General features: G+C 41.6%; 1 long non-coding RNA gene across 1 annotated transcript; it reads right to left on the bottom strand.

Annotated features, from left to right (window-relative positions):
• Positions 1–64272: 64272 nt before the first annotated feature.
• Positions 64273–131811, bottom strand: LOC132382350 (uncharacterized). The gene is made up of 4 exons (XR_009508289.1): positions 131689–131811; positions 92593–92916; positions 91331–91496; positions 64273–64754 (listed from the first exon to the last, which is right to left on the bottom strand). It is a non-coding gene; the product is annotated as an uncharacterized LOC132382350 (long non-coding RNA).
• Positions 131812–144179: the final 12368 nt, after the last annotated feature.

The raw sequence follows: 144179 nt of genomic DNA, 5'->3' as shown, positions 1-144179 counted from the left end.
CTGCACTCTCTCTGCAGCTGTTACACCTTGTACTACATTATAAGGATTAAAGATTATCTTTATTATGCATTGAAGCATCAAATCAAATCAAGTTTAATTATCATTCAAACCATACATAGGTACAGCTGAATGAGACAGTGTTCCTCTGGGGCCAAGGTGGAAAGCATTCAAAATAGCAAGCAAACTGCGAAATAGCAAGTAACATTGAAAATGGTGAGTAACATGATACAAAATAGCGAGCAAAGAAGCATATTCACTTGAAAATAAAAGCATATATATAGTACAAACCCCTGAGCAACAATATCCAGCACAGTCTCCCGGCCGTGTCCAGATGCACGCAACCCCTGTCACTTCACCACTCAAACACAGGAGGGCAGCACTGATGGGAGAGGTCCGGCTTCAGCCAAGCACAGACATGGCGCTGCACCTCATACAGTGAAGTTAAGTTTTTAAAGCAGGAACGATTGTGCTATGCAACTCCATTTGTTTCTACACTTCCGGCTCCAACATAGCATGCCCACATTCAACTAACCCTAACCGTACATCTTGCGAATAGGTGAGGACACCGGAGGAAACGGACACATTTCTGGGGAGAATGTATAAACTACTTATAGGCAACAGTGGGAATTGAATCCCAGTTGGTGATCACTGATGCTGTAAAACAATGAGCTAACTGCTACACGACCATTGTTTTATCTTGTAGTACCCCAACGAACTGTGTAATGAATTGACTTGAATGAACAGTTTGCAAGACAAGCTTTTCATTGTAACTTGGTACAAGAGATAATAATAAACCAATTCCAAGTCCAACACCACTGCAACCTTGTAATCTGTGGCATTGAGTGTGTGTTTGTGACTGCTATCCAAAGATATTACTGTGTATCTAGTGGCATTCCTTTAATCCCCAGGATTAAAGTCTTCACTATGGTTGGAAAATAAAATTATTATTGTGGGATTTAAAAAGTAGATGACTGAAGGGAGACAGGAATATAATTTTGATGTGCAGAATGAAATATCACCTGATTTTTAACCTTGCCGAAATAAATCTGGGAAACAGATCATAACAGGGTGGTCTTTTTGGAGTGTGGAAGGTTGAGGGGGGACTTGATAGAGGTATTTAAAATTATGAGGGGGATAGATAATTGATGTGGATAGGCTTTTTCTATTGAGTGTAGGGGAGATTCAAACAAGAGGACATGAGTTGAGAGTTAGGGGGCAAAAGTTTAGGGGTAACATGAGGGGAAACTTCTTTACTCAGAGTGGTAGATGTGTGGAACGAGCTTCCAGTAGAAGTGGTAGAGGCAGGTTCGATACTAGAAGATTGAGGGGGGATCTTATTGAAATGTATAAAATTCTAAAGGGATTGGACAGACTAAATGCAGGAAGATTGTTTCTGATGTTGGGGAAGTCCAGAACGAGGGGTCACAATTTAAGGATAAAGGGGAAGCCTTTTAGGACTGAGATGAGGAAAAACTTCACACAGGGAGTGGGGAATCTGTGGAATTCTCTGCCACAGGAAACGGTTGAGGCCGGTTCATTGGCCATATTTAAGAGGAAGTTAGATATGGCCCTTGTGGCTAAAGGGATCAGGGGGTATGGAGAGAAAGCGGGTACAGGGTTCTGAGTTGGATGATCAGCCATGATCATACTGAATGGCGGTGCAGGCTTGAAGGGCCGAATGGCCTACTCCTGCACCTATTTTCTATGTTTCTATGATATTGTCACTAAAAAAATAAAATTGGATAGGTATATGGACAGAAAAGGAATGGAGGGTTATGGGCTGAGTGCAGGTCGGTGGGACTAAGTAAGAGTAAGTGTTTGGCACAGAGTAGAAGGGCTAAGATGGCCTGTTTCCATGCTGTATTTGTTATATGGTTTTGGGCCTCGTCATTGAATCTTGATGTTAACACATTATTCTTGATTAGGAAGTCTCTTACAAGGATATTGCCGGGACTTAAGGACCTGAGTTATTGGGAAAGGTTTTAATAGGTCAAAGTTTTATTCCCCGGAGTATAGGGGAATGAGGGGAGATCATACAGAGCTGTATAAAATGATGAGTATAGATAAGGTGAATGCACACAGGTGTTTTCCCTTCAATTTAGGTGGGATTGGAACTAGAAGTTTAGAGTGAAAGATGGAATATTCAAAGGGAAACTGAGGGGTAACTTCACTCAAAGGGTGGTGATGCAAATGTTGAACGAACTGCTAGTTGGTAATTAGCTTATTATTGTCAAATACACTGAGACATGGTGATAATGTGGGTGCAGTTGTACCATTTAGAATCTGGATAGGAACATGGATGACGCATTCCTGGATTGTGACTCAAAACAAAACATTTTGCTGCTTGTTTTGATGTACACATGGCACGTAAAGTTAATTGATCCATCTAAGTGGTCTGGGTGCAGGTAGTTGGGACAAGATGGAAAATTGGGTCATGATGGACTGAAGGGCCTGTTGCTGTGCTGTAGTACTCTGGCTCTTCATTATAGACTGCAAACAGCATCACAAGGTTTTTGGGACAGCACTCCTGAAGCCCACGGCCACAGTGGAGGACAAGGGGGCTGTCAACTGCAAGTTTCCCTCCAAGTCACTAACTGTCCTAATTTGGAAAACATCAGCATCGTGGGCTTAAATCCTAGAATGATCCAACTGAACAGTAGGAATATTTTCATCCTACAGACTACAGAAATGTAATTTTTCCTAGTTGCTCAAGGATGGGCAGCAATTACTCAAATTGAACAAAAAAAAATCCTTGCCTAAAATTATATCACCTTCCTTTAATGTGTGAAATTCATGCATTTGACACATTTTAATTGACTGTGGGCATTCATCTCCAAAAGACTTAAATGTTTTAACAACAGAATTTTAAGAAATCCATTTGAATTTTAGTGTTCCATCAGGTAATGGTTTTAGAGCAATTGGTAGCAGCTTGCTGTCTGGACAAATGGATTGTAAAGCTAATTAAAGCATTGGATTATCACCTGCTTTGTTAATTATCTCGCAGTGACCTATCCTAGAATAATTGGAGGCTACGCTACTTAAAATGAATCCTTGGTACCAGGAAGTATGTGAAAAGGAGGTTGTTATGTTAGGTCACTAGAAAATCCTTTGTTTTGAGACCAGGGATTGAGAAATTTTAATTGAGGCATGCACAATTACCAAGGGTTTTGAAGAAGTAGTTTGCAACTGGGAGGGCGGTTGATAATAGCTTTAAGGTCGATGAGATAAAAATGTGAAACGTGAAGTACAGTTTTCTTTGAAGCAACAGATTATTTTGATTTGGAATACATTGGAAAAGTACAAAAATTCTGCATATTTTAAAAGGAAAAGGTTTCAGGGAGACAAGCTGCAAAGTGATAAGCGTAGTAAATTCCATGGCTATGCTTAGATCTGGAGAAATTAAGTGGAACCCACAAAAACTTAGTATGGCTTGAACTGCATTTTGCTGTAATCATCTATCTGCAATATTGGCTCAGTTTCATTTCTGTCCTTTCATTCAGTCTGGCCTGCTGGGTATGTCCACATCCCTACTATTAGCAATGTATCTCTTTGTCTGCTTCAGCCTCTCACTATAACCTCCCTCCAACTCATTTAACCGGATGACTCCTGCTTTCTCAGGGCAACACTATCCATGCACTATCACAGATATTCTCTCTCTCCTCTCATTCTCTCCTGCCACTTTCTTGGGAAATTTCATGCCACCTACTTGGATTATTTTTGGCTGCCTTTCTGATAGCACAGGTCAACCAACATTATCGAAGTTGTGGGGTTTTTTCTCCTGTTTGTTATCAAAGAAGGAGTAGGAAGAGGATTTGATCACGTTGGCGACTATGACAAAGGAAACCAACATAATCAAATAGCCTTTTACCCTCTTTCCACTGGGCAGAAGATGCAAAAGCTTGAAACCTCTACTACTGTGCTCAGGAATGGCTTCTGCCCCAGTCGTCTAAGATTCTAGGAGATCTCATGTATGACCAAGGCAAGCTCTCACTTTCAGTCTACCTCATAGTGGTCTTTGCATTTTGTTGCCTGCCAGTACTGCTCTTTCTCTGTAGCCGTAACGGTAAAACAATTTGGCTTTTCCCTTTGTACATCCTTGATGAATGTACGTTTTCTAATGATCCAGATGGATGACATGCAAAACAAATATTATCACCTTGTCTCAGTGCACTTGACAATAGTAAACTAATTACCAAGTTGAAATTACCATAGGTGTCTCTATTTCCTGTGTTCTGAGTAAAGATTTTCAATTGAAATATTAAAGATATTCTGTTTCTCTTTCTACAGGTAATGCCTGACATGTGGAGTATTTTTAGCATATACTGCTCTGATTAAAGCTGAGTAAGACTGGGGGATTATTTTGAGAGCTGTCTTAAAGTTGACAAAGATACAGCAGGCTAAATGGTTTTTTCCTCTGCTGTAAAACTCTATGATTCCAATTTGTTTGCAGTCGTTAACCCAGTCAGACTAAAACTGCATCTCTGCTCGGAAGAGCTGCTTGACATAGATTATATTTTCATCTGTTTTCAATCTGAATATTCCATAATGAAATCTGTTTAAATAATGTGCACTGTGATATGACAGTGGTTAAGTAATCTTTTAAAAAATGATGCTGCTTAAGTGATAAATATTGTGATACGCTGAAGAGTATTTTCATGACTCAGAAACATTGGAACATATTGTCGAAGAAGGGATAGCCCTTTCCTACCTGCTCATGGTTCAAAGTTCAAGGACAAGAGATTGGGGCCCTCATCCAGGCTCCTCCTTTCTCACTGTTGGTGAGTCCTGGGTTTGTTACTGAAGATCAAAGCCTAGTCATTGATCAGAAGACAGGAAGTTGAGCCCCTATTGCTGGAGCCCTGTGTCTGAGAATCTGCTGGGAAAGTCAAAAGTCCAATGTTTGTAAATCCAAGTCCACTGGAGACTGGAAGCCAAAGTGTTGCCTGTCTTGGGGTTAGAGGTGTGTGTGTGATTATAGGCATGCAATGTTAGGCTGGAATGTATGGCAACATTTAGGTTGTGTTGGTTGTTCACACAAATGATGCATTTCACTGTATGTTTTGACAGACTGGCCATGAACCTGAACATTAAATGAATGTGAATACTAAAATCTCTGTGACTTTGAGGGATCTTTTATATCCACCTTGGGTGGAAAAGAAGACTTTGCAGACAATCCAAACTACAGAACCACTGTTCAAAAGTAACAACTTTCAGTCAGAAATTGTGCTTTTTTTTTTGTCTTTCAGATGGCTCTCAGTCTTTGTATTTCTTTTCTTCAAAAAAAGCCGAGCCTTTGATAAGGGAGGTGAAAGGGTGCTTTTGGTAGACAGAAGCATAGAGTTGAGATTAAAATCTGATCCTGTTAAATGGTGGAGTAGGCTTGAGGGACCTGCTCCTAGTTTAAAGATGTTCCTTCTAGTTGTCACAAAGTTAATGTTGTGTGGCCTTTATCCGAAACATGAAAAGTAAGATCAGGTATAAGCCATTTAACCCTTAAAACCTGTTCATAGCTGATTATCCAATTGCCTTGTAATTTGTGAGTGGTTTGCAGGCTGAAAGGCTTTATCTTGCTCTTCCTCTTGACAATCAGCTGAGATTGTGTATTCAAGGTCTAAGAATGTGGCTTGAAACAATGAAACTTTCAGACAAGTGTGCAACATTTGAGTCAGGCTGTCACTACAATCTGTGTTCCAATTAATCTTTATGGATCCTGTATTGATGACATAATCTTGGTTTTATCCACCAACGTGGCAGCAGTTCTTAGAACCATCTGTCCACATGTCCAACGCAATTAAGTATCCATTAAGTAAAGAGCAAAAGGAATTGGGTTATAAGGACTTTGAGGAGGCATAGGTTTGCTGTGAGGTATGGGAGATCTGATGGGACACTTCCACTCCATCTTCAGCAACAGAATGAATTACAAACTAAAACGTACAACAGAATTTGGCCTAGTGATCTTCTCTAGAGAGTGACTTCCTCAGGGTGTCAAAAGAACAATCTGTGAAATATTTGGGGCAGATTAGACTGCTAAAATGGACTAAACTGCTAATTTATGACAGAACTCTGGTTTGTGGCTCTGTGATTGCCTGTGCAGAATGGATGCACGTATGTTTGAAAGTCGTGCAATTCTGTGGCTTTCAAACAACAGCAGAAATCAACCACTCAACAGCAGACAGCAAGTGTAATCTTGTTTTCTGTCCATTACAGCGGTGAGCTGTCGACCAGACAAGGGTTGGTCCCCTGGTTGTTTGTATTACTAGCATGCTTCTGACAATCTGACAACTCCAGTTTATAGATGTTTGTCAGCCGATTTTCCTTAAGTAACTCAAACGGATTTTAGATGCTGCAGGCAAGGGTTACCAGTAAACGGCCATCAAAAATATCAGCAGTGCAATTAACCACCACCACACTTGTCTAGTCACCTCATTGTTAACACCAGAGAGCCAGGCAGTATTCCCGCATTACTTGTTGATAATGGCCAGTTTTAAGGGCTCTTGTAATAAGGCATTGTTTGAACTCCACATTCTCCCTTCAGCACAATGCAATCATCACCAGTAACCTTTCAAAGGTCAAGAGGCTGTCCAAGAAGGCTTTAAACTCTGATATGTATTACAGATGAAGTGATAGCTTTGTGGAATATCTGCTTTAAGACTGCAGGGGCTTCCACTTGCCTGTCATTTCAGATTCGGGTTTATTTACCACATATAGTGAGATCTAAGTGCATCGTTTGTATTAACAACCAACAGATTCTGAGAATGTGCTGGAGGTCGGGGGTGGGGGGGGGGGATTGGGGGGCAGAGCACAGGTTTTGCCACCAGTGCAGAACGCCTGTCATGCTTGGCAGAACAACAGAACACACAAGCACAACTAACCAAGCAACAGCGGCAACATGACGCGCTCTACGTTCCCGCTAAGGTGTGAGCATATGCGTGTGCACACATTTTTTTGCTACTAACACAGAAAGGAATTTAAACTGCTCACAAAAGGTTGTCACCCTCTACCTCGTCACCATGTTAAGTACATTTCACGATCGTACAAAATCACATTACCTCTTCCAGTTTCTGATGAGGACAGTGCTGATACCATGGAGTTTGCGATGATTTATCTGCAGATTTTAGAACTGACTTATTTATACTGCTTTTTATTGAAGAAATTATTCACTGTGCACATGTTGCTGTCACTGGGCAAAAAATTGCACAGCACAAGATTTTTGCGCACACTGGTCAATACAAGTTAGAGGGAACTTTGGCTCCATTCCCCACTCCCACTCAACAACCAACTCGCATACATACCTAGTCGTCTAACACCAGGATGGGTTGCCTTCTGCCTCCGGCTTCCAGCAGACTCATAGTTTCGCAGATGTTGGACCTTTGACTTCCAAAGCAGACTTGCAGAGATTCACAGATTCAGGGTTTAGATTATCGGGCCTTGACTTCTGGAACTCCCATCAGCCTTCAGGCTTCAGTCTTCGGTATCAACCAAGGACTTGCTGATGTCAGTCTTGTGAGCACCCTGGATGAGGTCCTGAAATCCAGGACTTGACAATGACAGGGCCCCGAACACTAGATCTTGAATTCTGGTCTCACTGACTTGCTTACCTAGGGCTCCACCCGCCCCATCATTACTGGTTCGACATTTGACTGTGTCCATGTCACTGGCTTTCGAAAGGGGGAGGGGAGGCTTAGACTGGCCTGTTGTCTAATTCCCCCACACCCCTGTCCCTAATCCCTAGCTAGGCCCCAAACTGCCCTCTCTGTTCCCAAAACAATCCCCATGAACCTCAAAAAAAAAAACCCCTAAAATATCAACTAAGTCTGAGATAGGACCTCAACGAGAATGTAGCTGGGTGCCATCCTTACCTGAAGCTTAAATTAAAAGAGATAGTAAGAGATTTGAAAGTGGGTGCTCCCACTTTCAATCTCTTACTATCCCTTTCAGTTAGACCTGATGAAGGGTCTCTGCCTGAAACGCGACTCTACTTCTTCCTGTAGATGCTGCCTGGCCTGCTGCGTTCCACCAGTGTTTTGTGTGTGTTGCCTGAAGTTTAAATCTTCAGTTCAGTTCACTTCCATTCCGGTCTTTCTGTCTATTGCCTCCTGCACTTTTTTCTGTGGAAGCCTGCCACAAGTTTGAAAAAGAGTACTTCTGCCTTCAGGAATCCTACAGCTTTCAGTAAACCATTCTCTTGTCCAACATTGAAAATGGACATCCCTGCTGTAAATTGTCTATCTGTGATATTGACTCAGATTTTTTTTCCACTTCTGTTCCCTCAGCTACTTATTTGCTTTATTTTGTACTTTTGTATTCTCACTCTCATACTGCCCACCACAAACCCCTTGAAATCCATTAACCAGTTGAGTATTACTTATCTCCAAGAAAACCCTGACACCCTGACATCACCCAGTCAGACACTTTTCATTCATCACCCCATCTTCCTTGTAACTTAAGACCAACATTTTTTTCTTTTTTTCCTCTGTGTCAACAAGAGTTTTTAACCTGAAATGTTAACCCTTTACAAAAGCACTGTCTGATGATGATTTCCAGTACTTTCAGCTTTTATTTTACTTTTCTGATGAATTTTCTACTGGTTTAATGGTGTATTTGTCAAATTGAGGCAAATGGATCATTAAAGCCATGGACTCAATTCCTTCATGCTGGAAGTTGTTCTGATTAAGTTTTGCATTTAATGGGGAAAATCTACTCATGATTGGCATTGATTGTAGTTGGGAGCAATGCCAAACTGGAAGCAACATCTTCCTGTAAATCTAATTGAAAACCAAACAAAGTAACAACAGGCAAGGGTAAATTAGTCGCGATGGTATTGTTCCCCACAGCTGAATGGTTTTCCGATGCTCGTTGGGGCTTAGGTCACTTGGCTGAAGTACTGTAGATCGATGGCGCCTGTGGGGCTAATTCTTCATCGAATCAACATCTTCAGGACTGAGTGGTAGAACAAAATGAGAAAAGGTTGAAGCCGCGGGTAGGAAGGAATCTAATTAAATCGCAGTTCGTTGATGTAAATGGTTACACAACAGAAGATGTCACTTCAGCCCTGGCTTATCAACTTTAATTATAAATAGTTAACACCAATCATGACGAGCAGTTGGAAATTAATGAAAGATACTTGGATGAAAGCGTACGTTACTCAGGGAAGTCTACTGTGCCTTTTCCTTTTCCCAATTCACTGTACTTGCCAATTAGTTTAATTATCTAACCATTAAATAACCATAATTTCAAACTAATCTCCACATAATATTCATTTAAGTGCCAGGCCAAATTGGGAAGGTTGGGTACAGACTGAATCGAGGAGGTGGTGCCCAGGCCCCAGAACGTATCAAAGTGACAAAATCCAAAGTCTGGACAAAGATTTAAGTGCCGGGCCAGATTGAAAAGGTCAGGGTGTCAGGGCTAGAGGCAATGGGCGGGTTAAATCACCTCACCTTTCCATGACATTTACTTGGCTCTGGGCTGAACTGAGGCTGTACCGTCACGTCAGTGGGTGGACCCTCTTTTGTGAACTTCAGTTCTGAAAGCTATTTGCTTGCTTTTATTGTCTTTACAATTTGTTTTTTTTTCCTCTCTCTGTGCACATTAGGTGCTTGACAGTTTTTAATGGTTTCTTGGTTTTGTGGCTGCCTGTAAGCAGACGAATCTCAAGGTTGTATAGTGCATGCTGATGCACCATCAATAACTCACACTGAGACGTAGGCGAGATATCGGCTTTTATTGACTGGAAGAAGGAACCAGGAGTGAGTGTCTATCATACAAGGTCTTGGAGACTGAGGCCGAGCTTCAGGCCGCAGGTCTCCTTTATACAGGGGCCTGTGGGAGGAGCCACAGGAGCAGTCAGCAGGGGCGTGTCCCGACAGGCACATAGTTCACCACACATGCATACTTTGATAATAAATGTACTTTGAACTTTAAGCATTCTGGAAATGATCAGTGACGGAATTACCAGTCACTTGAACAAATGTGAGTCATTAACGAAAACCAGTGTGGGTTTAGTAAAAGCAAATGGCATCTACTTAGATGGAGTTTTCCCATAAAATGGACTGTGAGTTGATGATTGGCCATTTAGAATCTACATAAACCACATAATGGACTCGTCATCAGGACTGAAGGCCTGGAAATGGAAGCTGCAGCAAAATGGATTGAAAGTTGGCCAAGTAATGGAGTCCTGAAAGGCTTTTTTTTTGCCAGAAGAGTTGGATGAGGACCACTGTTTTTCTTGATCTATACTCATAATTTGCGATATGAGTGAATCTGCAGATGCTGGAAATAAATAAAAACACAAAATGATGGCAGAACTCAGCAGGCCAGACAGCATCTATGGGAGGAGGTAGTGACGATGTTTCGGGCCAAAACCCTTCATCAGGAGTGAAGTAAAATGGAATGGTTGGGGGGAGGGATGAAGTAGAGAGCTGGGAAGTGATAGGCTGAAGGGAAATGGGCTTGGGGGAAGGTGGCCACACGCAGGTTGATGGAGCAATACCTTATCTCCCACCTAGGTAGCCTCCTACCTGCTGATAGATGCTGTCTGGCCTGTTGAGTTCTGCCAGCATTTTGTGTTCTCATAATTTGCAGTTGGATTTATAGAGAGTGAAGTGCAATGTGGTGGATTTTGCACAAATTGAAAATGCATAGGCTAGGAGGAGAAGATAATATTTCAGTGTGATGATAAGCACACTGGGGGAGATGGGGTGTTGATAAAACACTATGCATAAAAATATAAAGTCTTGTACAGAGTCATAGAACACTACAGCATAGGAACAGGCCCTTTGGCCTGTCTAGTCCATGCTGAACCATTATTTGCCTAGTACCATCGATCTGCACTAGACTATAATCCTCCATGCTCCTCCCATCCATGCACCTCTCCAAATTTCCCTTAAATGTTGAAATCAATCCTGCTGCAAGTTTTGATCGTCTTCTTCACTATCTGCTACATAACCAATCTTGGTATCATTCACAAATTTGCTGACCCAGTCTACCACATTATCATCCAGATTGTTTATATAGATGACCGACAGCAATGGACCCAGCGCTGCCCCCTGCAGCACAACATAGTCACATGCCTCTATTGCCAGAGCGGCAACTATCTACAAACGATCTCTGGCTTCTGCAAAATCAATGTCTAATCTAATTTACTACCTCATCTTGAATGTCAGGTGACTGAACCTTCTTGACCAACCTCCCATGTGGGACCTTGTCAAAAGTCTTGCTAAAGTATATGTAGGCAACATCCAGTGCCTTGCCTTCATCAGCTATCCTGATAACTTCCTCAAAAAACTCTTTAAGATTGGTTAGACATGACTTGCCATGCACAAAGCCATGTTAACAATCCATAATCAGTCCCTGTCTATCCAAATACTTCTATATCCAATCTCTTAGAATACCATCCAATAACTTGCCCACTACTGATGTCAAGCTCGCCAGCCTATAATATCTCAGCATTTCTTAAACAGCAAAACAACATTGGCGATCCTCCGGCACCTCACTCATGGCTAAAGATGTTTTAAATTTCTCTGCTAGGGCCTCTGCAATTTCTGCACTTCCCTTCCATGATGCAGAGGAATGTACCATCAGTCCCTGGGGGTTTATGCACTCTCATTTGCCTCAAGATAGCAAGCACCTCCACCTGTGTAATCTGTATAGAGTCCATGATCTCACTGCGGCATTGCCTCACATCCACAGACTGTCCATCTCCTGAGTAAATACAAATGTAAAAAATCCATTTAAGACCTCCCCCATCTATTCAGCTCCACACACATGTTATTACCCTGTTCTTCCAGAGGACCAATTTTTGCCCTTGCTATACTTTCAGCTCGTACAATATCGATAGAAGCCCTTAGGATTCTCCTTCACCTTGTCTGACTAAGCAACCTCTTGATTTTATCCCTCCTGATTTCCTCCTTAAGTGCCCTCTTGCATTTCTTATACTCCTCAACGATCTTGTTTGTTCCTTCTGCCTCTACCTGCTATGCACCTCCTTTTTCTTAATTAGGGCTCCAATGTCTCTTGAAAACCAAGGTTCCCAAAACCTGCTATCCTTGCTTTTTATTCTGAAAGGAACATTCAAACTCTGTACTCTCAAAATTTCACTTTCAAAGGCCTCCCACTTACCAAATACACTTTTGCCAGAAAGCAACCTGTCTCGATCGACATTTGACAGATCCTTTCTGACACAATCAAAGTTGGCCTTTCTCCAATTTAGAAACTCAACCCACGAATCAGACATATCCATTTCCTTAATAACCTCGAAACTAATGGCATTATGATCATTAAATTCAAAATGCTCACCTACACAAACTTCTGACACCTGCCCTGTCTCATTCCCGAATAAGAAGTCTAGTATCAAACTCTCTTTAGTTGGGATTTCTGTGAACTGGTTAAGGAAACGTTCCTGAACACTTTTCACCCCCCCCCCCCCCCACCAGCCTTTTTTTTTACAGTATGGGAGGCTCTCAATGTTTGGAACTTAAAATCACCCACTATCACAAACTTACACTTTTTGCAACAGTCTGCGATCTATCTACAAATTTGCTCCTCTAAATTCTGCAGAATGTTGGGAGGCTATTATATATAGCCCCATTAATGTGGTTATACTTTTTTTTTATTCCTCAGTTCTACGTATAAAGCCTCACTAGATGAGCTTTCCAGTCTGTCCTAATAGAGGACTGCTGTGACACGTTCTCTGACTAGTAATCCCACACTTCCCTCTTTTTTTAATCACTCCCATTCTATGATGTCTAAAAGAATGGAACCCCGGAATGTTGAGCTGCCAGTTCTGCCTCTCCTGCAAACAAGTCTCACTTATAACTACAACGTCATTATTCCAGGTGTTGATCCATACCCTTTGCTCATGAACCTTCCCCACAATGCTCATTGCACTACAATATACACAGCTCAGAACATTAGTCCCACCATTTTTAACCTTTTGATTCCTGCTTTGTATGCACATATATATAGCAAGGGTGCCTTAGACTCTTGCACAGTACTGTAGTACCTTTATGTATTGTACTGTACTGCTGCTGCTGCAAAAAATTTCATGACAGATATGAGTGATGATAAGCCTGATTCTGATATGATTCTCAAGTGTGGACTGAGAGTGGGAAGGGGGCAGGAGGAGGTGAATCATGGTTGGGAAAAGGGGAATGGAGAGGAAGGCATATTTTCCATTGGTGCTGCCTGGCCTGCTGAATTCCTCCAGCATTTTGTATGTGTTGCAATGGATGCTAGTGTCCATTTTTGAGTGGAACCTTTAAGAGAGATGTACAAGGGCTTTGGGGTGGATGTGGAATAGATTTACTGACATGACTTTGGAAAAAAAAGATGAAGATTAGCTTTATTTGTCACGTGTGTATCAAAACATATGGAAAAGAATAGTGAGGTAGGGTTCATAGACTGTCCAGAAAGCTGACGGTGAAAGTGAAGAAGCTGTTCCTAAAATGTTGACTGTGTGTGTCTTCCAGCTGCTGGGTGATGGAGGTCCTTTAATGATGGATGTTGCCTTTTTGAGGCACCATCTTTTGAAGTTGTCCTCAGTGGTGGGGAGGTTTGTGCTCAGGATGGAACTGGCTGAACTTACAAACTTCTGCAGCTTTTTTTCCCAATCATGAGCAATGACACCTACATACCAGATGGTGTTGCAACCAACTAGGATGCTCAATAGTATTTTTAATACTTTTGATAGTGTTTAATCATTGAAGATTTGGACTGTTCCAGTTTAAGGAGGAATTTGGACTTTTGGGGGGTGGGGCAGGGTAGAAATGGAAATGGTAAAATAATAACGCAATATAAGGAAGCTTTGATTTCATAATGAATGGTCAGATTTGGGATCCTCCACCTTGTTGTAGGCTTTGGAGGTTTTGCATGCCTCAATGACCCAGAGAGCTTTGTTGCTGGAGTCAGGGCATTGTGCTTCGGTTCTTGGTAGGGTCACTGATAGCAAACAGATCAAAGGGTAGAGGCCAGGCTATGAGTCCCGGTCCTCCAGGTCTGGGGGTTCAGCTCAGGGCTAGCAACCCAGACTGGTCAAAAAATTGTTATGGAAACAGCAATGGGAAATCCTTCAGTACAGACAGATGGAACTATTTAATTGCTGACTTAAACTCCAGTGACGCAAGTAAGAGTCTGGGGATACATCACTAGGGATAACGGTGGATGTAGGATCAATTGTATCTTTAGAAAGAAATATGGGATAACAATCTAAAAGAAAAAAAGAAAACTTGGAGTTGTGAGGGAAGTGAAGATTAGTGGGAGCCCATGTGGACTAATGGTCTCATTCCATGCATTTGCCATTCTACGGTTTCCATAACACTCCATTCCTTCCCTGTCCTGATTGAGTGTGAGCATTGGTTTTGAAAACATGAATTTACTCCAGAAACAATGATACAATACTGTTATTCCTGCTGTTTTCTGCTGCTTCATGTCCTCCCACCTCCCACCCAGGTCAGAACTGCATTAACACTTCTTGGCTATGATTGATAGTTCAGTTATGGAGAGCAGTAACTGATTCTTGATTAAACTGTCTAATGTGTATACTTATGGATTAGCTTTGTTTCTCACGTATATTGAAATATACAGGGAAATGCACCATTTTACATCAATTGCACGGGGGCAAACTGCAAATGTGGTGCCAAGATAACATATGCACAATGTACTAACTTTTGCTAACCTCTTCGTCTTTGGAATGACATGCACTATTTTCCAGACATCCAGAACCATTCTATAACCGAGTGATTCTTGAAAGACCATTACCAATGCCTCCACTATCAGCTACTTCTTTAGGAACCCTGGTGTGTAGACCATCTGGTCCAGGAGACTTACTTATCTTCTGACCTTTCAGCTTCTCCAAGCTCTTTCTTCTTAATAAAAGCAACTGGACTCACTTTGCCCCCCTGGTTCTCTTGAATTTCTGGCATACTGCTACTGTCTTCCACAGTGAATACTGGCACAAAATATTAAGTTCCTCCCCCATTTCTTTATCTCTCCAGTTTTCCAGCTGTCTGATTTAAATTTTGCTTATCTTTTATTCTTTATGTACCTGAAGAAAACCTTTGGTGTCCTCCTTTATAGTATTGGCTAGCTTACCATCTTTTCATCTTTCCTCTCTTTATGGCTTTTTTAGTCACCATCTGTTGGTTTTTAAAAGCTTCCCAATCATCTAGATTCCCACTAATTTTTCCTATGTTGCATGTCCCCTCTTCATTTTATGCTGTCTTTGACTTCCCTATCCCTATCGGATACAGTTGCTTCATCCTCCCTTTAGAATAATTCTTCATCTTTGGGGTGTATCTTCATGTGCTTTCTGAATCGCCTTCAGAAAATCCAGTCATTGCTGTTATGCCGTCATCGCTGCTAATGTCTCATCCAATCATATTTAGCTAGCTCCTCTCTCAGGCCTATGCAATTCCCTTTACCCCATTATATCTTCTCCCTCTCAGACTGCGGGGTAAATTCTATCATATTATCATCTCTGCCTCCAACACAGGACACAATTGAGTACTGCCTTTCCCCTGTAGGATTCACACAAGCTGCTCTAAAAAGCCATCTCAATGGCATTTGAAAAATTCTCTCTTGGGATCCAGCACCAACCTGATTTCCCAATCTACCTGCATATTGAAATCTCCCATGATATCATAGTGTAAGTTTTTGTAAATATTAGGTGTACCATGGAGAACATTCTGACAGGCTGCAGTGCTCTCTGGTATGTGAGGTGACTGCGCAGGACTGAAAGAAGCTGCAAAGGGTCATGGATTCAGTTGGCCCCATCTTCGGTATTAGCCTACAAAGTAGGACATCTTCAAGGAGCGGTGTCTCAAAAAGGCAACGTCCATTATTAAGGACCTCCAGCACCCAGGGCATGCCCTTTTCTCACTGTTACCATCAGGTAGGAGGTACAGAAGCCTGAAGCACACACTCAGTGATTCAGAAACAACTTCTTCCCCCCTGCCATCTGATTCCTGGATGGATGTTGGACCTGTGAACACTACCGCACTTTCTTAATACATTATTTCTGTTTTTGCATGATTTTGGTCTATTCAATATATGTATACTTTAACTTATTCATATTATTATTTTATTTTTTTTCTTCTATATTATGTATTGCATTGAACTGCTGCTGTTAAGTTAGCACATTTTGTGACACATGCCGGTGATCATAAACCTGATTCTGATCCTGATAAAATAGCATGAGACGTTTTATGTTGAAGAAAACCATAACAACTTACTTATTGTCCTCCAAACATGGAAGCATAAATTGCAGTAAAAATTTCACATAATTATGTCATCACGTCAGACCAGCCTCTTAAAGTGAACCCCAGTGCAGTGTTGGATTCTGCGAATTGTGCACGTTTCCACCCATTACATGACCCTACAGTAACATTGCCCTTTTTACATGCCTTTTCTATCTCCTATTGGAACTTGTCTCCCACATCCAGGCTACTGTTCAAAGGCCTGTATATAGCTTCAATCAAGGTCTTTTTACCCTTGCAGTTTCTAAGCTCTACCCATAAGGATTCCACATTTTCCTATACTATATTATCTCTTACTAAGGATTTGATTCATTTTTTTACCACCAGAGCCACCCTACTACCCCTTCTGCCTTCTTGCCTGTCCTTTCAGTATAATGTATGTTAAGATCCCAACTTTCAGTCAAGATGTCATAATCACTGCGATGGGACTTAACTCCCTTACTTCACTTCCCCTCATTCCAGTCTTGTTTGAGACTTGACCAAAAGCAGGGCAACATCAACTCTCCCTCCTTACCGTTGTCTTGGTTCCAGGAAAGAAAACTACCTTTCAGCCTGATGCAGCTAAGAAGTCATATTTTATTTAGTGCTGAGCTGCTGTATCAAAGTTAGCATTGGTTTGACAGTTCTAGTTAACAGCCCTGTTGGCTTAGTATTTCTTGTTTCTATTCCTTTACTTCTGCACAGTTCCCATTAAAGTCAGTGAACTGTTGATCGGTTTCAATGTCACTCTTGGGACTTGGGCCACATCTGCGCATCTTGACCACAGCAAGGCTTGACCAAAATAAAATGGACCCATCAGAGAGAGAACAGCTGGACTTGGCTCTGACATTCATTGGCCAGATAGGAGGTAAGTTATAGTTAGTTGAAACTGTGTTGAGAGAAGTAACTGAGGCAATGCGATAGATACAAGCCCAGATGATACCAGAGTCATGGAGCAGAAACTAAAATCAGGAGAAGCTGGATTGGCCAATGTTTCTCATGCAGTGTGACAGCTACTTTCAGAGCAGCAAGCCTGGTCCCAGCTGGACAAACAGACGTCAGCCCTGATAGCAACGGTTCAGCAACTCACTACAGACAGCGGGAATCAGGTGACAGCGATTACTGCGCTCTCAGCCACATTTCAGCAGCTTACTACTGACAGCGGGAATCGGGTGACAGCCACTCTCACAAACGTATTCAATAGCCTTTAGCCAAGTCACTTCCAGCCCCAGCATCTCCCAGATCATCCTCTTCAACAGCCTCATCAACCTTGGACATTAATGCCCCGATTCCTGTAACCATATCTGGGCCAAACCCAGTATTCCTCCACCAGGCAAATACTCCATGGATCCCATCAGCTGCAGGAATTTTATTACCTGGTGTGATTTGACTTTCCAAACCCAGCTTGGTTGGTTCGATGAAGAATCAGGTTTATTATCACCGGCATGTATCGTGAAATTTGTTGTTAATGCGCATGAACTAGCGTACATGGTGATCGTCTCAGATGGGTCCCTGCTCAGCATGTTCAATGCTCCATAGTCATTTCACCAATTTGTTGTTGAGTTCAAGTGAGTTTTTAATTTCCCAGTACTGGGTCCGGAGGCTGCCCACTGACTCCTGGTCTTGAGCCAAGGCAGAAGGACTATGTGGTGAAGTTCCGCATGCTTGTCGTGGAAATGAGTTGGAATGAGGAATCCCTCATCAGTGCCTCCAACGGAGACTAAACACAAGGGTTGGGCACGAGATCATAGTATGTGTTAAGCAGGTCAGCCTGAATAACCTGATTAGTCTGGCCATTCAAGAAGACAATCATGCAACTAAGTGGGGCAGGGAAAGAAATGCCTTGAGCTTCCTATTCTTTGGATCACCGTCTGCATCATCCTTCATCACCCAGTACCCAGTAGATGGAGGGGCCAATGCAGTTGTGGCATGTGTACCTATCTCAGGAGGAATGAGATCAGTGCAGGAGAACAAGCTCCTATCTCTATTGTGGCAATCCAGGCCACTTCCGGTCTTCATGTCCCAAGCACCCAATAAAAGAGGATACCCATCAGCAGGAAGGGGTGTTCTGAATGGTTGGCTCTTCCTAGAAGGATCTTCCCCTAATTGTGTAATGCTCCACCTTCCTTGTCATGGTGGTCTCAGAGTCATGAGCATCAGGCATTTGCTGACTCTGATGCAGCTGGGAATTTCATAGACAGGTTCCTGGCTCAAAAATGATGGAAAATATCGATGTCAAAGTCTCGTATGGCCTCTGGGCACTGGCCAGATCCAGTTTTCCACTGAACCCCTTCAACTTGTGCTTGAAGACAACCAAAGGGAACAACTCACCTTTTATCTGGTTGATTCACCTGAACTGCTGCTGGTGATAGGCCTTCGCTGGTTATTTCAATACAACCCATGGATTGATTGGCCCCTAAGGACACCTGAGGAATGGGGACTGCCTTGCCTGTCTACTGTCTGAGCCCAGCTCAAGCTCCTGTCAGTAGATCCTCTCCTGTGTCAACTGCTAATATTGACCTGTCTGGCATTCCAGCTGAATGTGTTGATTTTCTTCAGGAAAATAAGGCCACCTTCCTGTCTCCGCACCAATGACTGCATCATTGACCGCTTAGTCCTCCAGGGGACCAGCTTTTTTCCCTCTTTCGTCCCAAGATGGTGGCCATGGAAGATTAAATCATGGAGGCAATGGCCTTGGAGTTTATTCATCAATCAACCTTGCCAGCAGGGGTGAACTTCTTTTTTTGGCAAGCTAGTATTGATTATCAGTCCTTCAACATCATAGTGAAGAACTGCTACCTGCTTTCCCTGCTTGCCTCAGCATTTGAACATCTTCAGGGATCAACCATATTTTCCAAGATAGATCTGCCCAATGTTTATAACCACCTTCATATCTTAAGACCATAAGATATAGGAGCAGAATTAGTCCATTTGGCCCATTGAATGTGCTCTGCCATTTCATGATGACTGATCCATTTTCTCTCTCAGCCCCAATCTTCTGCCTTCTCCCCATATCCCTTCGTGCCCTGACTAATCAAGAATCTATCAACCTCTGCCTTAAATATACCTTAGCTCCTGTGGAAATGAATTCCACAGATTCCCCACTCTTTGGCTAAAGAAATCTTTTGACTTTGCATGAGTATAAGTATCATTTTGGGAACTGAAAACCTCTGACAGTCAACTAGGCCCTGGAAGCATGGCAACACTGGTTTGAGGGGCCAGAGCACCCCGTTTTTGGTTTGGACAGATCAAAAGAACCCCCCCCCCCTACATTCTGAACAATAATAGACATAACTCCTACCAAGCCTATTAGACTCTTCTTCACTCAGTTTAATTTCCCCCTCAGCTAAAGCCCTGGCAACAAGAATACCAAATCCGATGATCTCTCCCAGCAGTTAAATGTGTCCAAGTACAACACCATTTCAGAGCCCATCTATCTTCACTACTGCTCGAGTAATTTGGGGAATGGGGTGGAGGTGAGGACTGCCTAGTTGGATCCAGGCCAAGGTGGGAGCCTTCCCAATTGGCTGTTTGTCCCTGCCATGGTACGCCCTAGTACATTGGAATATGGTCACTCCTCTCATCTGCTTGGCCATCAAGGAATTTAACAGCCTATAGAATTTATCAAAAGACAATAATTCTGGTGGCCATCTTTGTCCCAGAATGTCCATATCTTCATCGCTGTCTGTCCCAGATGCCCAGAACAAGACGTCACACCTGCGCTTTGTTGGTCTGTTAAGTCTGCTGACTGTGACTCACCGCTCCTGATTGGTGGATTTCATCACAGGTCTGCCCTGCGTCTGGTGGAAACACTCCCATTCTGGTAATTGTGGCTCGATCCTCCGGGGCTTCCCACTTCATTGCTCTCCCTAAGCTGCTGACAGCTTGTGAAACTGCCACCCTCATGGTTCAGCACGTGTTCAGGCTGCGCGACGTCCCTCAAGATGTTGTGTCCAATTGAGGACCACAGTTCACATTCCATTTTTGGAAGACCTTCTGTTCTCTTGTGGGAGCCACAGCCAGCCTCTCATCTGATATTGCACCCCCCCCCCCCAAATCTAATGGCTGGACTGAGAGAATGATTCAGGAGCTGGAGACAATCTTGTGGTGCCTTGTCTCTTCCAACCCCATGACCTGGAGCTCTCAATTGGTTTGGGTAGAGATTGCCCACAATAACCTGCAGATGCTTTCTACCGGAATGTCCCACTTTAAATACTAGAAGAGTTTCCAGCCACAGCTCTTCCCTGACCTGTAGATTGATGTGGGAGTTCCTGCTGTTGAACAGTTGGTCCAATGCTACATGTGGAGTCAGGCCAGGGCTTCTTTGCTGCACATTCAGAATCAACATGGCTGGCAGGTTGATTACCACTACTGACAGGGGGAAATTAAACCGAGCGAAGAAGAGAGCCTAATAGGCTTGACAGGAGTCAAGAGCCACAAGTTGGCCCCATGTTACACGAGACCATTTGTAGTGGAGAAGGCAATCGACAAGTTCTCAAATAGATGGTGCTTACCGTCATCGATGAAGATCCACCCAGTGTTCCATGTTTCCTAGCTCAACCCGGTGACCACTTTCCCCTGGTTCCTGTCACCTCCATCCACCACCCCCCCCCCCCCACTTCATGGTTGTTTCCCTGGTCTATATTGTTCAGTGCCTCCTGGTGTCCCGCCAGATGTGGTGCAAGATCTGGAGTCTCATGGGTTGTGAGGGGTACAGACCATGATGTCCTGGGCAAATCTCTCAGCCAGGACTTCCAAAAGCCACTGATCTCTGGCACCTCAGGAGCTGCACCCAGGGAGGGGGGCACTGACACAAGCACAGGGTCTGCGACCTTGCAGGCAGGCCATGGAATGGGCTTGACAATCATGCTTGTGGGTATGCACATTCCAGCCAATTGGTGTTTCTTTCTGGTGGCATTTAAACCCCTTCCTCTTATTCCAGTCTTGCCAAGACTTGACAAAAGCCAAGCAACATCCATGCTCCCTGCTATCTGTGGTCCTGTTTCCAAGAAAGAAAACTATTGTTTAGCCTGATGCTGCTAAGGAGCAGAATTTATTTAGTATTAAGCTACCATGGCCAAGCTGCTATATCAGCGTTGGCTTTGGTTTAACAGCTCCAGTTAAGTTCTAATTTGCTTTTTTCCCCTTTATTTCTGCACAGTTCCCATTAAAGTCAGTGAACTGTTGATTTACTTCACTGTCTCTCTCTTCACGTTTGGGCTATAACCGCACATCTTGTCACGAGATTCAGTGATGCCCACAAAGTCATACCCTTCAATCACTAACTGCACAAAAACATCTACCTTATTCCATATACCACGTGCTTTCAAATTTAACATCTTCACTCCCGTTTTCATCACCCTTTTCAATATTGCCTCCATGTTACACTTCAACTCATTTCATTGACTGCATTTTTGCCCCATCATCTACCTGCCCTTCCACACTGTCTCACTACACACTGCATCTACTTGTATACCACTGCCACATCCTCAGACCTATCACTCTGGTTCCAAACTCCCAGACAAATTAGTTTAAATGTGATCGTTGTACAAATTGAGAAAAAGTGCTGAAGGTTCATTAATTGTAGCTGGAGATGCAAATGGAAGGAGATGCATAAAAAAAGTAATAGAAATAATGATGCGGGTGCACATGTGACAGGTTGCATCTCTGTGGAGAGGAATATTGTCGATGATGCAAGTTGCTTACCTTTTAATGATTTATGAAGCTCGATCAAATTTGCTATGTCTCTACTTATTCTAGCAAGTTGCCTGCTTGGTTTGTAAAACCTAGCAACAACGGGGGTATAAAGTTGAATCCAAATTTGAATTTTGATTTATTTTAACTTCTGGCACCCTCCTGCAGTTCAGCTGGCAAGGGAGGTGGACAATTGGCCGGAGACAGCTGGCACGATGGATCTGGTGTGAGGTGATGGCGATTTATGAACTTGTTGACAGTAGACTGAACTTTGTTGTTGATCCAGGTGCGTTATTCCTGCTTTTCCGAGATCAATGAAAACCACTTTCTGGGCCTGGTTCTTGTTTTTGGGCAGCTCGTAATTACAGTTGGTCATTGCAACCATCAAAGGTCCCAAATTTTCACATTTAAGTATTTAATGTGTACTTTCAGTGGGAGCCACAGATGATTAAAACTTGTGTGGTTGAAATGACATTTGGCATAATTCAGGAACAGACTGGGTGTGATAGATTAAATCAGATTTATTATCACTGACATATGTCATGAAATTTGTTTTTGTGGCAGCAGTACAAGGCAAGACAAAATATATTACTATATATTTCAAATTAAAAAATATATACTTAAGTGGAATTGTGGGATGGTGTTCATAAGCTGTACAGTAACCTGATGGCAGAGGGGAAGAAGCTGTTCCTAAAATGTTGAGTGTGGGTCTTCAGGCCATTGTATTTGAGAGGAGGGCATGTCCCACATTTGTGAGGGTCCTTAATATTGGGTGCCACCTTCTTGAGGCATTTTCTTTTGAAAATGTACTTGGTGGTGGAGAGGCTTGATCTTGCAATGGAACTGTCAGGGTCTACAACTTGTTGTAGCTTCTTGTGATCCTTTGCATTGGAGCTTCCATACCAGGCAGTGATAAAACCAGTTAGAATGCACTCCATCGTACAGCTGTAGAAATTTGCTGGACTTTACTGACATCCTAATCTCCTCAAACTCCTCATGGAGTATAAATGTTGGCATGCCTTCTTCATGATTGCATCAATATGTTGGGTCTAGGAACTTGAAGCTGCTCACTCTTTCCATTGCTTACCTCAATGAGGACTAATATGCTCTCCTGACTTCCCCTTCTTGAAGTCTACAATCTATTCCTTGGTCTTGCTAAAGTTAAGTGCAAGATGGTTTTTGCAACACCACTCATCCAGCTTATCTATCTCACTCCTGTATGATTCCTTGTTGCCTTCTGAGACCTGCCAATTCAGTGGTGTCATCAGTGAATTTATAGATGCCTTTTGAGCTGTGACTAATTAAGCTGTGAGATTGTGTGATAAAATTCAGAGTTCTTGAACCAATATTACACTGAAACTAGGAGCTGCATTGAGATTAATTCCCCGCCCCCCCCCCCCCCCACAAAATTTATAAAGCATTAGATAAACAAGATAGCAGTTGTGTCACAAATTGGTCAACCACATACAACAAGCAATCTTGTATCCTTGGAAACCTACATTAGAAACAATGGGGGTTGTTATTTGGTCATATAATTATCATTATTCAGACCATGACTAGATTGTCCTCTGGCAGCAAGTAATGGCTGTGGATTTCTCTAATAGACATAAAAGATTGTTTCTCCAGTCAGAGGCTCTGAAGTAATAACTCACCCTAGCATTTAAACATCAACAGGTACTTTATCCTTTCTGCCTACCTCAGCATTATGCTGTTATTCGTACTTGAAATTGATTTTGATAGTGCTCCAAATATAAATGTCTGGAAAGTTTATCCTTTTTTCTTTATCCTTTTTATTTTATCCTTTTTATTAATTTGAATTAACATTGTAAGAAATTTGTTCTATATAGAAATACTTGCAGCTCGTCCTTGATTCAAATAGTTGTCAATTTGTTTGCTCATGCACTTGAGAAAGTGCACCTTGTAATTAACCTTCAGAAGGAAAGTCCTCTATCAGCCTGCCCTGCTGTTCAACATTGCCCTCCAACAAAAACAGTCACGATAATGCCCTAGAAAACATGCACTGCTTTCTAAATTTCAAACTCCTCTCAATGGAACTGAACACATCAATAACAGAACTTGCCATCTTCGGTGTCCCAATGCAGCATCCAGTTACTTGGTGAGAAGTGGAAAGTCAAGACCTCAAACCTGGCATGAAGCTTATCCTCTGTGATGGTATTGAGTTCAGATTGTGATGTGCTAAACTCAGATGAAGACCTTAATCCCTGTCGGATATAAATGGCTATGAGTACTTGCACTAAAAGGAGATTATACTGTAACTACCCAATCTTCAAAGTCAAGTTCACTTCCCTGTTTATATTCCATAGTGAGTTTAGTTTCCAATATCCATTACTTGAGTGGTGGGTCCCCTCTCCCTTTCAAGGAGAGGATTCTTTCAGCTTAACAAAGCTTTCAACAAAGTAGCTTAAAACTCAACAACACACACAGAATTCTGAAGGAACTCAGCAGGCGAGGCAGCATCCTGAAAGAAAGGTCTTGGCCCGAAATGTTGACAGTTTACTTTTTTCTATCAATGCTGCCTGGCTTGCTGAGTTCCTCCGGCATTTTGTATGTGTTGTTTTGGATTTCCAGCATCTACAGATTTTCTCATGTCTGAGCTTAAAACATAGTTAATTTCTTTTCAGTGATGCACATTTAAATCCAGACAACATTTTAAAAGCACATTTAAAACTTAGAGCTTTTCCAAATTACAAATGGTTTCTAAAACTTGAAACACAAAGGAGGAAGGATTTCCAAAACAGAGGTGGAGGTCATATAAATGTAAAGGGCATACTGTACCAATCATTTGGATGATGAGTAGTCTGTTGCAGAAATTGAAGCAAGAGGAATAGATTCTAATTCACCCTGTGTTTTTTCTATAGCTTCTCGAGGTTTCTTAACTATTCCTAATAAGCCTGAATTGCTCCCTACATTTATATCCTTTTTCTACCACGTGGATGACTTGACATTTCCTCATATACCCTGATAACACAAATGGTCCAAAAGCATCTTGGAGGCATAGATTTCAGTTTAAGGTTCACCGTTCCCAACTAATGCTGTGGAGCTGACTCCCTTGAGTAAATAAACTTTCCAACTATAAACACATCAGTTATTGATATGCTAAATTATAGTATCCACCTGATCTGGAAGCATCCTTGAACTAAGCAACTTAACTAACTTAAACTAAGCTTTGTCTGTTTGAAACATGCCAAACTAAATACCCATTGTCTTGTGCTACATTCTCAGCAGTTCTCAGTCTCATGGTATGAGCCAGCAAGTCTGAGCTATAAACAGTTTGTTTTCAAAGCTGTTTTTTAAACTCCAAGCTGATTACTGCTTTTTACGTTTTGAAAATGAAGGGTGACTCCTATTTATGACCAGAAGTTAAAGAAAACTGGAAGTTTAGTTACAAAAGTTCGTGATCTTTCAAGTGTTTTGGAAGTGAGCTTTGCTAAAAAGCAAGAGGCACACTGGCCAAGGAGAGCAATATCCATCATATGTCTAACAAACAGTAATGACCCCTCTAATTCTATATACTTACAAAATGTATACAAGTAGGGAGCTAAAATCAGTGTCCTTTCCTCTCCCAATGTTCTCACCACTGAATTCAGCAATTAGCTTCAATGGTTGGACACCCTTTGCATGTCTAACACAAGGTTCCCATTACAGTTGCACCCTGCTCTGAGCCCTGTCACAGCAAGAAAATAAAAATGGACAGAAATATCAAAACCTGTGATAATTTAAGTGTCATTATCCCACTGACGTATGAGAATCCCTGGCCCCTGATGTCTCAAAGTGGAGAAGGAGCATTTGGGTTAGGACAGAATATCTTGAGTCCATTCATTAGCAATGCAGAGAAACTCGCCTTAATTTGTGGATGGAGGGAACTACCTTCCAAACTATCCATCTGCATGTCTGTTCTGCCAAGCACTGGAGGCATTATTTGCAATTTCTAATTTTGTCCCCATCAGACATGGAACTGGAATGCAACATGGTGATTCATAATCCTGAAGGGCTGCCTATGAAATGGATGCACTAAGTGCCAAAGGGGCATCTTCTGTGGAAAGGAAACTTAAGCTAAAGCTCTTGTTTACTGCCCCACATTAACATTATTAATAGGGTGGCACAGTGTCATAGTGAATAATATGATAGCTGTGCATTGCCAGCAGTCGCCAGTCAGGGTTTGATTCCTTCCACTGTCTGTAAAGGGTTTGAGCATTCTCCTCGTGACTGTGTGGATTTTCTCTGGTTGCTGCAGTCTCCTCCCACATTTGAAAGACGTACAGGTTAGGGTCAGTAAGTTGCGGTCATGTCCCCATATATGGGTGCTGGGAACATAGTGACACTTGCAGCTGCCCCCAACATGTCCTTGAACTATGTTGGTCATTGACACAAACAATGCATTTCACTGTATGTTTCGATGTATTCATGACAAAGCTAATCTTTTACCTTTATCATGATCACAAAGCACATTCATGTGTTTATTGGATTTGGAGGCCATGCTGTTGTAATAGCCACCAACACTTGCCACAAACTCACAAGGAAAGAGCAGCTGGTACACATGGATCTGTGTCAGAAAGGAATGGCCTCAATAAAAATGGGTGGGGTAAGTGAATGGGAAGGCTCCATTGCTTTTAAGTTTACTGGATAGATTGGCAAGTGTTTCCATTGATGCCACTTTATTTCAGTCAAGAATGTAAAAAATTTATGATACACCAAAAGGAAATTGGAGAAATAGCACATAGATGAATATGCTGATCCTTTGCTCTTAGCTTTCCTTCAAAATGAAATGCTGAAATGATATCAATCTTCACCGTGATCTTGGCATTGCAGCAGGAAAAAAGCAAACCAACAAGAGCCTGGAATTCATTCAACAAATGTAATTTCTATTTCATTAAAAGTATCAGTTATCAAGCGTTCCTTTAGTTAGTAAAGCTTTTGGTTCAATGCCAAATAAAGATTTGGCATTGCCCCTACAAATGAATAAAGGGGCATAACAGTAGTCTGCTCCCACACAAAAGCCTCCCATAATCACCAAATTCTGACACCTCAAATGAAAAACACTAATTGAATTCAAACGTATTTGTTGCTTTCTAATTTCATTTTGTATAGATTGCCATAAAGCTCTTCCTGACTGTTTGACAAAATTGTAAATCAGGTGTAAATGCTTAAAGTAAAAATTGTATCAATACAGTAAGTTTAATTAAGATTCATGGTTGGTTATTGTCATTCTTCAGTACACGAGTGTTAAGGAGAATGAAATAATTGTTACTCTGGATCCAATGCAGCATAAATGCACAATAAGCATAAAAACACAAATATAAATATAAAAGCAATCCAATAAAACGCAATGTACAAGTAACTGTTGAGTGTGGCAGTCACTGTCCTAATCTTTTTAATAACCTATTTTGGTTGATGTATTCAGCATTATAACTCAACAGACTGTTCACCCTGGTGATTTAATTAAAATTTAAACATTGGGATTCCCTTCCATATCCCAAGTCTTTCATCTCTGACAGTGGCACAGTCACTTGCACCCAGAATGAAGTTCTCAAAGAGGTTTGCTAAGTTTTGCAACTCTAAAACCTAATACTAATTGAAAGAAAAGCATAGGGCTGTGAGGTTTGTGGTTTAGTTTTGTTCTTTACTTTAAGCGAGATGTGCAATTATGACATGGTGGCATGAAGGCGGATGCCATTCATGTACTATTTCATGCAACTTGTAATGAATTACTTTAACAAAGAATGATTAATCAAACACTATATAATATTGCGCAAATATTAAATACACCGTCTTCCCTGCTTTGCTATAAAATCCAAATCAAAATAGTATGTGTGTATATACATACACACTCACACTCCTCAGGTTCTGGGGCCTCATCTATCTGTGGTTTTGACAGCTGTGGACACCTTTCTCCTGAATGTGCTGGCATCCCGAACAATGCAGGGCAAGTTACTCGACCTGCTGATTTATCCCAGGCTGCCAGACAAAGCTTCAAGCTATCTTGATCATGCCTAGATAACAATCGTGTTGCTCCACCAACATTTTAGCTCTTAGCTTGGATGATACAACAGCTCTCATTTTCCACGTAAGGCAACCTCTGTCAAGGGCAAGTTCATCCCAGCACTGGTAAAAATGGGGGAACTGGGATCTCTAGTGCACATTCCAACCAGTTTAGCTGTCAGTGACAGTGTGGGGTCTTTGCTGGTTTCCCTCCAGATCATCTCTGCTAAAATAGGGAGATTTTCGATTTTCATCAGAGTATATGTCAGGAGGAGTGTCCTCTTTTGTAAAAATTTTCCAAGGGTAAAATGGACAATCCAACAGCATTTCCAAGACTTATTTCTTCCTAAAATCGATCTTGTAATTGTGTCTGTGAAGAAACAGCCCATCACTGCTTTCATGTTGCTGCTGTTAGTAGGTCACCCTGATAATGGATACTAGTGGTTGATGGTTGGTAATGAGGATAAACTCTCTTCCATACAAATACAGGATGAAGCGTTTTACACCCCAGGCCAGACTCAATGCCTCTCTGTCTATGCATAATTTTTCTCCACAGTGGTACAGGAAGGTGACGCAAAAGTGATGTGGACTGATGGACATTTCCATCAGTCATAACGTGACATGACTCCATAAGGTGATGTGGATCACAGTCTCTGATGTCACTATCCCTTTCGCCTTTTGGAAAGCCACCCCCACTACTTTGATCAATGCAAATTCTTCCCAATCTGTAGGAGTGAGTTCAAGGGGTGGTGCAGAGTACCCCAATTTGGTAGGAAGCTGTTACGGTAATTGACAAATCCTAAAAGAACTGCAACAGTAATGCATCCTTTGATTCTGGAGCATCCACCACTACTTGAAATTTCTCAGGACCCTTGTGCATAAACATTGTGACCACAGTAGGTGATGCTTGGTTTAAACAATTCATATTTGTTTCGTCATGCTCTGAGCCCATATCCTTCTAATCTTTTTATCACTGTCTAAAGATTTTGGAGATGTTCCTTGTCATCCTTACTGGTAACAATGATGTCATCCAGGTAACACTGAGTGCCTGGGCAGCCTTGTGGTACCCAGTCCATAGCTTTCTGCCAAAATGCAGGTACAGCCACTACTTCAAAAATAACCTATTATAGCAATAAAGCCCTTTGTGAATGCCTATGGTGCAAAAATCTTTAGATTTTCCATCTGTATCTGTAGATCAACATCAACTAAGTTCACTTTGCTGAAGTGTTTTCTTACAGAAAGGTTTGCAAATATATCTTCTATCCTGGGCAGATGATATTGATCTGCTTTCAGTGCTGGGTTAGTAGTGGCCTTAAAATCACCACCCATCTTGACATTCTTACAGTCTACTGGGACCAGTGGTGTTGCCCATGGACTCCACTCAAACTTGGAAAAAAATTCCTTCGGTCTCCATGCAATTTAGCTCATTGGTTATGTTAACAAAGACAGTATAGGGAACCAGACGGGCTTTGTAAAACTTGGGTGTATCATTTTTATTCAGCTCTATTTAACTTTTGATATGTTTGAGTTTTCCAATGCCATCCCTAAAACACTGTTATGGAATTATGCATTTCCTTTCTTAATTCACTTTTAATTGACTCTATCGCAGGGGATGTGGCTTGCAAATGGATGGATCTCCAATGAAGTTGTGGTTGTTTCAGTCAGGAGGCCCCACAGTGCTGGGCCTCCTGTTTTTCCACATAGGAGCTCAATATGGTTTGTTGGTTGTTGAATTTCACTTTTATGAATGTCATTCTCACAGGGGTCATCTTTTCTCCAGTATAAGTTCTTAGTTGGATATCTTATTTTGTAGAATGACTAAAGCAGCAGAACCAATGTCCAGTCCTATTTTAATTAATTTGCTGTTCACTTCTGGTGTAAGCCACATTGCTTGTCTATTATCAGTTTTCACATTGTATATCCTAAGGCTCCCTAGTCCTGTATCACTCTCCTTATTATCATTGTTTTTCATCAATAGTATGCACATTAGTGCTCTATTTGAAAGTAAAACTTGATCTTTTATCTTTTTCTCTTCCCCATGCTGCCCATTTATTTTTGTCCGCCTGACATGCTCTTTGTAATTGTCCCACTTGTTTGCATTTTCTGCAAGTTTTTCCCTTAAATCGGCACCAGTCTGGGTATGTGAGCCCCGACTACAATGGTAACACCATTTCTTTGGCCAGGCAGGTTTCTGTTTAGATGTTACAATTTTGTTCCTGCTCTTTCACTTCTGACTGCAACTCAGTTGTGTCTCAGGCTGCCTTTTCTATTGATACAGCGATTTCAGCTGTTCTTTTAAATGTGAGTTACGCTTCAGTTAGAAGCTGTTTTTGAATGCTTTCTTGGAAGATTCCACGAACTAAATGATCTCTCAGTGCATCATTAAGCCAATCACTGAACAAGAAATGCTCAGATTATCCTTTTGATTCCACTTGTGAAACCTAAAGCGTTCTCCAATCGACAATAGTTTGTTTCTCATGTAGCTGCATTATTTTCACAATATCAGCAAAACACATTTTGGCTGGTTTGGTTGGAGCAGTTAAACTTCTAAAAAAAATTGTATGCTCTTCCACCCAATGCATTCAGCAAAGCAGGCACTTAATTTTCATGCCAAAGGGTTTTGGCCCAAAACATCGACTGTACACTATTCCTAGATGTTGTCTGGACTGCTGAGCTCCTCCAGCATTGTGTGTGTATTGCTCTGATTTCCAGCATCAGGAGATTTTCTCTTATTTGTGATTTGATTTTCATTGGTTTTAAAATACTGCTCAGTTCACTCAGTATACAATATCCAGTTATCTCTTCTGCAACAGAATGCTGCTATCTTTCTGGTGTAGCAAGCCATTTCTGCTTTTTTATAAAATTATGATTATTATCACTCACCCAGTACTCACTTTTTATGGATTGTGAATTTTGTCAATTTTCTGGCTTTTTTTTTCTAAATTTAACCATGCCTGTCCCTTCCTGATGAAGCACATGCAGAGCACTTCTTTTACTTGTCCATTTTGCACTGCCAGGTTTTAAACTCGATCATGTCTCCACATTTCAACAGGTCGGTAATCATCTCTGGTTTGGTTAAAACTTACTCATTGCCTCTGATTTGTTTTGCAACTCCAGAAATTAATTGAAAGAGAAACATGGGGAGACAGGATAAACATATACTCTGATTTCATTTTTATTTTTTGTGAGATGCGCACTTATGACATGTATACCATTCACATACTTTTATAAAAACCTTTAATGATTTATTTAAAAGAACAAAAATGCTTAATCAAATGTATATTTGCAATATTGCTCAAATATTACTGAAATATTAAATACACAACAGTGTTGTTTCTTGGTGGGGCCTCAAATGGCTGCAGTGACCATTCCGGGATCACGTAACTGGGATGTAAGGGTAGATTCCTTAATGGAGAATAGTTAACATGGGGAGGCTGATACATGTGGGGCCATTACACAGACTGGGGGTCAGGGTCTAGTGGCATGGAGTGCAAGGCAACCAACTGGGGACCCTTCATTGCTGTAGCACCCCTGTGCCTTTATCACTATTGCAATGTATCATCATCTTCCACCACCTCCACCGTTGAGGTCTTTGTTTAATCGTTCTTTGTCTGGAGCCTCCGGCTTGACCTTACCCCCATGCGTGACTCTATCTGGAACTGAGCGCCAGATGGCTAAACTCCAGACGGCATTGCTCTCGGGTCTAAGGAACTCACAAGCCTCTCAACCATGACAAGGTGACAATCCTTGGAGAAGCTTTCATTTCTGCCTCACACGCACAGAAAATAATAGCAGCCTTACTGATGGGTAAAGTGATTTCATTGATGAATCAGAGAAATGTCTCTTTCCTGAATTGTAATCATGCTGATTTCTCACAATAGCCTTGATTATTTGCAAAAATACAAATCAAATCCAATTCCCAGGAGCTCATTTCCCATCACCTTGAATCAATTCAGGCACCTTTTGTCCTCCTTAGGTTCCAAATCGAGCTTATTGGCAGTGATAGCCCCAATCATTCTGCAAAATCAGCTTGCAGATACACTTCAATGTTTCTGCTCTGTCATTTTATCCCTGTCTCATTTTCATCAAAAAGAAAGAATGAGGTGGTTTTAAAAAATCTTAATAGAAAAGGAAAATGTTTTACATCAGCCTTCATTTTCCACACCAAAAAATGACATCAGCCCTTATCTCCCACTCAAGAGACATGAACTCTCATAGAGGTCTTGAATGAAATACATTGATGCTAATCTTCAGGTCTGGGAATGAATAGATAAGGTGGGTGGTGAGAAATGATTCATAATATAGTTTGGTGGAGGTGGAGCTGAACATGAGGCATAAAATGCAAGCATTTTGCATAACCTTCTCCAATGATTTCAATGAAAGTTGCAAAATCATAGCTAGAAGTTGAGAATGCCCAACAAGAGTTATTTCCCAACATGCACAACATGGTGGAGAACTGAGAAGGTTGGGCAGCATCCGTGGAAATGAGCAGCCAACGTTTCGGGCCAAGATCCTTTGTCAGGACTGAAGATGGAGGTGGGGCAGAGGCCCTATAAAGAAGGTGGGGGGAGGGTGGGAAGGAGAAAGCTGGTAGGTGCCAGCTGAAAAACCAGTAAGGAGAAAGATTAAGGGATGCAGGAGGGGAAGCAGGGAGGGGATAGGCAGAAAAGGTAAAGAAGGAATGTAAGGGGAAAGCACTATGTGTAGTAGAAGAAGGCAGAATCATGAGAGAGGTGATAGGCAGCTGGAGGAGGAGGCAGAGTGAAACTGGGATGGTGGAAGAGAGGGGGAGGGAATTACCGGAAGTTGGAGAATTCAATGTTCATGCCAAGGGTCTGGAGACTCAGACGGTAGATGAGGTGTTGCTCCTCCAACCTAAGTTTGGCCTCATCATGGCAGTAGAGGAGGCCATGTATGGGCACATCCAAATGGGAAGGTGAAGCAGAGTTGAAGTGGGTGACAACTGGGAGATCCAGTCTATTGTGGCGGACGGAGCGGAGGTGCTCGACAAAGCAGTCCCCCAATCTGTGTTGGGTCTCACTGGTGTTGAGGAGACCGCACCAGGAGCACCGGAAAGAGTTGTTTCCCGCTAGACCTCTATGTCTCACTGGACAGGTTTTACTATTTATTCTCATCTCTCTCCAGTGGCTTGAGGTGTCTGACAGAAGTAACTCAATTCTCTGAAGCATACCCAAGGGTAGATTTCGTTGCTGCTGGACAGGTCATGAACTTTCATTATATTATTATATGTCTTGATGATCAGATTTTCTTTTTCTTAAGTTCTGCTGATGCACTGAAACCAATGGTGAGTTTCACCAGTGATACCTGTCTTTAGTGGGTAGTATCTCAAGATTTAGTAAGCCATGCACATTTCCCAGAGTATCTGAAGTTTTATAGACAGAGAGCCATATTGTACTGCCCAATAAGGGGCCACTAGAAAACATGCAATTTTCATTAGCTATTTTTCAGGGAGATAGCTAACACAAAGAGGCATAACTTTCAGGTGTTTGGAGGAAACATTCCCCACCATGCAGACCATGCCCTCTTTTTGTTGCTGCCATTGGAAGGGGCATACAGGAGCATATTAGGTCTCACACCACCAAGTTCAGGATCAGTTATTTCCCCTGCAGCCTTCACTCACCCCAACTCCAAACTGATTCCACAAATTATAGATTCAAGTTCAAGCGCTCTACAACTCATATTCTCAGTATTATTTCTTTACTTTATTCATTATTATTATTACGTCTGTGTCTTTATTGATGCTTGCTGCACGATTGAATGCTCGGTGAAGGGCGCTGATACTTTTAGCTGGTGGGGGTGGGAAGGGTGTTGTCTTGTTGCTGGTTGTGCGTGGGAGGGGGAGCTGGGGGGTGTTGGGGTTCCAAAGTTTAACTGCCATTCATTCCTTGGGGCATTCTGTTTTGTGGATGTTTGCAAAGAAAAAGAATTTCAGGATGTATATTATATATATTTCTCTGACATTAAATGCACCTATTGAAGCCTAATGAAATCTTTTTTATATTTGCACAGAATGTCTTCTTTTGCACATTGGTTGTTTGTCTTTGTGTGCATTTTTCATTGATTCTATTGCACTTCCTTGTTCTGTGAATGCCTACAAGAAAATGAATCTCAAGATGACATACATGTACTTTGGTAATTTGTACTTTTTAAGGCATAGTGGGGGATGTCAGAAGTGGGTTTTTTTACACAGAGAGTGGTAGGTCTGTGGAATGTGGTGGTGGTGGAGGCAGATACATCAAGAACATTGAAGAGACTCTTAGGCACGTGGATGAAAGAGGAATGATGGCTATGTGGGAGGGAGGAGATAGATTGATCTTGGAGTAGGTTAAAGGGTTGGTGCTGGTACTGTGCTGTACAGTTCCATGCTCTATAAGACAATTAGAGGTACGGGTAGAGTGGACAGCCATTCCTTTTTCCTACAGTGGAAGTGGCAAATACAAGCCATCTTTAAAGTCCAATCATCATAAAATTATTAAGTGATAATTTTAAGATGATTAGAAGAAAGTATAGGGGAGAATGTCAGAGTTTTATACAGTGCAGTGTGTGCATGGAATACATTACCAAGATGCAAATTCATTAGGGAGATTTAAGAAACTCCTAGATAGGCAGATGGATGCAAGAAAAATCAGTCCATCATGGGTGAAGTCCTCCGCACCAATGAGCGTATCTACATGTAGTGCTGTCACAGGCAAGCATCACCCATCATCAGGAACCCCCTCCACCCAGGCCATACTCTCTTCCCACTGCTACCATCTGGATGAAGGTACAGGAGCCTCAGGACTCACACCAGCAGGATCAGGAACGGTTATTGATCAGGCTCTTGAAGCAGAGGGGATCACCTCATTCAGTTTCACTTGCCCCTGAGCATGGAACATAGAACATAGAATAGTACAGCAAATTACAGGCCCACAATGTTGTGCCGACCCTCAAACCCTGCATCCCATATAAACCCCCACCTTAAATTCCTCCATATACCTGTCTAGTAGTCTCTTAAACTTCACTAGTGTATCTGCCTCCACCACTGACTCAGGCAGTGCTTTCCATGCACCAACCACTCTCTGAGTGAAAAACCTTCCTCTAATATGCCCCTTGAACTTCCCCTTACCTTAAAACAATGTCCTCTTGTACTGAGCAGTGGTGCCCTGGGAAGAGGCACTGGCTGTCCACTCTGTCTATTCCTCTTAATATCTTGTACACCTCTATCATGTCTCCTCTCATCCTTCTTCTCTCCAAAGAGTAAAGCCCTAGCTCCCTTAATCTCTGATCATAATCCATATGTTCCCACAGCCTATGGACTGACTTTCAAGGGCTCTTCATCTAATGTTTTCAATATTTATTGTTTATGTATGTATGTATTTATTTTTTTTTCTTTCTTTTTCTATTTGCACAGTTTGTTGCCTTTTGCACACTGGTTGTCTGTCCTGCTTGTGCAGCCTTTCATTGATTCCATTATGGTTATTGTATTTATTTAGTATGCCCTCAAGAAAATGAATCTCAGAGTTGCATATGGTGACATATACTGTATATTCATAATCCCAAGAGGACTATGTTCCATATAATCCCCCTCACCCCTCCAGGAAGTCTGTCCATCCCTTCTCTTCCCTCCTGCTTACCATACCTCTCATTGTAAAATGCATGGCTGCAGTTAACTTCTAGTCTCTGTTTCTCCAAACCTCCTTGAAACGTATGATTTTCTTTTGGAAGTGGTTCTGCAGACGCTGGAAATTGGGAGCGATGCACACAAAATGCTGGAGGAGCTCAGCAGGTCAGGGAGCATCTATGGAGGGGTATAAACAGTCGATGTTTCGGGCCAGGACCCTGCAATAGGAAATGATTATTTGAAATGTTTTGCTGCTAATGGGTGACTGGTTAAATCCAAACCAATGGGGCCCTGAAGCACTCTCTAAAGTGCAGTCTCACTTAAATGGAGTATCTGCAAACCATGAACAGTACATTAGAGCACCACAAACAATGCATTAGAAGCATCATTGCACTGTTTCAACTGGATGCTAAAGAACCCACTTTGAACAAAGAAGTTTACTATAAGGCCATCAGTTCAAGGGGACTAAGGCCTGCACACTGTCTTGTGCAGCATCCAGGATTTTATAAATGAAACTCCCAATTCTCTTACCAAACTGATGCAATCTAGTCTCTTTAATGGAAACTGCCTGCATTGCTATTGTAATCACAGTTTACAACTGGTGGCAAACAGCTTGTTACGGTCCCACTGCCTAGGAGGGACCATTATTCATGACATTCAATACCCTGGCATCCCAGGGAAGATGTTGGTTTTGTTAGTCCCACTGTGGCATCTTAAATCAAAGGAGTGTTGAAAATGTTCAAATGCATTTGGCTCCTGACTGTCTGATTGCTGTGTATCAAAGACATGGGCTTTAACCTTGAACATGCTTATAAAGCAAAATATCCATCCCTTATCACTAAAGATGATGCGAATTCTCCTAAGGGTAAAAGAAACATTCAATGTCTTTGAAAGATATTCCTTGGCTGACTTAATGAGGAGAATCAACACATTTCGTATAAATAGGTTAATGTCACTGTTAAACTCACAAACAGGAAAGATGAACAGAATGCTTTAAATATTTGTAGCTAACTGTCAAGTTAATGCCGCTGGCTGTTCCTTCTGCTTCAGAGTTTCCACCTTGAGCTTCCACAGGTGTCTATCATTCCACTGACTTACCAGGCGAGTGGTAATTTTTTATGAGTGACTTCAGATGTGTTGTGGAGCGAAGAATCCTTCACATGCATCTGGTCTTGGGCAGAAAAGAAACAGATTTATTTGATTCATTTTTCACTTGCAAGAGAGAGCGGGCCTGTTCAGTCATGGGATTAGTCTACCTTCTGTCTCCAGTGGTACATAATTCAGCGCTTTTATACATTCTTAGAGGCAAGGAGCCTCAACCCGAAATATTGACTGTTCATCTCACTCTGTAGAAGCTGCCTGGTCTGCTGAGTTTCTCCAGCATTTTGTGCATGTTGTGTCCCCAATCAATGAGAGGGAGCACGAGAAGAAGTGACAATTTCACTTAGATACCAAGCGGAATAGTTAAAAAAGCAATGCTTCTCAGCATGCAATCCAGTGAATTAGAAAGGTCAATTAAAAATAAGACAGAGGCACATGAAGTAGCCTTTGTGGGAGCAGCCATTGTGTGAGTGGGCCAGTGATAGAGTGGCTGTGGTTCATCAGGCTTGGGAGAGTTAAGTATCTAGTATGTTTCTTCTTGTTCATTCTTCATTTCTCAACTACTAGGGCACAGTTAGTGCAGTGAGAATGGCTACGTGGGTTGCCGTTTGCTCTGTTGTGTGAGATGTGGGGATTTTGGGAGACCTCCAGCCTCTGAGATAACCACATCTGGATCAGGTACACTGAGGCCACAGGCCCTTGTAGAGTTTGTTAAGGAACAGCATGACTGTCAACGACCTTGATGCTCGATAACCTTCGGTTCATACAGCAGACTAAGGAAGTGATAGATAGGAGCTACAGGGAGGTGGTCACCCAGATGTTGTAGGAGGCAGGTAACTAGGTGGATGTTAGGAGAGGGAAGGCAAATGGGCAGCTAGTACAGAGTAAGCCTGAGGCCATTCCCCTCAATAATAAGTATACCACTTTAGATACTGTTGAAGGGGATGACCTTTTGGGGGAGCTGCAGTGACCAGATTTCTGGCACTGAGTCTGTTGCTGTGGCTCAGAAGAGAGGAGAAGTGAAGAGGACTGCAGTGATGATAGAGATCCATAGTTAGAGGAATAGAGATCAAATCTTATGGATGCGATAGAGACACCTGGATAGTATGTTGCCTTCCAAGTTCCAGGATCAGGGAAGTCTCAGATGAACTTGCAGCACAGTCAGAGATTGACATGTATGACATTGGGGAGATCACTGAAACCTGGCTGAAAGATTATTGTTGGGAGCTTAATGTCCAAAGACGCACATTATGTCAAAAGGATAGGCCACTAGGCAGAGGGGATGGGATGGCTGTGTTGGTAAAAAATGAAATCAGATCATTAGAGCGAGGTGACATAAGGTTAAAAGATGTTGGGAGTGCTCATGCAGGATTCCGTAAAGATTAATTTGTACATTGAGTTGGTGGTGAGGAAGGCAAATGCAATGTTAATATTTATTTTGAGAGGACTAGAAAACAAAAGCAAGGATATAATGTTAAGGCTTTATAAAGCGCTGTTGAGGCCTCACTTGGCATATTTTGTGCCCCTCATCTAATAAAGGATGTGCTGACATTAGAAAGGGTTCAAGGAGGTTCATGAAAATGTTTCCGGGAATGAAAGGCTTTTGATGGCTTTAGTCCTGTACTCACTGGAATTCAGAACAATGAGAGAGGATCTCATTGAAACCTATTGAACGTTGAAAGGCCTCAAAAGAGTGGATGCAGAGAGGAAGTTTCCTATGGTGGGGGAGTCTAAGACCAGAGGACACAGAAGGATGTCCATTTAGAAGGGAGATGAGGAGGAATTTCATTTGTCAGGGAGCATTGAATCTGTGGAAATTCTTTGTCATAGGCAGCTATGAAGACCAAGTCTTTATCTATATTTAAGGCAGTGATTAATAGATTCGTGATTAGTCAGATCATGAAGGGGTACAGGGTATAAGCAGGAGATTGGGGTGAGAGGGAAATGCATCAGCCATGATGAAATAATGGAGCAGACTTGATGGGCCAAATGACCTAATTCTGCTCCTATATCTTATGGTCTTAAGATATCTAGCATCTATAGAATCTCTTGTGGCCCTGTATTAGGTCCCCTAACTTTAAGTAATGTTTAGAATTCTGCTGGCAATGCAATTTTTGTCCTCATCCATTGTCTCTAATACAAGTCTTTATTTTAGAATGTGGCCTTACAGATTTGGTGCCATCAACCTTGTCATCTTTTGGCACCCCAGACAATTTCTGTTCATGAAGGTACCTCAGAATATACCTGAGAATTAAAATGCAGATATTGGAAATATGAAATATGAAACAACATCCCCTCCCAGATGCTGTCAGCAGGTCAGCCAGAATTTACAGAAAAGCAAACAATTAATGTTTCAGATCAAGGAACTATTGAACTCAGAGTATGCCTTCCCAGGTAGACATAGCTAAATGTGCCACATCCCACAGTATGTAAGTTCAAAAGGTCAAAGTAAATTTATCGTTAAAGTGTGTACACCTCTCCAAATACTATCTTGAGTTTCATTTTCTTGCAGGCACTTACAGAAAAATAAAGAAATACAATAGAATTTATGAAAAAAACTATACATTAGAAACAATGTGCAAGAAAGATAAATAGTGCAATAAGTGCTGAGGACATGGGTTGTAGAGTTCTTGAATGTGAGTCTGAGGGTTGAGGAATCAGTTCAGAGTAGAGGTGAATGAAGTTATACACACTGGTTCAGGAGCCTGATGGTTGAAGAGTAATAACTGCCCCTGAAACTGGTGGTGTGAGCCCTAGGGGTTCTGTACTTCTGCCCAATAGTAGGAGTGAGAAGAGAACAGGGCCTGGATGGTGGGGTCCTTGATGATGGATGCTGCTTTCTTGTGGCAGCACTCCAGGTAAATGTGCTCAATGGTGGGGAGGGATTTGCCTGTGACAGATGGGGCTGAATCCACCACCTTCTGTAGCCTTTTCCATTCCTGGGCTTTAGTGTTTCCATTATAGGTTGTGTTGCAAACAGTTGGGATTCGCTCCAGTGTGCATTTATAGGATTTGTCAAAGCCGGCCAGTGGTCAGGCCAATCAATCAGAATACTCATTCCTACCCAGCAGAGGGAAATAACATCTCCCAATAATGTACATTTCCACCAAGGCTGTCATAGCTAAGGTGAGCTGAGAGTATTTGGTTGTAGAGAGAGTTAGACTCTGAATTAATAGCACATATTGAGACTGGGTGGAGCACAGGTGAAGGGAGAAAGAAAGAAGGGTCCGATGAAGAGAGAGGATGTGATCTGTGATGCCTTTTTGTGTGAGTAGAAATTTTCAGTGAGCTCCTGCAGATATTGTTCAAACGATGAATTCTATCTCCACAAAAGAACCGATCCTGCCCTTTGTTGTTATCTGACATATTGGTGCTGTGTTTGCTCGTAAAACAAAGTGTTCTTGTATTCCAAACACATGAGGGATTCTGTTTAAATCCACATTATTCTTGTTCTGTGTGGCTATCTACTCGATAGGCCAGTTCACCCAAACTGCTTAGAATATGCTGTTTTCGTACAAATTGACTGCATCGGGGGTGAAAGAATGAGACATGTCACGTGGAGAATTCAGAAGGACTTTTATCTGCTTTTAGCCTTGCTTTATAGTGGCACTTGAGGAGCCGGTAGACGTTCTCATTATGCTTTGAACAGATTGAGAAATTTCAGCGTCTGTTTGAAAAGAAATGGTAGAAATATGGGAAAGGCATTTGCGTGTGCAGCCTCACATGCTTGAGTGTTGAATGAGTGTTGCAAAATGATTGCAGCTTATTTACATGAAGCTCAAAAGCCTTTATTGCTTTTGATGCCAAGTACATGAAAAGCAACTCGGTACTTGAAGTCTGTGAGCAGGATTAGAATGCAGTTACAAGTGGTTGATAACCTTCATAGCAAATCAGGCTCTAGGTACCTTCAGCAGGTTGGAACCAGAAACAGCAGTTTTATTTCTGTGAGAGCAGACATTGAGTGTATTAATGCTCGTCATGTTTTGCAGCCCGAGACTACTCTCCCACTATTATCTGTCACATCCGTGTGAGATAATGCTTGCAAATTTTATGAAACGTACAGTGCTGTGCAAAAGTCTTGGGCATATATATATGTGGCTAAAACGTTTGCAAAGTTCTGTATGTTGGTTGAAATAGAAAGGTGGATGGGAAACAGAGATAGAGTGCTTAGTTTTGTATGAACTGGAAAGACATACAGTACTGTGCTAAAGACGTATACATAGCTAGTGTGCCTAAGACTTTTGCACAGTACTGTATAAAGTGAAGAGCAAGCAACCACTTCAAGAAAATAAACTTTCATTCAACTATGAGGTCACTCTCAGGTTGAAGAAAAAAAATTTCACATTCTGCCTGGGTAGCCTCCAACCTGACAGTGTGAACATTGATTTCTTTAACTTCAAGTAATTTCTCCCCCCTCCCCACCATACACTCTTCTTCCATTCCCCATTCTGGCTCACCTCATCCTCATCTCAACTACCTATCACCTCCTGCTGGTTTCCTCTTCCTTCCCTTTCTCCCATGGTCTACTGTCCTATAATCATATAACCATATAACAATTACAGCATGGTAATAGGCCATCTTGGCCCTTCTATTCCGTGCCGAATGCTTACTCTCACCTAATCCCACCGACCTGCACTCAGCCCATAACCCTCCATTCCTTTCCTGTCCATATACCTATCCAATTTTACTTTAAATGACATTATTGAACCTGCCTCTACCACTTTTACTGGAAGCTCGTTCCACACAGCTACCACTCTCTGAGTAAATTCCCCCACATGTTACTCCTAAACTTTTGCCCCCTAACTCTCAACTCATGTCCTCTTGTTTGTATCTCCCCTACTCTCAATGGAAAAGGCCTATCCACATCAATTCTATCTATCTCCCTCATAATTTTAAATACAGCTCTATCAAGTCCCCCCTCAACCTTTTACGCTCCAAAGAATAAAGACCTAACTTGTTCAACCTTTCCCTGTAACTTAGGTGCTGACACCCAGGTAACTTTTTAGTAAATCTTTTTTTTCTCCTATCTTCTCCTATCAGATTCCTTCTTCTTCAGCCCTTTACTTCTTTCCTCTAATACTTTCCAGCTTCTCACTTCTTCCCCCTCCGTTGGCTTCAACAATCACCTTCTAGCTTTGTACTCCTTCCCATACTTCCACCTTGTTATTCTGGCTTTCTCCCCCTTTTCCAGTCCTGATGAAAGATCTCAGCCTGAAACATCAACTCTTTATTCTTTTCCACAGCTACTGCCTGACCTGCTGAATTCCTGCAGCATTTTCTGTGTGTTACTCAGGAAAATGGAAGGATAGAAAATTCATTCTAAACTTTAGTTTTTGTACAGAAGTGCTTGTGGACTCTCTTCCATTGTTGCTCCATATCAGACTTATAAGTGCCCTTCAGACTAGTAGGGTGTGCTTGTTTATGACTGTTGTTCATTTTTCAGAATATTTTCTTCACTGATAGATTTATTGAATTTTTTAGAGAAATTCCTGATGAGAAGGAACTTGTAGATGCATCAGGCCTTTCTTTCTAAAAAAAAGATTTAAACCTTAGCTTTATTTGTCACATGTACATTAAAACATTCAATGAAATTTGTTGTTTGTGTCAATGACCAATACAATCCAAATATATGCTGGGGGCAGCCTGTAAATGTTACTATGCTTCCGGCTCCAACATATCATGCCTATAACTTACTAACCTTTACTAAAGTCTTTGGAATGTGGGAGGGACTATTCATGATATACATTAACAATCTTGAAGAGGGGACCGAGTGTATGTATCCAAGTTTGCTGATGATACTAAATTGAGTGGAAAAGCAAATTGTGCGCAGCATACAGAGAGTCTGCAGAGAGGTATAGATAGGTTAAGTGAGTGGGCAAGGGTCTGGCAGATGAAACACAATATCGGTAAATGCGAAGTCATGCACTTCGGAAGGAAAAATGTAAGATCAAATTATTATTTAAATGGTAAAAGATTGCAGCATGCAGCTGTGCGGAGGGACTTGGAATGCTGTGCATGAATCACAAAGGGTTGGTTTGTAGGTGCAGCAGGCTATCAAAAAGGCAAATGGAATGTTGGCCATTGCTGGACGGATTGAATTCAAGAGCAGGGAGGTTATGCTGCAACTGTACAGGGTACTGGTGAGGCCACATCTGGAGTACTGCGGGCAGTTCAGGTCACCTTACTTGAGGAAGGATATACTGGCTTTGGAGGCAGTGCAAAAAGAGGTTCACCAGGTTGATTCCAGAGATGAGGGGGTTAGACTATGAGAAGAGATTGAGTTGCCTGGAACTGTACTTGCTGGAATTCAAAAGGATAAGAGGAGGTCTTATAGAAGCATATAAAATTATGAAAGTGATAGATAAAATAGAGGCAGGAAAATTGTTTCCACTGATAGGTGAGACTAGAACTAGTGTACATAGCCATAAGGCTGGGGGAGTAAATTTAGGATGGAGATGAGGAGGAACTGCTTTTCCCAGGGAGTGGTGAATCTGTGGAATTCTCTGCCCGATGAAGCAGTGGTGGCTACCTCAGTAAATATATTTAAGACGGGGTTGGATAGATTTTTGCATCATAGGGGGATTAAGGGTTATGGGGAAAAAGCAGGTAGGTGGAGATGAGTCCATGGGCAGTTCATTATTGAATGGTGGATGTCCTACTCAAGCTCGTATTTCTTGTGTCCTTGTGTTCTTAAACAGGAACACCCAGAGGATACCCATGTGGTTTCAGGGACAACATGCAATCTCCTTACAGACAGAGGAAGAAATTGATCCTTGATTGCTGACACTGTAAGCCAGTATGCTAGTTGCGACACAAATGTAACACTCTGCAGAAGTTATCCAGCAAAAAGACCCACGAAAGGTTAAGTCACAAGGTAACATGGTGCAACATAACCTGCTGGATGTGCTCTGTGGGTCAGACAGCAAAATGGAGGAAAATGGACAATTGATATTTGGGATCGAGACCCTTCATTTGCACTGTAAGAGAGAGGAGATAGCCACTATTAAAAAGTGCATGGAATGGTTGGGCAAGAAATGGCAGTTCATAGATGGATCAAGGTAAAGAGAACAAAATGGCAGATGGGGCAGGGAGAATGGACATAGACCAGAAGCTGGGAGGTGATAGGTGGAAGTGTCAAAATGCTGATAGGAAAGTACATGGTAGGAGATTGCATGGTGTTGGAATTGATATGTTGGCAAGGATAGTCAATTGGCTAATGGACAAGAAACAAGTAGCGAATAAGAGGATCATATACAATTTGGCAAGCTGTTAACGGTCATAGGGATCAGCACTGGTATCAATTTGTTAACAATGTGCAGCCAGTGGTCACTCTGCTAGGCACAGGAGATGAATCCAGTGCGGTCTTCTGCTGCTGCAGCTCGTCCACTTCAAGGTTCAGTGTGTTGTGCAGTCAGAGATGCTCTTCTGCATGTCACTGTTGTAATGTCTGGTTGCTTGGGTTACTGTCACCTTCCTGTCAGCTTGAACCAGTCTGGCCATTCTCCTCTGTCCTCTCTCATTAATAAGACATCTTCGCCCACAGAACTGCTGCTCATTGGATGTTTTTTCTTTCTCGCAACATTCTTTATAAACTCTAGATACTATTGTGCACAGAAGTCGCAAGAGATTAGCGGTGTCTGAGATACTCAAATGAGCCAGTCTGGCACTAACAATCCTTTGGCAGTCAAAGTCACTTAGATCACATTTCTTTCCCCATTCTTGGTCTGAACAACAACTGAACCTCTTGACCATGTCTGCATGGTTTTATGCATTGAGTTGCTGCCACATGATTAATTGATTAGATATTTACATCAATGAGCAGACATATCTAATAAAATGGCTACTAACTGTATATTAACAATTTGGAGGGAGGAAGTGAATGTCTGGTGGCCAGATATCAGGGTAACACAAAACTAAATGGGAAGGGTAGAAACATTTTACAGAGAGATGCTGTTTAATAGCTTAAGTGAATTAGTGAATGGAGTATTCTATGGGATAGTGTTAGAGTAAAGCTACAGAGAGCTACAATTAACACATGCAGCAGGTAATTGGGAAGCTTAATGGAACATCTCAGGGCAGTTACAGTATTAAAAACAGAAGTCATACCACAATTGTGCAAAGCATCAATGAGATCACATCTAGAGTACTGCAATCGCCGTAATTGTCCCCGTATTGAATGGAAGAATATTGTTTCAATGACAATGGTTTGAAGAAGATTTACCAGGATGATCTGATGTATATTGGGAGAGTGCTTCACTGAGCAGCTACACTCCATCTACCAGAAATAAAAAGCAGGATCTCCCTGTAGCCACCCATTTCTATTCTGACATGTCAGTCCATGGCCTCCTCTTCTGCCGCAATGAGGCCAGATTCAGTTTGGAGGAGCAGCACTTAATATTCCATCTGGATAGCCTGCATCCTAATGGCATGGACATACTTCTGGTAATTGCACCCTACCCTTTACCATTCCCCATTCCCCATTCCTGTTTCCTTCTCCCACCTTTGCTCCTTACCTACCCATCACATCCCTTCCCCTTCCCTTGCTGTCTTGGCGCTCTGTCCTCTTCTGTCAGATTTCCCCTTCCCCAGCCCTTAATTCCTTCACTAATCAACTTCCCAGCTCTTTCCTTCACGCCTCTCTCTTTCTCTCTTGGTTTCACCTATTTCCTACCGCCTTGTAATTCTTCCTCCTCTCTGCCCACATTCTTACTCTGACTTCTCCTCTTTCTTTCCAGACCTGATGGAGAGTCTCGGTCTGAAATGTCAACAGTTTATTCTTTTCCATAGATTCTGTCTGGCCTGCTAAGGTCCTCCAGCAATTTATCTGTGCTGCGTGGACTAGAAAGGGATTCTTAGGGGCTACACTGCATGGGAGAATATGGCCCACTCCTTCCCAAAAGAGCCAGAACCAGTGCACCACACACAAACTGCTGGCGGAACTCAGCAGGCCAGGTAGCTTTTACGGAAAAAAGTGCAGTTGACGTTTTGGGCCGAAACCCTTCGGCAGGACTAGAGAAAAAAAGCTGAGGAGTAGATTTGAAAGTTGGGTGGGGGGGGGGGAGGAGAGAGTGAAACTTGGAAGGGGAGGGATGAAGCAAAGAGCTGGGAAGTTGATTGGTGGAAGAGACAGAAGGCCATGGAAGAAAGTAAAAGGGGGTGGTGGGGGGAGGCATTACTGGAAGTTTGAGAAATTGAGGTTCATGCCATCAGGTTGGAGGCTACCCAAACAGAATATTAGGTGTTGTTCTTCCAACCTAAGTGTGGCCTTATCATGACATTGGAGGACACCATGGATGGATATATTGGAAAGGGAATGGGAAGTGGAATTGAAATGGATGGGTGCCGGGAGACCCCACTCGTTCTGGCAGATGGAGTGTAGATGCTTGGTGAAGCGGTCTCCCAATATACAGGAGGCCACACTGGGAGCACCAAACACAGTATATGACCCCCAACAGACTCACAGGTGAAGTGTCGCCTCACCTGGAAGGACTGTTTTGGGCCCTGAGTGGTAGTGAGGGGGGAAGTGAACCAGAGTGTACATTCTCTGAGTTGGGGACCATATATTCAAGACTGAGATGAGAGAAACTCTCTTCTCTCAGGAGGCTGTCTTTGTAGCTTCTGGCCCACAGAGGTATGAAAAATGTGCCTGAGTATGTTTCAGACTGAAGTACATTTCTAATCAGTCAGAGAATCAAGCATTATGTGGAAAGGACAAGAAACTAGACTTGGGGAACATCAGATCAGAGTTGGCCTTTTGCATGATGGAGCAGGCCGAAGAACTGAATAATGTTTTGTTCCTCTCACTAACTGCCGTTATGAAGGTAGTGTGAACCACTGTAGGGCTAGTAAAGGAACTAAGTACATTGAAATTGTGAACAGCTCTGGTTGCCACTCTGTCACTGTGGCAGCAAGGAGATGTCACCAGTTATGGAGGGCAGGAGTTACAGGGCAAAATTGGTTAAGCTGGGGGTGGTAAGGAAGTGTACTGCTGTTACAGCATCTGAAACCCAGGTTAAATTTCACCGCCGCTGTCTATGAGGAATTTGTACTTTCTCCCCAAGACTGCAAGGGCTTCCTTCAGGTGCATATGTTCTTCTCACATTCCAAAGACATGCGTGTTAGTAGGTTAATTGGTCACATCAATGTAATTGAGCAGTGTGGGCTCTTTGAACCAGAAGGGCTGGTTCCCATGCTGTATCTCTAAATGAAGTTTAAAAGAATATATTCCTAATGGAGTGTAGGAGGCTGAAGTGTGACCTTGCAGAGGTTTATAAAATTGAGAGCATAAAATCAATAGAATGGATAGTTAGAATCTTTTTTCCCCAAGACAGGAGAGTTTAGTGGGTACATTTAAAGTGATCTGAGTTTTTCCATGTAGAGGATGGTGCATATTTAGAATGACTGCTGGAGAAGATAGAGGAAGCAGGTAACATAACAATGGTTAAAAGGCACTTGGACAGATACTTTGAATAGGAAAGGTATAGAGACCTAGGCCTAATGTATGCCAATGGGATTAGTGCAGGCAGCGATCACAGCTGGCATGAACAAAGTGCGCTGAAAGTGCCTGTTTTTACGACTGCTGCTCTAGTAATTGAACTCAGCAAAGAATAAAAACTGGTATATTCCAAGAAAATCTGACAAAAGGTCGTGGATTCGGCCCAGTACATCACTAGTAAAGCCTTCCCAACCATTGAGCACATCTACATGAAACATTGCTGTAGCAAAGCAGCACCCATCATCAGAGATCCTCACCACCCAGGCCATACTCTTTTCTTGCTGCTTTCATCAGGTAGAAGGTACAGGTGCCTCAGGACTCACACCACTAAGTATTAGAACAGTTACTTGCCTCCAACTATCAGACTCTTGAACAAAAGGGGATACATATACTCATTTAAAGACTCTTTTATCTTATTTTATGCTCACTATTTATTGCTATTTATTTATTATATGCATTTGCACAGTTTGTGTGGAGTTAACAGTTTCTGATGTTCACAGTTTACAGTTACTGTTCTAGAGTTAAGAACATAAGAAATAGGAGCAGGAGTAGGCCATCTGGCTCGTCCAGCCTGGCCTGCCATTTAATAAGATCATGGCTGGTCTGGCTATGGACATCTCCAGCTATGTGCCTTTCCCCCATGACCCTTATTTCCCGTGCTATGCAAAAATCTATCCAACTTTGTCTTAAATATATTTACTGAGGTAGCCGCCACTGCTTCATTGGGCAGAGAATTCCACAGATTCACCTCTCTCTAAGAAAAACAGTTCCTCCTCATCTCCGTCCTAAATCTACTCCCCGGAATCTTGAGGTTATGTTCCCTAGTTCTAGTCTTACCTACAAGTGGAAACAACTTTCCTGCCTCTATCTTATTTATCTATCTTATCCCTTTCATAATTTTATATGATTCTTTGAGATCTCCTCTCATTCTTCTGAAAAAGTTTTGCTAACTATTCCTGCAGAAAAAGAATCTAAGGGTTGTATGTGGTGACGTGTATGTACTCTGATAATACATTTTACTTTGAACTTTGAGGTTTGAGGGTTAGAGAAACTTTGAGGTTTGAGGTTAGAACTTGGATGGCAATCTTTGATGTGCTGATATCGCTTTTGATGGTAGAAGTTGTAGACATGGGAATAGCTTGGGTAAGTAACTGTGCATTTTGGAGACTGTAAATCCTGTAGCCAATGGGTGCTGGTGGTGGAAGCAATAAATATTCAGGGTGGTGGATGGATTGCTGATTGGAGCTGTGGAAATATCAATAGAAAGCCTACAAAGCCTACTGTGAATGCCTGCAAGAAAATGAATCTCAGGGTAGTATTTGGTAGTATATGTACCTTGATAATAAATTTATTTGAGCTTTGTGGAATGGGTAGCCGGCGATGGTGGTGGAGGCGGATACGATAGGGTCTTTTAAGAGACTTCTTGATAGGTACATGGAGCTTAGTAAAATAGAGGGCTATAGGTAAGCCTAGTAATTTCTAAGGTAGGGTCATATTCGGCACAACTTTGTGGGCTGTAGGGCCTGGACTGTGCTGTAGGTTTCTCTGCTTTAACCTGTTTTGAACTTTGAACCACATGTACAGTACTGTGCAAAAGTTTTTGCTCATGTATATAGCTGGGGTACTCTATGGTCCTGAATTGCATTGAGCTTCTTGAGAGTTGCTGGCCCAAGCAAATGGGGAGTTTTCCATCGTGTTCTTGACTGTGTGTTGTTAACTGGCTTTTTTAATGTATGGTAATGAGTCTTTGCCCTATTGTTGCCACACAAAATAAACAAACTTCATTTCATCTAAATCATTGATAATAAATCTGATTCTGAAATGATGGTCTTTGGGTGCCACTACAAATGATGCCTAATCTGATAGCCATAGTATTCATTTGTCTAGTCAAGTTAATTTTTTGGTAAAAGGTCTCAGGATATTGATAATGGAGTACCCAACACGGGTTTTTTTTTTAAAAGGATACAGCACGGTAACAGGCTCTTCAGGCCCAATGAGCCCATGCTGCCCTATAACACTCTTGTGCCCAATTAACTTAATAAACTGTACGTCTTTGGAATGTGGGAGGAAACCTGGTCACTCGGAGGAACCTACGCAGTCACGGAGAGAATGTATAAATGCTTTATAGATAGAATTGAACCCAGATCGCTGGTACTGTAATAGCATTATGCTAACCATTACACTACCGTACCATCCCTGAATTTGCATTAAATTCCAATGGAGAGGTGGTTAAAACTCTCATTGTACAGATTATCACTGCTTGGCACCTAATGGCACAGAGTTATTTGCCTTGTCTTGCCATACCTAATTGTTATTCAGGCATTGCTTCCTATAGGTGTGGACAGATTAATAATTGGAATCTGAGATAATGAGGCAAAAATACAGTTCTTTTAGAAATGAAAATGTTCAGATCCATCTAAAACACTTTTGCTACTGGTTGAGGTTAGAACCTATCCTTTTATCCCTGGGACCTGAATTTAAATTCATTAATGACAGATGTATGGATTTTCTGTCACTTCGTGGTAAATGAAGTGAATTTTATGTAGTCTCAGGCCTGTTCTGAATGTGTCTTCCACACAGGAGACTCAAGATGGTCAGGAAGTTAAAAAAAAATACAGGTTCTTTGGTGACATTTTCAGAGTTTGAATCTGTTAGTGAATATAGTTTGGGTCACAAGCATAAGGAGTATAATTCCCATTTCCAATTATAGTAAAATTGCTGATGATTGAGTTCTACTAAGGACTATTGCAGAAACAGTACTACTTTGGGTCTATGCTGTATCTTGATCATCATAGAATGTGCCTATAGAAGTCTATTTGGCCCATCCAATCTGTGCTGGCTCTTTACACACCGACCTGGGCAGTCTCATTGCTCTGCTCCTCTCTTGCGGTTCATTAAAAATGTTTTATCTTTAATTATTTATACAATTTTCTTTCAAAAACCACAATTGAATCTGCACCCACCACAATTTCAGGCAGTGCATTTCAGTCCATAACTATCGTGTATATCTATAAAATGTCCTCACATTAACTCTTTGATCTTTTGTCAGTCATTTAAAATCTGGCTCCTGCAGAAGAAGACTCCTGGCCCATGCTTCTTAACGTTGGAATCTTGTGGGAATTGTGTTGTAACTGAACTGGATGTAAATCATTTTGAGATATGAGTTCTAGGTTATTCCTAAACCCTAAAATTCATGCTGGAAGTGCATAAACCATTTGTTTTTATCTGTGATTATTCCGTTTTCAGGTCTTCCCACCCACGCTGAGATCAGATGGGATCAGACAATATTGTTTCCAGCACTGTTCACTGAAGTGAAAACTAGTTTCTGATGCAGATTAACCTGACCATTAGAGCTGAAAATTGTGTGTTTATTGCAAGTGAAGTTGTCTCCAGCATGCTTGATATATTCATCCTCCTCGACACACTTACACAAAAGTGCCAAAGATATACAAGCAACTGAACCTCACAGATTTAAACAGTACAAAACACACTAAATATAATGTACTTGTGGGAGCACAAAAGGTGTATTAACATTAATTGTTATTATGGAAGTACTTGCATTTTGGAAGGGCCAGGTTATTAGACTGTGCTGCTGAGATTATGGAGGACCAAATCAGCCAAGGTTCCTACAAGCTTCTGAACACCGTGCTACCACCCAGTACACATTATTTATAACAGTGCCGGTAGCATTACTGTAATATTATATGTCATATATGCACTATATGCCTACAGAATACAGTTTTTATCTGTTATTATTATTATTATTATTTTATGTGTTGTGTGTGATATATGTGCTCTGCATTGCATCTTTGTCCCTGAGGAACATTGTTTCATTTCATAGAAACATAGAAAATGGGTGCAGGAGTAGGCCATTCGGCCCTTCGAGCCTGCACCGCCATTCAGTATGATCATGGCTGATCATCCAACTCAGAACCCTGCACCTGCTTTCCCTCCATACCCATTTCGCTGTATACATTTATACAGTTCAATGGCATTAAACTTGAGCCTGAACTTGAACTTGAAATGACCAGCCCTGAGCAATTCTAAGTAGACTCTGTGGGCAATTTGGGTTAATGTATCAAACTGTGCAATCAATTGTGCCTTCATGGTTCAATTGCTGTTCAGTCCTTGCTGGGGTCATTTCACCATTGGGTGGTAGTGTGAGATAGCCATCGCTCCTTTAATATGTTCTGGAGTTTGGAAGGTTAGATCAAACAGGCTTTTCTTCAATGCAAGCAACAAGCAGGAACATGGGAAAAAAATTAAATAGCTCAGAGTTTATACTTTTTGAATACAATGACAATACATAGCTGTTAATTTATATCCGTCAAATATGACAGTGTCTAGTGTGCCAAGTAGCAAGGTTGCCTGTCTGAAACTTTCCATTTTCCATGGCTTAGTTGGAGATACAAAGACTATTCGTCTATTAGTTTCTTCAGTGTTTGCCAAATACCTCCACTCCAAGATGCCTGGTCAAATAGTATCAAATATTATTGCTCTAAAGTAGCTTGTTTTTCTTCATTTATGCCAATATCTTCTTGTGTTGTTTCCTCCTACCCATGGGTGTTCTCATCTCATGGTATATGCCTTGCCTCTTTGTAGTGTGTCATGGTTTAGAACAGGGGATCCCAACCTTTTCAATGCCATGGAACAAAACCATTAATCAAGGGGCCTGTGCAATAGGAAACCCCTGGTTTCGAGGTTCAATGTGTCTCTCAATCAGTTAGTTAGAATACAGTTATTGCATCCCAGCTGTGTTGACATGGTTTACTTAGCTTCCCTGAATATTTGGTCAGTCCACGCCAGAATACCTTGTGGCCATGTTACACTTCTTTCTGTCATAATATTATATTAATGTGCATATAAGTGTTGAGGAACCAACCATTGTCTTGAGTCTTTGACTGAGCAATTTCCAAACCACTTCGTCAAGCATCTCCCCATTGTGACCACTACAGCCTCTGTTTCCATCGCATGGTCTCACTTTTCACAGGTGATTCTTGTCACTACAAATCAATTGCATTTTGAAGTGATTTGAAGGATGGTTCTTGCATGTATCAACAGATCCCATGCTAACTATAGACCTAATTAATTGTTTTCAGCAGAATTCAAAAACCAGTAATACACACTGTAGATGGTGGTGGGTGCACGCTGAGGACAGGTCTGATATTTACTTATTATGACATGGAGGCATTTGGGCCATCTAGCTTCTGCTGCTTTTTACAGAATAATCTCTGCAGACAATTGTCCCTCTTGCTTCCCTGCAATCTACTGGCTCTTGCATGTCTATTATTTCTCATTTGAATCACTTCCTACTCACCTATGCTATAGCAATTTATGGTATGCGATTCACCTCCCAGCCCATGCTTGGGACAAGGGAGGAAAGAGGAGCAGCCAGGGGGGACAGGACAAGTCCAGGGAGGACATGTAAGCTCGAGGCAGATAGCACCCAAGGCCAGGCTCAAACCCAGGGTGGCAAAGCTGAAAGGTATCAGCATTAATTGGAGTGCCCTCTGCATATCGCCTTGTACATCAGCCCTTGTACAGGATTGGCCAAGACTCAATTGACCCCTACAACCCAGGAGTCAGCCGGCTGGGCAGAAATAGGGATCCAGAACAGGCACATTTCAAAGCACAGTACATTGAACAAAAAAAATGAAGAGAATAGAAGGAAAACCTGGGCTAATACTCTGGTTTTGTGTTTGTGTGTTCTGGAAGGTCGCCTGGGGAAAGGTGAAAGTGATTGGATTAGTGAGATCATCTTTCTTTAGGCTTCTGAGCTTGCATCAGGAGCGATTTATAATCATTTCTATTGTTAAACTCTCTTAATGGGAAAATGTAATTTTTTTTAGTTAAGCCCAATACGTCTCACAATTCATTAAAGCTCTGGTTAAACATTCTTGAAATAGAAAGGATTAAAGTAAATAAATAATTATTGCACAGTCATGTCCCTGACTGTGATGGGACTTTATTTCAACGGGATGCTTTGGATAATCTGCAGATACAAATGGAAATTAATTTGTATCACGTCAAGGTGATATTTAAAAATAATTTGGTCTGGAAATTGCTGCAGCACTGGTTCTGAATCAGCTAAAGTGAAAATAAAGAGTGCAAATTGTCGGGGGTTGGGGAGGGAGTGGGTGAGGGGGTGGATGATTTTTCATTGCACTACGACCTTCACGAGAGCTTCTCTGGAGGAACCCTTGAACCATTTCAAACTCAACAATAACAGCTTCAATTGTAAAATCTGCTTCCATTGGAAGTTATTGTTTCCAGTTAAACTCGGGACATTTCACAAACCAAACTTACTGAAATACTAGCAAAAAATATTTTTGGTGATATTTTGTGCCTGCCCAGCCTCTGGATGTAAAACAAAATGAAAATTAGATGTAACCTCATTCAAAGCAGAAGCGGATAATATTGATAAATGGAATATTTGTAACAAAAATACACTCAGTGTCCACTTTATTAGGTACACCTGCTTGTAAATGCAAATATCTAATCAGCCAATCATGTGGCAGCAACTCAATGCATAAAAGCATGCTGACATGGTCAAGAGGATCCGTTGTTGAACCTAAATATCAGAATGGGGAAGAAAAGTGATTTTAGTGACTTTGACCGTGCAGTGATTGTTGGTGCCAGACAGCGTGGTTTGAGTATATCAGATACTGCTGATCTACTAGGATTTTCATGCAGAACAGTCTCTAGAGTTTGTTTATTGTATTTAGAAATACAGCCTGGAACAGGCCTGTCCGGCCCAACAACCTATCCATTGTAAACCTAGCCTAATCACAGGATTTACAATGACCAATTAACCTGCTAACTGGTATGACTTTAGACAGTGGGAGGAAACTAGAGCACCTGGAGGAAACCCATGTGCACACAGGAAGAATGTACAAAGTTTCTTACAAAGAACATGAGAATAGAACTGCTCAGTCCAATACCCCGGGCTGTCATGATAACCACTTTGTCACCGTGGTGTCATTGCTTACAGAGAATGCTGTGAAGAACAAAATTCATCCATTGAATGGCAGTTCTGCAGCTGAAAATGCCTTGTTAATGAACGTGGTCAAAAGAGAACAACCAAACTGGTTCAAGCTGACAGGAAGGGGACAGTAACTCAACTAACCATGCGTTACAACAGTGGTATGTAGAAGAGCATCATTGAGTAGACCACATGTTGAACCTTGAAGTGGTTGGGCTACAGCAGCAGAAGACCACAGACATACACCCAGTAGCCACTTTATTAAATACAGGAGGCATCTAATAAAATGGACACTGTATATAATGGAACAATCTGAAGGTTTTAAGCTCGGGCAGGTATAATGGAATCAATTGACTTCTCCTGTACTGCATACTTGCATGGTGCATACATAAGACTAAGATTTGAATTTATTCATTGGACAAGGAAGAAACAGCTTTGGTGTTCAACTAAGTGCACTGTACACAAACTAGGACTACTTGCTAAGGCAGATATGACATAACTTTGCATTAATCTTCATGCATTCTTATCTCCAAGTTAGAGTTTAGAAATTAGAGCAAATAATCTGAGACTCCAGTGCAATAGGGGGCAAGTGCTACATTGTCAGAGGCACTGTCTCATGGTTGGTATCTAAATAAAGGTTCCAGCTGGCCCTACTGGTCTCTCAGTCCTATTTATTTTATCAATGAACAGCAGAATTGGCTCTACTGTGTTGGTCAATTTCTGCCCTTCAATTGCTGTTAAATTATTGTCTTCTTCGGCTGTCCATCGATTTTCGATGATGACTGAGGCCCGGGCAAGGTTGTATGGAAGACCTGCTGTTGCCCATGCTGCAAGTCTCCCCCCTCCATACCACCGATGTTGTCCTAGGGAAGGGCATTAGGACCCATACAGCTTTTTACTGGTGTCGCCACAGAGCAAAGTGTGATTAAGTGCCTTGCTCAAGGACACAACACACTGCCTCAGCTAAGGCTCGAACTAGCGTCCTTCAGATCACTAGACTGACGCCTTAACCACACGCAGCTCAGAGCAACGTACACAAAATCCTGTGGGAACTCAGCAGGTCAGGCAGCACCTATGGAGAGAAATAAAGAGTTGGTGTTTCAGGCCTGAAGAACCCTTCATCAGGATATTCATTGGTTTTGATGAGGGATCTCAATCTGGAAGGTCAACTGTTACTTCCTCTCCACTGATTTTGCCTAATCTGCTGATATCCTCCTGAATGTTGTGTGTGTTGCTCTGGATTTCCAGCATCTGCAGAATCTCTTGTGTTTATAAATGATCCCTTTGTTGTTTGTGCTAATTAGCTGTATGCAAATTAACTGTCAATCTTCCTCCATAATAACGGTTAATATTTTTTATTTAAAAAACACACTTCAGTACATGTCCCTCAGCCATCCAAAAAGGAGGCTCACTGAAGCTATTTAGGAGCACAGAAAAACAACTGGTTATCAATCATTTCACTCAGCAGTCCACTTCAAAAGAAACGCAGTGATCAATACTATCTTCCATACAAGAACAGGCCCTTCATGACCTCAGTAAAGACTTTGACTCTGTTATTCAGGAGGGACTGAGGAAAACTTGCTTTAAGTCCTACCAGCAAACATATCTTTACCTCCCTCCCTCTCTCTGCTTTCTCTAGGAATCGCTCCCTTCGTGATTCTCTTGTCCATTCATTCCTTCCCACTTATCCCTACAAATGGCCTAAGTGCTACACCTGTTCATTTACCTCCTCCCTCCCCTCCATTCAAGGCCCAAAACAGTCCTTCCAGGTGTGGCAATACTTCACCTGCTTATCTGTTAGGGTCATCTATTGTGTCTCGTGCCACTCTTGTGGCCTCCTCGACATTGGTGAGACCGGTTGCAAATTGGGGGATCACTTCATCATGCACCTCCACTCTATCGCCAAAAGCGGAGCTTCCCAATGGCCAAACATCTTAATTCTGTTTCCCATTCCTGTTCCTACATGTTGGTTCCTGGGCTCCTCTTGTGTCATGATGAGGCCACCGTATATTCTCTCTGGGTTGCCTCCAACCTGATAGCATGAATATTGATTTCTCCTTCTGGTAAAACCCTCCCCCTCCCCTCTTCTTATATTCCCCGCTCTGGCCTTTTACCTCTTCTTACCTGTTTATCACCTCCTCCTTTCCTTTCTCTTATGGTCCACTCTCCTCCCCTATCAGATTCTGTTCTCACCAGCCCTTTACTTTTCCCACCCACCAGGCTTCACCTATCACCTTCCATCTATCATCCTTCTCCTCCCCCCCCCCCCCACCACCTTTTTATTCTGGCACCTTTCCCCTTTCTTTCCAGTCCTGAAGATTTAAAAGGATGTTGCCTGCATTTGGGAGCATGCCTTATGAGAGTTGATTGAATGAACTGGGCCTTTTCTCCTTGGAGTGACAGAGGATGAGAAGTGACTTGATAGAGGTGTACAAGATAATGAGAGGCATTGATCGTGTGGATAGTCATGGGCTTTTTCCCAGGGCTGAATTGGATAGCAGGAGAGGGCATAGTTTTAAGGTGCTTGGAAGTAGGTACAGAGGAGATGTCAGGGGTAAGTTTTTTATTCAGAGTGCGTGGAATGGGCTGCCGATGGTGGAGGTGGATACGATAGTGTCTTTTAAGAGACTCCTGGATGGATACATGGAGCTTAGAAAAATAGAGGGCTATGGGTAAGCCTAAGTAGTTCTAAGGTAAGGACATGTCTGGCACAGCTTTGTGGGCCAAAGGCCTGTATTGTGCAGTAGGTTTTCTATGTTTCCATGTTTCTATGAAGAAGCTTCTTGGCCCAAAATGTCAACTGTTTACTCATTTCCACAGATGCTGCCTGACTTGCTGAGTTCTTCCGACATTTTGGGTGAGTTGCTTTGGATTTGCAGAATGTCTAGTGTTTACAACTTGTTTTAAATCTAGCTGCCCACAGAAATTTACCTTTGTTTCATGGTGCTACAATTCTAGCTAATGGGTCAACAGCAGAACCAATTTCTGTGCTCACCTTGCCAAGCAAACCCAAGCACTTTTGCCATTTTTTTGCAGGAAAATAATGCATCTTGCTCAAACCTGAGTGGAATTACTCATAATTGGTCCTTATGGCACAGAAGGTGGCCATGCTGGCTGCCAGGGGAACAACCAATCATGAACATTCCCATGCCATTTTACCCACATCCCAGCCAATAGGAATGATGTGGGAAATGTTCAAAAGTAAGCACTGACCACCTTATTCGGTACTCTTGTGTACCTGGTCATTAATGCAAACATATATTCAGCCCATCATGTGGCAGCTAACCAATGCATAAATGCATACAGACAAGGTCAAGATGTTTTGTTGTTGCTTGGACCAAACATCAGAATGGGGAAGAAATGTGATCTAAGTGACTTTGACCGTGGAGTGATTGTTGGTGTCAGACTGGGTAGTGGGTGGGGGTGGGACTGAGTATCTCTGCAACTGCAGATCTCCTGGGATTTTCATGCACAGCAATCTCTAGAACTTACAGAGAATGGTGTGAAAAGCAAAAAAAAACATCCAGTTCTCCTGGCAAAAATGCCTTGTTAATGAGGGAGGTCAGAGATGAATGGCCAGGCTGTTTCAAGCTGGCAGGAAGGTGACAGCAATTTAAAAGAAACACATGTTACAACAGTGGTGTGGAAAACTGCAGCTCTGAATGCACAACTTGATGTGGCTGGACTACAACAGCAGAAGACCGTGGGCATACGCTCAGTGGCTACTTTTTTTTAGATACAGGAGATGAATAATAAAGTGGTGACTGAGTGTATATCACCTCTACTCCAGAACCAAGGTGACGCCAACCTCAGTAGTAAATCTGCAGAATGATGATGGTGCTGACATTTGCTTTTAGAGCACAAGCTCCAAGTCATTGTCAACTCATTTACTCTAGTATACAAGACAATGGCCTTGCACTCAATCTCCATTAAGAAAAGGTCTCTTGTCAACCTGCCCTAGCTTTACACTGCTCTCTGACAATGAAGGTCAACAGTAAGTCTCTGGGCCATGCCCCATATCTTGGGCTGCTCCTCCCAGTGAAGACAGACATCTCTGCTGAGAGCCTTGGTAGTAAGCAGTAAATGCCGGCTCGACTGCAACATCTACGTCCTGAAAAAGAATGACATAATCAGAATCAGGTTTATTATCATTAACATATGTTGCAAAAGTTTGCTGTTTTGCAGTAGCAGTACAGAGCAAGATAAAAAAAATTACTCTAATTTACATTAAGAAATTAAAAAAAATAATAGTTAAGTAGTGGAAAAAGTGAGATAGTGTTCATGGTTTGTTCAGAAATTTGATGGTAGAAGGGAAGAAGCTGTTCCTTCGATGATGACTGTGTGTCTGCTCCTGTACCTCCTCAGATAAGAGGGCATGACCTAGATTGTGCAGGTCCTTAATGATGGATGCTGCATTCTTGGGGCATCCCCTATTGAAGATGTCCCCAATGGTGGGGAGGCTAACACCCATGGTGGAGCTGGCTGGGTCCACAGCCCTCTGCAGCTTTTTCTGGTCCCGTGCCTTCATACATGATGATGATGTAACCAATCAGAGTGCTCTCCATGGAGCATCTGAGGAAACTTGCAAACAATATTTGGTGACATAAAAAATCTTCTCACACTCCGAATGAAATGTAGCCACTGGAGTGGCTTCTTCATCGTCATCATTGAATTAATATGTTGGGCCATATGGACAGGTGAACAAGGGTCAATGAAAAAAAAAGAAGTTGCCTCAGTTGTCCTGAAATACTGTCTATAATTTAAAGAGAATCAAATGCTTATATTGAAATTCTTCCCCTTTGTCCCACATTTAAAGTTTGGAGCATAGTTTTCACTCAGCCTCAGTGTGGGTGACTTTAACATCTGACTCACCCTGAGAAGGGATAAATTGACTTTTCTACTTTCTTGTCAAATGCCTGTAATGAAAGCTGTCTGGACTCCATTCTAAAATATTTATTGTAGATCTGTTGTCAATTTGCTTGAGCTTCTCACTGGGCCAAGTGTCAGCTCTAGTTACAGGGACACAGGTGGCGAAGAGAGGGGGCTGAGTGATCGCCCTCTCAAGACTTCACAGACAATGTAACAACAACACACATCATCTCATGGAAGAGAGTGGCTGCTTACGGGTGTGCAGAGCACACATATTACAAGCCCTGCCATCTGGCAACAAAAAAATTGTCTTTGCAAACAGTTGGTGTAGAAAATGCTTGCCTGCAGGAACTGCACAGCAGTAGGGTATGCAGATAATTGACTTTTAACAAGCATACTCCTACCTGAGAGGTTCCTGTTCAGTATAGTTTATAAGCAGGTGGCCTGCTCATTGACCGGTATTGACTAAGAAGGATTTCTGGTACAGACTGCCAGGAGCAGTGAATGAAGTTGAATTCATCCAAGTTCCCCAGAGCATTTGTGGATTCATTGCTGAAAAAATTGTTTTATTTTCTGTTGAAATCATATCACTCCTTCGTCTGAATCTATACTCATTAAGTTACCAGTTTACATTCAGTCATCCTCTCTCTCCTGAACATGCTGTGGGGCAGCATTGTAGTGTAAGGCTAGTACTGCGTAGTGATGCGTGTTCAATTCCTGGTACTGCCAATTTGGAGTTTATACGTTCTCCCTGTAACCGCATGGATTTTTTTCTCTGTACTCCAGTTTTCTCCAAAATTCCAAAGACATGTGGCTTGGTAGGTTAACTGCTCATGTGGGCGTTATTTCACAAAGTGAACTGTTGGGCCAGCAGGGCCTGTTACTGTGCAGTATCTCAAAATAAAATCAATATTTTAAAACAAATCTTCAAAAATCGGTTCTTCCTCTCAGACTCAAGAACGTAACTCCAATCAAGCCAGGTTATTTATTATAACATACAGATCAAATACAGCAAAAACTCGGTTGATATTTCCACACAAAACATTCAAGAGAGAGAGAAACCTATTCCTTTCTCATCAAAAACACTAAGTCACTAGCAGTATTCACAGTCTGATGTTAACCATTTGGCCTTGAAACAACTTCCACAACCCAAAATCAGAATCAGATGTACTCTTATTGATATTGACATCTATGAAGTGAAATGTGTCTTTTTTTATGGCAGCAGATCGGTAGAAAGACATAACATTACTAAAATATTACAAAAAATTAATAGAACAAAGAAAAAAGGATTAATATATCCGCAAGTTCATGAACCATTCAGAAATTCATGGTGGAGGGGAAGAAGCTGTTTCTGAATCATTGTGTGAGGTTTCAGGTTCCTGTGTCTCATCCCTGATGGGAATAACAAGTAACCTCTGGTAGTAACCCTAATCATTACCTCAGTCTAACAACACTATGTCCACTTTGCACTAGAAGAGACTTGTTTGTTCTAATTGTGTTCTTTCTTGGATAATTTTGTAAAATTTGTTTTGCTTGTGGACGTCGTGCATCTGTATTTGTGCCTGCTTCAAGTGCATTTTTCATTGCACCTGTACTGTGCAAATGACAATAAACTGGACTTTGAAATGTGTCTCCATACTGTAGGAGGTTTAACTGGATGAGTGTTCAGATATGTAGAACATAAAATTACTACATTACTGTGCAAAGGTCTTAACCTATATATGTGTGTGCCTAAGACTTTTGCACAGTACAGTAGTAATTTTATATATTGCAATGTACTGCTGCCACAAAAAGACACAAATGCCATGACATATGTGAGAGATGATTCTGATATGGGTCTCTACTGTGGACTGAGAGTGGGAAGAGGGCAGGGAGAGGGGAATCATGGTTGGGAAAGGGAGAGGGAGCGGAAAGTGCCAGAAAAACATTCTGTAACGATCAATAAACCAATTTTTTGGAATCAAATGACCTTGCCTGGTGTCTTAGGGCTGGGTGTGTTTGCACTCGCACCACCCCCCCCCACCCTGCCACTCCTTTTCTGCCACCAGTCCCACACCTGTCCCATGGTGCTCCACCCTCACCATTCCCAACATCCTTTGCTCCCGCCAATTTTACAAACTTGCTCTCCAGTCCACATTGATAAATACACTACTGTGCCAAAATCTTAGGCACCTTAGCTATATACATATGCCTAAGACTGTATATATCTGAGAGACTAAACAGTTTCAATATCACATTCAGATTCTTTCATTTATCATATGTACATTAAAGCATACAGTGAAATGGGTCATTTGTATTAATTACCAACACAACGTATGGATGTGCTGGGGGCAGGATCTGAAGTACTGAGTATAGGAGATGTGAGAAAAGTGGTCAATATAGCGATAAGAAAGAATAAAAGGAATTGAGAATGCTGTTACTTGTTTCTCAGAATTGGATTAGCACGGTACACAGAAGCAAACATGCACAAGAATGAGATGAGTGCTGTTGTATTTGCTCTGCATCTGTTTGTGCAGTGGAGTCTTTCAACATTGAATAAATCATATCACAATTTTAACAATACATCTGAGAACCTGAATCAACAGTTCTGAGCAACAGTACTTAGTATCAAGGATGTTAGAAAGACTGAAAATATGAATGCTATTAAAAGCAATAAAGTGATCTGAGAACGTTGGTGGATGTTACCATGGTATACACAACCAAACAGGCAGGTTTACAATGAACTAGTGTGTGTGTGAGTGCTATTGTATTTGCTCTGTGCTGTGGATTTTGTCTTTTTTGAGTAGGTCATATCACAATTTGCTGTGACTGTTTACTGCTGCCATATCGAGAGTGTGTTGCTGTGTCTTTCTAATATCATCCCTTCCCTTTTATTGTCTCCCATCTTGTGAAAATTTCAGACAGGAAATTTATTAATCGATAGAATGTTCATCTCCATGCAATCGTTGCTGTGAATAGGGCCACCATTCTCGGTGTGAAGTCACTGTCCCTGGAGACATGCTCAGTGACCTGCGTAGTCACTTTCTCTGGTGTCTGACACACAAACATGAGACTCTGCAGATGTGGAAGCCTTGGGCAACACACTCAAAATGCTGGAGGAACTCAGCAAGTCAGACAGCATCCATGGAGGGAAATAAAGAGATAGCTCTTTATTCGCCTCTGTAGATGCTACCTGATGTGCTGAATTTGTGTGTGTTTGACATAATTTGGATTAAGTGCTGAGCTGATGAACAGCCTTGATCATGCATGTGTTTTAGTACTGGGGAGTTGGGGTGTGTTGGTCCATTGATGTTGGACTAAATGCAGATATTTTCCCTAAAACATTTCAGAATTGTCCACAAACAAGCACACCTCCTCATGCACCAAATGCATCTCCATGAGAACTCTGCAAGCCATCTGCAAACCCTCTACCCAATACCCTGATCTGATTCTCTAGGGCATGATTCTACCCCAGATGAAGAGGCTGATTTGTTTTTTCTCTCCTTCATCCAGCCCTTGATTTCTTTCCATGTCCTCTGATCTGACCCTGCCTCTGTGATCTTCCTGAGTTCACTAGGTTCGCAGTATGGTGGTGGAATTGCCATTTTGTGCAAGCAGTGAGCTAAGCTGATTATCCTGGAGATCATCCAGGGGCTCGACAGGTAACCCACTGAATAATTTCAGGTTAACACACATTTTTGAGGGTCAGAACAACTCTGAGACTTTGAGCTCTTGTTTGTTTCAGTTTCTCCCATCACCTACCCTTGCAAGCATCCCAAGTGCTACACACCTCCTTCCTCACCTCCACTCAGGGCCCCAGGTGAGGCAACACTTCACTTGTGAATCTCTTGGGGCCATTTATTGCGTTCAGTGCTTCTGATGTGAGCTCCTCTATTTGGGGTGTGCTTCATCACGCACCTCCGCTCCATCTGCCACAAGCGGGATGATGCGGTGGCTGAACATTTTAATGCCGATTCCCATTTCCATTCTGATATGTCAGTCCATGGCCTCCTCTTGTGCCAAGATGAGGCCACTTTCAGGGTGGAGGAGCAACATCTTATGTTCTGTCTCGGTAGCCTCCAACCTAATGACACGAATATCACTTTCTCCTGCCAGTAAACAAACTCCCCTCACCCCCTATTCCACACACTGACCTTTAACCTTCTTCTCAGTGGCCTTTTCCTTCCCTCGGCCCTCTCCTCCTTCCCTTTCTCCTATGGCTTATTCTCCTCTCCTATCAGATTTCTTCTTTTCCAGTCCTTGACCATTCACACCCTCCTGGCCTTACCTATCACCTTCTAGCTAGCCTCTTTCCTCTCCCCAAACCTTTTTATTGCGGTACCTTCCCCCTTCCTTCCCAGTCCTGAAAAAGTCGTCATTTCCACAGATACTGCCTTGTCTGCTGAGTTCCTTGAGGATTTTGTGTGTGTTGCTTTGGATTTCAGGCGTCTGCAGACATTCCCATGTTTATGTGGCTAATCTTTGTTTAGCTTGGTACACAACATTCATTGCTAACATTACTATTTTGAATTGTACGCTTGCCATCTGAATTAGTGAATAGAAGTGGGAACGCAAAGATGTTATGAATGATTGGGAGTAACTTCCCATGTGGACTAGGAACACGGCCCATTCCAACCTCCAGTTCTATGGAATGCTGAAAGTGATCTACCTGAGGCTGATGGACTGAGGGTTTGGAAAAACTTTTTCTTTGCCTGTATCTCATCTGTCTGCACGGCAGCAGTGTAATAATTAGTGTAACGCTTTTCAGTGCCAGTGATCTGTGTTTGATTCCTGCCATTATCTGTAGGGAGTTTGTACATTCTCCCTGTGACCACATGGGCTTCCTCCTGGTGCTCCGGTTTCCCCCCACAGTCTGAAGATGGATCAGTAAGTTATGGGCATGCTACGTTGGCACCAGAAGCACGACAACACTTGTGGGCTGCCCTCAGCACGTCTTCAGACTGCATTGGTCCTTGTCAAAAATTATGCATTTTGCTGTATGTTTTGATGTACGTGTGACAAATCAGAATCAGGTTTATTATCACCGGCATGTGACGTGAATAAAGGTAATCTTTAATCTTTACAATGAGCTCCAGCTTTTTGACACTAGAATAAACAAAGGCAACATTGGAATGAAACACCTTGCGTCTTTCTTCAGAGAATAAATCCGTCTATTGCAATTCGGGTTTAATGTCATGATTTCACTCAAACATTTTGCTGCTCTATTCCTTGTTGTTGTAACCCTGTACATATCAGTTGATTAAGCATTTGTTGTTCATTTAAATAATTAATTCAAGTCGTCAAGTTGCTTTTTATTGTCGTTTCGACCATAAAGTACACAGAAAAAATTAAACGTTTTTCAGGACCATGGTGCTACATAAACAATACAAAAACTACACTGAATTACATAAACCAACACAAAAACTAACCAGACTACAGACCTACCCAGGACTGCATAAAGTACACAGAACTGTGCAGGCATTACAATAAATAATAAACAAGACAATAGGCACAGCAGAGGGCAGTAGGTTGGTAGTCCGACGGCTTGGGGGGAAATCTGTTACATAAGTAAACAGCTGAATGGCGGCGTCTGAGATTCCGTCTGTTTCTGTACTCCTGCCGAGTATTTCGTTGCCACAGATGTAGTCCAATTTAATGTCCATCTGAGAGCAGAATGGACGGGACAGCCGGCCAGCTAGGGCTTTGCTTTTTTTCCTGGCACCGACTCCTGCCCGCTCACCTCACTTCCGCTTCCTTGCACGCCGCTTACGCTGTCCCCACCTCCGGTTAAAGTAGATAAAGAATTCATCTCCATATTAAAATAATAAAGCATTAATGTACAGTTAATCAAATAAAGAGCCTATAGAGCTGATATTATGATTAGCAGATAACCGCAATGATCATAAATATTTAGTCTACAGCAGCATAATTAGCTTTCAGAATTTGTCTTCTCTCTTTCATTCCACATGAAGGGTCTTGACCGAATCCTTCAACTGTCCATTTTTCTTTACAGAGGCTGCTTGACCCATTGAGTTCCTCTCTCAGCGCCTGTTTTGCTGCAGGTTCTAGCTACTGTTGTTTACCTTGTTTCTCTGAGTGACAATAATTGACTGGTTCTGTTTTTGGATAAACTATTAGAGCATTTTCCTCCTCTCTGTTCCACTCCAGCAACTTAATGTGTCAATGACCAATGTATTCAGGATTTAATGGTGAATGCCCTTCAACAGTGAAGAGGCAAGGAAGAGATTTTTCACATGGACATGGTAATGATTAAAGCTTTCTGCAGTTACAAGTGATGGAGACAGTCATTTACAGTGTTTATAAAGAATTTACATATGCACTTGAGGGAAAATAATTTGCAAGGCTACAAAGTTCAAAGTTCAAAGTACATTTATTATCAAGGTATGTATAAATTATGCAACCTTGAAATTCAGCTCTCTGCAGGCAGCCACAAAACTAAAAAGCTGAAAGAACCCATTCAAAACAGACCACAAAAAAAACACAAATCACACAAACAATAAGAGCAAGCAACAGCATTCAGAATGAAAGTGAGTCCATGAACTTGAAACCCAGAGCAGCTGGAGCAGGGCAACAGGGCAAGAGCAGAGGTAAGATATTGCCTGGATTGAGCCTTAGGGAGCTGACAAGGCCTTAATGGGTTAAATGGCCTCTCCTGAGGCATAACAGTTCTATGAATTAACTTTCTAGAGTATAGCTTGACAAGAAATATGTTTGTGTAACCTGAAATTACAGACAGCAGATAAGAATGTTCAGTCAGAATTGCTTTGTAATATCTTACGAACAATCGACCATATTCCTTCCAAATAAGGATAACACACACAAAATACTGGAGGACATCAGCAGGCCAGGCAGCATCTACAGAGAGGAATAACTGAGAGGATGCTGCTTGACCTGCTGAGTTCCTCCAGCATTTTTTGAGTGTTGTTCTGGATCTTCCCAGCATCTGAAGAACCTCTTGTGTTTATGATTTGCCCTTGAAATAAGAATCTACAAATTATAATAGGCTGGTGAAAGTAAGTGCCTTCAGTCTTTAAATAAGCATCTGCTGTTAATTGTGTCCAAGAATTAGCACATCGAAACTAATGCCCTTAAATAGGCAATACTCAATCTTTTACTTTAGATAAGAAATTTTTGTTGAACATCCTGCTTTTAACTTAACCCTGAACATCCTGGGGTGGTTGGTGAGGAAAATTGTTTCCATATTTGTTTCAGCTTTTCATTTTCTTTTCACCCCAACTACCCAAAGCAAGGTTCAAAGATATTTAATTTCTGAAAAACAGAGGAGCCTCTTTCAGAACCTATGTTACTGAGTAATGGATTTCCTCTTTGTTCCAGTCCAGTGTCAGCCTTTTAAATCGGCTGGAATCATGCGTTGAGCTCCATTACCCACACATCAATGCAATGGCTTTGCCTCCCTTGCTGGGCCCCATGTAAGCACAATGTTATAATAAAGTCAAGGCTTCAGCCCTTTGTAATCATCCATGCAGCTCTTGCTAAAATTGCTTTAAATCATTGTTGAGCTTCCTTGGAAATTCCCAGCTGATAAGAGAAAATTGTATATATGACTTCTATACAAATTCAGTGGTTTGTTAATGTATTCAAATAATAACCTGGTAAGTCAAGGCCAGCTACATCTTGAAACCAACTAATTAAACCTGTATTTGGTTCATTGAAGCGAAAGATATGTCTTACATTGGGCTTGAAGGCCTTATTATCCTATGTGTTACACTGTAACTTTCAGGTTAAGTTGATGACTGTATTTTTATAACCTTAATGTAAAATCATTGAATGCACGGGCCAGATCTTATTCAGGTTTGAAACTTATGAATGGATCTAGCTACTCAGGCTTTTTTCTGCCATTTCATTAGATAATAGTTTTTTAATGTCTTTTTTAACTTCATACATATAGCTTGGCTCCCCAGAGGATAAGCTGAGTTACATTAGAAAACTGCTGTTTTAGTGATGAGTAATTAATACCCAGCTCATTCAACCTGGTGTCTCTGCACACAAAATGATATGCTGTCTACTTGTTCAGCACACACAAAATGCTGGAGGAACTCAGCAAGTCAGGCGACATCTATGGAGGGGGAATAAACAGTGTTATTTTGGGCCAGGGCTCTTCATCAGGATCTGGTGACGGATCTCAGCCCAAAACATCGACTGATTATAGACACTGCCTGGCTTGCTGATTTTCTCTAGGACTTTGTATGTGTTGCTCAAGACTTTTATAAGATATAGAAGCAGAATTGGACCATTTGGCCCACCGAGTCTGCTCCGCCAATTCTTCATGCCTGATCTATTTTTTCCTCTCAACCTCAATTTCCTGCTTTCTCCTTGTATCCCTTCATGCCACGACCAATCAAGAATCTATCTACCTCTCCCTTAAATATACATAGACTTGGCCTCTATAGCAACGTGTAGCAATGAATTCCACAGGAAACTGTTATGTTCTGTAAATCCAAAACAAGAAACTAATCAAAATAACAATAGTGGAGTCTGGAATGGGTGTATGTTAGTTTTTTTTTAGCAAGGTGCCAGCATTGCGGGGATGTGTTTAGCTAAGACAACTTCAGTTGATTCCATGCACCATTTGCAAGTCACATCCCCTGCAATAGAGTCAACTGATAGCAAATTAAGAAAGGATGATGCCACAGCAGTGCTCAAGGATGGCATTGGAAAGCTCAAACACATCAAGGGTAAAATAGTGTTAAATAAAAATGCCACACCCATGTTTTTCAAAGCCCTTCTGGTTCCTAACAATGGATGACATGGTGGTGGGGTGACCCATTCCATTCACATATATGACATATTTGGAGATGTTTCTTGTCGTTCTTACCCGTTACAATGATGTCACCTGGGTAACTCAGAACGCCTGAGCAGCCTTGCAGAACCTGGTCCAGAGTGCAGGTGCAGAGGCTACTTCAAAAATGGCATTCTTCTTCCATCTACAGCCGCAGGTAGGTCTCAGCTACATGCACTTTGCTGAAGTGTTTTCTTCACAGAAAGATTTGCAAAGATATCCTCTATCCTGGGCAGAGGGTACTGGTCTACTTTCAGTACTGGGTTCGTGGTGACTTTAAAATCACCACAGATCTTGACAGACACATTTCTCTTGGCTACAGAGACTGTGGGCTCCACTTAACCTTGGAAAGAATTTCTTGAGCCTCATGCAATCTAGCTTACTGGCTACTTCACCGCAGATGTTGTAAGGAACCAGAGGATTTTGCAAAACTTGGGTGTGACATTTTTATTGAACACTATTTTATCCTTGATGTGTATGAACTTTTCAGTGCCATTCTCAATCGCTGCTGTGACGTCATCCAGTACCTTTCCTAATTTGCTTTCAGTTGACTCTTTTGCAGGGGATGTGGCATGCAAATGGTGGATGAAATCAAATTGCAGTTGTCTTAACTAAACAATCCCCACAGTGCTGGCCATCCTATTTTTACCACATACAAGCCCAGTGCGGCTTGTTGATTCATCAGGACTTGGCCGGAAACGTCGACAGAGCTTCTCCCTATAGATGCTGCCTGGCCTGCTGTGTTCCACCAGCATTTTGTGTGTGTTGTTTGAATTTCCAGCATCTGCAGATGTGTGGCTTGTTGATTATTCCATTTCACTGCTACAAATGACTTTCCCACAGGAGTTATCATTTCTCCAGTGTTAGTTCTTAGTTGGATATCTGGAGGCTTCAGTTGAGTATCTTTGAAATGCTGTTCTAACTCATTTTATGAAATGACTGAAACAGCCGAGCCAGTGCACAATTCCATTTTAATTAATTTGCTGTTCACTGTTAGTGTAAGCTACATATATTGCTTGCCTATTGCTAGTTCGCATCTTAAATCTCAAGGCACGTGCTCCTCTCATCATTTTCAGGTTTTTCAACAGCATGCACATCCGTGCTCTTTTTGAAACTGCAACTTGAATTTTTATCTTTCTCTCTTCTCTGTGCAGGCTATTCATTGTTGTCTGCCCGACATTGTTTTTGTATGTCACCCAATTTGTTGCATTTTCTGCAAGCTTCACCTTTAAACCTGCATTGGTCCGTACATGTGAGCCCCTGTCACAATGGTAACATAATTCGTTTACCCAGGCAGGTTCCTGTGAAGAGATTACACACTCACTTTCATTTCTGACTGAAACTCAGGCATGTCTCTGTCTGCTGTTTGGACTGCTCTTTTAAATATAAGTTGCGCTTCAGCTAGGAGTCATTTTTGAATGCTTTCTTGTAAGATTCCACAAACTAAACAATATCACGGTGGACACTGAGCCCATCTTTGAACTGGCAATTCGCTGAGAATTTTTTAAATTCAGCCACGTATGTTGAAATGGATCCCCGTCCACAACTTTTGATTCTGCTTATGAAGCCTAAAGCATTCTGCAATCAACTGTGATTTCCATTCTAAATGTCCCTGCATTGCTTTCAGGGTATCAGCTAAGCTAATTTTGGCTGGTTGGGTTAGAGGAGTTAAACTTCTAAGCAAAAAGTATGCCTTTAAATCAGATGCACTCGACAAAATTGGCATTTACTTTTCTTTGGCTATTTCATTTGCTTCAAAATACTGCTCAATTTGCTCAGTATATGATTTCTAATTATCTCTTGTGCAATCAAACACATCTATCTTTCCAACATAGCCAGCCATTTCTACTTTTTTAAATTTATTATTATCAGCCAGTATTCACTGTTCATGTACCTGTGAATTAGTCTGGTTTCTGCCTTTTTCTTAACTCGAAAGTCTCACTGTGCTTTTATTTAACTCGAACATCTCACCACTTTTTAAACTAGAATGTCTCACTGTGCTTCAACAGGTAGGTAGTTCTCTTGGGTGTACAGTATTTTTGTTTTTATTTTTATCAAGGCTCACCATATGATGTGGTGGTGTGATGACATATGTCATTTACGTACTATTACATATAACCTGTAATGAATTATTTAAACAAAGGATGCCAAACAATACATTTACAACATTACTTAAATATTAAATACACAACATGAGGAAAACCATGCAGTCACGGGGATAATGTACAAGTTCCTTACAGGCAGCAGTAGAATTAAACCAGGGTTGTTGGTGCTGTAATAGAGTTGCGCCAGTTGCTATATCACTGTGCCAAGTGTGATTTCAATGGTCTCCCTTAACAAACAAAGGAGTGGCATGAAGCTGAGTTTTGCCACCGTTTGTATATTAGAGTCCTTGTATAACAAAACTATTTTACAGGAGAGATTTCCATTTTCACCTGAGTTCAATGCGAAGGATGTTACTTGACATTAATCATGTCAGTTACTGATCTAATGTTATACCTGTAGAGTGTGGTGCCTGAACTGAATCCCAACCCCTGGTGCTGAAATATCTCGGTATAGAATTATATTGGAAGGCTTTTATTGGATTATTATTGTCACATGCACCAAAATACAGCAAAAAATTTGTCTTGCATACTGCTCATACAGATCAATTCATTACACATTGAGCTAGAATAACGTAAAACAATATCAATGCAGAATAGAGTGTAAAAGTTACCGAAAAGTTGCAGTGCAGGTGAACAATAAAGTGCAAGTTCAGAATGCAGTTGATTGTGAGCTTAAGAGTCTATCTTGTCATACAAGAAGTCTGTTCAAGTCACTGATAACAGTGGGACAGAAACTTTTCTTGAACCTGGTGGTACATTCTTGAATATTCTGTCTGGATGCATAACAACTGGGTATGGCACCAGCTCTGGATGTGATTGCAAAGAAACTGCAGAGAGTTGTGGATAGAGCTCACCACATCATAGGAAACTGCTTCCCTTCCATAGCCTCTGTCCATACTTCTCAGTTCAAGTTCAAGTTTATTGTCATCTGACTACATATACTGTATACAACAAAGAAAGCATCATACCTTCAGACCATGGTGCACCCACAATACATCTATATCACATAATAAAATAAAACCGAATGTTACCATAAATAAGTTAATAAAATATAATTCACAGTACAGGTGAATTGCACAGTTAGTGTCCTAGTGACAAGACTTCGGTGGTGGCAGGGTAGTCATTAGTCACAGCCTGAGGGAAGAAGCTGTTCCGTGGTCTGGCAATCCTAGTCCTGATGCTCCTGTACCTCCTTCCCGATGGTAATGGGTAAAGAGATAGTAGGATGGGTGGTAGGGATCCTCAATAATGCTTCGGGCCCTTCCCAGACAAAGTTCACAGCGAATTACACAAATGGGGGGGGAGAGGGAGTCCCTGGAAATCCGCTGGGCAGTTTTTATTCTCCTCTGTAGAAGAAACAAAAGCCTGGAAGCACATACCACCAGGCTTAAGGACAGCTTCTGTCAGGCTGTTATCAGACTCCTGAAAGAAACTCTTGTGAGATAAAATGGACCTTTGGCCTTACAATCTACCTCATTATGATCTTGCATTTTATTGTTCATCTGCACTGCACTTTTTGGTATCTTACACTTTATCCTGCATTGTTATTGTTCTACCTCAATGCACTATGCAATGAGATTTTGTGGGGAAGATCGGGAGTCTCGGATGGTATGTTGCTTCCCTGGTGCCGGGGTCCGAGACATCTCAGATTGGGTGCAGGTTATTCTCGAGAGGGAGGGCAAGAATCCAGATGTTGTGGTCCATGTAGGGACCAATGACATGGGTAGAATGAGTGAGGGGGTCCTGCATAGGGAGTTCAGGGAGTTAGGTGCAAAGCTGAAAAGCAGGACCTCGAGGGTAACAATGTCAGGATTGCTACCTGTGCCACGTGCGAGTGAGGCAAGGGTATAGAAAAATTATACAGACTAATACATGGCTGAGAGGATAGTGCAGGAGGGAGGGCTTCAGGTTTTTAGATAATTGGGCTTTGTTCCAGGGATGGTGGGATCTGTTCCGAAGGGACGGTTTACACCTGAACTGGAGCGGTACTAACATTCTTGCAGGGAAGTTTGCTAGTGCTTCTTGGGGGGGCTTAAACTAAATTTGCAGGGGGCGGGGATCCAGAATGTGAGAGAGGATAGCAAGAGGAAGAATAAAGGATAGGTGGGGACTACACAGTTCCAGAATATTAAGTGTATAGTAGAGAAAGGTGAGGCAGAACAAGTGATGAGGAGGACACATGTACAGAGGGATGGTCTGACGGAACATAGAGTTAAATGTGCAGAAAGAATAAGTAAATTTAGGAAGGACAACAAAATTCTAGGGGAGTATAGCCCGATGGGAGTTCGGGGAGCTGGGTTAAGCACAATAGGCAGCGATTCAAACAGAGAGAGGAGAAATGGGCTAAAAATTCTATATCTGAATGCACAAAGTTTCAGAAATAAGATGGATGAGCTTGAAGCTCAGGTGCGAATGAGTAACTATGATATTGTTGGGATAACAGAGACATGGCTGCAGGGAGATCAGACCTGGGAAATGAATGTACAAGGGCATACATGCTATCGTAGGGACAGAAATGTGAGCACAGGGGGTGGGGTGGCCCTGTTGGTGAGGAATGAGATTCAGTCCTTTACAAGGGGGGGACATAGGATCAGGAGAAGTAGAGTCTGTGTGGATAGAACTGAGGAACAGTAAGGGCAAAAGGACCCTAATGGGTGTTGTCTACAGGCCACCAAACAGTAGCATGGATATTGGATGCAAGTTGAATAGGGAGTTAACATTGGCATGTGGCAAAGGTAATGTTGCAGTAGTTATGGGGGATTTCAACATGCAGGTGAACTGGGAGAATCAGGTTGGTGCTGGACCCCAGGATAGGGAGTTTGTAGAGTGCCTAAGGGATGCATTCTTGGAACAGCTTGTATGAGAGCTGACCAGGGACAAGACTATTCTGGATTTAGTGTTATGTAATGAACAGGATTTGATAAGCAATCTTGAAGTAAAGGAACCATTAGGAGGTAGTGATCATAATATGATAAGTTTTTATCTGCAATTTGAGAAGGATAAGGGCAGCTCGGAGGTGTCAGTGTTGCAGTTGAACAGGGGAAACTATGGAGTCATGAGGGAGGAGCTGGCCAAAGTTGACTGGACGGATATCCTAGCAGAAAAGACAGTGGAACAGCAATGGCAGGTATTCTTGGGAATAATGCACAAGGTGCAAAATCAGTTCATCTCCCGGAGGAGGAAGGATTCAAAGGGGGGAAAGGGGCCACAGTGTTTGACAAAGGAAGTCAGAGATTGCATAGCATTAAAAAAAAAGGAAGTATGTCAGAGCTAAGGTGAGTGGGAGGAAAGTTGATTGGGAAGTTTTTAAGGAACAACAGAACTTAACTAAAAAGGCAATACGGGGAGAAAAAATGAGGTACGAATGCAGGCTAGCCAGGAATGTGATTTCCGGTATGATGGCAATTGTTTAGTTGCTCCGAACTTTTGCTCCGTCATTCTTCCTATCTTTGTGCTATATGTCTCCCTTCTTAAACCTTAGTTAGGTATTTTATTAGTTCTCTTTTACCTGCCTGTGAACACATCTATCTTATAATGGCTACCAAAAGTACTAAAACCGGGAAAAAGGAAACTTCTACAGCTTTGCCAGCTGACATTCTCGCTGTTTTGGAACAACATCGACAAGATATTTTAATGGATATTAGAAATGAATTTAGAACTTCTTTCAACCAGCTGGATCGCAAATTGGATCAGATCAATGCTAGAGTGGATGAACAAGTTGAACATTTATCTCGCATTGACTCAACTTCTGAAGATTTAAAACGCCGTGTTCAATATCTTGAAACTCTTTGCTCCAACCTGGAGGAGAAGAGCAGTAAACTTTTTTCCAAAATGGTGGATCTTGAAAACTGGAGCAGACGTTGCAATCTACGAATTCTTGGTTTGCCAGAGGCCACCGAAAAGGGCTCTCCCGTTGAATTTTTTGCTGATTTTCTCTGTGAGATTTTTGGGAAAGAATTTCTTCCGACTCCACCTGAGCTTGAAAGGGCTCACAGGATGTATGTTCCCCATGCAACTCTGGGTTCCCGTCCACGGCCGGTAATTTTGTGCTTTCATCAATACCAGGTGAAAAACCGTTTGATTATGGAGGCACGCCGCAGAGCTACTTTTGCTTTTCAAAATACGGTCATTCGTTTTGTGGAGGATTATGCCCCCCAGGTTCTGAAGATGTGTGCTGAGTTTAAAGGTGTAATGAAAGTGCTTTTTGATCGCGGATTCAGACCCTCTCTCCGAAATCCAGCCGATCTTTGAATTACGCTTACTACTGGAGATTATAAGTGGTTTAAATCAGTGAAGGAGGCTGAGGCATTTGTTGGAAGTCTTCTGGCCACCCTAGTCTTCATTGGAACCGGCCTGACCTTCTGAAATGGTTGTTAAGTACCTCTCGAAGTAAAACTATTTTTTCCGAACTCAGACTTTACTTGAATAATTCAGACATTATCTATTGAAACTCTAAGGGCTGTAGTCAATCTCTTCCTGGACTTGGTGCGTTTTTTCTAAATAGATAATCGAAGTTTAATGTTTCCCTGCGGACTTTTAGATTGTACTTGTGTAATCTATTTTATTTTTGTATAACTTTATCTATAGAGAACTACAATTGACTTTAACTTGTTTTGGAGGTTTGGAGTTTTTATTGAAGGCCTCCCCGTTGGTTGATTCATAGTTTAAGTTTTGCTTTTTTTTCTGTAAATGGTTGATAAGTACCCTCTTTGAATTTATAATTTCCCCCTTTTCTCCCTCCCTTTTTTTTTTCTTTTCTTTTAATCTTTTATAATTTTTTGCGGTTAGGTTAGTTTTAGTTTTCTTCTGATTTTCTTTGTATTAAGTTTTATACTTCTGTTGAAGTTGTTCTTATTTGTAATTCTGTTTTCTAGTGCATAAATTAATTATTATTTGCTATAGTATTTATACGGAGCTTTTGTTAACGACACAGAACTGGAAGTCATACTTGGGTTAATTTTTTTGGTAGAGCTAGCTGCTTTTTTAGGTAGCTGTCTAGTTTTGGGTTGCGAGGGTGGGGTGTGTTCTCCAGTTCCAACGCTACTCACTGTTTCTTTTGTTTGCCTTTGTTATTCAGGACATGTCTCTGTTTTGATTCTATGGATCTATGGTTACATTTTTGCTCCCAGACTGTTATTGTACTGCTTGATTTTTTTATATGCCTGCTGCCTTCTATGCACTAACAATTGATAATGGTTAACACACTTAAACTTGTGAGCTGGAATGTAAGTCATCCTGTTAAAAGAAGGAAGGTCTTCTCGCATATTAAACAACTCAAAGCTCACATTGCCTTCCTTCAAGAAACTCATATTCGTAGTTTTGATAATTCTCAGCTTTTGTCAAAGTGGGCAGGTCAGCATTTTCATTCATCCTTTGCTGCCAAAGCTAGGGCAGGGGGTGTCTCCATCCTTATTAACTCAAATATTCATTTTGAACTCCATAATAAGATATCTGATACAAATGGCTGTTTTATTATTGTTTCTGGTAAATTATATAATACTAAAGTTGTACTAGCAAACCTGTATGCTCCCAATTTTGATGATGTTAATTTTTTTGAACATTTTTTCTCCTCACTACCAGATTCAAACTCATACTCTCTTATACAGGGTGGCAATTTCAATTGTTGGTTAGATCCTAATTTGGATCGATCGTTCTCTGTTACTAGACTACCTACTAAATCTGCCTTAGCTAATTATGGTATCTCTGATATATGGCGTTTCCTTCATCCTACTGAGAGAGATTGTTCTTTTTTTTCACATGTTCACCATACCTTTACTAGAATTGACTACTTTTTACTCGATAATCAACTTATTCCATTTGTCAATTCTTGTGATTATCAGAGTATACTGATTTCTGACCATGCCCCAATTACTTTGTCTTTAAATTTTCCTGGTCTCCCTCAGAGGAACAAACACTGGTGTTTTGACTCGACTTTATTATCGGATGATGATTTTCTAAAATTTATTAAGGATCAGATAACCTGTTATTTTAACACCAATACATCATCTGAAATGTCATCCCAGATTGTCTGGGATGCCATGAAAGCATATTTGAGGGGTCAAGTAATCTCCTATACAGCAAATCTCAATAGAAAGTCCTGTGCAGATCGATTAGACCTCATTAATCAGATTAAAGAATTGGATCAACTGTATGCTCAAACTAAGAATCCTGAATTATACAAGAAGCGTGTAGAACTTCAAACTAAATTTAATCTTTTGTCTACTCAACCTGTCGAACGTCAACTTCTTGAAAGTAAGAGTCGCTTTTATATTCATGGTGACAAATCTGGTAAATTTCTAGCCAATCAGTTGAGGCGTTCCAAAGCCAAACAACATATTACAAAGATCCAGAAGGAGAATGGAGACTTTACATCGGATCACTTAGAAATTAATGACGCATTTAAAAATTTTTATTCTTGACTTTATTCCTCTGAATCTCTGAATGAGAATATCTCTGTTGATTACTTTTTAAATAATCTGAATATTCCTTCGCTTTCATCTGATTTTAAAGCCAAACTTAATGCGCCTATATCGTTAGAAGAAATATCTTTTGCAATTTCTGCATTGTCTTCAGGGAAATCTCCTGGACCTGATGGGTTCCCCATAGAATTTTATAAATCATTCTCTTCACTTCTTTCTCCTCAGTTACTCTCAATATTATCTGACTCATTTAATTACAGTAAATTGCCACCCTCTTTTAATGAGGCATTTATTATTCTTTTATTAATAAAGGGTAAAGACCCAACAGAGTGTACCTCGTATAGGCCGATTTCTTTGCTTAATGTTGATGTTAAAATCTTGGCCAAAGTTTTGGCTTATAGATTAGAAACTGTTATTCCCTCTATTATTTCTGAAGATCAAACTGGTTTTATTAAAAACCGTCTTCTTTTTTTAACATTCGGCGTTTATTTAACATTTTATATTCACCTCCATCTGGGATTCCTGAATGTGTTATTTCCCTCAATGCAGAGAAAGCATTTGATCGTATAGAATGGAACTATCTTTTTGCAGTTTTAGAAAAATTTGACCTCGGTCAAAGTTTTATCTCTTGGATCAAATTGCTGTATCTATGTCCTCCTGCCTCTGTTTTGACTAATTTTCAGAAATCCCAGTTATTTAACCTCAAACGTGGCACCCGTTAGGTATGCCCTTTAAGTCCCTTTCTCTTTGATTTGGCTATAGAACCTTTGGCGATAGCATTTTGAAATTGTCCTGAATTGACCGGGATTTGGAGAGGGGGTGTTGAGCATAAAGTTTCTCTTTATGCTGATGACTTATTACTTTTTCTTTCAAATCCGTCTACATCCTTACCTCCAATGTTTTCACTTCTTGATCAGTTTAGCCAGATCTCTGGCTATAAACTTAATTTACATAAGAGTGAACTTTTCCCAATTAATAAAGAAGCACAAGAATTAACATTCTGTGATTTCCCTTTTAAAGTAGTTCATAATCAATTTACTTATCTTGGGATTACAGTCACAAGGAAGTTTAAAGATCTCTTTCGTGAAAATTTTGCCAGTCTTTCACATACTATAAAACAGAGTCTGTTACAATGGTCACCTCTATCTATGTCTTTGGTAGGTCATATTAATGTTGTTAAAATGTATGTTCTCCATAAATTTTTATATTTATTTCAATCAATCCCAATTTTTATTCCTAAATCTTTTTTTGATTCCTTAGACTCTATTATTTTGTCATATCTGTGGAAGAATAAGCGCTCTAGAATTAATAAAGTTTATCTCCAAAAATCTAAAAAAGAGGGTGGCATGGATTTACCTAACTTTCATTTATGTTATTGGGCAGCCAATATATGTTGTGCTACCTTTTGGTCTTTTTTCCATGGCCAACCCAAGTGCCCTAATTGGGTGGCAATGAAGTTGGGTTCCACTAAAGATTTATCTATTTCTGCACATCTTGGCTCTGCACTCCCTAGTAGTTTGTCCAGATTAATTGTTAATCCTCTTGTTGGACACACTTTGCGTATATGGGCTCAGTTTAGGAAATTTTATGGTTTCTCTGGTTTTTCCTTTTCTAGCCCTATCTTACATAATCACCTATTTTTTTTTTACCTACTATGTATGATTCAGCATTCCATGATTTGTACAGGAAGGGCATTAGACATTTTGAAGATCTTTTTATTGATAATCGCTTCGCATCTTTTCAACAGCTCTCTGCTAAGTTCAATCTGCCCAATACTAATTTTTTTTAGATATCTCCAAATTAGACACTTTATTAATCCTTTAATTCCTAACTTCCCTGAAATGCCTGAGAAAAATGTTATGGATTTCTTTCTTTCTATTAATCCACTAGGTAAAGGTTTAATATCATTTATTCATGATAAATTAGCAGCCTTACGGCGTGCCCCTGTGGATAAAATTAAAATGGCTTGGGAGCATGACTTAAATACCTCCTTATCTGATGAGACTTGGGACTCGATTCTCAAATCGGTTAATTCAACCTCTTTTCATGCTCGCCATTAACTTTTACAGTTTAAGATTGTTCATAGAGCCCATATGTCTAAATCTAAACTATCTCGATTTTACCCTACTATCAGTCCTCTTTGTGATAAATGCAAAAGGGGTGAGGCCTCTCTCATTCATATGTACTGGTTTTGTCCTAGCTTGGAGAAATTTTGGAAAGATGTCTTCATAACGTTATCATATATTCTGAATCGCCATCTAGAACCTAACCCTCTAATTGCTTTGTTCAGTTTTTTGGGTGAGACAGATTTACGTCTGAGTTCGACTAAGTGTCGAATATTATCTTTTGCTGCTCTCCTGGCTAGATGTTTAATCCTCCTTAGATGGAGAGATGTTGCCCCGCCCATGCATGCTCAATGGCTTAAAGATATTATGGCCTGCTTAGACCTTGAAAAAATTCATTATTCAGCTCTTAATTCGGATATAAAGTTCCATAAGGTCTGGGGACCTTTTGTTGAGTACTTTCATAACCTTCCTCTTAACTAAGGTTTTTTTCTCGGTCCCTTGCCTTCAGCTCCTTTTTTTTTTTGGCAGTAGGCATTAATATCTTCTGTTGCTAAGTGTATTTACAGCTTTGGGGGTTTGAATGTCCTGATTTATATTCTCTATATTGTGTTGTGGTTGGTCTGGAGTCTTTTTTGTTGCGGGGCTTGGGGAGGATACTAATTTTACATGTCTTCAATTTGGGTGCTTTCTCAATTATCTTTTTTTTGTATTATATTATTATTGTATGTTTATTTTTGCACTGTATTAATGCTCTTCATTTTGATCTGGGTTTTTTTTATCTGTAGCGATGTAGAAAATGTATAAAAAAACTAATTTAAAAAAAAGCTAGCCAGGAATATAAAGGAGGATAGCAAAAGCTTTTTTAGGTATATGAATGAAGACAAAGAAGATAGCTAGGAACAATGTTGGGCCCTTGAAGAATGAATTGGGTGAAATTTTTATGGGAAACTGAGAAATGGCAGAAGAATTTATTAAGTACTTTAGATCTGTCTTCACTAAGGAAGACACAAGCAATCTCCCAGTTGTATGGATGGGCCAAGGACATAGGGTAACAGAGGAAATGAAACAGATTGACATTAGGAAGGAAACGGTGATGAGTAGACTGATGGGACTGAAGGCTGACAAATCCCCAGGTCCAGATGGTCTGCGTCCTAAGGTACTAAAGGAGGTGGCCCTGGAAATTGTGAATGCATTGGTAATCATTTTCCAATGTTCCTTAGATTCAGGATCAGTTCCTGAGGATTGGTGAATGGCTAATGTTATCCCACTTTTTAAGAAAGGAGGAAGGGAGAAAACAGCGAACTATCCACTTGTCAGCCTGACATCGGTGGTGGGGAAGATGCTAGAGTCCATTATTAAAGATGAAATAGTGGCATATCTAGATAGCAGTGATAGGATTGGGCTGAGTTGGCATGGATTTACCAAGGGTAAATCATGCTTGATTAATCTATTGGAGTTTTTCGAGGATGTAACCAGGAAGTTAGACAAGGGAGATCCAGTGGATGTAGTTCACCTCAATTTTCAGAAGGCATTTGATAAGGTCCCACATAGGAGATTGGTGGGTAAAATCAAAGCTCATGGCATCGGGGGGAAGACATTGACATGGATAGAAAACTGGTTGGCAGATAGAAAGCAAAGGGTAGCGGTGAATGGGTGTTTCTCGGAATGGCAGGTGGTGACTAATGGGGTGCCACAGGGCTCGGTATTGGGACCACAGCTGCTTACCATTTACATCAACGATTTTAAATGAAAGCATTGAGAATAACATCAGCAAATTTGCTGATGATACTAAGCTGGGTGGCAGTGTGACATGTGATGAGGATGTTAGGAGAATTCAGGGTGACTTCGATAGGCTGGGTGAGTGGGCAGATACTTGGCAGATGAATAAGTGTGAGGTTATCCACTTTGGGAGTAAGAACAGGAAGGCAGATTATTATCTGAATGGTGTAGAGTTAGGTAAGGGAGAAATACAAAGAGATCTAGGAGTCCTTGTTCATCAGTCACTGAAGGTGAATGAGCAAGTGCAGCAGGCAGTGAAGAAGGCTTTTGGAATGTTGGCCTTTATTACAAAGAGAATTGAGTACAAGAGCAGGGAAATCCTTTTGCATTTGTACAGGGCCTTGGTGAGACCACACCTGGAGTATTGTGTACAGTTTTGGTCTCCAGGGTTAAGGAAGGACATCCTGGCTATAGAGGAAGTGCAGCGTAGATTCACGAGGTTAATTGCTGGGATATCTGGACTGTCTTACGCTGAGATGTTAGAGAGACTGGGTTTGTACACGCTGGAATTAAGAAGATTGAGAGGGGATCTGATTGAGACATATAGGATTATTAAGGGATTGGACAAGATAGAGGCAGGAAATATGTTCCAGATGCTGGGAGAGTCCAGTACCAGAGGGCATGGTTTGAGAATAAGGGGTAGGTCATTTAGGACAGTTAAGGAAAAACTTCTTCTCCCAGAGAGTTGTGGGGGTCTGGAATGCACTGCCTCGGAAGGTAGTGGAGACCAATTCTCTGGAAGCTTTCAAGAAGGAGCTAGATAGGTAGCTTATGGATAGGGGAATCAACGGATATGGGGACAAGGCAGGAACCGGGTATTAATAGTAGATGATCAGCCATGATCTCAAAATGGCGGTGCAGGCTTGAAGGGCCGAATGGTCTACTTCTGCACCTATTGTCTATTGATTGGATCTGTATAAACAGTGTGCAAGACAATGATTTCACTGTATTTTGTTACCTGTGACAATAAAAAAATCAATAACAATACCATTCTATGAAAGAGATTGTCAGCACATTAACACATTGATAGTTGTGAGAACTTGCTGGTCCCAAAGTGTACCTCTGCAAGACTGTCTAACTTTAAATAAATACTTCACTGGTTTTAAGATTCTCAAAAATATTCTGTGGATGTAAGTGCAAGCCTTTCTCCTTTTCCTTCAGAGGATCCAGACATCCACAGCGCTCTACTTTCTCTGAAGGAGGAGAGTCTTGGTGATTAGTCAACATCCACACACCGTTTGATGAGGCAATTATTTGAGCAGAATTAAGCCACTTTGCTAAATTTTATGAGAATCTTTCATTTTCTGGAAGATCAAAAAAGCCAAGAACATCATCTAACCATCAACAAAACTTTAACGAGAAATACTGTCACACAATATCGATGGCCACTTTATTAGGTACACCTGGACACCTGCTTGTTAATGCAAGTATCTAATCAGCCAATCATGTGCCAGCAACTAAATGCAGACATGGTTAAGAGGTTCAGCTGCTGTTCAGATCAAACACTAGAATGGGGAAGAAATGTGATCTGAGTGACTTTGACTGTGGGATGATGGATGGTGCCAGATGGGATGAGTATCTGCTGATCTTCTGGAATATTTACACACAACAGTCTTTAGAGTTTGCTGAGAATGGTATCAAAAATTTTTTAAAAAACATCCAGTGAACATTAGTTCTGTGGGCAAAAATGCCTTGTTATTGAGAGAGGTCAGAGGAGCATGGCCAGACCAGTTCAAGCTGACAGGGAGGTGACAGTATCTCAAATAAGCATGTATTACAACAGTGGTGTGCAGAAGAGCACCAAATGCCCTCGCCTGAAGTGGATGGGCTTCAGCAGCAGAAGACCATGAGCATACACTCAGTGGGTCAAAGGAGGCACCTAGTAAAGTAGTATTGAGTGTAGATGAACCTCACACTTGTATTCCATTATACAAGGATGCTGGTGGTGTAAAGAATGAATAGATAATGCTGCCCAAAACAAGAGCCCAACCAGGATTCAAGAGAAAGAATCCCCAGGTTTTATCCTGTATCCAACATGATCCGAACACAACATTGACAATGCGACCACTGAATGCGTAAGTAATGAGGCAAACCTTCCCCGGTCTGTGAGAGAGTTTCTGAGGACAAATGGGTCATTACATTTGTCCTTCTATACAAACTCCCAGATTAGGCTACACAGTGTTTTAAGTACCTTTATCAATCATCACCCAGTTTTGCACAAGGAAATAAAAATCTGTGTACAGCAGAACTTTGATAACCCCACACGCTCGGGATTCTGGCACCAGATGGTCAGATTTTCCACACTATTAGATATAATTTCTATTAATGCCTTAACTCTCTTTTAATTCACTTTTTGAAAGGCAGGAGGTACCTTAGCATTAGGACAAGAAGTGTTGGGATAGGAAGTAGCTTCCTCCCCCAGGCTGTAAAGGTATTGAACTCCCCGCAGCCATCCTGGTCTCAACATGCACAAAGCATTATACAGTTTACTTTTTAACTTGTGTCATAAATACGTCATATTATTTGTTCATTTATTTGTGGTAATATCATGTTATGTGTCTTGTGATATGCACCTTTGGAGGAACGTTATTTCATTTGGCATTATACTTGTATATGTTTGAATAACAATAAGCTGAACTTGAACTTGAACCTGATCGGTCCTGGGGCCTGTACTAAAATGCCATTTCAAAGAAAGCCTGGCAGTGCCTCTACTTTCTTAGAAATCTGTGAAGATTCAGTATGCCATCTAATACTTCAACAAATTTCCATACATGCACAATGGAGAGAATATGGATTAGTTGCATGATGGCCTGGTGCTCAGCAGGTCTGGCAGCATCTATCGAAAAGAGCCAACATTCAACTTTTTGGGTTGAGATCCTTCAACAGGCTTCAGCCCAAAATTTTGACTGATTACTCTTTCCCATAGGTACTGCCTGGCCTGCTGGGTTCCTCAAGCAGTTTGTGTGTATTACTTTGATTCCAGCATCTTCAGGTTTTCTCTTGTCTGTGAAACGTGAAAGCAGATCAGCGAGAGAAGGGGAATAAATGGAGGTGCGCAAAATACACCAGTGTCCAAAAATGGAAAATCCTATAAAAAGTTATGGATAACGCTCAATGCATGACAGACAAAGACCTCCCCACCATTGAGTACATCTACAAAGATCACTGCCACAAGAAAGCAGCGTCCATCATCAAGGACCCCCCACCATTCAGGCCACACTCTCGTCTCACTGCTACAATCAGAAAAACAATGCAGGAGCCTTAGGCCCCGCATCACCAGGTTCAGAAACAGTTACGAGCCTTCAGTCATCAGGCTCCAGATCAGCGTGGATAGTTTGACGCACCTCAACACAGAACTGATTTCACAACCTGTAGACACATTTTGAAGGACTCTACAACTCACGTTTTCAAAATTATTTATTTACTTGATTTTTATTTTTCCTATTATTTGTTGCTTTTTGCACTTGCACAGCTTGACTTCTTTTGCACATTGGTTGTTTGTCAAGTCTGTGTGCAGATTTCATTGATTCTATTGTATTTCTTTTTTTAACTGTGTATGCCTGGAAGAAAATAAATCTCAAGGTGACATATGCATACTTTGACTTTATCTTATTCTAACTCAATGCACTCCGTAACGATTTGATCTGTAAAAACAGAACCACAAGACAAGTTTTTAATTGTATTTTGGTATGTGTGACAATAATAAACCAATACAAATACCAACAGGGTGAAAGCAGAGACAGAGGAAATAAGCAATATGAGTGAATGAAGACAAACGTGAAAGCTGTAATACACACAAAATACTGGAGGAACTCACCAGGCCAGGCAGCATCTATGGAAAAGAGTAAACAGTCAATGTCTTGGGCTGAGACCCTTCATCAGGACTCCACCCGAAATGTCAACTGATCTCCATAGATGCTGCCTGGCCTGCTGAGTTCCTCCAGCATTTTGTGTGTATTATTTTGATTTCCAGCATCTGCAGGTTTTCTCTTGTCTGTGAAATGAGAAAATAGATCAGTGAAAGTTAAGGGGAATAAATGGAGGTTTGCAAAATACCTTGAAAGTCTTAAGAGAGCAAATAGTGAAAAATTGTTTCCAACGGTTGGTGAATTAGCAGCGAGCGGATTGATTGAGGATTATCACAGGAAGAACGATGAGAGCATTTAGAAGGAATGATTTTACACAGAAGAATTATCAGAAGACAGATTGCTTTGCCACAAGTAACTATCTGGACTAAAACTATATCATAATTTGGAACAGAGTGAGATAAGTATTTGAGGAGCTGGCACTGATGAATGCTTTTCAGTCTGTACTGTAAATCCTTCAATTCTCAGCTCGTTCCTTCCTTGTTTTATTTTTAAAGAAGCTGATCAGTTAAAACCTAGAAGATACGATTCCAGAAACTGAGCTTCTTTTGTCTGCAGGCTGATTGAGATATTCTGTTATGCTCCTGGACCTGAAAAATATATCATTCAAAGACCATATTGCATCAAAGGGCTACACATAAGGAATCTGGAACATGTCAAAATAAAGTGAAGGCTGCCAAGAAGGACAGACTGAGGCGACAGAATCAAATAGCCTCCTCCTAAAGTTCCAATCCAAATTTTGCATGTGTAAGTAGTTAATATTTTAACAATATATGCAGAGCTTCAAAGTTAGTGGTTTTGTTAATATGAGATAATTCAAAGTACATGGATGTCACCATATAATACCCTGAGATTCGATTTCTTAGACATTCACAGTAGAAAAAAGAAATAAAATTGAATCAATGAAAACTAATCAAAGACACACAAATGACCAATGTGCAAAAGAAAGAAAACTGTGCAAATACAAAATTAATAATAATAATAAATAAGTAAATTAATAATACTGTGAACATGAGCTGTAGTGTCCTTGAGAGTGAGTTCATAGGGCGTGGAATCAGTTCAGAGCAGAGGTGAATGAAGTTATCCATGCTGTTTCAGGTGCCTGATGGTTGAAGGATAATAACTTTTCCTGAGCCTGGTGGTATTGGATGCAAGGGTCCTGTACCTTGTTTCTGATAGTAGCAGTGAGAAGAGACCATAGCCTGAATGGCGGGGGTCTTGATAATAGATACAGCTTCCTTGTGGCTCTTCCCTTTTTGTCGGTGTGCTTACTGGCAGGGAAGGCCTTTCCTGTGATAGGAGCTTATTTCAGAGACATCACGTGAAGGAAAGAAGTATATTGAATTTATGTGGCACTTAAGGATGCTCAAGAGCTATTAATGGCTGTTAATCACCTCTCTCTGCCTTTTTATTCTGGCTTCTTCCCCCTTTTCCAGCCCTGAAGAAGGGTCTTGGCCCAAAAGGTCGATTGTTTGTTCATTTCCATGGATGGTACCTGCTGAATTCCTCCAGCATTTTGTGTGTTTTACAGCTATTAAAACAGTTGACAAAGTTTCCGCCTCACATCACAATTGACTTTCGGTAAGGATGACCAATCAGCTGATAGATAATTATATAAAGTCCAAGCATTCTGAGGACACACCGCAAATCAACTGCACACTGTTAATGTCTCCTCATGTGGTGACGTAACGTTTGCAAATCAATTGCTAAGATGGGAGAAGGCCTCAACCAAACCATCAAGCATCCGAGATACCCATTTTCTGAAATTTTTCCATGAAGATACTTTTTGGTGTAGTTACTTCCATTTTGTAGGAAAATAAATGATTCATAGCTAGCCATAAACAGCCATGAGATAAAACACCAGACAATCTGTGTTAATGATGGTTGAGTGATAATTAAATCCATCAGTTGGTAGGTTAATTGGTCATTGGAAATTGTCCCATGATTACTTCAGGATTAAATTGGGGGATTGTATTTCTATAAATAAAACATATTGCTGAGGACATCATGAAAGCTCCTTCTTTCAGAACTGTAGAGGGTCTTTTCAATGTTTACTTGAAGAAGAATTGGTTGAATAGTGCTTATGATGTGACAGGGGTGCCTGGCCTAGTAGATAGAACTCAGCTTGAATTTAGATTAGTCCAAGGCCAAGTTACTGAGAAATCCACAGTTTAGAAATCTTCTATAAATGAAGGAACTTGAAGATGAGAGTTATTTAAACAACAGATGTTTTCGTTCTCCCCTCGTGTAATTAAGATGAATGAGAGAGGAGACTTCTGGCAGCAGACTGTAGCTCATCTTAACGGACAAACTGTGCTGCATTGATGGATTAATGTACAGCAATAATGAAAACACAATGTCTTAAAATGAATTTATCATGGCCAGCACAGAGTTCAGTCTGTGGTTTATGTCGGTGACAGATCCTGAGGAACTGCTAATTTTATTTATTGCATTGCTTCAACACAGTGTCATGTTTGTAATAAAATAATTATTTCATAGTCATTTGTAAGGCACAGTCTACTGTTAAAATGCTGATTCTTTAAAAAAACCATTGAAAAGTAAATGTCTGCATTTGCCCCATTAGCAGCAGTCTACACGAACCAGGCTTTATTCTGCTCTTTTCTGCTTTATTTGATCCCTCATCAATTTAGCTGCACAACATCCATTCTAAGGTAACTTGGCTTGCTGGCTTTTGCACATCTCCTGCCTCCCCTGCCACCTGTGGCATTAACCTTTGCATTTCCCCTGGCAGCATGGTGGTGTAATGGTTAGCACAATGCTTTACACAAGGCGACCCGGGTTCGATTCCTGCCACTGCCAATAAGCACATTGGTTTCTTCCTGGTGCTCTAATTTCCTCCAAAAGTCCAAAGCCATATCAGTTGGTAGGTTAATTGTTCATTCTATCCTGTGATTAGGCCAGGATTAAGTCGGGGGATTGTTGGGCAGTGTGGCTTTAAGGTGTAGAAGGGCCTACACCATGCAGTATCCCAATAAATAAAATCAATTTTAAATCCTCATACCTGAGTCCCACTGGAAACTAGAAGTCACTGATTGTGCTCCATCCAAGTAGCTCTTGACACACTTTTGAGAGAATACTGTTCGTTCAGACTGAAAAGAAAATCTTTGAGCTTCTGTCATCCCCACCTTTACTTTTCCTCAGTTTAGTCACTCCTTGAGTCTGACCCCTACCTCTTTTTATCTTACCTGACCTCTATTGACTCTCATTCTCCTCAGTTTTGTGTGTACTGAAATTTCTTTTTGGCTTGTTTTATCATTATCATGTGTACCAAGATACAGTGAAAGGCCGCTCTCGCAAGCTGTTCAGGCAGAACAAATCATTACACAGAGAATTGAGCTAAAGGAAGGCAAAAATAAAGCAGAACGAAGTGTAGAAGAGACTGAAAAATTGCAGTGTGCGGTAAACCAGAAAGTGCAAGATCATAACGAGGTAGATTCTAAGGTCAAGAGTTCACCTTGGTGTACAAGTGGTCTGTTCAAGTGTCTGATAAAAGCTGTCCATGACGCTGGCGGGACGTGTTTTCAGGCTTTTGTATCTTCTGCCTGATGGGAGAAGGGAGGAAAGAGAATACCTGGGGTGGTTGGCGTCTTTGATTATGCTGGCTGCTTTATTGAGGCTTACTTGTCAGTCAGGGAATTGGGTCCTGGACATCGAAACAAGAACTTGGCATTAAATCGCTCCAGTTTGCTGCTCACCATGGTGACTACACACAGGACAACCTACCGTAATAAAACTAAACTCTGCCTCTCTGTCCTGTAGCACTCATCCTACTTTATTGCAAAAAAGTAGTGGCTTCGATATGTTTATAATTACTTCTAGATCCGGCATCTCTCAGTCACTTGCTACCCTCAGCCACCTTATCATTTCTTTTCTCTAAACTTGATTATCGTTGTATCTAAGTGCAGTCCTACAAGACAAATCGGAGGGAGCAATTTATCTTCACACCTGTGCTGGAGACTTTTTTCATGAGAAAGTAATGTTGAAAGCCAAGCAGAGGCTAGTCACTAATCTACTGTGATCTTTAGTCTTAAATCCCCCACCACATATAACTGTAATAATGCTGAAATGGAGACATAAAGAGATCTGAACTTTAGCAGCAAGAAATCAATGTGGAATTCCCTGCACACCTTGGGTGTGCGATTCCTCTGTCATGATTCTAGATGTGATTTGTTAGGCTTCGATCCCAGCTGTATCACATTAACAGAAATCTCCACATTCACTCGTACACTAAGTCACCTCTGCACCCATGTCATAGATAAATTCAACAAAATGTAACTTCCATTGAAAAATTTGAAGATTAATACATTGCTCTTCATTTTACAATCCAAAGAAAACTTGTATGATTTGTTTTCTGATGTCACAGCAGGACCTGGTATCAATTATATTATTGGAGCTCCAACATCTGACTTGGTATAACTCCTCCTTTTCTCAATTTCAAAGGACGTGAGTTATACACCAAGAAACTAGTGCTGTAATGAAGTTTAGAGAACTGATTAAATGAGTGCCTGGGAAGATGGTCTTGAATTATGTATTGCTTTTCATGCTTAACTTCACAACCAGTGATGTATTTCTAAAATATAATTAGAATATGCCTATACTTAGAGGGTGTAAGTATAGGGTAAATGCTAAAATTATTTGGAGGGTATCTCCAATTATTTGAGAGTATATGAATTTTTGTTTTCAATAAAAGGCCATTGGAATTTGAAATGCCTGAGTGGGCGATGAAGCAGAAATTCTTGTTGCGCTAAGATAGTTCCCTCTTACCCCTTCTCTTTTTCTCACCAGCCTATCAACTCCCTCTGATGTCCCTCAGCCTTCTCTTTCTCCCATGGTCTATTTTTCTCGCCTATCAGATTCCTTCTCCTTCAGCCCTTTATCTCTTCCACCTTTCACCTCCTAGCTTCTCACTCCCCCCCCCCCCACCCACTTAATTTCCCCCTCACCTGGTTTCACCTATCATCTTCCAGCTTGTACTTTTTCCCCTGTACCCCCCACCACCACCTTTCTTATTTTGGCTTCATCCCCCTTCCTTTCCAGTCATGATGATGGGCCTTGGCCTGAAAAGTCGACGGTTCATTCCCCTCAGACCTGTTGAGTTCCTCCAGCATTTTGTGTGTGTTACTCTGGATTTCTAGCATCTGCGGAATCTCTTGTGCTTAAGAAGTAAGAGTACTTGAGTTGCTAAGAAACTGAGGGCAGGTAAGTGGGATTGGTATAAATGTGTGCTTGATAACTTGAGTTTGTTTCTGTGCTGTTTGACTCTATGACTATAAGCACTGTAGTGATGTGGGAAGCTACAGTACTGCACAAAATTCTTAGGGACATACATATAGCTCAGCTGCCTAAAACTTTTGCATAGTACTGTAGTAATTTTATGTAGTGCTCTGTACTGCTGCTAAAAAAGATTCATGACAAGTGTGAGTGATGATAAACCTGATTCTGATATGGGTCTCTGTGGCAGACTGAGAGTGGGAAGAGGGCAGGGAGAGGGGAGCAAGAGAGAGACGTTCTGTAATGATCAGTAAACCAACTGTTTGAAATCAAATGACCCTGCCTGGTGTCTCAGAGCTGGGTGTGTCTACACCCGAGCCACCCCCTGACCCGGGCACTCCTTCTCTGCCACCTGTCCCACACCCCTCACACGGCACTCCAGCCTCACCACTCCGAACACCCTTTGCCAGATTTAAGAACTCACTCTCTGCTCCAAGATGACAGATACAGTACTCTGGAAAAATCATAGGCAGCCTAGCTACGCATAGGTGCCTAAGACTTTTGCACAGTACCGAATGTGTGCACACAAGCCTCTCCCACAGTAACAATGTGATCATCACCATCCTGACCAGGATACATGCAGAGAACGACTTGGTTTTCCTTCAGAATCATGCCAGTGGATCCCTTACATTCATTTAAAATAAGATTGTGTCTCCATTAAAAAAAGTTATCTCCAGAAATGTAAGACTCCTGACTCCCATAGTAATTCCCTGGATTGTCATCTTAAATTTTGATGCTTAAGTATATGGAATGGGATCTGAATCGATCCCTTCTTCCTCAGAAGCAAGTGTGACCTCCCAACCATCATGCACACCACATAGTGTTACTTTATATACATGCAACCAGTCTATGTATATAATAATTACTTGTGCATTGTGTTTTATAGGATTGCTTTTATATCTATATTTTTTGTCTATTTTATTACATTCCTTAAGCTTGTTGTGTTTTTTAAACATCCAGAGTAACAATCATTTTGTTCTTTACACTCATGTGCCGAGGAATGACAATAAACAATCCTGAATCTTGAATTATGAACAATGTACCTTGCTCAAGATGGTAATGGCATGCAGAAATATAGAAATATATTGGGTAACAGGTGGAGCTTCGCTGTGAAAAATCCTGCATTATAATACGGCCATTTGGCCTTTACAACACACAAAATGCTGGAGGAACTCAGCAGGTCAGGCAGCACCTACGAAGGGGAATAATTAGCTGACATTACAGGCTGAGGTCCTTCATCAGGATGGACTTTTCCGGTTTTATGGGCTTCATCAGTCTTGTGGAAGAGAAAGGAGTAAATGAGCTCTCACATGACAATGCCTCGGGATCGGCTGATTTCAGTCATCATTTAAAAGTTTTAGCCTGAAACATTGACAGTTTACTCCCCACCATAAATGCTGCCAGACCTGTTGAGTTCCTCCAGCATTTTGCTCAAAGTTCTAAGTAAGTTTATTATCAAAGTGCATATGTGTCACCAGGTACAACCCTGAGGTTCATTTTCTTCTGGGCATTCTCGATGAACCGATGATAGAGTAATAACCATAACAGAATCAATGAAAGACCGCACCAACCTGGGATTTCGACCAGTGTGCAAAAAACAACAAACTGTGCAAATACGAAAAGAAAGAAATAATAATGATAAATAAATGAACAATAAATATCGAGAACATGGGATGAAGAGTTCTTGAAAGTTAATCCATAGTTTGTGGGGATAAGTAGTGGTGCAAGTGAAGTTTTCTGAAGTTATTCCCTTTGGTTCAAGAGTCTGATGGTTGAGGAGCAATAATTTAACCTGAACCTGGTGGAGTAGCTTTGGATTTACAGCATCTGCTGAATCTTTTGTGTTTATCATTTGTTCTATATCAGCTCTCGGGGAAGGAATCCCAGCAGTCTCATCTCCCTTCTTATTTTCTTGTATTCTTGAAATTTATTCCCTCTCATACAAGCCCATCAACTTCACTTTTTCAGTCTTCTTGCAGTTAATCTGCTCAAAGGGTCTATAAACGTACCAGCTCACGTGCTACCTTGTTCCCGGGCAGGACAGGATCCAAGGGTGGAGGAACAGCAGGAGGATCTCTCTGTCGTGGGACTGACTCAAACCAGGTGTGGAGGAGGGCAGGCTCGGTCACTGTGATCTCTGGCGATGACTCATTCCAGGAGCAGAGAAACAGGGAACTCCGTATGAAGAGACAGAAACAAAAGGTTAGACAAAGGACACTACAGGGCATCAGAGGCATGACTGAGTGACGTCAGGAGGCATGTTAATTTCCACAAACACAGTTGAACTCCGCTTCCAGAGCACAATGAGAGTCCCCTTGAAATAATCATAGAACATGGGAAAAGAGCTGGTTCTGGTTGTTTCAATCCGAAATCAAACAGAAAACACCAGAGTTTATCGTCTTTAACAATTAGTAAATACAGGTGCTCAAAAAACACAGAAGCCCAAAGCTCTACTGCAGGACTCAGAGGCTTCCGACAACATGCGTGACAAGGAACATGAGTGCCCCGAGGGAACCCCGACAGCCATGGACAGGACTGTAGACTCCGCACAGACAGCGCCGGAGGCTGGAATCGAACCTGGATCTCTGGGGCTGTGAAGGGCAACAGCACTACCTGCTGCAGCACCATGCACTGGATGGGTTCGGCTCACGGGATGCTTTTCCTGTGTGAGAAGGATAGTAAATAAATGAATGTATGAACAGAAAGGGGGGGGAGTGCAGTGCTTCTGCTGGTGTAAATGGGGGGAGGGTCGATGCTACTGCTTGTGCATAGGAGGGGGAGGGGGCTCTGCTGTTCTGATATCACTCACTCTTCGGGTTTTTCCATTTTGTGGATGTCTGTGAAGAGCACGAATTTCAGCTTGTATACTGTACACATTCTCTGATATCAAGTTGAACCACTTGAACCAAACTGAACACAAAAACAAACAACAAAATAAGAATCAGAAAATACAGGTAATAGCAACACAGCTCCAGAGCAACAAGGCAATGTAAAAGCAACTGCTGGAACTAGTTCCACAGACGAGTGGCAGCGATGTCAATAAAGGCTGGGATGGCAGTTACAACCAGGGCAATGCCGCATTACCAGGAGTAATTAAAGCCATAGGAATCACTGCGGTCCCTTAAAACATCATTGGAACAGCGATACCAATGACAGCAAGAGCAATAGACACAGCACTTGCGGCAGTGATAGATCCTACGTCAGAAGCAGCACCCCCCCCCCCACCCCACTAAACCAACAGCAACATCTGTGGTGCCCACCTGCCATATACCTGTGGGCATTCAACTGTATCTCCAGATGCCTTCCTCTTCCACACACAATCATTTGCCTGCTGAGCAAAGGTCTTTTCCATGGTCCTCTTCCAAGCACTTTTTCCCTGTCTTCTTGGGAGCTTCAGTCTGCTGGTTGGACACCGACCCCGATGCTGAGATCCACGTGCATCTTTCAAACCCACTGTTGCTCTCTGTTCCGGCTGCCACAGGTATGGTGGCTCTCAGTGAGCTAGGAGAAGATTTGAAGTGTGAATCTAGGGTTTTGCTTGTGGTTTGGAGTTAATGGCAGGGGTAGGAGATCTAATCCATCATGAAATGCGGCTCTAAAAGAAATGCAAACATATATTTTATATTGCATCCTCACCAGAATGCAGATGTTGGAATCTAGAGTAGCTGCTGGAGCAACATCTGTGGAAGGAAAAGGTTTGTTGACATTTCAGGCCAAGACTCCGTACAGCAACCTTTCCCTCCACAGATGCTGCTTGCCCTGCTCAGATCTTTTATCAGTTTGTTTTTCTTTTAAATGATGATTTATTTATTATTGACATACAGCACAGGATAGACCTTCTAACCCTTTGAGGCCCAGCGATCCTCCAATTTAACCATAGCCTAATCATGGGACTACTTACAATAACCAACTAACCTACCAACCATCCTTTGGAAAGTGGGAGGAAGCCGGAACACCCAGAGGAAGCCCACATGGTCACAGGGGGAACATGCAATCTCCTTACAGGCAACGGCGGGAATTGAACCTGGGTTGCTGGTACTGTAAAGCATTGTGCCAGCCACTCCACTACCATACCACCCCATCTGCATCTACATAATGCCTCTCCTAGCCTCAGGCTAGTACTAATACTTCATAGGCAAAGAAGTACTTTCAGATGCAATTTTTGGTGTTAGAGTAACTTTGAGAAATGGGTAGTGCCTCCTGGATAATCCTTATGCTAAAGTCAGAAAAAGCAACTGTGAAGTTTCTCTCCCCTCCATTCACTAGTGCCATGGGACATTCGGCAGGCATACAGGTAGATAGATGCACAAACAGGTAGACATAGAATCCACTGGAGATTTTGTATGGAGTTCACAGGATATCACACAACAACATTTGGTGAAAGATGCGATTCATGAAGTTCCTTTGATCTTTAATTGTCTAGGGCACATCTTCCCAGACCTGGATAGATGTGTTTTACAAGAAAAAGAAGAGAAAGTAACTTTGTCAGAGTGTGCCTGTGGCCAAATTAAAGGCCACATAGCAGCTCGTTCCTCACAGAGCAAATGTGGTGGAACCAGTACAGAGGTACAATCTGATGTCTGTGATGTTATCATTAGTTTAAACTTCTAAACATACAGTATAGTAGCTTTAATGTGCAGATACTGGAAATTTTGAGGAAATCAGCAAGTCAGGCAGTATCTATGGAGGGGAATAAACAGTCAATGTTACAAGCTGAGATGCTTCATCAGGACTGGTTTTATTGGTTTCAGTGGCTTCACACAAGAGGAAGGAACTGAAAGCTATAAACTCAAAATGAGTTGTCACGTGGCACTACCTCTGTAATTACTGCACTCTCCCAACTCATCACTCAAGCGTAGGGTCTCACGAGGACCTCAACCCTGTAACCTTCTCACCTTGAAGACAGTCCCATCACTATGCACAAGAATGCCAATACTGCTTCAGATGTGAAACACTTGCCTGCTTGCTAGAGATACCTTCTACACGAAGGTGATTACAAGGACAGTTCCCGAAGTACTGAATCACAAACAAATTCATAATTGCTTTAAAATGTGGGTTCTATTCTCAGTTAGATGATAAAACAGTCTCACATGTTCACTGGCCCATATTTGTCTCGCATCGACAAACTCTTACTATTTAAATCACAGATAATTAAAATGATCTATCACCTTATTTCCTCAGAAGATGTCATTCTGCATGTTGGCTGAACAAAATCAGGCAAGTTGGTGCTGAGAAAGGCAATGTGTTCTTGACTTGACAGTACTATCAAGCCATCCAAAGTTATGGTTGACATGGGACAGATGAAATTCAAAAGACCTTATGGCTCTTCCAGAAGAAAAAATCACTCAACTTTCCACACACTATTCCGCTGTACGAGAAAGTATAAATTCACAGCCTCAGTTTTTATGCTGCTCTGTGTGAGGCAGCTGAGTGGAGCAGGGTCTGTAGTGATTTGCTGATATCTCAAAGGAAAACATGCACTGTGCTTGTCAACGTTCCTGGATTTACTGCTGAGTGATTTTGAGGTAATTTTTTTGGGAGGGGAAGAGGGGGAGACCAGAACTCCACCTGGTTTTGAGGGGGAGGAGAGGAGAATCAACCAATCTCATCAGTCTTGTGCTCTTGTCAATGACCACTTCCTGGGGAATGAATGTTCAAAGTTCAAAGTAAATTTATTATCAGAGTACGTAGATGTCATCCCGAGATTCATTTTCTTGCAGACTTTCCCAGTAGAACAAGGAAATACAAAAGAATCAATGAAAAATAATATACAAACAAAGACTGACAATCAAACAATGTGTAAAATAAGACAAACCATGCAAATACACAAAACACCCCGTAAATACTGAGAACATGTGTTACAGAGTCATTGATAGTAAATCCACAGGTTGTGGTATCAGTTCAGTGTTGAGGTGAGTGAAGCTGAAAGAGCTTCATCCATGATAGCCTCTTAATTAGATTAATGTTCCAGTCAATTCCCATCTCCAACAAGGAAGATCCAATTCATCTTGGAATTCAATAGCTATGACATGCCAGACCATCCATATCCTGGTAAAAGATCATCCACAGACTTGTTGGCATGCAGAGCAGTAATGGCTTGTAGGTGGACGATGGAAGTCCATCAGCATGTTATGGCTTTTATAGGGGTGACCATAATCTTACTTAGATCAGCAACATTAATGACGTGGCATGTTGTTCCAATGCTTTTTAAACACCTTCTCTAATATTTCAATTAGTGTGCTTTACCTAGGTGTTTTATACTTTCAAGGCAAATAAAAGTTCACAAGTCAGATGCTGGTCAAAATGTAGATTTACATGCATGCTCACGTCTTCTCTTGCTCTCTCACTATTAACTTACACTACATCTGTTTGTGTAAGTCATAAACACTGGCTCTTACATTTGGGGCTGTTCACATGCACAAACACCTTTGTTGGGCTCCCAGAGTCAAGCATTCTCTGTGCTTCACAAAGGTTGGTCTCCTGCCTTGGCTGGTGCTGGTGTCAACTTCACTCCATTGGCTGAAGCCCTCAGAGTAGTCCTTCACTGGCTGTGCCTCTTACTTATTTCGCTGGCTGCTGTCAGCTTCTTCACTGCAGACCGACACAGTGGAGTTTTTGCTTCCCTGTCTTGGTGATTTGGGGTTCATTGCAACTTGTGGTTGCCTTTTGGTTGGCCAATTGGACAGCAAGTTGCAGCTCACTTCAAAGGACAATGAGCTTTGAGGAACTTTTGAATACCACTCTTCAAATGAGATAGGGGCGAGAAGGCAGAGCTATATTCAGTATATCTCTCTATTTGCTTTGCTTCCCTGAACTTCCTTGGTAATATTCAATCATCATTCAATGGACCAGAATATGGTCAGTGGCACCAAAACTTGCCACAATATCACTAGCCTATGAGCACAGGCTGAATGTCTGGCCTATCCAATTTTGTGGATTTGGATCTTCCTCTAGTCTAAAAGCAGCTTGACCATCCTTCCCATGATTCCCAGTTTCTGCCGGTTCTGAAAACAGAGATTGGGTAAGTTTAATCAGGTGTATAAATTATTTGGATCAGCCCAGTGAATGTGCCTATGCCTGTGACTGGTCTCAGGTGTCAGGTACTTAGATAGATAGTTAGAGATAATTAATGAGGAAGACTTTGCACCCAACAGATACACCCAGAGGAAATGTGTTCAAGTAGGAGCTTGCTACCTGAGAGTTACTTCCACTGTGCTGCAGGGAAAAAGTGGCTGCTGCGAAAGAAGGGATTGAACAACCAAAAGACCCAACTGCTAACCACAGCCTCCACTTACTCTTGCCCACATTGCACCAGAGTGTGTGGCATCCAGGGTCAGCCTCTTCAGCCACTTGAGGACCACTAATAGATCACTTCTCTGGAGAACATCATACCTCAACCCGAGAGATTGCTGTACTATTCACTACTACTACCACTATATTAGTGCAAAGTACCAGAGGAAGGGTCTACTTCCTTTTTCAGTGAAGTCAAAAACCAGTTGTCATGGAGTTGGAACCATTCGTAGAAAGACTAAAGAGGAAATTAAGAGAGAATCTTTTTATCAGCTGTCACTAAGATCAGCTTGCTTTCATCTAACAATGAGATTTCACAGTTCTTTCTTGCATTATTTATGGAGCTTGTGAACAAAATGGAACATTGTACTGGAGATATATATGCGATGCAGCACAGGAACGTGACTTTTGGCCAGTGATGTTAGGAATTATATTTAATTTGCGGTGTCAAAAGTTATGGTGAGAATGCAGAATGGGGTTCCGAGGGATAATAAATCAAGCATAATGGAGAAGACTCAATGGGCTGAATGGCCTAATTCTGCTTCAATATCTTTTGGTCTTATGATGTTGTTCTGAACTCATTAACTTAATGATGCTTGATTAAACCAATCCCTTCCACCTATGTACAGCTCATATCCCTGCATTCTCTGCACATTCATAGACTTATCTAAGAGCTTCTCAAACACCTCTATTGTATCTTCCCTTCAGAGTCCATTCCAGGCACCCACCATCCCTGTGCACATATAAAAAAATGTTCTGCATGTCACCTTTGAATTTTCTCTCCTTCACCTTAAATGATGTCAGAATCAGAATCAGTCAGCTTTATTATCGCCTACATATGTCGTCAAATTTGTTAACTTAGCAGCAACAGTTCAATGTAATACATAATGTAAAAGAGAAAAAGATAATTAAATAAGTAAATCAATTACAGTATATGTATTTTAAATAGATTAAAAATTGTGCCAAAACAGAAATAATACACATTAAAAAAGTGAGGCAGTGTTGACAGGTTCAAAGTTCATTTAGGAAGAGGTTTCAGAATCGCTGAGTGTGTGCCTTCAGGCTTTCTCATGGTAACAATGAGAAAAGGGCATACCCTGGGTGCTAGGAGGTCCTTAATAATGGATGCTGCCTTTCTGAGACACCACTCCTTGAAGATGTCCTGGGTATCTATGCTCTCCATAGAAGTTTTTGAGATGGTGTTCACTGGTTCAATGTCCATTTAGGAATCAGATAGCAGAGGGGAAGAAGCTGTTCCTGAATCGCTTCAGGCTTCTGTATCTTCTACCTGATGGTAACAGTGAGAAAAGGGCATGCTTGGGTGCTGGAGGTCCTTAATAATGGACGCTGCCTTTCTGAGACACTGTTCCTTGAAGATGTTCTGGGTACTTTGTAGGCTAGTGCCCAAGATGGAGCTGACTAGATTTACAATCCTCTGCTGCTTCTTTCGGTCCTGTGCAGTAGCCCCCCCACCCCCGATCCCGATATCAAACAGTGATGCAGCCTGTCAGAATGATCGCCACTGTACATCTATAGAAGTTTTTGAGTGTACTTTTTGACATGCCAAATCTTTTCAAACTCCTAATGAAGTATAGTCACTGTCTTGCCTTCTTTATAACTGTATCGATATGTTGGGACCAGGTTGAGTTCTCAGATCATGACCCGCAGGAACATGAAACTGCTCATTCTCTCCACTTCTGATCCCTCTGAGGATTGGTATTTGTTCCTTTGTCTTGCCCTTTCTGAAGTCCACAATCAGCTTTTTTGTCTTACTGATGTTGAGTGCAAAGTTGCGGCTGTGACACCACTCCACTAGTTGGTATATCTCACTCCTGTACACCCTCTCCTCTCCATCTGAGATTCTACCAACAATGGTTATATCATCAGCAAATTTATAGATGATATTTGAGTCACACAATCATGGGTATAGAGAGATTAGAACAGTGGGCTAAGCACACACCCCTGAGGTGCACCAGTGTTGATGGTCAGCGAGGAAGAAGTCGAGGATCCAATTACAGAGGGAGGTACAGAGGCCCAGGTTCTGTAACTTAACAATCAGGATTGTGGGAATGATGGTGTTAAATGCTGAGCTGTAGTCGATGAGCAGCATCCTGACATAGACGTTAGTATTGTCCAGGTGGTCTAAGACTCTGTGAAGAGCCATTGAAATTGCATCTATCCTTGACCTATTGTGGCAATAGGCAAATTACAGTGGGTCCAGGTTCTTGCTGAGGCAGGAACTCAGTCTAATCATGCCCAACCTCTCAAAGCATTTCATCATGGTAGATGTCAGTGCTACTGGGCAATAGTCATTAAGCAGCTCACATTATTCCTGACGAAGGGTCTCAGCCCAAAACGTCAACAGTGCTTCTCCTTATAGATGCTGCCTGGCCTGCTGTGTTCCACCAACATTTTGTGTGTGTTGCTTGAATTTTCAGCATCCAGATTGCCTCATGTTCATATTATTCTTCTTAGCCACTGGTATAATTGTTTTTTTAAAGCAAGTGGGAACTTCTGCCTGTAGCAGTGAGAGGTTGAAAATGTCCTTGAATACCCTTACCAGTTGGTGCCACAAGTTTTCAGAGCCCTAACAGTCCTTCTGCCTTGTGAGGGTTCACCCTATTTAAAGACAGCCTAACATCGGCCTCCGAGACAGGGATCACAGGGTCACCAGGTGCAGCAGGGATCTTCACAGCTGGAGTTATATTCTCCCTTTCAAAGTGGGAATAGAAGGCATTGAGTTCATCTGGTAGTGAAGCATCACTGCCATTCATGTTGAGCAAACACGAGGAAATTTGCAGATGCTGGAAATTCAGACAACACACACAAAATGCTGGTGGAACACAGCAGGCCAGGCAGCATCTATAAGGAGAAGCACTGTCGACGTTTTGGGCCGAGACCCTTCGTCAGACCCGAAACGTCAACAGTGCTTCTCCTTATAGATGCTGCCTGGCCTGCTGTGTCCCACCAGCATTTTGTGAGTGTTGTCTGCCATTCATGTTACTGGGTTTTGTTTTGTAGCAAGCAATGTCAGGAAATAGTTTGCTGTTTGAAGTGTGTTAGACATTTCAACCCTGGGAAAAAGATATCAGTTGTTTACCATCTAACCCTCTCATAAGTTTACAAACTTCTATCATTTCTCCCCTCAGCATCCACTGCTCCAGAGAAAACGATCCATGTTTGCCCAACCTCTCCTCAGAGCACATGCCCTCTAATTCAGGCAGATCCTTGTAAATTTCTTCTGCACCCTCTCTGAAGCCTCCACATCCCTCCTATAAGGGGGCAACTAGAATTGAATGTAATATTCTACACACAGACCAAGAAGAGTTTTACAAAAGTTCAGATCAGAGATTTCCAAACTTTTGTGGGTTATTGCTCCCTTGATTCCTAGACCACATCCCCTTTAACCACGCCCCAACCTTTCACGCCATCACATAAAAGCTATAAAGAATCTTGATCTACGATGCACAGTGAAAGAAAATAGGAACTCCAAATCCAAACCAGTGACATATAATTCCAAAAATTATTCAAATCTTTTTAAAGCTGCAATTAAAATTATTTCTTTGTTTAACGGCAGTAAAAACAATTCACATCAGCAATTTTTGAGCAGACATTAGTAGTCCAACTACTCACTACCTCATTGCTTGTTCACCTTTCAATGTGATGGATGGAATTGTACAGTGATATTAGCTTCTCAACATTAGGCTGAATGTCACTTTGAAGGAGCCTCAGATGCCCATGTTTAGTGATTTGCAGTCTGTTTCATTGCCTTGAAAGAAGTAAAGAAGTTGTTTGGCTGCATTGAAACCGCAGTCCACTCAATATGATGTTGGAAAGGCAATAAAGAGCATTTTGACCTTTTTCCACAGTGCAGGATAGCGTTCAGCCATTTCTTTCTGCAACCAGAAGTCTTGATATGATTTTTTTGAACTTCGGCTTCAGCCCAAAGTCATTTTACAATATGATCTGTTCTTCCTCCACCCTTTCTGTTAATTACTCATTATAAGTGTTCAGGAATGGATTTTTGCCCAATTTGGAATTTGGATTGAGTGAAGACCCTGAAATCTCTCTGACAAGTCATTATCTGGTACTTCCTGTAGCGCCCCCACACCCCCAGCTCTCTGCTTTCTGCAGGGATCTCTCTCTCCACGATCCCTGTTTTTTCATCTCTCCCCACTAATCTCCCTCCTGGCACTTATCCATGTAAGCAGAAAAAGTGCTATCACCTGCATATTCTCTGTCACCCTCACCTCCTTCCAGGTGAGGCTGCACTTCACCTGTGAATCTTCTGGGGTCGTCTACTGTATCTGGTGCTTTCGGTGTATCCTCCTCTAACTGATGAGACCCAACGTAGATTGAGGACCACTTTGTCTAGCACCATCACTCCATGCGCAAAAGGAAGGATTTCCCGGTGGCCAACCATCAAAATTCCCATTCCAACATGTGGGTCCACGGCCTCCTTTTCTGCCTCAGTAAGGTCACTTTCAGATTAAAAGAGCAACAACTCATATTCAGTCTAGGTAGCCTCCAACCTGATAGTGTGAACGATTTCTCCAGCTTCTAGTTATTTTGCCCCTCCCTCTTCCCTGTTTTTCATTTCCCCACTCTGAACCCCTTTTACCTCTTCTCCTCACTTGCCTATCACTCCTCCCAGTGTAACTCCACCTTCCTCTTCTCCCATGGTCCACTGTCCTCTCCTATCAGATTCTTTTTTCTCTAGCCTTTGCCTTTTCTATCTCCTAACTTCTTACTTCATCCTCCCTCCCTCATCCACCTGGATTCACTTATTACCTTCTAGCTTTTACTCCTTTCCCTTGCTCCCCTCCTCCTATTCTGGCATCTTCTCCCTTCTCTTCCCGTCCTGATGAAGAATCTTAGCCCGAAACATCAACTGTTTGTTCTTTTCCATAGATGCTGCTTGACCTGCTGAGTTCCACAAGCATTTTTGTGTATTATTTATGTAATTCAGTCAAGTGGGCACAGTATATTTGAAGATCATCATTTGGTATTCTTTCTTTCTTTTCCAACTCGGAGTAGCTTGGAAAGTGGAAAAGGTCGTAATGGCCAATGTTGCAAGTGAAGATTAATTTCAATAAATCTGCCAAATAAGCAATATCATGCATAATATTCTTGAGCTTATTACTGAATGAAGCATTTGTCTTCAAATAATTTTATCATAGTTTCAAAAAGTGCATAAATGCACCTTCCTTTTGAGAGCCATCTGACTTCTGTATGCAACACCAGGTGCTCAAGCATTCTCAAAACAAAGCTCTTGAAATAGTCGAGAATTGAGAATATGGAACTTGATTCTATTTACTGCTTACTGTTTTAATGACTTGTGCAGCTGATCATTAAGGAATTTCGTGACAAGATGTTGTTTGTGAATTACACAGTAAATGGTAAATTTGTTAGGTAGATCTTCCTTCAAGAGAGTAGGAAACCCATGGTGGGGTCCAGTCTTGGATGGTACCCCATCTGTTGCACAAGCAAAAATGTTGATGAGTGGAATGTCCTACTCTTTGATAAAATGGTCAGAAACAGAACTCTTTCATATCTGTTTCTGGTCCACTTGCAAGTAACAACACCATGCTTTCAACTTTTATGAAGCAAACATTACCAAGAAGTAAAGATTAGTTTCTTGACAAAGTTGACTTATCCAACTGCAGAGCAAATTCTGTTGTCCAAAGCATATTACGCAATGTGTCTCAGATATTTTATCTATTCATCTTTGTACAGTTGTTGGTGAGTAGAATCACTTTAATTATTTGGTCTGGTAACTTATGCTAAATTGGACTTAAAGCCTCCCGTATTGCTGGCAGAATCAGTTCTCCAATTCTCTGGGGTTTTCCAGGTTAAGCAATGAGCAGTGAAGTACTGTGTGAAGCACACAAACTATCGCTGTTTTGTTGTGAAGTGTTGGCAAACATAGTTTTAAGTGTTTTTCGTTTCAGAAAGTTTTCATGAAGTGTCTGAAAATAAGCCATATTTTTGTTTGGTCTATCAGAGTGTGTTCTCTTCAAATTTTCAAGGAACCTGAATAGTTTCATTGTCTCATTTGAAAAAAACTTTTTCACACAACAGACACATTGGCTGTTGTAGGTCAGTTGGTGCTGATGTAAATCCATATTTCAGATACTCCACACTTTACTGTCTACACTTCTTTTTCAGTTGGTCTTCTGTGACCATAAAGGGAAAAGTTATAACATCATACTAGCTCGGGGAAAAACTGACTTGCTACCAGAAGGTACATAAACTGGGCCAGCAATATCTCTGTTGGGCTATGAGCCAGAGAAGTGTAGTCAAGACTATTCAAATGAGTAGATTCTGAACTTTACCCCACTGAATATCATAGTCTCATACACAGGAATTACATCTCTATGTGATTAGCGTGTGGGAATCATACCAGCTAACGCTGTACTACAGAAGTGAATGGCAATAATGTGTAGGCCGGCCTTGGACTAACACAAATTCTTAGGCCAGATTTCTCATGACGTGCCAAATACAGAAATATCACATTGCTTTTCAACAACTATAACATGCTTTGAGCAAAGTCTAAGAGAACGGAAGGTTAGCAAGAGATGAGGAGATTACGTGATCGTTGCAATCAGTTATGAAGCAGAGGAATTAATACTTATAATAAGTAATTTATTAAATTAAGCCTGTAATCCCTCAACTGCCCCCTTGCAACCAAACGGCACCCAAACCACCCCTTTATCATTGGAGATTCCCACCATCAGCAGGGGAGTGATATTGCCCACTTTGGGAGCCAATGGTATATTATTCAGCTTCATCGCGGTTAGCAAGTTTCCCCATAGGCTCCTCTGTTCAGAAGAATGCAAGGTCATCAGCCTGAACTTAACTGTTTCTCTCTCCTTGGACATTGCCTGAATAGTTGTCAGATTTACCTAAGCTTATTCAGAGCTTCCCTATGCTTAATCTTCAATGTTGGCAACGTTGTTGTCTTGTGTCTATAAACATGTAACAAGGATAGAACTACCAGCAAAATATCCTTTGTTGAAAGTAGGCATCACTAACTGACAGTAGGGGGTACAAGTCTTATCATCTGAATGCATATGTTTAAAATGTACTCTGACAGCCATGCATTATGCTGTGTAAAAGTCTTATGTATAGCTTGAATGCCTAAGGCTTTTGCACAGTACCGTAGTAATTTAATGTATTGCATTGCACTGCTGCCACACACAAAAAAAGAAACAAATTTCTTGACATATGTGAGTGATGATAAACCTGATTCTGATACGGGTTTCTATTGTTGACTGAGAGTGGGAAGGGGACAGGGAGAGGGGGGATCATGGTTGGGAAAAGGAGAAGGGAGAGGGAAGGGAGTGGGAAGCACCAGAGAGACATCCGTAATGATCAATAAACCAATTGTTTGGAATCAAATGACCCTGCCTGGTGTCTGAGAACTGGGTGTGTCTGTGCCTGCGCCAAGCCCTGCCCCTGGTTCTCCTTCTCTGACACCTGCCCCACACCCCTCTCGTGGTGCTCCACCCTCATCATTTCCAACATTCTTTGTTCCTGGCAGATTTACAGACTCACTCTCTGCTCCACTTTGACAAATACAGTAGTGTGCAAAAGTATCAGGCTACATAGCTACACACACACACACATATATATATGTATATATACCTTCAACTGTTGCACAGTACTCTGTATCTCAGAAATCTTTTCTCTTGTGCTGTCAAGATTCAAGATGCAAGTTTATTTGTCACATGTGTATGGTAGCGTATGTACAATGAAATGTGCCATCTTGTTAATAGCCAGCTCAACCGAGGGTGTACTGGTGGCAGCCCGCAAATGTCACTACACATTCCAGTGCCAACACAGCAAGCCCACAATGCTCAGTAGAACAACACAGAACAAACACAAACAACCACAGTAAAAACAGGCTTGTTGGTCCCTTCCACCTCCACGCATAATAGTTCTTTTAGCCCAAGACGGGCCTCCAGCTCCAGTAGACACAGACTTGAACCCGTAGACATCGGGCTTTGACCTGCTCAGCACATTTGCAGAGGTTCACAGACTTGGCTTGGGGCAATGAGACTTGACTTCCAGTCTTCCGATTCATCCTTGGCATCAATCACTGAGCATCAGGTCTCGAAATCCAGAACTGCCAATGGTAGGAACCTGAACGCTAGGCCTTGACCTCTGGTCTCACTGATTGGTAATCACAGGGGTGGTCATCAGAATTTGTTTCTCCCACCTACAAGGGACCCGGTGACAACCCACTGACCCTGGGGGAGCCATCGGCCTTCATTCACACTGGTCCGTCGGCCAGGTGTCCAGCTGGATATCTTGGTTTGGCCTATGTCTACGTTGTAGTCCTTTGAATGCCGAGCAGAGACTTGAGACCTTTCTCTCAACATCCCTGTCACTAAAACCTTAACTTGACACTTAACTCCCCTCTCTGTCCCCAAAACCATCCCCAGGAAAATGCTAAATGGAGGTCACAGGTAGGTGTCATCTTGGGAACATGCTCTTTTTTTAAAGAGGTGACAGTATGTCAATCGGCAGTTGTGCAGCCCCATCGGATTCATTAATACCAGTTAGAGGTTATTTACACCAGTGATGGGGAACCAGAGGATGGAGTTTTGGGTAACGTGATAACAGAACCCTTCATCATGTCCGAACCCAGGCAGTGTTACCCAGGCACCCATGACTCCTGTCATCCTCAGCTTGTGACCTGGATCTGATGGACTGGCTGATTTTAATTCCCAGCTCTCGAGTGAGGCAGGTTTAAAAGACTGCTGCTGTAGAGTGCCGACTTTGAGCATTAAACTGTTCTGGCTTTATATTTCCACGTTCAGCTTGGTTTGATGGTTGCTGTGATGATCGAGTATGTCAAATACCCCAGCACAGTCCCCCACATAGACACAAGATGAATGACTGGCTCCTTTGTTTTTGATGTTGTGTGTAGGAGGACACCAGCAGCATAGTTGCCTTTTTCTTTGTATATAATCTCCTGATTAAACACACTGCTGGCAAGCATGGCAAATGCAGAAGGGATAACCGACTAATAGCACATGGCCACTTTACTAAAGCATCCTGCTTCGATGCAAAGCAGTACCACAGCAACAATCCAACTCAATGCACTGACAGGAGGTCCCAAAGCAAGCTATTGAAGGAGCTGCAAGAACCCTTTGAAAGGATTTCCATCCCCATGGAAGGCGAATGGATGATTAACAGCTCACTCTATTTGACAGCTATTCAGGGATCCTGACTGGGGTGGATTTATAGGTGATGCCTCTGATGTGGTTTTGCATGCAGTGGGCACAGGAGCATGGCCCAGCCCATCACTCAATGGCACCATCTTCCGAAACATAGAATTATCGAAACAGGCTGTCGTAGCCCAAATCACTCAAGTCAACTCTAATGCTTACCTATGCCTGCACTTGGCCCATTTCCCTCTATTGCTTTCCCACTCAAGTACCTATCTAAATGCCTTTTAAACATTGAAATTGCATCTGCTTCCGCCACCTTCCTAACAGCCTGTTCCAAATATTTACCACCTCTCAATTTGTCCTCTCTCAACTTAAACCCACCACCCCAAACTCTGGGAAAATACTTCTAAATAGCTCATCTGTCTACGCTCCTCAGAAGTTCTAAAGCTCTTGATGCCACTCCACTGCCTCCCATATTCCAGTGGAATAAAATCAGCCCATCAAATGTCTTACACTAACTATGGAGCATAGTGGTAAGTGCAATGCTATTACAGTGCCAGTGACCCGGGTTCAATTCTGCTGCTGTCCATAAAGAATTTGTCCATTTTCCCTTTGAGCGTATGGGGTTCTTCCCACATTTCAAAGACGTATGGATTTGTCAGATAGGTCTAATGGGATGGGGTTGGAAGAGCTTGTTACTGAACTGTATCTCTAAGGAGGTGGCAGAGAATTCAGAAATTATTATCCATCCATCATTAAGGACCCCCCCATCACCTGGGTCATGCCTTGTTCTCATTGTTACCATCAGGAAGGAAATACAGAAGCATGAAGGTAGACACTCAATGATTCAGGAACAGCTTCTTCCCCTCTCTCAGCCAATTTCTGAATGGACATTGAACCGAGGAACGCTATCTCACTACTTTTAACATTTTTATTTTTCCACTGCTTATTTAATTTACCTATTTGTATACATATACTTACCGTAATTTGCAGTTTTTTTCTATGATTATGTATTGCTTTGTACTGCTGCTGCAAAGACAACACATTTCATGACTTATGCCAGTGATATTGAACCTGGTTTTGATTCTGAAACTAGTCAAAACAGAACTACCACCCTCCAATCCAGGCCAAATCCTGCTGATTCTCCTCCACACTCTGTTTATGCCAATGATGATGGATGAGGACCCTGGCCTCCAGGCCTTGAACTCTGGACTTACCACCGACAGGACGCAGAATACTAGGCCTCAAACTCTGGTCTTGCGCACTCACATAACTGGGGTAGTGGGAGGTGGGGTGTAGTGTCACTGGTCCTTGTGCTTCCTGGCTGCAAAGAACTCCGATCCTGAAACCTACCAGTATGTATAGTGTACATGTGCCTATATAAAATTACATCCAAAAATTGAGATGAACTAGAGCAGTGGTATAGCTGTAATGGCTACCGTCTATTTTAATCAAATACAGTACTGAGGGAGAGGTACACCATCAAATTGGCCTTAGATGAGATGGTTGGAAATAAGAACACGGAAACGTTCCTGTGTCCTAACTAATATTTATTCATTAATCAACATCATTACTGCAGTTTAACAGCTCATTAACAAATTGACGTTAATGGAAATTGCTTTATGTAAATTTACTGCCACCTTTCTGAGACTCCAACTCCCTCCTTCGCTAGGTTCACTCATCTCTGTGCTGAACTGAGGCTGCGGCCTTCAACTAAGGCTACTTCCACACTACACCAGATAAATCCGTAACCGAAGCTTTTTCTCTTCGTTTTTACCCTTTGTCCACACTAAAACGGTGTTTTCGTCCCCCGAAACCAGAGCTTTTCAGAAACACTCCCCAAAGTGTGTATTTTTGAAAACGCCAGATTGGCCGGATCAGTGTGGATGGGGTAACCGGAGACTTCCGAAAACGCTGTCAAACAGCAGCACACCATTTCATTGTTTTCTTAAATGCAACCTAACAATTTCAGAACAGACGGCAATGAAACTAATGCCAGAGAGTTAGAAATGTACTCATCAAATACTTCGACCCATAACTTACTGAATAAATAAGTATACTCAATTTGCTCTGTTTTCTGTCGTTGCTCATATGAAGGTGGTTTACCTATTTATGCAAGTACTTCTCTGACAATAGATGTGTAACAGCCTAATGTAACATTGTATGGAAATACAAGATAACACTGATGCAGACATGTTTTATACATTTAACAAGGTGCTTTATTAATGCAAGAGTTAGTCAGTTTTTCAATGTCCGTCGTCAGCCGGGTCAATCTGTCCTTGAACTCCCTGTCGGTTGCCTCCGTATGCTCCACTACTTGTTTTCTTTTTACTTCTCCTGCAGTTCTCCTGTGTGAAAGCCAACAGCTGTCCGTCGTTTTAAGTTTTTTCTAGTCTGTAACTACACAAACGCGCACTTTTACAGCGAGATTCAACACCAAACATGCCACTAGTTTTCGGTAGATGTGTCCTGCGCATGCGCAGGAGGAGATTTGCTGAAATCTCCGTTTCAATGTGGATAGAGATATTTTTAAAAACGCATGGCGTGGACACCAGTTGTTTTTACGAGAAACTGGCATTTTCAAAATTATCCGGTCTAGTGTGGACGTAGCTTAAGAGGCTCCTGGAATGGCTGCAGTGATGACAGGCTTTGTGGCTGTGGACTCACTTTTGTGAACTTCTGTTCTGAATGTTAGGGTATTTTTCACACAAAGTGTTTTTTTCTCACACATTTGTTTGAAAGACTTTTTAAAAAAATGGGTCCTGTTGGGTTTCTTAGTTTTGTGGCTGTGAATCTTGAAGTTTTATATAGTGCAGCACAGTAGCGTAGTGGTTAGTGCAATGCTTTACAGTACAATTCAATTCTCGTCACTGCCTGTAAGGAGTTTGTATGCTGACTGCGTGGGCTTCCTCCAGGGTTTCCAAAGATTGTTTGGTCGATCAGTCATTGTAAATTATCCTGTGATTTGGCTCAGACTAAATTGGGGGATTGCTAGGCAGCGTGGCTCGAAGGCCTGGGAGTGCCTGGTCTGCGCTTTATCTCAATAAATAAATATAGCATTGATAACATGCTATTGATAATAGATGTGCTTTAAACTTTGACCTCCCTTCAGATCCTTAGATGTGAAGCACTTTGGGACATCTGAAGGCAACGAGAGATGACATATAAAGTAAATGCAGGTTCTTTCCTTACAGCTGAAACTGTTATCAGTCTAAAATCCTAATGGTATTTCTCTCTTTAAATCCTTCCAACACCTCCAAGCTGCAGTATGCACATTCAGTTTCTGATAACAGGTTGAGTCATATGTCTGACATTATATCTGGTCTTAAGATAACAACATTTCTAGGCTACTTTCCCAGTTGAAGGTCATGATGGCATAATGACAGAGAAAATACATCAACTGATGTGGGTTTATAAACTTCACTGTGGGGGTTATCCCTCACACACTTGTCATGAGATTTATCAGCTGATGGTGCCTCTGATTACTCTTCTTCAAGATTAGTATTCATGGACCCAGCTCTTGTTATGTCTCTTTCCCCTTCTCACTCACAAACTCACTGATTTTCACAATGCCAGACGGTAAAAATGTAATGCCTGTATTGTTGGAATATCCAGTGTTGTAACTTACCTTTCTCCACAGTTATGGAAAGATTGCATGAACAGCTTGCCACTGTCATCAAACAGGTTGGCACGTTACAACTGTCTTGCAATGTTTACAAGCACCAACATAAAGACACAAATCCTGCAGGCAAATATGTCCTCAGTTGCCTGTGCTAAATGTGTAATGAGTTAACATATGGCCATTGAAATCCAGTGCAACACACACAAAATGCTGGCGGAACTCAACAGGTCAGGCAGCATCTATGGAAATGAATAACCAGTTGACACTTTGAGCCAAGGTCCTTCTTCAGGATTGGAAAGGAAAGGGGAAAATGCCAGAATATAAAGGTGAGGGGGTGGGGTAGGGGGAAGGGAAGGAGGATAACTAGAAGGTGTTGGGTGAAGCCAGGTGCTCAGTACATTGTTGACGAATCGGAGGGCAGCAGAAATCACAGAAGTGGAACAGTGGTCACCTTCTGGCTATCCTCTGACTTAAAGAGAAGATATAAAGAAGTTTAAATCTTGAGTTCAGTGAGACTATCTCCCACGGCCTCCCGCTTGTGATTTCTGTTGCCCTCCGACTCTCCGACCATGTACTCACCACCTGGTTTCACCTCTCACCAATTAGCATCACCCTTCCCACTCCTTCACAACATTTTATTCTGGCATCATCCCCCTTCCTTTCCAGTCCTGAAGAAGGATCTCAGCCTGAAACATTGACTTACACAGATGTTGCCTGATCTGCTGAGTTCCTCCAGCAATTTTTGCTTGTGTGTGATATGGGCATATCTCACTTTTGAAAATGAATGTGGTCGAGACTGAAGCAGTTGCTTGTACACTCTCCCTTCAGTGTCTATACGTATATATATATATACACACATTGAAGTAATAGATTGAGAAAATAGATGCAGATAATCTCCTCAGATGAGAGAGTAAAGAATAGTGGAAGCATGGTCTAGGGAAAAGAGGATAGCTTCTCTGTCAGAAATTTCTTCACTCAATCAGCTATGAGTCTTTGGATATTCCCAATGGAGATGATGAGTGAATGTTCAGTCATTGAATACATTTTCTTCAAGGAATGAAGAACTGGGCAGGAAACCAGATGAGGTAGGAGACCAGATGAGGCAGGAAACCAGACGAGGTAGGAGACCAGATGAGGCAGGAAACCAGATGAGGTAGGAGACCAGATGAGGTAGGAGACCAGATGAGGCAGGAAACCAGATGAGGTAGGAGACCAGATGAGGTAGGAGACCAGCTGCGATCTTACTGATCGGCAGAGAACTCTTAAGAATTAAATCCTCCTCGACATTCCATTCCTTAGTTATAGTGTTGCTAGGTTATAGATGTTCCAGTGACAACACCCTTCATTCAGTTGACTGTGCATCTAATCTTGGAAAAGGGTCAATGTTCAACCTTTTTCACCAGGAATCTCCAGAATTCCTCCAAGACAAATCTGGGTTTGGATCAGTGACAGATGTGGGCCGTTGGAGGCATTAATCAGTAAACTAGCCCTTGGGGTTCAAATTGGTCACAGACTTTTGATCTCCTTGACATCAAGTATGTTGGATTTTCTCTGTTCCAAGTCAATATAGGAAATCTCACCACAGAAATGCTCTGTTGAAGCACGTTTAGCACCCTCAACAGCTGAAGCCCTGACTCTGGCCATCTTGGCTGAGATTTCTTCCTGCATCTTAAACTCCTCTATTTTCCTTCGAAGTTGCACTTCCTGTTCTTGCAAAGCATGCTTCAGTTTTCTCTGAAGCTGTTCCACCTTTCCTCCAAGGCGTGCTTATTCTCAATATCTGTTGTCTTGCGTGTAACTCAACTGAATCAGGCTCCATTCTAATGGGTACTGATGTGGTGTCAGAAGCACAGGACATCTTGTTAACAAGAGAATGTACTCCATGCATGTTAGACATGCTGTCCTCAGCATGTATGCCATCCTGTAACTTATCAGTTGTCACAGCTTGTTCTTTGTCTTCACAAATATTTTCATTTCCTTCAGGGGACTGACCTTCACATGTTTGTTTAATTGCTCCCTCAGCTTCCAGCTGAATTCATTTCATCTTCCAAGTGCACAAACAAGACAAAACAATGGCAATTTCAGTTCTGCTTTTCAATGACAGAAGCAACTCTTTCAATTCTTCAGCATTTAACGTAACCAAGAATTGAACACTTTAGGCAACCACCACTGCAGCTGTCACGTCCGCCAAATTGGACAGAGCAGCATTTTACCACTTCAAGACTGTGTTTCAAGGTTGAACACACAGCGTGAACTACAAAACAGGTTGCACTTGCCACAAGCTGTTTCTGGCTGGTGCTTCCAATTTCTCAGACATGTCTGAGTGCTGATGTTCGTTTGGTATAACCGTGGAAATCTGCGCTACTGAATGCCAATGTTCATTGGCTACTAGCCCACTTCAGGCCTCTTTGGTTTGCTTCCCCTTTTGCTAGGGCACGCATTTGCCTAGGTCTTGTTTGTAACTTACAAGAGGAAATGGGACTCACTGGCAGTCAAGCTATTCGCTCCAAGAGCAAGGGACAAAGCAATGAGTCCAGCAGAAAATCAGAAAAATATGCCCTGTTATTTCCAAGAAGTTCACTTCAGAATCAGATTTAGTATCACTGACATATGTCGTAAAACTTGTTGTTTTGTGGCAGCAGTATAGCGCAAGACATTTAAAAAATACTAATGCTTACAATAAAAATAAAATAACTAAAAGAAGAATAGTGAGCTAACTTTCATGGGTTCATCATGGATAGTTCAGAAATCTGATGGCGGAAGTCAAAAAGCTGTTCCTAAAACACTAAGTGTGCATCTTTGGGGGCCCCTATATCTCCTCCCTGAAGGTAATAATGGGAAGAGAGCTTGTACCAGAAGGTGAAGGCCCTTAATGATAATTGCTTCTTTCTTGAAGCACTGCCTTTTGAAGATGCAATTGACGGTGGAGAGGCTGTGCACGTGATGGAGCTGGCTGCGGTCCTCTGCCATCTCTAATGATCCTGTATATTGGAGCTTGCATACCGGGCAGTGATGCAACCATGCAACATCTGTAGAAATCTGCAAGACTCTTGGGTGAAGTACCGAATCTCCTGAAACTCTTAAAGAAGTATACCTGCCGGTATGCTTACGCTGTGATTGCATCAATGTGACGGGACTACAGTAACTCCTTTGAAATGTGTGTTAGTTGGTTAATGCCTCTTACACCCCTCCCAACTGTCTTAACCCTCACCAACTAGACCAATCAGAGATCAAGGGATTCAACAACATACAGAATTGTGCATCAGTCTAACTGGAGTCTCCTTAAGAGTTAACTCTGGCAATTTGCTTTGATCTTGTTGTAGGAACAGAGTGCATTGTACCTGGTCTCTGCCTGAGCTCACTCATACTGCACTGCTGCTGTTGGCATCAATTCAGTTCATGTAGTCCCCGATTGCTCATTGATTGATTGATGTGGACGAGCAGCTTTTCCTCTCCTGCATGGTGTTTGCCAGAGCTGCGGGCATGCAGTGAATTAACGTGCTGCATCACGGCACTGCAGTCAAACCACATTTAAACAGATGCTTCCAAGAGAGCAACACACTAAGCTGCAGCCTCAGCTTTGTGCAGCCCGCCACTGACCGTGTGCCCGGTTAGCTTCTATTGGAATCAGCGTTTACTAAAGAAATGCTGGAAGATACGAGCACATACTTCAGGTCTCTCAGCAGCACCAGATGATTCAAGTACGACCGAACATACCCTGGCTGAATACCTGCCCAGGGATGCTTGGCCTTTTGACTTTATTGCCTCTGGTTTGCTGGCTCCCAGAAGGAGCAGTGATGTGGAAAATGATCAAGATGGGGTGGGTTACAGAGCAATCGCGATTCAATGGGAATCTTGAAACAAAAATGAAAAAGGCTGGAAAAGACACCAGTCAAGCAGATCAGTGAAAGAGGGAAATAAGGTTAACTTTCAAGCTGATGGGAAGAGTTACAGGTGAAAGGCCCGACTCCTGGAACATAAATTCTGCTTCTTTCTGCCATGGGTTTTCTAATATTTTATTTATTTCGGTATTACACAACTTTTCCTTTGCAAGTTGATGTTCAGAGCAACTTCTCAGAGATCCAGGAGTATTAACGTTCAATGTTCAAAGTAACTAAATCATCAAAGTGCATATGTATTACATATTCAACCCTGAGATTCATTTTCTTGCAGGCACACTCAATAAATCTATAGAATAATAACCATAACAGAATCAATGAAAGACAACATTATTAGGGCATTCAACCAGTGTGCAAAAGACAACAAATAGCACAAATACAAAAAGAAGAAACAACAACAATAAATAAATAAATAAATATCAATTAAATATTGAGAACATGAAATGAAGAGTCCTTGAAAGTGAGTCCATAGGTTGTGGGAATATTTCAATGTTGGGGCAAGTGAAGTTATCCCCTTTGTTTCAAGAGACTGATATTTAAGGGATAGTAACTGTTCCTAAATCTAGTGGTCAGAGTCCTGAGGATCTTGGACTTTCGTTCTAATGGCAGCAGTGAGAAGAGAGCATATCCATGGTGGTGGGAAATCCTGATGATGGATGCTGCTTTTCTGTGACAGTGTTTCCTGTGGATATGCTCAGTTGTGGGGAGGGCTTTACCCATGATGGACTGGGCTGTATCCACTACATTTTGTAGAATTTTCCATTCAAGGGCATTGGTGTTCTCACACCAGGCTACGATGCAGCCAATTAATATATGGTACACTACACATCTATAGAAGTTTGACAAAGTTTTAGATGTCAGCTGAATCTTTGCAAACTCAAAGGAAGTAGAGACACTGCCATGCGTTCTTCACAATTGCACTTACATGCTGGGCCCAGGACAGGTGCTCCAGAATAATATCACCAAGGAATTTAAAGTAGCTGATTCTTTCCACCTCTGATCCTCCAATGAGGACTAGTTCATTCACCTTTAGTCTCCATCTCCTGCTGTCAATAATCCGCTCTTTGGTCTTGTTGACATTGAGTAAGAGTTTGTTATGGCACCACTCAGCCAGATTTTCAATCTCCCTATATGCAGATTCATCACCGCCTTTGATTTGGCCTACACCAGCAGTGTCACCAGCAAACTTGAATATAGCACTGGTGTTGTGCTTAGCCTCATAGGCATAAGTGTAAAGTGAGTAGAGAAGGGGGCTAAGCACACAGCCATGTGGTGCGCCTGTCCTGATAATGGACATGAAGGAGATGTTGCTGCCAATCCAAACTGACTGGGGTCTGCAAGTGAGGAAATCAAGGATCGTATTGCACAAGGAGGTCTTGAGACCAAGGTCTTTGAGGTTATTGAGACGAGAGGCTGGAGACACTGCAATTTGGAGTGACAAACCAGATGCTGGAGGAACTCAGTGGGTCAGGCCGTCCCTATGAGGAACATGGACAGTTGGTGGTCCATCTTTCTTCACAGATGCTGCCTGACCTGCTGAGTTCCTCCAGCATCTTGTTTGTATCATAAATAGTGCCTATTTCTGGCTTTGATTTGAATTGACTAATCTCAGCCTAAGCTGTGTAGTGACTTGACAATTAGACAAATATGATTGATTAGCAAGGTGAAAAAACAGGCAGATCCGACTCCTAAATGCCATCGGAAGATTTCTGCTGGAAGAGGGAAAGTTGGTCCTTGGAAAGGGTAATTTCAGCAGTGAAGCTAACTGTGGTTTATAATCTTGCTGTGGTAGGGAGGAAACACAGTGTCACAGCTGGCATATAACACACACCAGTCCTTATCGATAGGTCAGCAGCGGAAAGATAGAGCAGTTTCAAACTCCTGGGGATGTCAACATCACAGAAGGTCAAGCCTGGCCCCAAAATAATGATGGAATTATGAAGGCATGCTGGCAGCTATATTTCATTGGGAACTGAAGGAGATTTGGTATGTCACCAAAGACTCCAGCAAATTCCTACAGATGTTCCATGGAGATCATTTTAACTGGTTACATCATCATTGGGTAGGCAGGGCTACTGAAGAGAATTGGAATAAGTTCCGGAGGGTTGCAAACTTAGCCAGCTCCATCATGGACACCGGTCTCTCCACCGTTGAGGGCATATTCAAAATGGATGCCTCAAAAAAAGGCAGCATCCATCACTAAGGATCTCCACCACTCAGAACATGCCTTCTTTTCATTACTACCATAAGATGGGACGTATAGGAGTTTGAAGACACACAGATGTCTGATTGGACAATGAACCCATGATCACTATTTCACTATTTTTGCACTCTTTTTGAAATATTTAGTTTTGTATTAATATATCATTTGATCAGTATGTGCCATGTCACATGACATGGGCAATCATGGTCTTTCCTTGACCATGATTGCTCCTGGCAATTTTCTTCTACAGAAGTGGTTTGCTTTTGCTGCCTTCTGGGCCGTGCCTTTACAAGATGGATGACCCCAGCTATATCAATACTCTTCAGAGACTATCCGCCTGGCATCAGAGGTTGCATAACCAGGACTTAAAATATGCACCAGCTGCTGATACGACCACCCACCAGCCTCTCCCTTGCCCTTAAATGACCTTGAGTGGGTGGGGGATGGGCTCTAGGTAGGTGCAACACTTTGCCCGAGGGTGACCTGAAGGAAAGGAGTACCTTACACCTTCTTTGGTCGAGATGTATCCCCAGCCTGTCACCCCGTTAGTATATAGATTTCTTATTTGACACAGCCATTTTAATAATATATGTCAGTGTGATAACTGTGATCCTGATCGCTGCCTCTTCACAGTTTCAGCAACCCAAGTTCAATCCTCACTTCCGGCACTGTCCGATGGAGTTTGGACATTCTTCTGGTGCCTCAAGGTGCTCCGTTTTCCTCCCACATCCCAAAGACATACAGGCTGGTAGGTTAATTGGATCTTTGTAAGTAGTCCTAATGTGTGGGCAAGAGATAGAAGCTAATAAAACTTATTGGTTTTTTGGAAAGAATAAAATGAAATTGGTGTAGGGTGAGTGTGATTGTGTGCCTGATGGTCAGTGCAGGCTCTTGGACCAGAGGGATTGGTTCATAGCTGTGTAACACCATAACATAAATCCCAGCTATAAAGTTGTCACTTTGACATTGTACATGGGGAAGAGAGAACCATATACTACCATCAGGAGAGAAGAACGGGGGAGGGGGGGAATATTATAAAATTGATTTTGTCAGTTTGCAGTTATTGATCCTCTGCCCGAAATGTGTTAATTGTGGTTCTCCCTCAGAGCTGCAGTGGAAGTATAATCACCCCATTTATCAAACGACTCCAATCAATCAAACCCCTCAGCGCAGAATCAAACAGATCACCAAATGTTGCATGAAACAATAATCCTGAATGGTGACCTCTGTTCACAGACATGTTTATCTTCTCTTTTTTGAGTTCAAATCAGAGAATATTTTTTTATATATGAGATGCATTTTGTTCAGTGATCTAAAGAGATTTAAGGCCAGAGAGGGATCCTAGTACCATGATAAAGTTGAGAGACTGAAATGATGCTATAAACCATTCAAGAAAGTGATTTATCGATGTCATCTGAAGCTGCTGCTACTGTCCTCTCACTGCTCTCAATTTGCTGTTATTTTCCCATGCTTGTTTTAAAACGGCAAGGACCATTAAAATCCAAGTGACAAAGATGCAGTATTGCAATATATTATCCAAAATCTATAGTCGTGTTATACTGCTTCACTTTTTGTATGTTGAGCTGATGATTTTGGCCAGTTGTTTTAAACATTGATTGCCCACGCTACGTGAAGCTGTAAGTGACCAGAAAATAAATGAGCCAATTACTGAAGCCACACAGGCAGCAGGGAGAGAGGTATTGAGAACGGCTTGTCTTTTCTGTTATCAGATTTTTGTTTTACTCATTGTAAGATCATAAGACATAGCAGAATTAGGTCATTTGACCCATCTAGTCTGCTCTAGCCATTCCATCATGCCTGATGATGATCCCTCTCAACCCCATTCTCCAGCCTTCTCCCCGTAACCTTTGACACCCTTACTAATCAATAACCTATCAACCTCCACTTCAGATATATACAGTGACTTGGCCTCCACAACCATTTGTGGCAATGAATTCCACAGATTCACCACCCTCTGGCTAAAGAAATTCCTCCTCATCTCTTTCTAAAAGGATGTTCTATTCTGCAGCTGTACCCTCTGGTCCTAGACTCCCCCATGAGAGATAACACTCTATCTAGGCTTTTTAATATTCAATATCTCTCAATGAGATTCCACACTCATTCTTCTAAACTTCAGCATGTACAGGCCCAGAACCATTACACGCTCCTCATACATTAACCCGCTAATTCTCAGAATCATTTTCATGAAGTTCCTCTGGACCTTCTCCAATGCCAGCACATCTGTTCTTTTATAAGGTGCCCAAAGTTGCTCAGAGTACTCCAAATGCAGTCTGACCAATGCCTTATAAAGCCTCAGCATGACATCTTTGTTTTTCTGTTCTAGTCTCCTCAAAATGAAAGACAGCAACACACACAAAATGCTGGAGGAACTCATCAGGCCAGACAATATCTATGGGAAAAAAATAAAGCCGACATTTTGAGCTGACACCCTTCGGGAGAACCAGAGAAGAAAAGGTGAGGTTTAGTTTTAAAAGGTGAGAGGAGGGGAGAGAGAAACACAAGGTGATAGGTGAAACCAGGAGGGGGAGAGATGAAGTAAAGAGCTGGGAAGTTGATTGGTGAAAGAGATACAGGGCCAGAGAAAGGGAAATCTGATGGGAGAGGACAGAAGGCCATGGAAGAAAGAAAAGGAGGGAGGAGCACCAGAGGGAGGTGATGGGCAGGCAAGGAGATAAGGTGAGAGAGGGAAAAGGGAATGGGAATGGTGAAGGAAGTGGAGGGGTGCATTATCAGAAGTTCATGAAATCGATGTTCATGCCATTAGGTTGGAGGCTACCCAGACAGAATATAAAGTGTTGTTTCTCCAACCTGATTATGGCCTCATTGCAACAGTAGAGGAGGCCATGGATTGATATATCGGAATGGGAAGTGGAAGAGGGGTTTAAATGGGTCGCAACTGGGAGATCCTACTTCTTTTGGCAGATGGAGCATAGGTGCTCAGCGAAGCGGTCTCCCAATCTACGTTGGGTCTCACTGGGTTATCTCCTTGCCTGCCCATTGCCTCCCTCAGGTGCTCCTCCCCCCACTTTCTTTCTTCCATGGCTTTCTGTCTTCTCCTATCAGACTCCCCCTTCTCCAGCCCTGTATCTCTTTCGCCAATCAACTTTCCAGCCCTTTACTTCACCCCTTCACTTCCCATTTTCACCATCACCTTGTGTTTCTCTCTCCAATACCCCCGCCTTTTAAATCTACTCCTCACTTCTGTTTCTCCAGCCCTGCAGAAGGGTCTCAGCCTGAAATGTCAACTGTACTTCTTTTCCACAGACGCTGCCTGGCCTGCTGAGTTCCTCCATCATTTTGTCTGTGTTGCTTGGATTCCCAGCATCTGCTGATTTTCTCTCACTTCAAAATGAATGGGAGCATTGCATTTGCCTTTCATACCACCGACTCAATTTACCAGTTAACCTTTCGGGCAGGGGTTCACAACTTGGGTCCACAGACACCTCCATTAATGATTGGGGTCCATGGCATAAAAAAGCTGGGAGCCCATGCTTTAGGGAATCTGGTACGAGGACTCCCAATGTGTGCAAAGTTGCTTTGCCCACAAGATTGTATTTTCTGCCAAACGCAAAATGCTCCTGAACCAAGTAGGTTGATGCCATTTTCAGAGGTAGAGGTTCCACACCAATGTCCAGAGTCACATAAAATTAAAAAGCATATAAAAATGGCAGCTTAGAGACATAAGAGACTGCAGATGCTGGAATCTGGGGCAACAAATAATTTGCCAGAGGAACTCAGCAGGTTGAGGGTCATCTGTGGGGAGAAAGGAGTTGTTGACATTTTGGGTCGAATTCCTGCATCAAGACTGCATATTAAAGTTATTACGAATTCCATGGAGCATGTAGAGATCTTCCAACAACCAGGCATTCATTCATTCATTCATTCTTTCTTTCTTTCTTTCTTTCTTTCTTTCTTTCTTTCTTTCTTTCTTTCTTTCTTTCTTTCTTTCTTTCTTTCTTTCTTTCTTTCTTTCTTTCTTTCTTTCTTTCTTTCTTTCTTTCTTTCTTTCTTTCTTTCTTTCTTTCTTTCTTTCTTTCTTTCTTTCTTTCTTTCTTTCTTTCTTTCTTTCTTTCTTTCTTTCTTTCTTTCTTTCTTTCTTTCTTTCTTTCTTTCTTTCTTTCTTTCTTTCTTTCTTTCTTTCTTTCTTTCTTTCTTTCTCTTTTTTCTATAGGGCAGTTAGGGGGGAGGGGTTAAGGGGAGGGGGTAAGGGTTATATACATTGTTTTTTCATACTTTGTAATCATTTAAAAATGCAATAAAAAAAGTTTAAAAAAAAAGACTGCACGAAGATGGCAGCTTTTCTTCCCTGAAGGCCACTACCATGATCAAGGATCAACTTTATTGGACATATCCATTTACACGCATTAGAAATTTGCTGTAGTGTGTTGGTAGGGTGAGACATGCAACAAAAACAACATTCAACAATTATGAAGAATTAAGAATTACGAGGGGTGATTGATATGTTCATTGCCTAAGGTAGAAGGAGTCAATTTTAGAAAACCTAGCACATTTATTTTTCGACATAGTCCCCTCCTACATTTACACACTTAATCCAGCAGTCGTGGAGCATACGGATCTTGGACCTCCAGAAAGTGTCCACAGCAGGGGTGATTGATAAGGTCGTGGCCTAAGGTAGAAGGAGATGAGTTATTAACTTCAAACTTTCTGCATAATCTCTCAAAGAGTTAATCTGCACGTGCATGTAACGAGAGCAGTATAACTCATCTCCATCTTAGGCCACAAACTTATCAATCACCCCTTGTAGATAAAAATTAAAGTTAAAGGATAGATATGGAATAAAGTGTGCATAATATATTATTAATACCAGCATGGATTTACCACGTAGACAGCATTATACAAAATGGTTTGAAGTGTCTATAGTGCAGAGCAGTAACGGTCTTAAAAGATAGAGAGGATGGGTGTTGGTCGGGAGGCTAACTAGAATTGTTGATCAGATTAACTGTCTGAGGGAAGAGACTTATAAAATGGTGTTAATGTCTTCTTTTACTAGCCATGTGCAGAGACCTGGAGCAATGACCCATAGGTACAAGTTCAAATGTAGATTTTAAACTAGAGTAAGTGTCACACACTAAACGCTGGAGGTACTCAGCAGGTCAGGCAGTAGAAAGCTGAGGAAAATCTGCAGATACTGGAAATCCAAGCAAACATAGAGAAAATGCTGGAGGAACTCAGCAGGCCAAGCAGCATCTATGGAAAATAGTACAGTCAATGTTTTGGGCCAAGGCCCTTCATCAGGACTGGAAATTAGGACAAGAAGTTAGATTCTAGAAGGTGCAGGAGGAGGGGAGGAAGAAATACAAGGTGGAAAGTGATAGGTGAGACCTGGAGAGGGGGAGGGGTGAAGTGAAGGGCCGGAAAGCTGATAAGTGAAAGAGATAAAGGGCTGGAGAGGGTAGAAGACCACTGAAGAAAGGGAAGGGGGAAGACAATCAAAGGGAGGTGATGGGCAGGTAAGGAGATAATGTGAGAGAGAGAAATGGAAATGGGTAATGGTGAAGGGTGGGGGGCATTACTAGAAGTTCAAGAAATTGATGTTCATTTCATCAGGTTGGAGGCTAACCAAACAGAATATAAAATCAGGAAATATCTATGCAAATGAATGAACAGTTGATGTTTCAGGCGAAGATCCTTCTTAAATATGGTAGCTTTTAAAAATGGGATGGGCAAGGCTAGAATTTATTGCTATTCATAGCTGTCTCAGGGAGGTGATTACACTGACCCAGCATATAAATGTAATTGAGAAAAAACCATGACATTAACTCTACTTCTTTAGGAGTCTGGGGAGATTTGGTATGACATCAAAAATTTTTACAAACTTCTACTGATGTGTAGTGGAGACTGTACTGACTCATTGCATTATAGCCTGGTATGGAAACACCAATGGCTTTGAATGGAAGATTCCACAAAAGGTAATGGATTTGGCCCTGTACATCAGGGGAAAAGCCCTTCCAATTATTGAGCACCTCTACAAGAAACGCTGTCATAGGAAAGCAGTATCTATCATTGAAGATCCTCACCACCCAGGCCATGCTCTTTGATCAGTGCTGCTGCAATTGGGTAGAAGGTACAAGAGCCTCAGGACTCATATCACCACGTTCAAAAACAGTTACTACCCCTCAACCATCAGGATCTTGATCCAAAGGAGATGACTACACTCACTTACCCACCCATTGAGATGTTCTTACAAATAATAATCTCACTTTAAGGATTGTTTATCTTGTTATTTCATATTCTCAATATTTATTGCTGTTTATTTATATTTGCATTTGCACAGTTTGTTGTCTTCTGCACTCTGGTTGATCTTTCATCGATCTTGTTGCTATTCTATAGATTTGCTGAGTATGCCCACAGGAAAATGAATCTCAAGGTTGTATGTGGTGACATATACAGTATGTACTGATATTAAAATTTACTTTGACCTTTAAACTTTGATACAACTAAAGAGTTTCCTGGGTGATTTTGTAAGGCTTTGAAGAATCATGGAGACTGGAGCCATATATGCCAGACAGACATGTTTTCTTTTCATTCCTGAGAAGATAAACTGGAAATACTCCCTAATACTGGCAGCATCAACAGAGAGAGAAACCATTGGCTTTCTGTTTGATTTAGTTGGCTTTACGCAGGCATTTGATTCCTGCTCTATTTTTGCCAATGGTAATTCGATTCCAGGTTTATAAAATTAAATTCTGCTACTGGATGTGAAGCGTCAACCTCAGAAATAATTCAGGAGCTAAGCTCCCTACAGGGCAATTGTTCTTGTCATGTCGAGGGGTTACATCAATTGTAAGCAAAGATCTTGATGACACAGAATTTCTTTTTAATGAGTGGGATATTTTGACTGAATGGATCATATTTCAGATTTACTTACATTGCTGCAGATGAATGCAGGTTTCAAAGATCTGAATTTTAGTTGCAATGATTGATATTAATATATTGCATTTTCCTCTCTTTGCAGAAAACAAAAAAAATTGCCCAATAATTGTCTCTTGTATTTCATAATATTTCATATTTCCGTATGATTTAGAAGGCCATTCTGCCCATTGAGTTAATTCTGTAGGGAATGCTATGTCCAATGTCACCTATTCTCTCTCATCAATTCCCCCTAATTCTGTTTCGATCTACACTAAATGATAAAAATCTTGACGAATAGTGGTATTCGTCATCCCTGCATCAAAACATACTGTGAAATGCATAGCTTGCATTAAATCAAATCAGTGAGAATTGTGTTAGGCAGCCCACGAGTGTCATCACCTTCAGGCACCGACAGAGCATGCCCACAACTCACTACCTCTAACTGTACACCTTTGGACTGTGGGAGGAAATTGGAGCAGCTAGAGGAAACCCACACAGCCATGGGGAGAACCTTACAGACAGCAGTGAGAATTGAACCCGAATCTTACAGCTGATGCTGTAAGAGCCCTGTTCTCATTGCTCTTATCAGGAAGGAGGTATAGGAGCCTGAAGCTACACACTCAATGAATGAGGAACAGCTTCTTCCTGTCTGCTGTCTGATTTCTGATTGGATATTGAAACGATGAACTCTACCTCATTGCATTTTTTTATTTTTGCGCTACTTATTTAACTGTACACTTCGCAGTAAATTCACAGTTTTTTCCTCTATTATTAAGTATTGTATTGTACTGCTGCTGTAAAGGCAACTAATTTCCCAACATATGCCGGTGATATTAAACCTGATTCTGATAATGCTGACCACTATGCTACCATGCTGCCCCAGGACTAGTTTACAGAGCCAGTTAACCTACCAACCAATATGTCTTTGCGAATTGGAGGAAACTGGAATGAGGGGAAACCCACATGGTGTCAGGGAGAACATATAAATTCCACACAGGTAACACTGAGAGATCAGTATAGAATCAGCTTCGCTGGAACTGTGATGGGGCAGCATTTCCAATAGCAACACTATGTCATCTGGCTTCAAAACAAGAATTTGCACAGGGTTGCAGACTCTGCCAGCTCCATTACAGGCACAAGCCTCCCCACCAAAGGAGGACATCTTCAAGTGTTAGTGTCTCAAGAAAGCAGCATCTGTTACGGAGAACCCTCACCATCTGAGACATGACCTCTTCTTGTTACTACCACCGGGAAGGAGGGACAGGAGATGAAGACTCACACTGAATGATTCAGAAAAAATTATGTCCCCTCCGACATCAGATTTCTGAATGGTTCAGGAGCACAAACTGGGTACTCCATTTTTATCTGCATGATGTATTTAGCTTTGCACTGTACAACAAATTTTACCTCAGGTAAACCAATGATCATTCCTGATATGCGTGTCATATGATGTGGGCGATCCGTGGTCTTTCCGTGATCATGATTAATCTTGGCAAACAAGCCAATGGTAAAGATTCTGATTCTGTTTCTGAGTGCACCAGTGACTATATTTCTTTGGCTGTAGAAACATAAAAAATAGGTGCAGGAGTAGGCCATTCGGCCCTTCGAGCCTGCACCACCATTCAGTATGATCATGGCTGATCATCCAACTCAGAACCCTGTACTTGCTTTCTCTCCATACCCCCGATCCCTTTAGCCACAAGGGCCATATCTAACTTCCTCTTAAGTATAGCCAATGAACCAGCCTCAACTGTTTCCTGTGGCAGAGAATTCCACAGATTCACCACTCTCTGTGTGAAGAAGTTTTTCCTCATCTCGGTCCTAAAAGGCTTCCCCTTTATCCTTAAACTGTGACCCCTCGTTCTGGACATCCCCAACATCAGAAACAATCTTCCTGCATCTAGCCTGTCCAATCCCCTTAGAATTTTATACGTTTCAATAAGATCCCCCCTCAATCTTCTAAATTCCAGTGAGAATAAGCCTAGTCGATCCAGTCTTTCTTCATATGAAAGTCCTGTCATCCCAGGAATCAATCTGGTGAACCTTCTCTGTACTCCCTCTATGACAAGAATGTCTTTCCTCAGATTAGGGGACCAAAACTACACACAATATTCTAAGTGCGGTCTCACTAAAGCCTTGTACAACTGCAGTAGAACCTCCCTGCTCCTGTACTCAAATCCTTTTGCTATAAATGCCAACATACCATTTGCCTTTTTCACCGCCTGCTGTACCTGCATGCCCACCTTCAATGACTGGTGTACAATGACACCCAGGTCTCGTTGCATCTCCCCTTTTCCTAATCAGCCACCGTTCAGATAATAATCTGTTTTCCTGTTCTTGCAACCAAAGTGGATAACCTCACATTTATCCACATTAAATTGCATCTGCCATAAATTTGCCCACTCACCTAACCTATCCAAGTCACCGTGCATCCTCTTAACATCCTCCTCACAGCTAACACCGCTGTCCAGCTTCGTGTCATCCGTAAACTTGGAGATGCTGCATTTAATTCCCTCGTCTAAATCATTAATATATTTTGTAAACAACTGGAGTCCCAGCACTGAGCCTTGCGGTACCCCACTAGTCACTGCCTGCCATTCTGAAAAGATCCCATTTACTCCCACTCTTTGCTTCCTGTCTGCCAACCAATTCTCTATCCACATCAATACCATACCCCCAATACCATGTGCTTTAAGTTTGCACACTAATCTCCTGTGTGGGACCTTGTCAAAAGCCTTTTGAAAACCTAAATATACCACATCCACTGGCTCTCCCCTATCCACTCTAGTAGTTACATCTTCAAAAAATTCTATAAGATTCGTCAGACATGATTTTCCTTTCACAAATCCATGCTGACTTTGTCCGTTGATTTCACCTCTTTCCAAATGTGCTGTTATCACATCTTTGATAACCGACTCTAGCATTTTCCCCACCACCGATGTCAGACTAACCGATCTATAATTCCCTGGTTTCTGTACAGCTCCTTGGGATGCCTCAAAAAGGATACAAAACCTACCATAGAAGCACAAGGCTTATTTGCCTTTATAGTCTATTAAGTATTCACAACACAGTGTTCCTTCGGTAATAAAACCATTTCTGTGCAATCAGACACTGCTCTAATCCTTGCTGCAAATATTAACTAAGAAGGTGAAATTGTTCTGCTTTTAATTAGTAAATTAGAAAATAAACACATGCAGGTGGCATAAGACCCCTTTGTTGTTTCATAGGGGAATCTGATACCTTCAGTATGGATCTTCCTTTCCAATGAAAATTCAAGTGTCGATAAGACCATAAGAGATAGGAGCAAAATTAAGCTATAAGAGTCTGCTCTGTCATTTCATAACGGCTGATTTATTACCCCTCTCAGCCCCATTCTCCTGCCTTCTCCCTGATCCCTTTGATGCCCTTACTAATCAAGAACCTGTCAACATCCGCTTTAAATGTACCCAATGACTTTGCCTTGACAGAAGTCCGTGGTAATGAATTCTATAGATTCACCAGCCTCTGGCTAACAAAATTCATCCTCATCTCTTTTCTAGAGGGACAACTCTATTCTGAGGCTGTGTGTGCCCTCCGGTCCTAGACTCCACCACTATAGGAATCATCCTCTCCTCATCCACTCTATCCAGACCATTCCCCCCCCCCCACCCCTTCTTTTAAACTCCAGTGAGTACAAGCTCAGTGCCATTGTACATTAACCCTTTCATTCCTGAAATAATTCTCATGCACCTCCTCTGGACCCTCTGCAATGGCAGCACATCTTTTCGTAGATAAGGGGCCACAAACTACTCACAATACTCCAAGTGTAGTCTGACCAATGCGTTGAAGACTCAGCATTGCAGCCTTGCTTTCATATTCTAGTCCTCTTGACATGTTTCATTCATTAAATCAGATTCATTGAGCAAGCCCCCTTGCTGAAGCCTGGAACCAGCCCCTTTCTCTCAAGGAGTCCATTATCAGTGAATATTTCTAATAAAGCTGGAAATTTGTTAAGCTTGGGTCAGGAAGCCTTACCCTTTCCCCTTCTAATGTGATACTGAGCTTGTAACCGTTCACCCTGGGACACGTCTTTCCTAATGAACTGAGATGGCGTTTCATATCACTTTCTGTCATCCAAGGCATCATCAAGTGTTGGCATGGAGCTTTTAAGTCACACTTATCACCTGAGAATCTCCACTCTGATAGATTAACACTGAGGTCCTGAACTGTGCATCAAAGCAACACACCATAGTGGGGGCTTTTCTTCGCTTGTCAGTATTGTTAAAGATGCAAATGGTCTTGATAATTGCCACTTATTTTATTTGCTTCTGTAAATTGCTGCTTGACGCTATACACAAGTTTAAAGTATCTAATCAATGGCCTAATTTTCTTACTGCTGACTTGGGCCACTCAAGAAAACACTCATGCAATTGATCATGTCACGAGATAAATGATAAATCTGTGCTCTCATTGGTTCAGAGTCAATCAATTATTGACGACGTGACATCTATCTGAGCAATTTATTTTAAAATTGTTTTTAGTTATTAGTGGATTGTATTTTAAAAGCATCTGAGTGACATTTTCCTGTCAGATCATCCATGGCTTTTGAATGCTTGCAGCAAGGCTTGTACCTCTGATATTGAAGTCATATTTTACATGGCAACCTTAGCACATAGTTGGCAGAGGAATACTCTGATATTTCTTAAAATCAGTTTTGATTTTAATCCAACACAGGGAGCACAACCCTTATTAATATCAGGAAATGATTGATATGCACAAGGTGCAGATAGTTCCTCAGTTTACTCCAGTATTTTCTGTTTTGATTTCAGATCACCAGCATTTCCTGATTTTTCCTCCTGTTTCTATTAATATAGTCTCTCTGCATGCACTGTTACGTGAGAAGACTTTAATCAAACTGTGAATGAAAAGGATATCAACAATGACAAGCTCATAGTTACAGCCAGCACTGTATTTTATCCAGTCATTGGCTGTGTTGCCTGTATGTATAATTTAATACTTCTGCTGTTAGTCATATATGTCTATCTTATAATTGGCCAGATCAATGACAATCACTCTTGAATCTGCCTTTCCAGTTTAAGAAAACCGTAAATCATTCCTTTAAATAAATTGTGACTGGAAATGTTAAATGTTAGAGAAACAGTGGAGCTGAGTGGATACACTGAGTATTTTTAGCCTGTGAACATTCTTTGGTGGTCATAAACTTTGGGATTATGCAATTTAGCTTGCATAAAAAGGTCTTTGTTTGACTGGCAAATGTAAGAAGTCATATGGCATTGAGATTAGTGTTGTCTCAATATGTTACAATTTATCAAAACGGCCTGAATCATAATCAGAATCAGGTATATCACTGGTCATGATATTTGTTGCTCTGCAGCTATGCTACAGTGGAATACCTAAAAACACACAATAAATTACAATAAAAATATATGTACAATACTGTGCAAAAAGATTTAAGCACAATATATATATATGAGCTGGGGTGTCTAAGGCTTTAGCACAGTGCTGTATTTGTTATTATGGAGTGAAGGGAGAGTTTGTAGATCTGGTGGTAGCAGTGGATGTTGGGAATGGTGAGGGTGGAGCACCACAGGAGGGGTGTGGGAAAAGGTGGCAGAGAAGGAGTGCTGGGAGTAGGGAGTAGCACGAGTACAGACACATCCAGCCCTGAGACTCCAGGCAAGGTCGTTTTACTCCAAACAATTGGCTTATTGATCATTACAGAATGTCTCTCTCATGCTTCCTCTTCCCTCCTTTCTCCCTTCCCCTTTTCCCAACCATGATTGCCCTCTCCCTGCACCCTTCCCATTCTCAGTTCCCAAGACAGACCCATATCAGAATCAGGTTTATCATCACTCACATATGTCATGAAATTCACTTCTTTTCACTTTTTCTTTAACTGTACAGTACTACAGTATTTTGCAAAAGTCTGTGGCACCCCAGATATATAGATGTGTGTGTGTGTGACAGTACTGCATATAAAATTATATTAAGTAGGTATTGCAGAAAGGGAGCAAAAATAGTAAGGCAGTATACCTGGATTGGTTCATTATACATTCAGAAATCTGACAGCGGAGGGGAAGAAGCTGTTCCTAAAACATTGTGCGTGTGTCGTCAGGCTTATGTACCTCCTCCCTGATGGTAGCAATGAGAAGAGAGCATGTCCTGGTGGATGGGGGTCCTTAATGATGGATACCGCCTTTTTGAGGCATCACCTTTTGAAGTTGAAGGCATCAAATGTACAGTTATTAAATTTGCAGATGATACAGTACAAAAATAAGGTAGGAGAATAAGTTGTGAAGAGGACACTGGGCAGAAACAATAAGAATGAAGCTTATGAGAGATTGTAGTGATCTGAGATGCAGAGGGACATGAGTCAAAGTCAGGTTTATTGTCACATTCACAAGTACTTGTACGCACAGGTGAAATGAGACACTTAGTTTCAGCAGCATCACGGGCAATAGCATCAGATAATCAGCATTCACAGGAACACCATAAATTATAAACAGGTTTTATAAGAAAGATCACAATTAGAACAACAAAGACCAAGTCCACCTCATTGCAAAGTGGTCAAGTTGGTCACAGTGTTCCTATACTAAGGTAGTGATTTGAGTGGTGTAGATTTGTTCAAAAACCAAATGATTGAAGGGTAATAGCTGTTCTTGAACCTGGTGATGTGGGACTTCAGGCTTCTTATATTCTGCCTGATAGTAGCTATGAGAAGGTGGTGTGGCCCAGATGGTGGGTATGTTTGATGATTGATGTTACCTTCTTGATTTCAGTTCCTTTCTCTTTCATAAGACAAGCAACACCACGAAAACAGTAAACACAGTCCTCGTGAAGAGTCTTGGCCTGAAATGTCAACTGTTTGTTCCCCTCCCTAGAAGCTGCTTGACTTGCTGGGTTCCCTTAGCATTTTATGTGTGTGTTGCTCAAGTTTTCTAGTGTCTGCAGAATATCTTGTGTTTTGGATAAGCTCGGCTTGTAATTGTTGGAGTGAGTGAGGAGCTGAGAGTCTTCATGAAGTGAATGTGGACAGGTCATTTACTCTTTTGGAAGAACACAGAACCAAGTGTCAGAACTTATATCAAGGATAGGGCATTTAGGGCTGTGGGTCTTTGAAACTGCTCTCTTCCTCATAAGGAAGTAGAAGCATGATCTTCGGAGAACTTTTAAGGCAGAGGTAGATACAGTTTTAATAAGCAAAGAGGATGTACAGTTCCTAGATAGAGAGGAATGGTAAGTTGAGGGTATAGTCAGATTGACTATGACCTTCTTCGACAGCAGAGAGTATTTCATTCCTTTTCTGAATTTGTACGTTTCCACCATGACGCAAAAGGATTGTGGAATGGGAACTCCAAAAGGACCACAACCTTGCCATAGGGTTTGGAGGTTTTTGTGCCTCAGTGACCTGGAGATCTATGTTGGCTGGAGTCAGGGCCTTGCGCTTTGACCCTTTGGAGAGTCTCCCATGCCAAACAGGTCAAAGGATAGAGGTTCAGTTGTCCTGTCGGTCCACTAGGTTTAGGGGTTCAGCTCAGGGCCAACAACCCCGACTGGCCAGAAAAAAAACATTGTTAATGAAACATCAACGAAGAATCCTTCCACATCCCAGTGCACTGTTATTCCTGAATCTCCACCTGTGACTTACATGACTGACAGTAGTAAAAATAGAGAGGAAGCTACTGGCATGATGAACTTTGTGAAGGCTAAGACCAAAAAAAGGTTTTAATGGCCAAGGACAGACAGAGATGGAGGACATTCATTGCTGCTCTAAATACCAGGACATAATGGGCACCCTCTCTATATGTATATGTATCTATATATATCTATATGTATTCTCAAGGTAATACCAGTGCCCTAATTATCCATTGAGCTATTCTAGCATTAGGTTACCCATGATCAGAGACATGAAACTGAACCTGACTTTGACAAGAGGAAGGGACGGGTAATTAGAATGCATTGCTCCATCAGCACATGGATTGGGTTGCAATAGGCCAGATTATGCTGGCTGTTATTGAATGTGTGATTCCTCTGTTGAAACTCAGTTAAGTCCTGGACTTTTGAAGATTTGCTGTGAAATGTGGAACTTGGGCATTTACTGACCATTCGGTGACAAGTACCTGCTTTGATGGAACCTTTGCCATTATACCGTGGGTGTAATCACTTCTGAGATATTGAAAGCCATTTCCATCCTGTGACAGTGTAGGTAAGTTCCTTGGGCAGTACTTGTGTGACTATACCAACAAGATTTGGCCTATGGGTCAACAACTTACTTCCCCTCCGTGAGTTTAAATTAATCGTCCTGGGCAACACCACTCCCAGTTCTTGACTGCATTGCCAAGGGAGATAAAAAAAAAATGAATGTTACTTTCTTTTCAACAGTCAGTTACTTTTAAATCTCTAACCAACCTTCCAAGTTGAAAGCATGAACGGATTTAGCCATTTGCAGAGGTGGGCTTGTCTAATGCTGCTGGGGTAATGACAGATACAGTTTTATTTATCACATGTGCATCGAAGCAGACAGTGAATTGAATAATTTGTATAGTTTATAATGTATATAATGTTATATATGTTAGTCTATAATGTATAGTCTAGTGTAGTTTTTTTCTGTGTTGTTTTTTATGTAGTTCAGTCTAGTTTTTGTACTGTGTCATGTAACACCACGGTCCTGAAAAAATGTTTCATTTTTACTATGTACTGTACCAGCAGTTATGGTTGAAATGACAATAAAAGTGACTTGACTTGACTTGCAACCAATGCACCCAAGGATGGACTGGTAGACTGCAAGTGTAGTCTCACATTCTGGTGCCAACATAGTATTCCACAGAACAACAAAACAGAACAAGGCCAACAGCAAAAGAAACCCTTTTCCTATACCTCCCACCAATGTTCCCTCCAGTTTGTAATGACCAGTGTGTGCAAAAATCTTGTGCTGTACAATTTTTAGCCCAGTGACAACAACACGTGTGCGCTAAATTTTATATATAGAAGTCTTCAATAAGAACTTCTGGGTTTGATAGTTTTTGCTCTCATTCACCTGCACTCTCACAAAACATATGCAGCTGGCCAGTGATGGGTAATGAAGGATTTTCTCACCGGAGCTTTTGCACACTGTCCATATGTGATTTGCTTGCTAAATGATGCTTTAAAAAGTCTAGTTTCCAATATCACTTCACTTCTTCACACTTGCAAATTCTACAGCAACTTTTGCATCGCAACAATACACAGAGGTAGTTTCTACATCGTACATAAATATTTCTCGTAGCTGCACGTTCCTGACCTTATGAGCTTTCGGTGTAGCTGTTTCGACTGTTTCATCAAGCCATTCTGCTTCAAATGAACTAGCAGTTCTTTTGCACTTCATGCTCTTTGCTACTTTGGAAATCGACCTAGTTAATCAATAGTTTCTTCAATAAAAACAGTATGAATAAGCTAGTTCTAAAATCTGCAGACAAATAATCACAAACTCTATGTCATCCTGATTGGCTGTATCACTGCCTGGTATGGGAACTGTACTTCCCTTAATCACAGGACTCTGCAGAGAGTGGTGCGGACAGCCCAGTGTATCTGTAGATGTGAACTTCCCACTATTCTGAACATGTATGAAAACAGGTGTGTAAAAAGGGCCCGAAGGATCATTGGGGGCTTGAGTCACCCCAACCATAAACTGTTCCAGCTGCTACTACCTGGAATACGGTACTGTGGTATTAAAGTCGGGACCAACAGGCTTTGGGACAACTTCTTCCACCAGGCCATCAAACTGATTAATTCACGCTGACACAGTTGTACTTCAGAGCAATTTTGACTGTACTGTTGTATATCTTATTCTACATACTATTTATTACAAATGACTATAATTTACACATTGCACATTCAGACGGAGATGTAACGTAAAGAATTTTACTCCTCACTTATGTGGAGGATGTAAGAAATAAAATCAATTCAATTCAATACTATCCACATTAAAAACCGGAAAAGGAAATGCGATTGTGTATGATCATGAAATATACTTAACATGCCAATGAGGTGGAGGTGTGCAGTTTAAATGCTTTGTGCACTAGTAGCAAAAGACGTGTGTGCACACACACTCGCACACCTTAGAGGAAACATTACATCCCACCCAGCCACTCACATACAAATTCAGTCATCCAAAGCCAGGACAAGCCACCTCTGGGCCTTCAGTCCTTGTTCCCAGTCTCACAGATATTGTACCTCCAATTTCGGTCTTCACCCCCATCAAGACTCACCATCTTGATTCCTAACTGACCTCCAAGTTGGAATGAAAACAGAAATTCAGAAATTCCTACACTCAGCAGGTCAGGCAGAAATTTTGGAAAGAGGAACAGCTGGGTGTTTGTCCAGGATTGTGGTGATGTTACAACAATGGAGCAAAGGTCCACCTTCATTCTAAACAGAACATAGCCCACCAATTTAAACAGAATTGATTCAGTCCTGATCCAGGGTCTTGGCCTGAAATGTTGATCATCTTGCTGCCTTCACAGATACTGTCTGACTCACTAAATCTCTTCAGCTTTTGCTCCAGATTCCAGTACTGCAGTTGTCTGAGTCTCAATTAGGTTAACATGGATGGTAATGTGAAACTTAAGCCAGTAGTTATTGGCCCAGTTTAGGAACTAAACTGATTTTAATTTGATGGGAAAAGGCTGCAATGCTCCAAAACTTGGCTCAACTTTCAACCTTGTTTGCCGAAAGCTCAACAGCTACATTAAAGCTCAACTGTTATCTTAATTATATCAAATCAAAAGAATAACCAGTCCAACTAATCAACCAATCAACCAACCTAATCAATAATGCAATGAAGAACTTGTTCACATTTGTATCAGAATGATAATGTAACGATACTCTGTTAGAACTTTACAAATGATCATTGGTCTTCAGTCGATGGCAGAGATCAAATGGGTAAGGTTGAAGAGATGAAAATCAGGTTTATTATCACTAGCATATGTCATGAAATTTGTTGTTTTGTGGCAGCAGTACAGTGCAGTACCTAAGAAAAAACATATATAAGTTACAACAAGATAAGTATATATATAATATGTAGCACAAAAAAAGAGAGAAAAGGAAGAGAGTTAGTATTCATGGTTTAAAATGAAGTTTTAAGTTGAGATACAGTGAAAAGCATGAATCAAATCAGAATCAGGTTTAATATCATAGGTATATTTTGTGAAATTTGTTGACTTTGCAGCAGCAGTACAATGTAATACATAATAATAGAAAAAAAGAATTACTATATATATAAACACACACATACATACAATAAAATAGATATCTGTAAAATAGTTAAGTGGTGCAAAAATAGAAATAAAAAAGAAACTGGGGTAATGTTCATGAGTTCAGTCTCTGTTCAGAAATCAGATGGCAGAGGGGAAGAAGCTGTCTCGGAATCGTTGAGTTGCATCTTCAGACTCCTGTAGTTCCTTCCTGATGGTAACAATGAGAACAGTGCATGACCTGGGTGATGGGAGTCCTTAATGATAGATGGTCTCTTTTGGAGGCACTGCTCTTTGAAGATGTCCTGGATACTATGGAGGCTAGAGGCCATGATGGGAGCTGAATATGTTTACAACTCTTTGCAGCTTATTTCGATCCTGTGCAGTAGCCCCACTTCTCTCTCTCCCCCACCCCCAATAACAGACTGTGATGCAGCCAAACAGAATGCTGTCTATGGTACATCTGTGGAGATCTAAGATTATTTCAGGTGACATGTTTAAGGAGGCTGAAAAAGTAAATTAAATAGTGTGCCTTAAAGCAGTTGTGCTAAATTAAAGGAAGAATGTTGTTCCTTCTCGTGCTTTGTAGCTCATCGGGTGGCATTTTTTGCCATTTCCTTAGCATTAGTCTGATTTTTTAGGAGTCTGAGTTGCTAGCTTGATGCTCAGCCCAGCACGGATGGAAAGCATGCAAGGAGCCAGCCAGATTGGAACGCAGGATCATTCACCTCGAAGTGGGGTGCTGATGCTGAATGTACATACACCGAAACAAGAGAGGTTGGTTACAGAGCCAGGGGACTGGCAAGAGGGATGCAAAGCAGAACATCTATTGAAAGTTTGCCAACCACCTCAACCATCCCTGATTAACAGAGTCAGCCAATCACTGGACCTATCAAATCCAATAAACTCATTTAACACTGAGCCCAATCGGCAAATTATAAAATCAGCTGGGGGGGGGGGGGGGGACAAACTAACTAAATCACCAACCGAAGAAAAAGATTGCTGTTAATGTAAATAATCTGTTCTGACGAAAGGTCATTGCTTGAAACAGTAACTTTTTAAAACTATTGCAGAATTTTCCAGTAGTTTCGACATTTATTAATGAGTAAATAATCAACTCAGATGACATTTTATGTCCATCCCAGATGAATCTTGGCCAGCGATATTTTGTCTCAATCAATTGCATAATATATTCATCCAGGAAATGTTGATCATAACATGAGACCATATTTATCATAATCTTAGTTGTTTCTGATGTTTGAGTTTTGCCTTTGGGAACTGGTGACATTTTTCAGTTTTATTTGGTTATTTGTTTCACTCATGAAATTAAATAAGTCATGAATTGTCTGTTATGCTGAAAGTTGTATGGGGGCTCATGCAAATGTACAGGGCTGAAGGGGCGGATCGGGGAGGAACTGCAGGGACGGCACCTTGGAGCAGAGGAAATTCAGCCATTGCTGAAAGAGAGGGCACTGATTAAAGCGTTGAGCCAAATTAAAGTGACCAGCCCCAAGACAGGAAAGTGAACCGCTGTTCAACGCCGCTAATCTGTGCAAGTCGAAATCTCCCCTCCTGAGCCCATCCTGTCTGCCTACGTTTGACTCATCACCCTCTCTTCTCGTTAATACACTCAAGTGGGAGGAGCGGTATGTGGTGTGTTAAATATGTCAGTAATATTTGAGTAATATTGTAAATACATTGTTTGGTTAAGCATTCTTTGGTGTTTTTCTTTTGATTAATTTCAGGAGTTACGGAACCTAACACAGTGGTAGTCTTGGATCCTACACCATCAGGTGTGGTGTTAAGAGCAGTTACTCTGCAACCATCGGGCTCCTGGACCAGCATAGATGGCTTCACTTGCCTCAGTAGTATACTGACTATACAGCCTGTAGACTCACTTTCCATGAGACCAGAAGATCAAAGAGCAGAATTAAGCCATTTGGCCCAATAAGTCTTTTCCACCATTTCATCATGCTTGATTCATCATCCCTCTTAATCTCACTCTTCTGCCTTCTCCCCACACCCCTTGATGGCTTGATAAATCAAAAACCTTTCAACCACTGCTCTTAACATACTCAATGACTTGGCCTGTACACGGCCATCTGTGGCAATGAATTCCACAGGCTCACCACTCTCTGACTAAAGAAATTATTTCTCAATAGACATCTATCGATTCTAAGGCTGTGCCCTCTGATCCGAGACTCTCGCACTACAGGAAACATCCTCTATAGGCCTTTCAATATGAGATCTCTCCTCATCCTTCTGAAATTCAATGAGTACAGGCTCAGATCCATCAAACATTCCTTGTATTATTAACCCTTTCATTCCCGGGATCATCTCATGAACCACCTCTGGACCATCTCCAATATCAGCACATTTTCTTGTAAACAAGGTGTCAAAATCTGCTCACAGTACCCCATGCAGTCTGACCAATCCGTCATAAAGACTCAGCATTACATCATTGCTTTTCTATTTCAGTCCTCAGGAAATGGATGCTAACATTGCATTTGCCTTCCTTACCACTGACTTAACCTACAGTTAATCTTTAGGGAATCCTGCACTGAGACTCCCAAGTCTCTTTGCAAATTTGACCTTTGGATTTTCTCCCCATTTAGAAATTAGACCATGCTTTTATTTCTTCAGCCAAAGTGTGTTACCATGCACTTTGCTATACTACATTCTATCTGCCACTTCTTTACCAATTCCCCCAAACTCTTTAAGTTCTTCTGTAGACATTCTGCTCATCAATAACTGGCTCTCCACCTGTCTTTGTACTGTCAACAAACTTGAGCATAAAAGCGTCAATTCCTTCATCCAAATCATTGACATACAACATGAAACGAAGCAGTCCTCTGTGACACACTACTAGTCACCAGCAGCCAGCCAGTAAAAGCCCCTTTCATTTCCACTCTTTTGCCTCCTGCCAGTAAGCCACTGCTTTATCCATGCTGGAACTTTTCCTTAACACCATGGGCTCTTGTCCTGTTAAGCAGCCTCATATACGGTACCTTGTCAAAGGCCTTCTGAAAATCCAAGTAAACAACATCCACTGATTCTCCTTTGTCTATTCTGCCTGTTATTTCCTCAAAGAATTCCAATAGATTTGTCAGTCAGGACTTCCCCTTTAGAAAACCATGCTGACTATGGCCTATTTTATCATGTGCCTCCAAGTACCCTGAGACCTCATACTTTATAATGAACGCCAACATCTTCCCAGCCACTGAAATCAGGCTAACTGGCTGATAATTTCCTTTCTTCTGCCTTTCTCCCTTCTTAAAGAATGGAGTGACGTTTGCGATCTTCCAGTCCTCCGAAACTATTCCAAAACATGGTCATTCTTGAAAGATCAATACTAATGCCTCCACAATCTCTTCAACCATGTCTTCACAACTCTAGGGTTTGTACCATCTGGTCCAGGTGACTTATCTACCTTAAGACTATTCAGCTTCCAAAGCACCTTCTCCTTAGTAATAGCAATGACACTCACTTCTGCCCTCTGACATTCTTGCATTTCTGGCAATCTGCCAACTGCCTTCCACAGTGAAGACTAATACAAAATACTTAATCATTTTGTTTCCCATTATAATCTCTCCAGTGTCATTTTCCTGTAGTCCAATATCCACTCTCATCTCTTTTTTACTCTTTATATATGAAAAATCTTTTTCTATCCTCTTTTATGTCATTGGCTAGCTTATCTTTATATTTCATCTTTTCTCTCTTTATGGCTTTTGTTTAGTTGCCTTCTATTGGTTTTAAAAGCTTCCCAGTCTTCTGTCTTCCCACTAATTTTTGCTATATTATATGCCTTCTCTTTAGCTTTTATGCTCTCTTTTATTTTCCTTGTCAGCCACAGTCACCTTATTATCCCTTTAGTGTATTTCTTCTGGAATGTACCTTTCCTACACTTTCTGAATTTCACCCAGAAACACCAGCCATATATTCTGCCATCATCCTTGCTAGTGTTCCCTTTCAATGAACTTTGGACAACTCCTCTTTCATGCCTCTGTAATTCCCTTAACTCCACTGTAATACTGATACAGCTGATTTTAGCTTCTCCTTCTCAAGCAGTGGGGTAAATTCTATCATATTATGATCACTGCTTCCAAAGGGTTCCTTTACCTTAAGTTCTCTAATGAAATCTGGTTCATTACACAACACCCAATCCAGAATTGTCATTCCCCTAGTGGACTCAAAGACAATCTTATCTAAAAAGCCATTTCATTGGCATTCTACAAATCCCCTCTTTTGGGATCTAGCATCAACCTGATTTTCACAATTTATTTGCATATCGAAATCCCCCATAACTTTCACAACATTCCCCTTTTTAAATGCCTTTTGCCTTTCCATTTGTAATTTGTAGACTGGCTACTGTTTGGAGCCTGCATATAACTCCCATCAGGGTCTTTTCACTCTTGCAGCTTCTTAACTTTACCCATAAGGATTCTACATCTTCTGATCCTACGTCACTTTGTTTTACCAGTCAGGGTTGTTAACCCTGAGCTGAACCCTTGAACCTGGCAGACTCTTAGTCTGGCCTTCCCTTTGAACTGTTTGGCATGGGCGACCCTACTAAGAGCCAAAGCATAAAGTCCTGATTTCAGCCAATGTAGCTCTCTGGGTCATTGAGGCATATAAGCCTCCAAACTATGACAAGGTTGTGGTCTGCTTGGAGGATATGGTGTACATACTTTGATAATACATTTACTTTGAACTTTGAACTTTGTTCTGAATTCTTACTCTCTTCCTTCCATGCATAATATTCATTTAATAGTGCATTGAATTATTTATCAACGAGTCTTTGAAGAATTAATCTGTGGAGCTAAGTTAAAGAACTGTGCAGAATTTACAACCTACAAAACATAACCAACAGCATAACTGTGGCGTAACAAATGATTAATTTTGCTTCGTATGTAGAGTTAATCAATAAATGAAATGTATTTCATATTTACTCTACTGAATGCTTAGGCATAGATTGAGTAGGTGATTGGAATGAACTTTGAGCTGGGAGCTAGCCAATTAGTCCTTCATCATTGAGCTGAATTGTGCAGGGTTCAATATCATTGTTAAGCAAATCATGTCTAACAGTTAATTTGTGCAGAGGTAACCTTGTTTAATTTGTTGACAGTACATTGCAATTCAGTGTCATTCATTACAACACAAATCAACCCTACCCAGTTTTTAGTTCAGGGCTTGGGGGAAATAAAGTCTGAAATGTGAACTGGAGTAGTTGATGTTGATGATTTATTTTTGTGAAGCGATACAGAGAGATAAAGATGAAGACTGTTTTGCCAAGGGATTCTAGTGTGCTTGAAAAGACTTGTTGCACGCTTCGTTTGGCATGCTAATGAGCACCTCAGTCAGGGGCTACTTGCCCTAAAACTCAACACATGCAATGCTGAGGTTATTTAAGGCAGAGTTCTGACCAAATTTGAAATATTGTGAGCAGTTTTGGGCCCCTTATTTAAGAAAGGATGGGCTGGCAATGGAGATTGTCCAGTGTAAGTTTAAGCAACTGATCCCAGGAATGAAAGGTTTAATGTATTGAGGAGAGTTTGATGGCTCTGTACTCACTGGAGTTTAGAAGGATGAGGGTATATCTCATTGTAACCTATTGGCTGGCATGGACTCTTTGGGCCAGTTACTGTGTTATATCTCCATATAACTGGTAAGTAAAAATCGATCTCTCAACTCTTCAGCAACCAAGCCTTTGGGCAGGCAGGATCTGTATAATCACCTACCAATGTTCCTGACAATTAGAAGGCAATTCTTACTTGGGAATTCTGTGGGATAAACTCAGAATCTCTGGGAACTTTGAATTCTCAGATCCCTGAACCCTGGCCCATGTTTTTGCATCATCCTTGGATCTTGAAGGCTGACTGGTGCTGTTAGATGTGACATCAAAGGGCTGTTCTTGTGTCAAACGGAACCTGAGTTTGAGGCTGGACAGGTCAGGGGATCCACTTGTAAAATCTACATGAACAGTGGCTACCTGTTTTCATTTCTTTACAGATGTTTTATTTGATTAACCTTTTGGTTATCAAATTTTTTTTATTTGCAGTGAGACTCATGCAAGGCAATGAATACAAAGGAAGCAGAGATTGATGGTAGAAGGTTGCTTCTCAGACTGGAGACCTATGACAAATGGCATGCCTCTGGGTGTTGGTGACAAACCCATTGCTATTTATCACCCATTTCAATAATTTAGATGAAAATGTACAAGATATAGTTGGTAAGTTTACGTGCAACACTAAATAGGTAGTGCTATAGACGGTGAAGATGGTTATGAAGAATTACAGTGGGATCCTGATCAGTTGGGTAAGTGGGCTGCAGAATGGCAAATACAGTTTAATTTGGGCAATTTAGGGATTGCATCCTGGTAATACAAATCAAGGTATGACTTTCACAGTGAATGCAGAGCCCTGGGGAGCATTGTATACAGAGAAACCCTAGAGTGCAAATAGATGTTTCTCTCAAGCTGAAGTCAGAGGTGGACAGGGTAGTGAAGGAGGGCTGGCCTTCTTCAGTCACAGAATTGAGCCAGAAAATTTGGGATGATATGTTTCAGTTAAACAAGGCATTGGTGAGGCTCACCCAGACTATCGTTTGTTCAGTTTAAATCACTCTACTGTAGGGAAGGTGCCATTAAGCTGGAAAGAGTGCCAGTATTCCCCACACTCAATCATATCTTCTGCAAATGCCAAACCATTTCACTAAACCCTTTCCAAAATCCAATATCAATGCACTTCTCTCATTGTAATACTTTTCATAATACCTGTTATTGCAGTGTATTTCCATATATTATGTTTTATTCTTTGTGATGTATAATACAAACGTAGGTGGAGCTGCCATGCTAATCCTAGTTGTTCAACCTGACCTATTTGAATTTATTTAGTTTCCCCTTCACACACAAAAAATGATAGCATAGCTGTTAGTGTCACAATATTATGGCATCCTGGAATTTGGAGTTCAATTCTGGTGCTGTTCTGTAAGGACTCTCTGTACATTCTCCAAGTGAGTTTTCTCCAAGTCCTCCTGTTTCCTCCCACAGTCCAAGGACGTACAAGGTAGGTTAATTGCTCAATGTAAATTGCCCCATGATTAGGTTAGGGTTTATTGGGTTTGCCAAAGGTTGCAGGGGTAGTGAGGCTTAAAGATCTGGAAGGGCCAACTGAACACTGTATTGTCAAATAGAAAACATTTACTTGGCTGTTGCCAGGACTTGTGTTAAACATAGAGCGACTGGGCAGCCTTGGACTTTATTCTTCAGAGTTTAGGATATTGAAGATGATCAAACAGAAATTATCAAACAGATTAAGTGAATGCACACCACCTTTATTCCCAGGTTTGGAGAATCAAACCAATTAGAAGGCATAGGTTTAAGGTGTGAGGAGAGAGATAATATCATAAGACCATAAAATATAGGTGCAGAATTAGACCATTTGGCCCATCGGGTCTGCTCCACCATCTCATAATGGCCAATCCAATTTTCCTCTCAGCCCCAATCTCTTGCCATTTCCCCATATCCCTTCATACCCTGACGAATAAAGGATGTATCAATCTCTGCCTTGTGGCAAAAAATTCCACTGATTCACTGCCCTTTGGCTGAAGAAATAGACTGCGTCCTCTGGTCTTAGACACTCCCACCATAAGAATCATCCTCTCCATATCCACTCTATCAAGGCCTTTCACCATTTGATAGGTTTCAGTGAGTTCTCCCCTCATTCACCTGAACTCCAGTGAATCCTGGACCAGAGCCATCAAACACTCTTCACACAACAAGCCATTCAATCCTAAAATCATTTTTGTGAACCTCCTTTGAACTGTCTCCAGTTTCAGCGTATCCTTTCTAAGATACAGGGCCCAAAACTGCTCACAATACTCCAAGTGAGGCCTCACCAGTGCTTTATAAAGTCTCAACATTACATCCTTGTTTTAATATTCTAGTCCACTTGAAAGTAATACTAATAGGTGTAATACGAACTTGAGTGGCGTTTATCACACAGAAGGTGTTCAATATATGGAGTGACATTTGAAAGGCACATGTATAGCTACTTGAAAAGGAAAGGTTTAGAGGTGTAGTGGCCAAACACGGGCAATTGGGACTAGCTTAAAGGGGCATCTTGGTTGGCATTGACTGGTTGGGCCAATGAGCCTGTTTCAGTGCTGTATGACACTGGATGTATCGCTAATCTTATGGTGCAGAGGCTCTGGAGTAATATGGACTTTGGAGTCAAATTATCATGGACAGTCTACAAAATTACAGCTGACTCCAAGAATAAAATGGCTGCCAAAGATTGCAGTATTCACTGTTCCACAGCATGCTTCATTTCTTGATTTCATTAGTGCTTTGAAGCTCAATGAAGTATAGCTTTCATTCATATTTATTCCAGAGAGTGAACTGTGATTCCACTGACTACTTGCTCAGCAATTCACTTACATAAAGGTACTGCCACACTTGCGTGGACTGTCAGTTAAGTGACGGCTTCTGTGTTTGGCATTTTCAATAGCCTGTAAAAATGCTGGCATTCTGTTTGGAATGCCGGTTTCAACTCAGCATTGTATCATTCATGAAGTCACTGTGTAACAACATATCCTTTCGGATTTCTTCCCCACCTCAAACTTGCCTGCATGGAGGCAGTTGAAACTGGAATGAAATTCTCACTTTGGCTGCTTTCCTCAAAGAGTCATAGAACATTTCAGCATTGAAACAGGCCCTTTGGCCCGTCTAGTTCATGCTGAACCATTACACTTTGCCCGTACCCATTGACCTGCACCCTGACCATAGCCCTCCATACACCTCCTATCAATGTAACTATCCTAAATTTCTTAAGTGTTGAAATCAAGCCTGCATCTACCACTTCCTCTGGCAGCTCATTCCACCTCTCACCACCTTCTGAGTGAAGATATTAATTAATTTATTTATTGAGATACAGCACAGAATAGGTCCTCCGGCCCTTCCAGCGGTGTTGCCCAGCAAACCCCGATTTAACCCTAGCTTAATCACAGGACAATTTACAATGACCAATTAACCTACTAACTGTTACGTTGTTGGACTGTGGGAGGAAACCAGAGTACCCAGAGAAAATCCATGTGGTCTGTGAAGAACGTATAATCTTCTTATAGACAGTGGTGGGAAATGAACCCGGATTGCTCGGACTATAAAGCATCATGCTAACTACTATGCACTGTGCCACCTCATATTCTCTTTAAATATTTCACCCTTAACCTATGACCTCTAGTTCGAGTCTGACCCAACCTCAGTGGAAAAAGCTGGTTGCAGGTACCCTGTCTATACCCCTCAAAACTCCTGAAAAGTCCTTTTGGTTTTAATAGTTAAGTGTAGGGAAAACATCCATTGGGGCCACAGTTATAGCTGTTTCCAGATGCAGGAGGAAGACTGGTTCAGTTTATTGAGAATGAATTGCAAGACTCTGAAGTGTGACAATTTGAATGTGCCACTTGGGACTTAACATCTGCAGTGCAATGATGTGGTGATAATCTGATAACGATTCACACATTAATGGATTTTATATATATTTTGGGTATATTTCTCTCTTGTTATGTTCTCAGGATTGAGGGTGATGCAGTCCCACTTTGGTTTTGTGGGTTCCAATCTGAGAGATGAACTCCCTTGATCACATGGAGTAGAGGTTTCCCGATTATGCAGGTGGGTCAGTTGTTTGAGAAAAATGCAGTCCATCAGCTATGTATCCTGTGTCCATGAGCTCTTAACACATAGACTGGAGATTCTCTGTGACATCCTAAATGCATCTTCTACATTTTGAGTGTTCATGTTCCTCAGAATCAGTGGGGTTGTTGCATTCTGCAAGGAGGTGTTGAGAATATCTTTTGACCTTTTCCTTTGTCCACCTAGAAATCTCTGTTCACAGAGCTTGGAATGAAGTCTACCATCAGGCAAGGGAACTATCTATCCTGCTTAGTACTTCAATTCAAGATGCAAGATTCAAGTTTCTTAATCAAGTGTCCAGCAAAACATAAGGTGTAATGCATCAGTTGCGTTAACAACTAACACACGAGGGTGTGCTGGGGGCAGCCCGCAAGTGTCACCACACATTCCGGCAACAATATAGCAAGCTCAGATTGCTCGGCAGAACAATACAGAACACAACAAAACTGAACTCAACAAGCAACAGAAGCTTCATTCCTCACTTCAATCTACGCTCATATTGACCTCTAGCTGCAAGATAGTTCTTCTTCTTCAGCCTGGACACACAGACTTCAGCTACCCGAGCAAGCTTGCAGAGATTCGCAGATCCGGGGCTCTGGCCAACGGGCCTTGACTTAATGAGACGCTGGGGATATTAGTCTGGAAGGAGGCATTGAGATTGTTTAACATCTTCTTCCAGTAGATTACGTGGACAGAGAATTGGTGGCAGCCCTCCATTGGTTCCATGTGCCTGCCGTAGGTGGTATCAGTCTCAAAAGCATACAGATGGGCAGGGACCACTGATGTCTGGTAGACCACGTAATTTGGTCTTGATCTTCAAACACCCTCAGCTGTCAAAAGGGAAGTCATTCT

This window comes from Hypanus sabinus, chromosome 28, assembly GCF_030144855.1.
Source record: "Hypanus sabinus isolate sHypSab1 chromosome 28, sHypSab1.hap1, whole genome shotgun sequence".
Classification (NCBI taxonomy): domain Eukaryota; kingdom Metazoa; phylum Chordata; class Chondrichthyes; order Myliobatiformes; family Dasyatidae; genus Hypanus; species Hypanus sabinus.
Note: the sequence above shows the minus strand (reverse complement) of the source record. Positions and strands in the feature narration are given on the sequence as shown.